General features: G+C 43.3%; 4 protein-coding genes across 6 annotated transcripts; all 4 read right to left on the minus strand.

The window, feature by feature from the left end:
- Positions 1-10,210: 10,210 nt before the first annotated feature.
- Positions 10,211-61,530, minus strand: LOC120021381 (latent-transforming growth factor beta-binding protein 3-like). The gene is made up of 29 exons (XM_038965128.1): positions 60,981-61,530; positions 31,132-31,413; positions 29,184-29,347; positions 28,965-29,070; positions 27,187-27,276; positions 26,836-26,952; positions 25,230-25,391; positions 24,989-25,105; positions 24,707-24,720; positions 24,241-24,301; positions 23,998-24,084; positions 23,728-23,856; positions 23,411-23,542; positions 23,175-23,303; positions 22,615-22,734; positions 19,400-19,522; positions 19,097-19,219; positions 18,817-18,936; positions 17,024-17,152; positions 16,740-16,910; positions 16,294-16,377; positions 16,029-16,157; positions 15,500-15,637; positions 15,231-15,371; positions 13,893-14,021; positions 12,267-12,428; positions 12,008-12,097; positions 11,616-11,747; positions 10,211-11,343 (listed from the first exon to the last, which is right to left on the minus strand). The coding sequence occupies exons 1-29, from the start codon at positions 61,219-61,221 to the stop codon at positions 11,168-11,170; spliced, it is 3,798 nt and encodes a 1,265-aa protein (XP_038821056.1). The 5' UTR covers positions 61,222-61,530; the 3' UTR covers positions 10,211-11,167.
- A 6,935-nt stretch (positions 61,531-68,465) lies between these two features.
- Positions 68,466-72,832, minus strand: si:ch1073-224n8.1 (zinc finger protein 697). The gene is made up of 2 exons (XM_038965571.1): positions 71,685-72,832; positions 68,466-70,383 (listed from the first exon to the last, which is right to left on the minus strand). The coding sequence occupies exons 1-2, from the start codon at positions 72,397-72,399 to the stop codon at positions 69,410-69,412; spliced, it is 1,689 nt and encodes a 562-aa protein (XP_038821499.1). The 5' UTR covers positions 72,400-72,832; the 3' UTR covers positions 68,466-69,409.
- Positions 72,833-87,072: 14,240 nt separating this feature from the next.
- LOC120021481 (zinc finger protein 62-like) lies at positions 87,073-98,399 on the minus strand. 3 transcript variants are annotated; one of them, XM_038965257.1, is made up of 3 exons: positions 98,254-98,399; positions 91,997-92,086; positions 87,073-89,548 (listed from the first exon to the last, which is right to left on the minus strand). In XM_038965257.1, exons 2-3 carry the CDS (start codon positions 92,034-92,036, stop codon positions 87,252-87,254), a joined length of 2,337 nt encoding a protein of 778 aa, XP_038821185.1. In that variant the 5' UTR covers positions 92,037-92,086; positions 98,254-98,399; the 3' UTR covers positions 87,073-87,251. The 3 variants fall into 3 exon arrangements, with proteins under 3 accessions (XP_038821185.1, XP_038821186.1, XP_038821187.1); XM_038965258.1 differs by lacking the exon at positions 98,254-98,399 and adding an exon at positions 97,318-97,624; XM_038965259.1 differs by lacking the exon at positions 91,997-92,086.
- Positions 98,400-102,843: 4,444 nt separating this feature from the next.
- Positions 102,844-104,831, minus strand: LOC120021645 (leucine-rich repeat neuronal protein 4-like). Its single transcript, XM_038965455.1, has 2 exons — positions 104,720-104,831; positions 102,844-103,965 (listed from the first exon to the last, which is right to left on the minus strand). Exon 2 carries the CDS (start codon positions 103,958-103,960, stop codon positions 103,217-103,219), a length of 744 nt encoding a protein of 247 aa, XP_038821383.1. The 5' UTR covers positions 103,961-103,965; positions 104,720-104,831; the 3' UTR covers positions 102,844-103,216.
- Between the last annotated feature and the right edge of the window lie 14,542 nt (positions 104,832-119,373).

The following is a 119,373-nucleotide window of genomic DNA, read 5'->3' on the forward strand; positions in this document are numbered from 1 at the left end:
CCCAGCTCCACGTATCGGCCGGGCTAGAGTGGGCATCGAGCCAGGTGCCATGAAGCCGGCTCAACGCAGCTGGTCTCCAGTGCGTCTCCTCGGGCCGGTGTACATGGCACCAGCCTTACGCATGGTGTCCCCAGTTCGCCAGCACAGCCCAGTGCGGGTTATTCCACCTCCCCGCACTGGTCGGGTGACGGGGAGCATTCAACCAGGTAAGGTTGGGCAGGCTCGGTGCTCAAGAGCTCCAGTACGCCTTCACGGTCCGGTATATCCGGTGCCATCTCCTCGCCCCAGCCCAGTACCACCAGTGCCAACACCACGCACCAGGCTTCCTGTGCGTCTTCAGAGCCCTGTTCCTCCTCCACGCACTCGCCCTGTCGTGCGTGTCTCCAGCCCGGTACCACCAGTTCCGGCACCACGCACTAAGCCTCCTGTGCGTCTCCAGAGTCCTGTACGCCCTGTTGCTGCTCCCCACACTAGCCTTGAGGTGCGTGTCCCTAGCCCGGTACCACCAGTTCCGGCACCACGCACCAGGCATACTGTGCGCCTCAGCAGGCCAGAGTCTGCCGTCTGCCCAGCGCCGCCTGCGCTGCCCGTCTGCCCAGCGCCGTCTGAGCTGCCGCCTGCGCTGCCCGTCTGCCCAGCGCCGTCTGAGCTGCCCGTCTGCCCAGCGCCATCTGAGCTGCCCGTCTGTCCTGAGCCTTCAAAGCCGCCCGTCTGTCCTGAGCCTTCAGAGCCGTCCGTCAGTCAGGAGCCGCTAGAGCCGTACGTCAGTCAGGAGCCGCTAGAGCCGTCCGTCAGACAGGAGCCGCCAGAGCCGCCCGCCAGACAGGAGCCGCCAGAGCCGCCCGCCAGACAGGAGCCGCCCGCCAGACAGGAGCCGCCAGAGCCGCCCGCCAGACAGGAGCCGCCAGAGCCGCCCGCCAGCCAGGACCGGCCAGAGTCGTCAGTCAGCCAGGACCGGCCAGAGTCGTAAGTCAGCCAGGACCGGCCAGAGTCGTCAGTCAGCCAGGACCGGCCAGAGTCGTCAGTCAGCCAGGACCGGCCAGAGTCGTCAGTCAGCCAGGACCGGCCAGAGTCGTCAGTCAGCCAGGACCGGCCAGAGTCGTCAGTCAGCCAGGATCGGCCAGAGTCGTCAGTCAGCCATGACCGGCCAGAGCCGTCAGTCAGCCATGACCTGCCAGAGCCGTCAGTCAGCCATGACCTGCCAGAGCCGTCAGTCAGCCATGACCTGCCAGAGCCGTCAGTCAGCCATGACCTGCCAGAGCCGTCAGTCAGCCATGACCTGCCAGAGCCGTCAGTCAGCCATGACCTGCCAGAGCCGTCAGTCAGCCATGACCTGCCAGAGCCGTCAGTCAGTCCGGAGCTGCCCCTCAGTCCGGAGCTGCCCCTCAGTCCGGAGCTGCCCCTCAGTCCGGAGCTGCCCCTCCGTCCAGAGGCGCCCATCAGTTCAGTGGGGTTAATTTGGAGGGTCGCTATTAAGAGGAGACCACGGAAGCGGGAATTAACTATGGTGGGGTGGGGGCCACGTCCAGCGCCAGAGCCGCCACCGTGGACAGATGCCCACCCAGACCCTCCCCTATAGGTTCAGGTTTTGCGGCCGGAGTCCGCACTTTTGGGGGGGGGGGGGTACTGTCACGCCCTGGCCTTAGTTATCTTTGTTCTCTTTATTATTTTGGTTAGGTCAGGGTGTGACGAGGGTGGTTTGTGTGTTTTTGTCTCGTCTAGGGTGTTTGTACTGTCTAGGTTTTTTTTGTAGAGTTATGGGGTTGTGTTCATTATAGGTCTTTATGTAAGTCTATGGTTGTCTAGATTGGTTCTCAATTAGAGGCAGGTGTTTATCGTTCTCTCTGATTGGGAACCATATTTAGGCAGCCATGTTCTTTGGGTATTTTGTGGGTGATTGTTTCCTGTGTCAGTGTTTGTGCCACACGGGACTGTTACGGTTTGTTCACATTTATTGTTTTGTATTGGTGTTCATAGTTCAGTTTTCTATATTAAAACATGGATACCTACCACGCTGCGTATTGGTCCGATCCTTGTTACACCTCTTCAGAGGAAGAAGAGGAAGACAGCCGTGACAGTGTTTGTGTAGGAGTGGTGGGTGTAGCTGAGTACAGACAGTGTGTTTGTCTAGGAGTGGTGGGTGTAGCTGAGTACATTCACTGTGTTTGTGTAGGAGTGGTGGGTGTAGCTGAGTACATTCACTGTGTTTGTGTAGGAGTGGTGGGTGTAGCTGAGTACAAGCAGTGTGTTTGTGTAGGAGTGGTGGGTGTAGCTGAGTATTAGTGTACTGTAAGTGTGACCCCGTGTAAAGAGTGTATAATAGTGTGACAATAGTACCGCCCCACATATTTAACGCCCCCTTCCCTCCCTCCCTCCCTCCCTGGGCCCTGCGGACTGGGATCTGCTACCTCCTCCTCATTAGCAAACCTCACTAATTATACCCTAACGAGGTGCCGTGCCTGTGGGGCCTTGATCACTTCAATATTTAAAGAAAGTAGTCTCCGTGGCTTCTTTCTAGGGCCGTATTCCCCTGCTCAGACGTTGCATGCATCAACCAATGGTTGCGTGCCACGTCATCGATTGTGTCATCAACTGACAGATTGCTATAACATATGATGTGGTTACTTGATACGTAAAATACCTATCCAGGCGTTGTAAGATATGGTAGACGTCAGCCACGCCTGGGCAGAGGAACGCACCATTTATTTGGTCCGTGAGATGGTGGGATGGAAGACAGGAAGGTGGGATGGAAGACAAGAAGTGAGACAGTATGGAGGCAAACCCACCACCTCTGGCCTGGTCTCCATACTGTTAGGAACAGTCTTTCTCACTCCCCACTGGGCACAGACGTCCATTCCACGTTGGTTCAACTTATTTTTATTGAAATGATGTGGAAACAACGTTGATTCAACCAGTGTGTGCCCAGGTTGTCATTACCGTCCAACATTACTTTCATCCCTGCAGTTTGACTGAGAACCAGTCAAACATGGATCCTGTTGCTATGCAACTCCAGTATCATTCTCATTTTTACCAGTGTGCCAGTAGAACATGGAGCTCATAACAGATCATATGAGAAAGCAAATCGATACATCATTTATCAATTTGATTTGATTTGATTTGCTGCTCGTCGGTTTGAGTGGCACACAGAAAAAGGTTACGCTTTTGAGTATCCAATTACTACCACAATATTATTGTAAGTATTTAGTTAGTAAATAGTGATCAGGACGACGGACTCTAAACCTGATCCTCCTAGAATAGTCTTGCCGTTCATTGACTCCGCCCAGCCAAGCACTGACCTATGACTCCCTCCATCCTCACCCTCTCCACCGTCACCTAAACCGGAGTGATCCAGAATGTTCTATCACAGGAGGCCACTGAAATAACTGCTTCACACTTCCACCTCATCTGACCTCCAGCCGATAATCTCAGGTTCCCAGACCTTTAGACTGAGCTGGAGGGAGATCTGACAGTGGCTAGGCAATCCTTGAAGACTGTGTTTGTTTTCTGTGATTGTGTTTTGCTTTTCATGTATTGATGTGTATAATGAATACTGATGTGTATAGTGTATATTGATGTGTTTGATATGTAATGATGTGTGTAAAAGAGACCTTGGTCTCAGCATGACTCCCTGTCAAAATAAAGGTTCAATAATAAATACAATAAAAACCAAGTGCTGATCCATCTGTGGCTGTGTGAGGATAACAGAGTTATTTTAACTTGTCTAATTCTATGTGTAATCCTGATACACCTCACCCCAACACACCTCAACACCACCACCCCCCCAACACACCTCAACACCACCACTCCACCCCAACACACCTCAACACCACCACTCCACCCCAACACACCTCAACACCACCACTCCACCCCAACACACCTCAACACCACCACCCCCCCAACACACCTCAACACCACCACTCCACCCTGACACACCTCACCACCACCATCCCCCCGACACACCTCAACACCACCACTCCACCCTGACACACCTCACCACCACCATCCCCCCGACACACCTCAACACCACCACTCCACCCTGACACACCTCAACACCACCACCCCCCCAACACACCTCAACACCACCACTCCACCCTGACACACCTCAACACCACCATCCCCCCGACACACCTCAACACCACCACTCCACCCTGACACACCACCATCCCCCCAACACACCTCACCTCTCACCACCCCACCCGGACACACCTCACAGCCACCCCACCCTGACACACCTCAACACCACCACCCCACCCTGACACACCTCACCACCCCAACCCTGACACACCTCACCACCACCACCCCACCCCTGACACACCTCACCACCACCACCCCACCCCTGACACACCTCACATCTCACCACCCCACCCCTGACACACCTCACCACCACCACTCCACCCTGACACACCTCACCACCACCACCCCACCCCTGACACACCTCACCTCTCACCACCCCGACACACCTCACCACCACCACCCGACCCCGACACACCTCACCTCACCTCTCACCACCCCACCCTGACACACCTCACCACCACCACCCCTGACACACCTCACCACCACCACCCCACCCTGACACACCTCACCTCTCACCAACCCACCCCGACACACCTCACCACCCCGACACACCGTACCTCTCACCACCCCACCCCGACACACCTCACCTCTCACCACCCCACCCCGACACACCTCACCACCACCACCTTCACTTTTCTCACAAAAACATATTGAAATAGTAGATAGTTCTTCATGTTACAGTCACTAACAGAATGCCATATCTATAACTAACATATCTCACTTAATTATAAATGTACAGATCAAAATAAATGTACAGATCACAGGAGGCTGCTGAGGAGAGGACGACTCATAATAATGTCTGGAATTGAGTAAATGGAATTGTATCAACCACATAGAAACCACATGTTAGATGTGTTTAATATCATTCCCTTTATTCCGTTCAAGCCCATCCTCCCCAATGAAGGTACCACCAGCCGCCTGTGTTACAGACATATTCCCTGAAGCTCTTGGCATTTTCAAGCAAGGGTTCCACCTAGTGGATGGACAATCAATAAAACATCTACAACTGCAGCAGTCTCATAATTGAATGAGCTTCTTTTGAGACGTGCAGTCTAATTTGCACAGTGTATAAAGATGAGGAATAAGGATGTCTTAGTTGTACTTTGCATAGTTAATCATTAATCACTGTGCTTGACATCTTGTGTTTGGCATTTTCACTACTAAGATGGGAATTGTTCAAACCATGTTGTTCTTTCTGGTTTGGCCAAAGTAACAATCAGATGCTGCTGAAAGTATTAACATAATCCTACATTTTGGCATGTGAGAATGTTGTCCAGCATTTGATCTCAGATCTGGGTATGCTTATGAAAGCTTTTAGGCCATGGATCCCAAGGCAGGTTGGTTCACAAGTAACCTGCTGCAATTTGCCTGTGCAGTGCATTCGGAAAGTATTCAGGCCCTTGACTTTTTCCACATTTTATTACGTTACAGCCTTATTCTAAAATGTATTAAATAAAACATTTTCCTCATCAATCTACACACAATACCCCATAATGACAAAGTGAAAACTGTTTTTTAGAAATGTTTGCAAATGTATAAAAAATTAAAAACAGAAATACCTTATTTACATAAGTACTAAGACCTTTTGAAATTAAACTCAAAATTGAGCTCAGGTGCATCCTGTTTCCATTGATCATCCTTAATTGGAGTCCACCTGTGTTAAATTCAAATGATTGGACATTATTTGGAAAGGCACACACTTGCCTGTATAAGGCCCCACAGTTGACAGTGCATGTCAGACCAAAATCCAAGCCATGAAGTCGAAGTAATTGTCCGTAGAGCTCCGAGACAGGATTGTGTCAAGGCACAGATCTGGGGAAGGGTACCAAAACATTTCTGCAGCATTGAAGGTCCACAAGAACACAATAGCCTCCATCATTCTTAAATGGAAGACGTTTGGAACCACCAAGACTTTTCCTAGAGCTCGCCACCCGGCCAAACTGAGCAATTGGGGGAGAAGGGCCTTGGTCAGGGAGGTGACCAAGAACCCAATGTTCACTCTAACAGAGCTCAAGATTTCCTCTGTGGAGATGGGAGAACCTTCCAGAAGGACAACCATCTCTGCAGCACTCCACCAATCAGGCCTTTATGGTAGAGCGGCCAGACGGAAGCCACTCCTCAGTAAAAGGCCCATGACAGCCTGCTTGAAGTTTGCCAAAAGGCACCTGAAAGACTCTCAGACCATGAGAAACAAGATTGAACTCTTTGGCCTGAATGCCAAGCGTCACGTCTGGAGGAAACCTGGCACCATCCCTACGGTGAAGCATGGTGGTAGCAGCATCATGCTGTGGGGATGTTTTTCAGTGGCAGGGACTGGGAGACTAGTCAGGATCGAGGACAAGATGAACGGAGCAAAGTACAGAGAGATCCTTGATGAAAAAAAAACCTGCTCCAGATCGCTCAGGGCCTCAGACTGGGGGCGAAGGTTCACCTTCCAACAGGACAATGCCCCTAAGCACACAGCAAAGACAACGCAGGAGTAGCTTTGGAACTACATGTAGTCTCTGAATGTCCTTGAGTGGCCCAGCCAGAGTTCAAACCTGATCAAACATCTCTGGAGACCTAGAATAATAGAATAATAGTGAAGACATCAAAACAATGAAATAACACATATAGATGTAGAAACCAAAAAAGTGTTAAACAACTCAAAATATATTTGAGATTCTTCAAAGTAACCACCCTTTGCCTTGATGACAGCTTTGCACACTCTTGGCATTCTCTCAACTAGCTTCACCTGGAATACTTTTCCAACTGTCTTGAAGGAGTTCCCACATATGCAGAGAAGTTGTTGGCTGCTTTTCCTTCACTCTGCAATCCAACTCATCCCAAACCATCTCAATTGTGTTGAGGTCATGTGATTGTGGAGGCCAGGTCATCTGATGCAGCACTCCATCACTCTCCTTCTTGGTAAAAATAGCCCTTACACAGCCTGGAGGTGTGTTGGGTCATTGTCCTGTTAAAAAACAAATGATAGACAGACTAAGCGCAAACGAGATGGGATGGCGTATCGCTGCAGAATGCTGTGGTAGCCATGCTAGTTAAGTGTGCCTTGAATTAAAAATAAATCACCAATCACCAGCAGAGCACCCCCACACCATCACACCTCCTCCTCCATGCTTTACGGTGGGAACCACACATGCGGAGATCATCCTTTCACTTACTCTGCATCTCACAAAGACACGGACAGACCAAAGGACAGATTTCCACTGGTCTAATGTCCATTGCTCGTGTTTCTTGGCCCAAGCAAGTCTCTTCTTCTTATTGGTGTCCTTTAGTAGTGGTTTATTTGCATCAATTCGACCATGAAGGCCTGATTTTCCTCTGAACAGTTGATTTTGAGATGTGTCTGTTACTTGAACTCTGTGAAGCATTTATTTGGGCTGCAATCTGAGGTGTAGTTAACTCTAATGAACGTATCCTCTGCAGCAGAGGTAACGCTGGGTATTCCTTTCCTTTGGCGGTCCTCATGAGAGCCAGTTTCTTCATAGCGGTTGATGTTATTTGCAACTGCACTTGAAGAAACTTTTAACGTTCTTGAAATGTTCATGTCTTAAAGTAATGATGTAGTGTCATTTCTCTTTGCTTATTTGAGCTGTTCTTGCCATAATATGGACTTGGTCTTTTACCAAATAGGACTATCATCTGTATACCACCCCTACCTTGTCACAACACAACTGATTGGCTCTAATGCATTAAGAAGGAAAGAAATTCCACAAATTCACTTTTAAAGGCACACCTGTTTATTGAAATGCATTCCAGATGACTACCTCATGAAGCTGGTTGAGAGAATGCCAAGAGTGTGCAAAGCTGTCATCAAGGCAAAGGGTGTCTACTTTGAGGAATCTCAGATATATTTTGATTTGTTTAACACTTTTTTGGTGTCTACATTATTCCATATGTGTTATTTCATAGTTTTGATGTCTTCACTATTATTCTACAATGTAGAACATAGTCAAAATAAAGAAAAATCCTGGAATGAGTAGGTGTGTCCACACTTTTGACTGGCACTGTATGTAAATGTGATATTTCAGTTTTTTGTTTTTAATACATTTGCAAAAATGTCTTAAAACCTGTTTTTGCTTTGTCATTATGAGGTATTGTGTGTAGATTGTTGAGGTGGGGAAAAACGATTTAATCAATTTTAAAATAAGGCTGTAATGTAACAAAATGTGGAATAAGTCAAGGCGTCTGAATACTTTCCGAATGCACTGTACAGATTAAAATAATCCTGAAACTTCAGATGCAACTTCATATGGAACAACTGATATAAACAGACTTGAAACATCATCCACAACCACAGATACAATAAAAAACATCAACCAAATCTGAAAAGTCATCCACCACCACGTTTAGAACATCCCCATCAACCAAACCTGAAACATCATCCAAATATACAAAAATCCCATCAACTGCACTTGAAAAATCGGTGAAAGTCAGTTCTGATTCTTAAACCTTTACAACAGATGGAACCATAGCCACTATTTCATTAGAAAAACTATCAACAGCCTACATTCAAACATCTGAAACTGAGCTACAAGTGACTCTTCAGCTATTGCTGTATCTGCAACACGGTTGATAGTTACATAAGAAATGATAACCTGAAGCATCATCCACAGCCACATACACAACATCCTCATCAACCGAAACAGACACACCATCCACAACTAAAACATTCCCATCAACCAAACTTGAAACATCATCCATAATTACAACTCTAACATCATCCACAACTACAGCATCCCTATCACCTGAAACTGAAACATCAACTACAACTACAACATCCCTCTCAACCGAAACTAAAACATCATCCACAACTACAGATAAAACATCCCAATCAACCAAACCTGAAACATCATCCCACAGCCACTACACAACATTCCCATAAACCGGAGCTGAAACATCATCCACAACTACAACATTCCCATCAACCAAAACTGAAACATCATCCACAACTACAGATACAACATCCCAATCAACCAAACCTGAAACATCATCCCACAGCCACTACACAACATTCCCATAAACCGGAGCTGAAACATCATCCACAACTACAACATTCCCATCAACCAAAACTGAAACATCATCCACAACTACAGATACAACATCCCCATCAACCAAACCTGAAACATCATCCCACAGCCACTACACAACATTCCCATAAACCGGAACTGAAACATCATCCACAACTACAACATTCCCATCAACCAAACATGAAACATCATCCAGAACCACATACACAACATCCCCATCAACCAAACCTGAAACATCATCCACAATTACAACTGAAACATCCACGACTACAACATCCCTATCAACCCAAATTGAAAAATCATCCACAAGAAGGAGGAGCGGCGACGTATAAATCATTTCAAATTCCTTATATTAAGCAAACCAGACGGCACCTATTTTTATATTTAAATGTTGTTGTTTTTTACGGATAGCCAACACTCAGACATAATTTACAAATGAAGCATGTGTATTTAGTGAGTCTGCCAGATCAGAGGCAGTGGGGGTCATCCTGAGATGTTCTCTTGATAAGTGAGTGAATTGGACCATTTTCCTGTTCTGCTAAGCATTCAAAAATGTAACTAGTACTTTTGGGTCTCAGGGAAAGTGTATGGAGTAAAAAGTCCATTATATTCTTTAGGAATGTAGTGAAGTAAAAGTTGTGAAAAATGTAAATAGTAAAGTACAGATACCCCCAAAAAACTACTTAAGTAGTACTTTAAAGTATTTTTGCCTAAGTATTTTACACCATTGCTTTCTTCACTTGTTGAATACATCTCTGTCAGATATTCCCTGTTTGATGGTATACTCTGTATCAGAGTTTCACAGCCAGAGGTATTAATAGAGGGAGAATTTCACACCAATCAATGACAATGAATATTTAAAACTGATTATATTTATATTTTGATTATAGTTTCTTTGCTTGCCAGAAGCTCTTATCTTAATCGTCTCACTAAGTGTACATTTAATATGTTATTAATTTATGAAGCAACCTGCTCTATATTGTGTTAGTCTCTGTTGATTTTCTTCTCATGGACAGAACACGATATGGATGGGAAAGACCTCTAATCCCAAAGAAAGAACAAACCTGCTTTATAAAAAATACACTCACAAACACATATTTGGGTGGTTGACTTCTGCCGTTAATTTATTTTTCCGCTCAAAAGCCTCGTTCGTTCCTTACAATGCATAGACAAACAAACGGACATTTTGTTAAGAGAAGTCACTAAACATGCCATTCCATTTACTTTGGGGTCGATTTACCACCGTACTCCTGAGGATTCCCTCTGAATCCATGAGTTAGGTCTGAATACGACCTCTTACCCCTTTACCTTTAGTCAGCTTCAATTGTATTCAAAGTGCACATGTCAAAAATCTAAAAGGTGTTTAATGGCTTTACAATGAAGTATAATCTCTTTCCAAAACATCCCACAAAACAGATGATTACAGGAGCATGATAGGCACTGAGCTAACAGTCAACAAAGTAATCTCAACTTTACATACTGTACAAAACTGGACAATGGAGGAGGACAGCGACAGAGGACGATAAAAAAATGTAGGATAATGGTCTGCTACTCATACAGGCATTCAGACATACAGGAAGGGAGTGGGAGGAAGGGAGAAACCTCCTCGTCAAACTGCAGGAGAGCTTAAGATTCATGGATGTATAAAATCAATGCAACAAGGACAAAACTCAACAACTAAACAAAACACACATTTAACAGTCAATGGACACAAACATAAAAATTAAAAAATTAAATACAAAAATACATAAAAAATTAACGAATATGTGACCTTCGTCTGTATTTTCCCCCCAAATCATTAACTGAACTAGGGATGAGGGAAAAATTGTTGTTCAGAGCCAAACTGGAAGCCTATGGTGCATCTCATTTCAGTGAAGGAGGAGCCGACAACAACAGCAAAAACACATTTTGTCCATTTCAAACATTTCAAATGAGCCCATTGAAGACACCACAATGTTTTCGAGGGACACTTCAAGGAGAGACAGGCACATACTGAATACTGAACTTATAAGACAGAGGGGTTACATGTGCTTATTTGTGTGTGTTTGACAGAGATAAAGCTGTTATAGAGCCCTGGAACGGATATGTTGGGCCTTGGTGCCTGGTACACATATGTTGGGCCTTCGTGCAGGGACAAAGCCATTTTTGCAGTAGCATTTGAACGAACCAATGCTGTTGACGCACCGGGCATTCTTGCATGGATTAACTCGAACCCCTGGTTCAGCACACTCATCAATATCTGAAAAGAGAGAGAGAGAGAGAGGGAGGGAGAGAAAGAGGGAGAAGGTTTGAAACAAAACAGAGAGTTCGCCATCTCTGCCTGCACATCTATTTACATATGAAATCAACAACCAGATGTTCCTTTAAATTCTAAATTAGATTTCAGGCATTGTCGGTCAAAACACTTGAACAAAGGACAACAGCTACAAATTATACAGAGACACTTCTGTTCACAGAATTCATAAGCATCCAATTGACAAGACAGGCAGAATATGTGGGTTGTTAACATACCTGTGCAGCGGGTGCGGGAGTGGTCCAGTCTAAAGCCTGTGTTACAATCACACATAGTGCTCAAGTAGGAACGCACACAGCGGCCATTGGCACAACTACACTCATCTGAGTCCTCTTCTGAACTATCGCCTTCTGAGCCAAAACAGAAAAAGAGAGCGCGCGAGAGAGAAAGAAAGATAGAGAAAGAGAGACAGAGAAAGAGAGCGAAAGATAGAGAGAGAGAAAGATAGAGAGAGAGAGAGAGAGAGAGAGAGAGAGAAAGAGAGAGAGAGAAGGAGAGATACAGGAGAGAGGGAGAGAAAATATTATTCAAGTGGTAGAGTTTGTGCTCTGAGGTGATTTTATAACCAAATTCAGAGAATAATAAAATATATTACAGGCATTACCAGTACCTGGGTTGTAGTTGGCGAAAGCTGCCAGGAAATCTCCCTCACCATCAGACTCTGTCTCCAAGTGCATGTCACACAGCCGGTTAAAGATCACTGAACGAGAGGAAGAATTAAGATGAACTTAATTAAGTTATTAGTATTAGACTACTAATATTAGAGTATTAGAGTATTAGACTACTATGCCGATACAGGCTAAAACTGTAATGACCAGCAGACTAGACACTAAAAACCAGTCAAATAATGACTGAGTACTGGTGCCCACCTGAGTTTCTTTGGGGGCAGGTCCTACACTCAGGGCCCCAGCCACGGCCATAGTGACAGCAGCACTCAGAGTAGGTGAACACCAGGCCGTTTCTGGGGTGGCTGCAGATCAGATCCTCATCCACCTGCAGGAAACACACGTCCTTATGGGCCGCAGTGCGGTCTAAGGTAGAGAGGGGGAAAGGGAGAGAAAGAGACAGATAGAGAGCGAGCGAGAGAGAGAGAGAGAGAAAGAGACAGAGACAGATAGAGAGAGAAAGAGCAAGAGAGAGAGAGAGAGCAAGAGGGAGAGAGAGAGAGAGAGCAAGAGAGCAAGAGCGAGAGAGACAGAGAGAGAGAGACAGAGACAGAGAGAGAGCAAGAGAGAGAGAGAGAGCAAGAGAGAGAGCAAGAGGGAGAGAGAGAGAGAGAGAGAGAGAGAGAGAGAGCAAGAGAGAGGGAGAGAGAGAGAGAGAGAGAGAGAGAGAGAGAGAGAGAGAGAGAGAGAGCAAGAGGGAGAGAGAGAGAGAGAGAGAGAGAGAGAGAGAGAGAGAGAGAGAGAGAGAGCAAGAGAGAGGGAGAGAGAGAGAGAGAGAGAGAGAGAGAGAGAGAGGAATATTAAGGATTATTCCATCAAATCAACAAGCCAATCTTTGCTTCTACATTATAGAGCAGGCCAGATCCTGCCACTTATAATGACCTCTATGATTAACCAAGTCATTACTCAGCATGTTAATAGGCGGCAGGTAGATATGAATAAGTGATGAGGCTTAGCTTGAGGTGGTAGGGCTCAGTGCTATACCAGACCCCTCCTCTGCACATTCATTTACAGTCACACATCACACACAAGGATGGCCCCATAAAAACCACACAGACACAATAAAGTAAAAGCTAGATTGTCAATACAAACTTGTGAGACTTTACAACAAGAATATGCAAAGAAAGTAACACAATCGGAAGAGTAATGTCACAACATCGTATCCAAGTGTTACAGCATCACATGTATCGCAACAGTCAACAGTTTGGTTAAAAGGAGAAACAATGCTTTGGAGAAAGGTGCAGAAAATGCCACAAGCAATATCACTTTTACTTATACTCTCCCATTTTACTTATACTCTCCCATTTTACTTATACTCTCCCATTTTACTTATACTCTCCCATTTTACTTATACTCTCCCATTTTACTTATACTCTCCCATTTTACTTATACTCTCCCATTTTACTTACACTCTCCCATTTTACTTATACTCTCTCACTGCGTCTCAGACGCACAAGCACATGCACACAATGAAGGATGAAGTAATGAAGTGTTTTCCTGTGACTATGCAAGCTTAGTGGGGCAACCACATAAACGGAAACTGAGAAATGTGCAACAGGATCACACTGGACCTATAGAACTGAGATCACATTGACCATCTCAAGTCTCATGATCTCCCTGACTAAACTGAGAGTGTGTTTCTATAGAAACAAGCAAGAGGGGGAGTGCTGAGCCTGTGCATGGAGTCAGTATTGGGGAACGGGGGCTCAAAGGGGGAGTAGTTAAAAAGAGTAGCAGGAGTGGCAGGTGTACAGGTAAGCCAAAACTCAGGTGAGCTGAGCACTGATTGGTTAGGCTCAGGTGAGTTGAGTGCCGATTGGTTATACCCACCGTCATAGACGCACTGTTTGAGCGCTGCGCTGAAGGTGAGGGGCTGGGTACATATACAGTGAAAGGAGCCGGGTGTGTTCACACACCTCCCATTCTTACAGTACGAGGGGTCCTGGCACTCATTGATATCTGCAAGGGGCACCACAGACACCACAGACATGGGTTACACAACCTACGGACGGAGGGACAGACACCAGCCTGGGGCCAGCTCTTAATGTGATGTAACGTTGAACAGGCCTACTGGCAGATCACTATGTTACACTGCTTCCTGAGAGCATGCACCAGAGTGTTTGGGTGTTTATTGATGGGTTGAGGATCTTCACAATTAACATGGCCCAGTAGTGGCTATAGTATAGGACCAGGGTTGTGTTTGAATTCATCTCTATCTATCTACAGTATGTCAGGAGTTGACAAACGTTTTGGATCCAGGGACCCATTTTGTGATAGCAAATTCATCAGGGACCCCCCACAAAAGCAGAACACAACTCGGACTTTGGAGTGCGATAAAAATAGCATACAAGGATACAATAGCATACTGTGACAGCTGCAGTGCATGGCCAGACTAACCAAGTCTCAGGCCCTGGGAAATAACATTTTAAAGGCCCCACTCTTTGCATTGGAGATAACATTTTAAAGCTAATTTTCTGCAACTTTACACATTTTGCCATAGGCAGAGAGAAAATGTTGCAGTTTAAAACCTAATTTCCTGCAACTCCTCACATTTCCACATGGGGCAGACAGACAATTTTGCAGTTTTAAAGCTTAAATGACAGTGCATTTATGTTCAAAACAACATTTTTAGGGAATACAAGAAGTATTTAAAAACTGGATTTAAAAAACTGGATCATTGATGGAGTACTGTGGATCCCTGTGAGCCTCCCAGGCCCTGTTGTGCATCCAAGGGTATATTATAGATACAAAATATTAGTTTGCATTGCACTTTCTACACTTCTTCCACATACCCCTTGGACAAATCAGTTACATTTTTAATATTTATACAAAAAAAATCTGTCCGTGGTCGCCCTGCAGTACCTCCGCGAACCCCAGGTGTCCAGTTGGTGAACCACTTATCTATGTGACAGATATGAGGTTATGTGAATGTAAGAGCGTTTGAGGTTGGAGGGGCAGGCCTGGCTGATTAGTAGTTTTAGACTGGAACTAACATTATAAAACATTCTCTCATTCATCCTCCCTCGCCCATACACAGAGATTCACCACTGAGAACCAACCCACTGTGAACTACACTACCCAGCCATCTCACACCACCACCTCCAAATCATCCATCCTGAGATTCCTGAGCCCACCTCCTCCCCTCTTAGTCTCCTCTCCTCCACTTACCAGCCTGCTCCTCTAAGGTCACACAGCTGTTGCGGTCAGTGGCCAGGATCCAGGGGGGAGAGCAGATGCAGTAGTAGGACCCAGGGGTGTCCACACAGTGGCCACTCTTACAGTTCAATTGATCCTGGCACTCATCCACACCTGCAGCAACAAAAAAACACTGCTGACTTAACACACGTCCTCCTCTCTGGCCTGGCCTGGCCTGGCCTGTACCGCCCTGTGTGTGTGGATACAGCATGTACAGTAGAGGGCCTCTAGCCAGACCTCACCTGCCACAGTGGGAATGACACACTTCTTATTGGAAGCATCTGGGGTCCAGGGAGAGTTACAGGTGCAGTAGAAGGAGCCTCTGATGTTCTTACACTGACCGTTGGTACACAGAGACTCATCGTGGCACTCATTCACATCTGAGGAGACATTAACATACAGGATCTGTGACTAAATGGGATCATCTGATATGTATTAATTAAGCAATAAGGTCCGAGGGGGTGTGGTATACGGTGAATATACCGCAGCTAAGGCACAACGCAATGCGGCGTGCCTGGATACAGCTCTTAGCCGTGGTATATTGGCTATATAACACAAACCCCTGAAGTCCCTTATTGCTATTATAAACTGGTAACCAATGTAATTAGAGCAGTAAAAATAAATGTTTTGTCATACACGTGGTATACGGTTTCATATACCACGGCTGTCAGCCAATCAGCATTCAAGGCTCGAACCACCCAGTTTATAATGTGTAATAATACATCGGTGTGTTTTGGTGTAGGCCTGAGTGAGGTGGGGCTCAGTGGTTACCAATGCACTCCAGTAGGTTGCTGTCGTAGTAGAAGCCCTGTTGGCAGTAACATTCATAGCCAGGCTGTGTGTTCATACAGCGGCCCTCCTTACAGATCTCATTGGAGAAGAGCACACACTCATCGATATCTGTACACAGAGAGACAGGAGCAACAATCTCAACACAAACAAACTCCTGAAAACAAATCCTGCCATGTAAATGAATGCTGTAAATCTGACAACAGCAAACCCACCGTGGTCGGGCTGAGGTTGTGTAGCTACTCACCAATATGGACAGACAGGCCGTACTCAGTTACTCCCTCCTCCTGGTAGAAACCTCGGCCCACTGGACACAAGGAATGGAACTCAGCTGGTTGGAGGAAAAACAACCAGCTTACTTTAGTACTTTAGAGTGACATTGAACAGTGCAATTAACTGAACAGATACCCAGCCCACTTGATGGCTCAGAGGCTTGGTAAACTATTGTGTGTATGTATATATTTATTTATATTCATGCATTTATATATTCTTTATTTATATATTCTTAATTCCATTCCTTTACTTTAGATTTGTGTGTATTGTTGTGAAATTGTTAGATATTACTTGTTAGATATTACTGCACTCTTGGAGCTAGAAACACAAGTATTTCGCTACACCGGCAATAACATCTGCTAAACATGTGTATGTGATCAATACAATTTGATTTGATGTTGTTGGGCCTGAGGTACGTACATGAGTGGTAGACGGGGCAGGGGTAGATCTCACAGTGGTCCCCCCAGCCCACGCCGATGGAGCAGCAGCACTCCTGCTTGGTGACGTTGGTGGCCAGGACACTGTCACAGAACACTGTGTCATCCAGGTTCAGGTAACACTCCTTCTTATCCTCCATGTCCACCTCAATCTCTGGATGGAGAGGGAAGACAGGACATAGATTGGTGTGTGTGTGTGTGTTTGTGTGTGTGCATGCAGAATACAGCTATATAGAGAGAGGGCTGAGAGGATATCAGTAATCTTACCCTCACAGCTGTGCTTGTCCTCAGACAGAATGAAGCCGTCTTTGCACACACACACATAGGAGCCCTGTCTGTTCTCACACACACCATGAGGCTGGCACAGACCCCTGTCTGTCGCACACTCATCTATGTCTGAGTGGGTGGGTGGAAGGGAGAGAGAGAGAGAGAGAGAGAGAGAGAGAGAGAGAGAGAGAGAGAGAGAGAGAGCGAGAGAGAGGGAAGGAGAATGTGTTACTATCATCATGACTTCCATTAAAGGCCCAGTGGAGTCAAAAACATAATTTTTCTGTGTTTTATATATATTTTCACAATAGGAGGTTCGAATAATACTGTGAAATTGTGAAAATTATGATAATGCCCTTTTAGTGTAAGAGCTGTTTGAAAAGACTGCATGAAATATCAGTCTGTTTTGGGGGGAGGGACTTTTGGCCTTCCATGGTGACATCACCATGCAGTAAATTAGTTAATAGACCAATAAGAAAGTGATGTCCAAAACCTTTCTGCTAATAACAGCTAAATGCCAGTTTCCCCCTCCCCAACCTCTTAGCGCTAGGGGTAAAAAAAAGTTCCCAATGTAAACGGACATTTTCTCTGGCCCAGATCGTAGAATATGCATATAATTTACAGATTGGGATAGAAAACACTCCAAAGTTTCCAAAACTGTCAAAATATTGTCTGTGAGTATAACAAAACGTATTCTGCAGATGAAAACCTGAGAAAATATAACCCGGAAGTGATATAAAAATAAAAATAAACTGTGTTTCTGGGACCGTCTTTCTTCCATTTAAAGGGGTATCAACCAGATTCCTTTTCCAATGGCTTCCTCAGGCTGTGACCAGGCTTTAGACATAGTTTCAGGCTTTTATTTTGAAAAATGAACGAGATTTTTCAAAACTAGTCCAGTGTCCTCCGAATAGTTCCTGCACTCGCGAGAGGAGCTCTCCATTTTCCGTTTGTCTCTTAAAGAATAGGTTATGGTCCGGTTGAAATATTATCGATTATGTTTGTTAAAAACAACCTGAGGATTGAGTATAAAAAACATTTGACATGTTTTTACGACCATTACGGATACTTTTTTGGAATTTGACGAACGGAACACGGCTTTGGTTTTCTCAAGATAATGCGCAACCCAAATAGCGTTTTTTTGTGATAAAAGTAATATTTATCGAACAAAAATAACATTTGTTGTGTAACTGGGAGTCTCGTGAGTGGAAACATCCGAAGATTATCAAAGGTAAGCGATTAATTTGATTGCTTTTCTGACTTTCGTGACCATGCTAATTTGGGGCTAGCTGTTGTAGCATTGAAAGCTACACTCACAAAAGCTTGGATTTCTTTAGCTGTAAAATATATTTTCAAAATCTGACACGATAGGTGGATTAACAACAAGCTAAACTGTGTTTTGGTATATTTCACTTGTGATTGCATGATTATAAATATTTTTAGTAATATTTTTGCATTTGGCGCCCTGCAATTCTAGCGGTTGTTTAGGAAAGTGATCCCGTAAAAGGGATCCGAAGCACAGAGAAGTTAAACCACTCTCAAAATTATTGCTTGAGAAATTGCTCTCAAGAAGCTAATTTGGTTTATTTTTTAACATTTTAATTTAAAACAATCACAGTAAGGTACTTAATTGTTACCCAGAAATGATTTGATATTGAAATAAAAATGACTGCATTGGACCTTTAAGCTTGACTTATGATAATTTCAAATAATTACAGAGCTCCACTGCCAAGTTGGTTGACAGTATATATTTTATTTCCCTGAACTCATAGAGAGGGTGGAGACTGACTGACCTTGGCACCGCCTCCCTCCGACAAGCATGTAGCCCTTCTGACATTCACAGCGGTAGGAGCCCATGCTGTTGATACAGCGCCCCCTCTGGCAGTTAGAGGGACGCTCACATTCATTTATATCTGAGGGAGGAAAAGACCACAATCAAACGGCAACTGTGTGTTTGATCACCAGCTCTATACAGTGGACATGTTACTCATACTTCACTAGTAGTGTAAAAACATTGTTAACATGTCCATGAATAGTGATATAGTGATGTGATTAATAGGAAGTAGTTCCTGCCTTCACAATGGCTGCCCTCCTGAGTGCGCTGGTATCCTGGGTAGCACTGGCACTGGAAGGAGCCTTCTGTGTTGACACAGCGCCCGTTGGCACACAGTCTTTCATCCTCACACTCGTCAATGTCTGGAGGGGAGAGAAGGAGACATGCAGTCTGTCAATAAAACCTGTACACCCATTGGTGTTCTTTGTTCAATATTATGAAGAAATACTGGTAAACACTATACCACTGCAAGTCTGCAAGCATATAATGGTGTGTGTGTAGAACTAATAGATATTCTATTCAATGTTAATGAGTACACTGACCTCTGCAGCCTTTGCTGTCTGCAGCTGGGAGGAAGCCTTCATTACAGAGGCAGCGGTAGGTTCCTGGCAGGTTCTCACAGCGCCCGTTGGGACACACCCCACGCTTCTGGCACTCATTGACATCTAGTGGAAAGAGAGGGATTGCAGGCAGTGATTTACACTGAGTATACAACACATCCCTCACTGATGTGACTCATTAAATCCACTTAAATCAATATAGCTGAAGGGGAGGAGACAGATAAAAAATGTATTTTTAAAACCTTGAGACAATTGAGACATGGATTGTGTATGTGTGCCATTCAGAGGGTGAATGGGCAAGACAAAAGATTTAAGTGCTTTTGAACATGGTATGGTAGTAGGTGCCAGACGCACCGGTTTGTTTCAAGAACTGCAACGCTGTTGGGTTTTTCACGCTCAACAGTTTCCTGTGTGTATCAAGAAAGGTCCACCACCAAAAGGACATCAGACAACTTGACACAACTGTGAGAATCCTTGGAGTCAACATGGGCCAGCATCCCCTGTGAAATGCTTTTGACACCTTGTTGAGTCCATGAACTGACGAATTGAGGCTGTTCTGAGTGCAAAAAAAAGGGGGGGGGGGGTGGAACTCAATATTAGGAAGATGTTTCTAATGTTTGGTATACTTATGGTATATAAACCCTAGATTATTGATGCTATGTATTGATCATTGAGAGACTTTGAAGCCATCGGTCATCCATATTGGCACTCCCCAGTAGGAGCAGTCCTCCACAGGAATTCATGGAATTCTACAGTATTTCAATTGAATGTTTCAAGGACAAAATTACATGTATTTAAGTATTTTGGTTGTTGTAGTGGGGACAGTAACATTAGTAATCTAAAACAGATATGAAAATGTAGGAAATGCTTTATTAATTTTTTTCATTTTGTATTTTTATGTTTAGCTCACATAATATAATTTAAACGTATGCATTAAGGTGTCTGTAATATAATAAATGTGACAAAAAAACGAATGTAGACATTAATGCATGCATTTATATAGCTTCCAAAATATTTTTTACAACGGTGGGGGTATCAAGATGGGGGCACGGTGGCTTCAGCACAGCGATCCCTATCAGTCATCTAGTGTTTATACACTGCTCAAAAAAATAAAGGGAACACTTAAACAACACAATGTAACTCCAAGTCAATCATACTTCTGCGAAATCAAACTGTCCACTTAGGAAGCAACACTGATTGACAATAAATTTCACATGCTGTTGTGCAAATGGAATAGACAAAAGGTGGAAATTATAGGCAATTAGCAAGACACCCCCAATAAAGGAGTGGTTCTGCAGGTGGTGACCACAGACCACTTCTCAGTTCCTATGCTTCCTGGCTGATGTCTTGGTCACTTTTGAATGCTGGCGGTGCTTTCACTCTAGTGGTAGCATGAGACGGAGTCTACAACCCACACAAGTGGCTCAGGTAGTGCAGCTCATCCAGGATGGCACATCAATGCGACCTGTGGCAAGAAGGTTTGCTGTGTCTGTCAGCGTAGTGTCCAGAGCATGGAGGCGCTACCAGGAGACAGGCCAGTACATCAGGAGACGTGGAGGAGGCCGTAGGAGGGCAACAACCCAGCAGCAGGACCGCTACCTCCGCCTTTGTGCAAAGAGGAGCACTGCCAGAGCCCTGCAAAATGACCTCCAGCAGGCCACAAATGTGCATGTGTCTGCTCAAACGGTCAGAAACAGACTCCATGAGGGTGGTATGAGGGCCTGACGTCCACAGGTGGGGGTTGTGCTTACAGCCCAACACCGTGCAGGACGTTTGGCATTTGCCAGAGAACACCAAGATCGGCAAATTCGCCACTGGCGCCCTGTGCTCTTCACAGATGAAAGCAGGTTCACACTGAGCACATGTGACAGACGTGACAGAGTCTGGAGACACCGTGGAGAACGTTCTGCTGCCTGCAACATCCTCCAGCATGACCGGTTTGGCGGTGGGTCAGTCATGGTGTGGGGTGGCATTTCTTTGGGGGGCCGCACAGCCCTCCATGTGCTCGCCAGAGGTAGCCTGACTGCCATTAGGTACCGAGATGAGATCCTCAGACCCCTTGTGAGACCATATGCTGGTGTGGTTGGCCCTGGGTTCCTCCTAATGCAAGACAATGCTAGACCTCATGTGGCTGGAGTGTGTCAGCAGTTCCTGCAAGAGGAAGGCATTGATGCTATGGACTGGCCCGCCCGTTCCCCAGACCTGAATCCAATTGAGCACATCTGGGACATCATGTCTCGCTCCATCCACCAACGCCACGTTGCACCACAGACTGTCCAGGAGTTGGCGGATGCTTTAGTCCAGGTCTGGGAGGAGATCCCTCAGGAGACCATCCGCCACCTCATCAGGAGCATGCCCAGGCGTTGTAGGGAGGTCATACAGGCACGTGGAGGCCACACACTACTGAGCCTCATTTTGACTTGTTTTAAGGACATTACATCAAAGTTGGATCAGCCTGTAGTGTGGTTTTCCACTTTAATTTTGAGTGTGACTCCAAATCCAGACCTCCATGGGTTGATAAATTTGATTTCCATTGATAATTTTTGTTTGATTTTGTTGTCAGCACAGTCAACTATGTAAAGAAAAAAGTATTTAATAAGAATATTTCATTCATTCAGATCTAGGATGTGTTATTTTAGTGTTCCCTTTATTTTTTTGAGCAGTGTATAAACAATTGGTTGCAGGTTGCAGGGGTGGAGTATGGGGGGATAGAAACACATTCAGTAATACAGAGGAATACCAGCTCTACACAGCCCTGACTGACTGGATTCGCTTCGTGCCCGTTGGAATCCTGCCTGCTGCTGTGTGTCTGGGTCTCCCTCTGGCTGATTTACTGACTATGACTGATCAAGTCCATTCTCTCCATCACACAGCTCTGAATAGTGAATACCTTCCATGTCATGGTTCAGACAAAACACACTGGGGAAGATCAACATATTAAATGTTCAGAATCAATATTCTACTTTCTTATTTGACTGGCCTTCATAGTTTTTCCATAAGACTATCCTATTCACCATTCAGTAACGCCGACTACGGTGACATGGCCACTAGGTGGCAATACATCACCAAACGTAATGTTAGTTAGAAACCTTAGAACAACAGCGAGATAGACAGTTAAAGGTAACGAAGGGAGTTGATTTGTGTGTGTGTTCTCTTTAGTATGTGTTTATCCATGTGTATGAAGACGTAGGTCTCACCGTAGCAGACCCCACCCTGGGCCTGGTGACCAGAGAAGCAGGGAACACACTCATAGGAGCCTGGAGTGTTCTCACACTGCTCATTGGGACAGCTGCTGGGGTCCAGACACTCATTTATATCTGAGACAAGAGAATACACCAGACAAACACAGCCATTCATACACACAAGAGCATTATTAAACCAATGCAGACACACATACAAATACATTGAGTGTAGAAAACATTAGGAACCCCCCCGCCTTTATGGCCACAGAACAGCCTCAATTTGTCGGGGCATGAACTACAAGGTGTAAAAAGCGTTCCACAGGGACGCTGACCCAAGGCTTAAAAATCCTTATTTTACCTGTCTCCTCCCCTTCATCTACACTGATTGAAGTGGATTTAACAACTTATATCAACAAGGGATCATAGCTTTCACCTGGATTCACCTGGTCAGTCTATGTCATGGAATGAGCATTTTAATGTTTTATGCACTCAGTGTACTTACACATAGAACACACACAAATGTAGACAAACATGCACCCTACGAATAGAGAAACGAGGACAGCAGCAGTGCATACCTTCACAGGCTGGCTGGCGTTGGGACTTGCTCCTGAAGCCTTTGTGACAATCACACTTATAAGACCCTGGCAGGTTAACACACTGACCCCCCTGCCCACAGATGTCCGGCTTGGAGCACTCATTCACATCTAAAGATAAGTCCAAAACACACTAATGAGAAATCACAAGTGACAACGTAAAGACAAAACAGCGAGAAACAGAAAAAAGAAAACATATAAACCCACACACCACCCACCTACACATCTGAGTTTCCCATGATACACCAAGAGCTTGTAGCCATGGAGACAACGGCAGCGGTAGGAGCCTTCTGTGTTGATGCAGATGCCTCTTCCATGGTCACATGGCTCAGCATCACACTCATCATCATCTGGTAGAGAGGGGTAACTTGGAGGTTTAGGGAATTGGGAGGTTACAACTCCTTTTGAGAATTGACACGCAAGTTCAATGAAACTATTCTGAAATATGGTTCGTTATATGGCTCTGGTCAAAGTACTTTGCCCAGTAAATACCTCCCATTCTTTTGGACATGTCTCTGTCAGTCCCTTGACTTACCCACACAGGCGTTCCTCTGAGGGTGGAGCCGGTAGCCAGCGTAGCACTCACACTTGTAGCCAGTGTGCAAATTGACACACTCCCCATGGCCACAGAGGTTCCTGTTCAGCCTGCACTCGTCTGTCTCTGCTGTGGGGAGGGGGGCACACAGCAATCTACATAAGACGGTTGATCTCTGGACTGTACATCCCATCATGGAGGCGACAACGTTGCAGCTCTTAATGTGAACATGAGATGGTCGTTTTGATTGGACTGTGTAGTGGAACTCACGTGAGACCTGCGTCTGTGCCACCTCCAGGGGGTCACTGTCTGGGTTCAACCTGATGATGGGTGGAGGGGTGGGCTTGGTGATGATCTCTGTAGGATCAACCAGAGAAACACACAGACCCACTCAATGCCCCATGTCTCCCTGAATATCATCAGGCTTTCCTAGTAAAAGGTCTCTCTTGACCTCAACAGGACTTTCTGGATGAATTCAAGTGAAATAAAGAATAAAGGAATGAGAGGGCGTACCAGGGCCGCGGGGGGCGTGGGTGGAGAGCTGCATGGGTGTGGTCGTCTCTGGAGGCTCCTCCTACAGGACAGGACATAGAGACACAGGCCAGTATGAAAATGCAGGGGCACAACTTTCACTGGGGACATTCTGAACTTGCATTTTTGTTCCCTCCAGTTTTATCACTGGAATGTGATACAAAACGAGGCAACGGTGTGCTTTAGGACCATGCGGAAGCCTCAGAGCGGTCGGGTAGGCTGTTTGGAGTGTTTATCCAACTGGATAAAAAGAAAATAGGCCCCTCCACTTCTAAAACCAAAGTTGCACCCCTGGCGAAAATGTATGCACTCACTACTTACTGTAAGTGCTCTGGACAAGAACGTCTGCCAAACGACAAAAAATGTCAAAAATGTAAAATGTAAGAGGAGCTGCACACACACAGTCTCTCACACAATGACTGTTGTCTAAAAGAAAATAGATTCTTACCGGGGGCTTGACTTCTGAAAAGAGAAACCACAGAGAAAAACAGGTAAAAATGCAGAATAATTACGTATTGTAATTCACAGATTCTGAATTTTAGGAACTATTAAATAACAATAATATGAAGGCATCCCAATAACCTGACAGAATGCTCTCACAAGCTTAGCAATATCATCTTTCTAAGTGACTAAGAGACTCCAGAATGTAGGACATCTGTTGGCAGGCAGACAAAGGTAATCATGCCAAGCCTTCATCTACGTCTTGGGAAAGCCACGGTGACGTACTCACCCTCCTGCTTGTGCTCCTGCTCCAGGCTGGTGTGGATCTGAGGAGGGAACGCCACCGTCTCCCGGACACTATGGAGGAAGTAGCCCTTCCCTGCTGGACAGATCTTGCTGAAGGAGGCTGGGGGACCAGGGAGAGAGGACAGAGAAGGAAAAACAGGGGATCAGATGAGCACTAATCATACAGCATATCACCTGTCAAATATTGGAAAATGTACCCCGCTCTCCTCTTGCATTCTACTGACCTGTGCCGTCTTGGGGACACCTCTCACAGCTGGAGCCCCATGCCTTGCCCACGGTGCAGCAGCACATCTCCTGGGACAGGCGCGTGGGTAGGGCGTGCTCACAGCGACCCGCATCCGTTGCCATGAGGAAACACTGAGCCTGCTCCACCGGAGACGGAGACTCTGACAGCCAGGACCAATCAGAACAGAGCAAAACCCAACAGAGGTCTGAGCTAAGACTTTAGGCTGACAAAAGAGGTAAATCGGCGTAGTGCTATTTATTGAGAGGAAAATCATATGAAATTTCTATAATTTCAGATGAGTGGCATTTTAAATCATGGAAATAATGGATGATGCTGTAAAGACAGCACGAAAAATATTGGGACATCAAAGCTCAGCTGTCTGCTTTGGTGACAGCTTTGTGGATGTGAAACACATTTCAGCCTCTCGATTGCCAACAAATAAAAAAAACAATTTAACACTTCACAGTCTCTAAACCAGCCCCAGATGGGAGGAGAGGAGACAGGAGAATCAAGTGAATAGTGCTGCTGCTACTGAAAACGATATGTCTGTGCTGAGTGAATGCAGAGTCTGTGTAGAGCAGGGCACAGATTCACAAAACCTTAAGAAATTTTTTTTTCCTTAACTATAGATTTATGAGGAAAGTTAAGCAAATTTGCTGTTCCTCTTAAAGGTTCTTGGAAATGTTCTTGCATTATTTCTTATGTTTCTCCTTACGCAAAAAGTTTAAAAGTTAGATTCTTGAAAATAAAGTTATTGAATTTGTTCTTGAAAAAGTTATTAATTCCAAGATAAGTAAACCATTGTCTTAAACTCAGGGCAGTGAGAGAATATGCTAATGAAGGCAACCAAACATGTTTATTTAACTTGATCTGAACATTTTAAACCCAAGAACATGTTTTAGAACAATAATCTCGGTACGAAATATGCTAACGTGATTGCCATTGCTAGCTATATAGCTAGCTGTCACACCCTGATCTGTTTCGCTAGCTGTCACACCCTGATCTGTTTCGCTAGCTGTCACACCCTGATCTGTTTCACCTGTCCTTGTGATTGTCTCCACCCCCCTCCAGGTGTCGCCCATCTTCCCCATTATCCCCTGTGTATTTATACCTGTGTTCTTTGTTTGTCCGTTGCCAGTTCGTCTTTTTTGTCAAGTCAACATGTGGTTTTCTCAGCTCCTGCTTTGTCCCAGTCTCTCTTTTCTCGCCACCCCGGTTTTGACCCTTACCTCTCCTATCTCTGAGCCCCCTGCCCGACTACTCTGCCTGTCCTGACCCTGAGCCCGCCTGCCGTCCTGTACCTTTGCCCCTATACTCTGGATTATCGTCCCCTGCCTGCCTTGACCTGTCGTTGCCTGCCCCTGTTGATATAATAAACATTGTTACTTCGACAGTCTGCATCTGGGTCTTACCTTGATTCCTGATACAAGCTAAAGCAGATATTTGAAAAGTTCATCAGAAAATCATGAATTATTAAGAAATGTTGGAGGAATTGCACTTATGAACTTTTGATTTTTTTTCTTAAGAAGCTTCTTAAGGTTTTGCGAAAGAAGTGTTTTGTGAATCTGGGCACAGGTCTGTCTGGAAAAGGTTCAGAGTCTCACCCACACATCTGGTCCTGTCCAGGGTGAAGCCAGGCTTACAGGCACACAGGAAACTACCCTGGGTGTTCAGGCAGTCCCCGTTCTGACACACCCCCTGCATGGTGCACTCGTTGATGTCTTACAGGTGAGTGGCAAAGAAAAAGAGAGTGGGGGGAGAGAGAGAGTGGGGGGAGAGAGAGTGTGGGGGGAGAGAGAGTGCGGGCGGAGAGAGAGAGTGGGGGACAAAGTGAGGGAAGAGAGAGTGAAAGAGAAAGTGAGGATTGGCTTGTCAGAGAAGCAGTAGCTGTAGGACATGGGCAAAGATTTACACTCATACCAAATGTGTACCAAACAAAACTTGGTTCATGTTACCTTGACAGTGGGTGCTGTTGAGTCTCTTGTAGCCCAGAGGGCAGGTGGAACCATAGTCCTCTATGATGGTCTGCAGCTTCACTCCAGCATCTGAGGGGGAAAGCAGGGAATGAGGGGTGAAAAAAGGGGGGACAAAATGTAGGAATGCGAGGGGAAGGGGACACACTACACACAGCTCATCAACAAAAATAAATACTATTCATCAAACACTGGGTAGAACATTCTAGAAATGTTTGCGAATCTGAGAACAAAGACTAATCCAGTAATGGCATCATCCTACGTCAGAACTCTCCTACTCTGTTTCTAATAGGAGTAGGGTCTGAGATAATTTTTTCCAGTTAGTCATACACTAAGCAGCTAGCTCATTCAGCTGTTCCTTGTTTTGTCTGGACACACTGTCAACATAGTAAGTGTGTGTAATATCATGGGACAAATGATTGATCAGAGCCTAGGTTTGAGAGATTACGGCAGAGGAGGCTGGTGGGAGGAGCTATAGGAGGACAGGCTCATTGTAATGGCTGGAATGGAATAAATGTGGTTTCCATATGTTTGATGTGTTTGCTCTCGTTCCATTTATTCAATTCAAGCAAATACAATGAGCCCGTCCTCCTATAGCTCCTCCCACCAGCCTCCTCTGGATTCTGGGAATCCCAAGTCTGAGCAAGAGAACCAAGGAGTACTACGAGGAGGAAAACAAAAGAGGGGTAAAACAACCACACCAAACTCCACCTCATCTGGGAAATAGAGATTAAACAGAAATGAATCAAATGAAGATAGAAAAATATAGAAAACAGTGATCGATGAGTGCATTGATGACTACCAGGCAGAAATATGTCAAGAAAACTGTGGGAACATTTCCCCCAGAATACCTTTCAAAAATAGATTGAAAGAAAAGTACAACTTTAAAAAGTTCAATGCTTCCCAAGAAAGGCCCAGAATCATATTTTCCGCTTCTCCCTTTTGTCTGTTCATTCACAGAAGCCTTTTCATACAAACAATACAACGTTCCTACAACGTTACTAGAAAATAGACGAGAAGCATGCCAGACAGGGATCCCGCTGTCCCAAATTTAAAGAATAACCAGAACTATCCTTTTCTTACAAAGGTTTCTTTGTCTGACTCACAACTGAGGAATGGAGTAATAGAAAAATGAAGTGGACAAGATTTTCGTGGGGCGCAGCTTGAAATTCAATCTTCGGAAATTTGATGACAGTATTCCACTGGCCTGGCACATGGGAAGACACGTAACTTCAGGGTACTTCTCTCTCTCTCTCCCTCTCTTTCTCTCTCTCTCTCTCCCTCTCTCTCTCACTTGAGCTCATACACACAAATACACACACACACACACGCACACGCTTATAAAACACAGACATACACATACATTTATTGTGTTGAATGAATGATTTGTGGGGACGCTTGATGTTTTTTGCTCCGTGAACAAATGACTTAATGCCTATAACAGCAGAGAGATCCAGATCTGCCAAGGAGTCAGATTATAAACAATGGAAAGTCAGTTATCACACATTGACAGATAATAATCAAGATACATGACAGATATACAGTTAGAGATGGAGGACAGAAGATCGCAAATGAAAGAATGGCAGATCACCAGTATTTCAGAAAGGACGCACACACACACACACACACACACACACACACACACACACACACACACACACACACACACACACACACACACACACACACACACACACACACACACACACACACACACACACACACACACACACACACACACTGAGGCAATTGGTACTCACATGGTAGCTTGGGACATTTATAACATTTGTTTTGTCCCCAGGAGTTCCCCACACTTCCACAGCAGTCCTCCTGATTGGTCAGTACAGGGAGAGGGGTACTGCTACACTGAAGCACATGGTGTGAAAGAGGGAAATGCACAAAATAGCATTTGAAAAAAACACAATACATTTATTGAATGTAAAGTGTTAATCACTGTGTTGATGGGCGGTGTAACTCACAGCTTGTTTGGGTGTGGTCTCCTGGAAGCACCGCCCCCTGGGTTTGTGCGTCTGAGGGGTCAAGCGTGTCACAGTTTTATGAGGGGGTTTGGAATTAGATTGGTCGAGAGGACGGATGACAACGGATGTGTCGTGTGTATGGTGGACACGCACATTAAACTGCACTGAAAAGAGAGAGCGATAGTGAAGGGGGGGGGGGGGGGGGGGGGAGAAACACATGGGAGATAACATGAATATGACTACAGTTCTGTATAATGTCAGCCAAAATAAACTTCTACAGTGGCAAGAAAAAGTATGTGAACCCTTTGGAATTATCTGGACTTCTTCATAAATCGATCATAAAATGTTATCTGATCTTCATCTAAGTCACAACAACAGACAAGCACAGTCTGCTTAAACTTATAACACACAAGTTCTTGTATTCTTCTTGTCTATATTGAATACATAATTTCAACATTCACAGTGTACATTGGAAAAAGTATGTGAATACCTAGGCTAATGACTTCTCCAAAAGTCATTGCAGTCAGGAGTCAGCTTACCTGGAGTACAATCATTGAGATGAGGTTGGAGATGTTGGTTAGAGCTGCCCTGCCCTATAAAAAACACTCACAAAATTTGAGTTTGCTTTTCACAAGAAGCATTGCCTGATGTCTCGAACAAAATAGATCTCAGAAGACCCAAGATGAAGAACTGATGACTTGCATAAAGCTGGAAAGGGTTCAAAAAGTATCTAAGGGAGAGGTGTACTGCTAAACTGAAGCACATGGTGTCCACGGTAAGACACATTGTCTATAAATGGAGAAAGTTAAGCACTGTTGCTACTCTCCCTAGGAGTGGCCGTCCTGCAAAGATGACTGCAAGAGCACAGCGCAGAATGCTCAATGAGGTTAAGAAGAATCCTAGAGTGTCAGCTAAAGACTTACAGAAATCTCTGGAACATGCTTACATCTCTGTTGATGAGTGTATGATACGTCAAACACTAAACAAGAATGGTGTTCATGGGAGGACACCACGGAAGAAGCCATTGCTGTCCAAAATAAACATTGCTGCACGTCTGAAGTTCGCAAATGAGCATCTGGATTCGCTGGCAAAATATTCTGTGGACAGATGAAACTACAGCTGAGTTGTTTGGAAAGAACACACAACACTATGTGTGGAGAAAAAAAGGCACAGCACACCAACATCAAAACCTCATCCCAACTGTAAACTATGGTGGCGGGAGCATCATGGTTTGGAGCTGCTTTGCTGCATCAGGGCCTGGACAACTTGCTATCATCGACGGAAAAATGAATTCCCAAGTTTATCAAGGCATTTTGCAGGAGAATGTAAGGCTATCTGTCTGCCAATTGAAGCTCAACAGAAGTTGGGGGATGCAACAGGACAGCGACCCAAAACACAGAAGTAAATAAACAACAGAATGGCTTCAACAGAAGAAAATACGCTTTCTGGAGTGGCCCAGTCAGAGTCCTGACCTCAACCCTATTGAGATGCTGTGGCATGACCTCAAGTTAGCAGTTCACACCAGACATCTCAATAATATTGCTGAACTGAAACAGTTTTGAAAAGAGGAATAGTCCAAAATTCCTCCTGACCGTTGTGCCGTTCTGATCTGCAACTACAGAAAATGTTTGGTTGAGGTTATTTCTGTTATTAAAACCAAGGGTTCACATACTTTTTCCACCCTGCACTGTGAATGTTTACACGGTGTGTTCAAAAAAGACATGAAAACGTATAATTGTTTGTGTGCTATTAGTGTAAGCAGACTGTGCTTGTCTATTGTTGTGACTTAGATGAAGATCAGATCAAATTTTATGACCAATTTATTTGAAGTCCAGGTAATTCCAAAGGGTTCACATTATTTTTCTTGCCACTGTATATGGGCACAGGTATTAAAATATACAGAAATGTGGCTGTGGTTTCAGTGACAACAGCTTGACATGATGGGTACCTTCTGATGAGTGGTGACCTGCCCCTTGTGCCAGGGGCAGGGTGAACACAGAGTGGGTCTGTGTCAGCTGTGGTCGCCCCATGGCCGCCTGCTCTCCCTGGCTCTGGCCGTCTGGCAGCACCGACAGGGTGTATACGGGCTGCTTGTTGCCCCGCGCCGCCTGGGCCTCGGGCATCTGCCGTAGCGGGAACTGGCACAGCCGACCAGTGAAACCTGGCGGGCACAGGCAGTGAGTCCGCGAGCTGCACACCCCTCCATTCATACAGGTCAGTGGACACACAACTAGAAAGACAGGGAGAGAGAAAAAGGTGTTGTTATTGAATACAAACTAAAACACATCACCAAGCCATGAGTAGTATAGGAAAGGAGAAACAGAGCACATGTCAAACATCATCCATCAACATCATGTAATGTCAGCCCTTTTTCATTTAGAGCATTCTTTTAAACAGGGAACAGTTGGGACTTCTACAATAGCAGGGAACAGTTGGGACTTCTACAATAGCAGGAACATAGATCCAAAACAAAACCCTGATGTCCGCAGCTTCCAGTATGAGTCACTTTGGATTTCGGGACTAAATGCCACGGTCAAATCACATCAGTTCCATGTGCAAATAAACTGCCTCAGCCAATCAGCAGCAGGGAGCAGAAGTTGAGAGCTAGATGTTCCGGTTTTCCACTAAGTTCCACTAAGTTCCACTAAGCCGTTAACAAGGCGACAATCCATCTTAACTCCTCCTCCACATTTACTAGATTGGTTGAAAAGTACAGAAGACCACCTCCCCCAACATGTTTTTTTCTTCTCCTCATCAAGCCCAGTATGTAGGGCCTTGAAACTCAACTCTGGACCTCGAAGCCAGTTCCACTGTATTTTTTCATTGTTCCCCTCTAATCAGGGTCTGAATTAGACCTGGAACACCAGGTGTGTGCAATTTATTATCAGGAAGAACAGAAAACCAGCAGTCTCCGGACCTCGTAGGGTAAGAGTTGAATGACCCTGACTTAGGGGATGTAGTTTCAGGCGTATCTTATACGCCTGCTACGCTAGGTTAGGGCAGACCAGAGCAGAGCAGAGACTTGAAACCACAGGAGCTCTGCTATGCCATATATACTGCTCCGTAGGTTTCCCTTTGTGTTTACTTTTCTAGGAGCTGCTTTTCTCCCTAAAGGACAATCAGATGAAACAGTGGGGGCAGAGTACACACCAGACTGAGACCATCAGCAGAAATAATACCCAGGAAGACTGGTGCATTAATAACGCACATATTAGAATAGACATACCACAAATTGCACTAAATAATATAAACAGTAACAAATTGTCACGTTCCTGACCTGTTTTCTGTTATTTTTGTATGTGTTTAGTTGGTCAGGGCGTGAGTTGGGGTGGGCATTCTATGTTTTGTGTTTCTATGTTTAGGTCACTTGTAATTAGCCTTATATGGTTCTCAATCAGGGACAGGTGTTTGACGTTTCCTCTGATTGAGAACCATATAAAGGTTGGCTGTTCACACTGTTTGTTTGTGGGTGATTGTCTTCCGTGTCTGTGTCTGTGCACCACACGGGACTGTTTCGTTTGTTCGTTCGTTTGTGTCGTCTGTACCAGTTCATGCGTTCTTCGTGTATATGTAAGTTCGTTTGTTCGGGTCTGTTTGACTTCGTTTATTATTTTGTAAATTCTCAAGTGTGTTTAGTTTCGTCTTGTTTAATAAATATTCATGTCGTATCACAACGCTGCATTTTGGTCCTCCGATCCTTCTCTCCTCTCCTCGTCCGAGGAGGAGGAAGAACTAGACTGTCGTTACACAAATGGACATTTTTACAATTTATCATTCCCAAAATGTTGTAGTTGTCACGTTCCTGACCTGTTTTCCCTTGTTTTTGTATTTATTTAGTTGGTCAGGGCGTGAGTTGGGTGGGTTGTCGATGTGTGATTTTTATGTTGGGATTTTGTGTGTTCGGCCTGGTATGATTCTCAATCAGAGGCAGCTGTCAATCGTTGTCCCTGATTGAGAATCATACTTAGGCAGCCGGGGTTTCACGTGTGTTTTGTGGGTGTTTGTTTTCCGTGTCAGTGTTTGTACCACACGGGACTGTTTCGTTTGTTTAGTCTGATCCTGTTCGTGCGTTCTTCGTTATATGTAAGTTCACATGTTCAGGTCTGTTGACGTCGTTTGTTGTTTTATATCGTTTTTCAGTGTTCTTCGTTTCGTCTTCTTTAAAAATAAATCAAACATGTATTCTCCACAAGCTGCGTTTTGGTCCGATCCATGCTCCTCCTCAGACAAGGAGGAGAACAATCGTTACAGTAGTCTCTCTATGTCCCATATTGTGTTCATGAAAGAAGTCAGAAGCGGAAGCTCAGTTGTTTGGATGTCTTGCCCTGCAGTCTAACATAACAGAATCACAGGGATGCAGGCAGCGTGAGTCCCTGGGCAGGCAGGCAGAGAGAGAGATACGGCTCATCATGTCTGACGGAGACCCACCCAGTGGTTGAGAGGAGGCCTGTTCGTGTTACCCGCCCGGCAGAGCAAAGCTCCACACACTGGAGCAATTAGCCCTGGACTGCCTCAGAGTCTAGGCTGCTGTGTAATAACGGGACTGGATGCCCTCAAACACAACAGGGAAATTTTTAAACCAATGAAAGTCAAGGAAAATAGCAACTGGAGAAATCCCTCTAATGTTTAAATGTGCAGCGGGGTGGGCTGGGCTGTTCTGACGCAGCCTGCACCATAATTACCCGTGACAGTGGTCTTTAACCCAGAGCAGGCAGCTACATGCAGCAGTAGGTTACTGGGGAGGCTCACAGATAGCAGGGGAAAACATGGAGAGTAATCCAGCTGGAGAAGGACTTCCCTAAAAGGGAGAGTGGAGAGCAGAGCTCTCCAGACATCTATTGTGTGTCTGGCTGACTTTTCGTCTCAGTAGAGAGAGAGAGAGAGAGAGAGAGAGAGAGAGCGAGAGAGAGAGAGAGAGAGAGAGAGAGAGAGAGACTATGGGAGGTGCACAGTACTACATAGAGCCTTGACTACATGGTACTCTATTCCATATCAAGTAACTCATCAAAGCAGTAAAATTAGATTAAAAAAAACAGATAAAAATACACGTTATGGAACAGCGGGACCTGTAAGGCAACACAAACATAGACACATGCATACCAACACACAATAACATACGCACTATACACACATGTACACATGGATTTTGTGTTATAGATATGTGGTAGTAGAATAGAGGCCTGAGGGCACACACTTTATATGTTGTGAAATCTGTTATGAATGTATTGTAATGTTTTTAAAATGTATAACTGCCTTCATTTTGCTGGACCCCAGGAAGAGCTAATGATCCATAATAAATAATAAATACAAATACAAAATACAATTGGGAAGACAGAGAAAGAGAAAGAGAAAGAAAGACAGGAGTGTAACTTCCATCCAAACCCGACTATATAACTAAAACCCACAGAGACTGGAGAGACAACATAGGAAAAGTCTGGTAAGGCTTGGGGACAGGGCCGGTCTCTCAGAGAGAACAGAGTAGACCCTCTGACACACACACACACACACACACACACACACACACACACACACACACACACACACACACACACACACACACACACACACACACACACTCAAGCTATACTTAGGTCCCCTCCATGACAAACAACAGGAAGGGCTCCTTTGAAAAAAATAACACAGCCCTTAGGTAACGGTACTTCAAATTATATTTCTGTCTCCAAGAAAATGTTGTGCACATGCCATGAAGCAGACTGTACTTCACGGTGGTTAAAACAAATCAGGTGAATGAGTCATTCGTTTTGATGTTTAGAAGTAACAGACACTGTAGCACAGGGCTGTCTGCCATTTCAAGCACATCTCTTGATGTGTGCTTGTATTTAGAATGGTATTCCCTTTCCCACAGATTAGCTACAGTAGTTGGATGGAGGACTGTTGACTCACCACATACAGTAACTAATCAGGTAGAGAGGGTGGACCTTCAAGTCCACTAATCAGTCTACACCACACTGACTGGATCAGGAGACCAGGACTCAAACTGGTCCTCTTACAGTGTACAGGAGGGGTTTAAACTAGACTCTCCCCCACATCTGCTTCGTCTATCTAAACCAACCCAGGGCAGTTTGAGAAACATGGGCATAATACACATGGACTAATGCTTTCTGCAGACTGTCTGGGTGAGTGAGACGATGTGGGACTGTTTGTAATGGTCTGAGTGTAGCTGGTGCAGAGGAGTCAGGCGCAGAACAGCAGAGATGACTAACACAAGTAACTTTCCTCAAATATTCCAATAACATGTCGTAATACCGAGCCCACAATAACGGACCGAACATACATAAAACAATCACGCACAAAAACCATGGAGAAAACAGAGCGTTAAATAATGAACATGTAATTGAGGAATTGAAACCAGGTGTGTAAAACAAAGACAAAACAAATGGAAAATGAAAAGTGGATCGGCGATGGTTAGAAGGCCGGTGACGTCGACCGCCGAACGCCGCCCGAACAAGGAGAGGGACCGACTTCGGCGGAAGTCGTGACACTGTTATGATCCAGTCATGATAACATGTGTTCCACTGCATCCCTGAATTATGAAACCCAACTGGGCACAGAATGTCTGCAGAGGTGAAAATGTCCCACTCTGTTTAGTGGGTAGCAGACAGTGTCAGAATGACCTAGCGTAGATCATCTGAAACACTAGAGCCACCCAGCTTTAAGCTCTATTACCATGCCAACAAATGGGCAAAGACTGGTGGAATCAAAGTTGTTTCCACATCATTTTAACACAAAATGTCTATTCGATGACGCTGAATCTCCACGGAAAACTGATTGTACTTGCAAAAAGTCGTCAACGTAAGGGAATAAAAATAAAAAAACGAACATAAATCCAATGACATGGTGACATTTGTTGTTGATTTCACATTGAATTCACGTTAGTTTACAACTCAACCAAATGTAATACAAAACTATATGTTGAACTCACGTCTGTGCCCAGTGGGTGGTGCTATCTAGGCTATATTATACAGCACTATATATTATAAAGCACTTCTATGAAACCCATGATCCCAATATGGATATCAATTCTCGGCCCCCACCATTAATAACGAGGCCCAAATCCTCAGGGGATGTGTTTTAAATTATCCTCACATGTCACTTTCACATTATACAATTTTAATGCCATGTCTTTGGAAATAGATTTCATACTCAAAATTGGCTCACAGGTATGTTCCAAACCGCATATAAAGGGAAAATCTTTTTCCTATCCAGCATGTGCTGGAAGCGAAAGAGAGAAAAGACGGGGGAGAGGAGGAAGGAGAACTGACTTTTTTTTGTGTTTCAAAGCTCTTCTCAACATAGTGTTTTATGTGACAGAGGAGTGAGAGCTCCTTTCTCATAATGCCATGATTTAGACTGAGACAGACAGTGTGTAGGGGAGGAACTGCAGGAAACTGCAGGAAATAGAGGGAGAGAAAGAAAGAGGGATAGGAAGAGAAAGAGAGAGAGAGAGAGAGAGCGAGAGAGAGAGAGAGAAACTATGGGAGGCGCACAGTACTGTGGAGAGAGGGGAAGAAGGGGGGAGAGTGTGTGAGAAAGAGAGAAAAAAGAGAGAAAAAGAGAAAGAAAGAGAAGTAAAATAGAAAAAGTGCAATGAAAGAACCATCAGAGGGATCCAAATTAATCTGCTGTTATCGCTTCTCCAGATGCAGAGAGACTTTTTCATAAATACATACCTGTCATTCTTAAACTGTAGTGTGAGCAAGCTGAGACAACGATACACACATAGATACGAATGTACACACACACACACACACACACACACACACACACACACACACACACACACACACACACACACACACACACACACACACACACACACACACACACACACACACATACACAAAGTGTGTCCACTGATGCATTACCACAGATTTGGCACACTAACCAGCCTGGTTTCATATACTAGACGTAACATGGTAAACGTAAATCCGGGACACTCAAATTAGTATGATATGTTACGTTTGGTATGGTTACATAAGACAGAAGGTTACTTAAGGCAAAAACTAAAGTACAGTGGTTGGTCGGAGTGGATGGGTGGGAAATAAAACGAAACGTCTAGCAATCCAAAGGTTGGTGTTTGAATGTCATCACGGATAACCTTATTATTTTAGCAACTTTGCAACTATACTGAACAAAAATATAAATGCAACATGTCAAGTCTTGGTCCCATGTTTCATGAGCTGAAATAAAAGATCCCAAAAATTTTCCACAACCACAGACCATGTGTAACCATGCCAGCCCAGGACCTCCACATCCGGCTTCTTTACCTGCAGGATGGTCTGAGACGAGCCACCCAGACAGCTGATATAACTGTGGGTTTACACAACCGAAACATTTCTGCACAAACTGTCAGAAAGCTTCTCAGGGAAGCTCATCTCCGTGCTTATCATCCTCACCAGGGTCTTGACCTGACTGCAGTTTGGCGTCATAACCGACTTCAGTGGCCAAATGCTCACCTTGGATGGCCACTGGCACGCTGGAGAAATGTGCTTTTCACGGATGAATCCCAGTTTCAACTGTACCGGGCAGATGACAGAGAGCTTGTATGGCGTCGTGTGGGCGAGTGGTTTGCTGATGCCAACGTTGTGAACAGAGTGCCTCATGGTGGCGGTGGGGTTATGGTATGGGCAGGCATAAGCTACGGACAACGAACACAATTGCATTTTATCGATAGCAATTTGAATGCACAGAGATAACGTGATGAGATCCTGAGGCCCATTGTCGTGCCATTCATATGCCGCCATCACCGTTTCAGCATGATGATGCACGGCCCCATGTCACAAGGATCTGTACACAGTTCCTGTAAACTGAAAATGTTCCAGTTCTTCCATGGCCTGCATACATCGGACATGTCACCCACTGAGCTTTCTGGGATGCTCTGGATCGACGTGTACGGCAGCGTGTTCCAGTTCCCGCCAATATCCAGCAACTTCGCACAGCCATTGAAGAAGAGTGGGACAACATTCCACAGGCCACAATCAACAGCCTGATCAACAATATGCGAAGGAGATGTGTCGCGCTGCATGGGGCAAATTGTGGTCACACCACATACTGACTGGCTTTCTGATCCACGCCCCTACCTTTTTTTAGGGTATCTGTGACCAAAATATGTATTTCTGTTTTCCCAGATGTGAAATCCATAGATTAGGGCCAATTTATTGATATCTCCCAAATTTCGTGATATCCAATTGCGATCCAATTACGATCTTGTCTCATCGCTGCAACTCCCCAACGGGCTCGGGAGAGGCGAAGGTCGAGTCACCTGTCCTCCAAAAATTACCCACCTAACCGCACTTCTTAACACATGCTCGCTTAACCCAGATTCACCAATGTGCCGGAGGAAACACCGTTAAACTGACAACCGAAGTCAGCCTGCAGGCGCTTGGCCTGCCACAAGGAGTTGCTAGAGAGTGATGAGCCAAGTAAAGCCATCCCCGGCCAAACACTCCCCTAACCCGGATGAAGCTGGGCCAATTGTGCGCCGCCATATGGGACTCCTGGTCACAGCCAGTTGTGACACAGCCTGGGATCGAACATGGGTCTGTAGTGACACCTCAAGCACTGCGATGCAGTGCCTTAGACTGCTGTGCCACTTGGGAGGCTGATTTACTTCTTTGAACTGTAACTTAGTAAAATCTTTTAAATTGTTGCAAGTGCGTTTATATTTTTGTTCAGTGTACTTACTAGCTACTTTGCAACTACTTAGCATGCTAGCTAACCCTTCTCCTAACCTTAACCCTTTATCCTAACTCTTAACGTTAAACCTAACCTTAACCCTTTATCCTAACTCTTAACGTTAAACCTAACCTTAAATCTTATCCTTAACCCGCCACCTAGTCACCTAGTGATAAGGGGATATGTTTTAATTATGTTTTAATAAATTATTAGAATATTACACTCTGAAACCATAACTCTGAAACAATATGATTGTATGAAATTGATTAGAATCATTAGATTATTTTAATGCATGTATGAAAGTGAATAGAATCATTAGATTATTTTATTGCTGTGTGTGGTTTTAGTCAGTAGAATAATAATATATCCTGGAGTGTAGTTCTTAGTCAGAATTAACGTTTTGGTGACAATATGTCTAGTATCTTGATAACAGACTGTCTGAGCCAGATTCGATGCCGACCTTGGCTGGGGCACTGAGAACTTCCCAGGTCTCTCCCTATCTTGGGGGAGGGCAGGAAGAAGCTATTCTCACGGACTCCCCTAATCTCTGTCGGCTGGGTAGATACCTAATGTTTTGTGTGGAAGTATGTGTGTCGCTATAAAATGAAGATCTTCGTACTGTGCACGCCAGAACGTTCCGTGAATAAACATTTGACTATTGTAGACTGGGCCTCTGTCTGTTTTCATTTCTATCAGTATCCTACAAATCCTGATATAGCAGACTGAGTAATTTAATTGAATTGGTTAACGAACATGAGAACATAACTCTCCTAACAATTGGTCTTTCGAGCCGGATCTCAATACCTGCCTCTGTCGTCCCAAGGAACTGCGGAAAACCATGCACGGGCGGATCCAGGATCCGTAAGACAAAGACCTGACCTCTGAATTGAGGGTTTATTTCAGGCCAGTGGTGAACTGGTACACGACAGAGGTGGTGACGAGATCCAACCTACATTGCTTTTCCCAGTCTACGAGAAGGTCAGTAAATCTTTATTCACGAATTTGGGGAATTGACGCTTGGGCTACATTCAGAAATTTATTTTATTGTTTTTGTGTAGTTTAGGTGTTGATTTTAAATTCCCATAGGGCATTCTTACCTGGTGACCTATCTTTAGAATTTTGTGCAGAGAAAAGTTTTAAAGGCAACAAAGTATTCTATGCAAATGGAAGATAGGAATTTGGTGTAGAGCCACCTAGGCCGCGGTAGAAGCGGGTCCGTGATGACACCGGGTATCTGCAATACCAAACTAAACTAAAGAATATCTTGATCAAGAATATAGTAGAGGGTTCGTAAATGACGCGAGGTATCAGTGGCTACCACCAAGACTATCAGTGGCCACTACCTATATAAACTAAAGAAGGAAGAAGGGAAACCTAATATAGCGGAGTGAGATACGAGATATTAACGTCAAAAGAACAAGCAACAACAGAAAAATAGGCTGCTGACTAGGGATTTACGACCCCTGGAAAATAGATTATAGTTGTATACGGGTGAGACCTAGTGTCCGATCGAAAGACACCTCTATAGATAAAGTTTCAAGAAAGGAAAAACACATAGGTTAAGAGATAGCAAAATAAGCATAATAACTGTGAGCCTACACATAGGAGTAATTTAATCAGAATTAGAAATACATACACATAGATTTTCCGGAATGGCACGAAGGTATCTGCATGCACTACCAATGGAAACTATCTAACAGTAAGACCTAAAAGTAAAACTGGTTGAAGTAATTGATCTAAAGTATATTAGTAGGAAGGGAGGCAAGAACTACCGGAGGCGCGCAAAATAGGTTTGACCATTCTACGAAAAGAGACACATACATAGATTGTGCAGGATAACAGCTATAGTAATTGGACTAATGAAAAAGCACATAGATAGACCATAGAAATAGATACACCTAGAGTGAGTTTGAGAATAAGTATAGAAACCACAAGGTTTTACTAAACATGAGTAGTAAATCCTCAATGGAGGTTCCGGAATTAACCGGAGATGAGCGGGATATGCAGTTAAAAGATAAAATAAATGTCTATTTCTGTGTAAAGTGGAGGAAGAAGTATGAATTTGATGGAAGTCTGGACGTGGAAAAGTTGGAACTAATGATACGACGAATACGTAAGGCATGTGGAGACAAGGCAGATAAACAGCAGGCAGAGGGGCTAGACACAGCGAGGGTATGGTTAGCCGAGGCGAGGAAGAGAGCAGAGGGAGAAAAGAAAAAGGAAGTAAAAAAGAAGGAAGATGAGAGTAGCCAGCAACTAGGAACAATAACTCCCACGGCTCCTCTGGAGGTCTCTCATAAGCCTGAATTGTACCCAACCCTGATAGATCAGGCGTGGAGAGAGAATCCCGATGATGAAACGGTGGTGGTGAGACGATGGCAGCCAGGGCTTCCCATCACACCCCCACCACCCCCATATGGGGAACCTCCGGAAGCCGAGGGAGGGGTAGAGCAGGAGGAGGAAAGGAGAGGGCTAGCTGCCCTAGGGAAAGTCAGGAAAGATTTAACCGAACTAGGACAGGATTTAGCAAACTTATTGAGAAAGTGGATAGAGGTAGAGAAAGGGAGAAATTCAAGAAAAGTGGATAGAGACAGTCAGAAGAAAGGGGGAGATAGATGCTTTAACTGTCACAAACCGGGTCATTTTGCTAGAGATTGTGAGGCACCCGTGTAAACACTGCACTAAAGTAGGCCATAACCACCGAGACTGTAAAAAGAGCAAACAGGTGGAGTCGAAACATCTGACAGTAACTATCGGGGTAATTGTAAACAAACACAAAGGAGGCCTTAAGGGGAAGGGACCTAAGAGAGAAGGGGAAAAAATGGACAGGATCAGACGATAGAAAATGTTTCAATTGCAATGAGACAGGACATTTCGCAGGGAGTGTAATGCTCAACTCAGGGGAAGGTCAGGCGCGACAATCGGGAGAGAAAGAGAGAGGCAGGGACAACGAGAGCGAGATTAATGAGAATCCTCGCTGGGGGAACGCTTGGACCTGTAGATTAGGGCTATTTTCTGGGAATTGTCTCGGTGCCAGAGTTTACGACTACAGACAATTATATTAATAGGGTCATTCGCGTCTCATCTTTTCAATAGTGCTGGTGGTCCTGAGGTAAAACTCCTGCCTACAACGCGGGAGACTCGGGTTTGTATCTCAGCCTGAGCACCACTAGATTAAAATTCATTATGATTGTAATTAAAATATTGATAGGTTTTGCCTGGAAAGATACGGTTGTTAGTGTTTGTTAAGGATATAAACTGAACGTTTTAATAGCTTGTTTAGGTTAAATTGAAAGACTAATTCATTTTAAACAATAGCGAGTCGATTTCGATGGAATACGTTGTCTTGCCTAAATGGTCCGCTGGAATAACGTATTAAGAATGGAGTCGTATTTAAAATGCTGAATCATAGAAGAGACAGTTACCTAAATCTAATGAATTCTAAATAATAACGGAGAGATACGATAAAGTTGTGCCCATCGGAATGTTTTTATTCTTATGGATTGACTGACATACGTTATAAATATAGCGAAGTACGTGGTACTTTTACATTTTGGAGTAGAGAAAGTTGGAAAGTTTGGTTTTACTCTTACGATAGAATTAAAGCAGATCTCAGTTTGAGTAGGGGGTATATTTTTGCCTGGAGGCAGGAATAGGAGAGTTGGTTGCAGTGTTGCCAACTAATTTTCAGGGTAAGTTGCTGGAGCCAGGTTGATTTGTTGCTAAATGACATTGTGATATCATTGCGTGATAACTTAAAACTGCGTCATTACGTAGGATATACAATAACGTTACTCAAAATGATTTGACAGTTGTTCGGGTACAGACTCCCACTCTTTTCTGTACTTCTGGCAGTACAATTTTGATTGAGAGATGTTGATTGATGTTGTAAGTTCTGTTCAAGATCAAACATTCGTGACCAACTATATTCATCGGGTTTGCCTTGTCGAACCCGTACTACTGCTGCTGCAGTCAGCCAACAATGATTTGCAATTCGCTGAAATTGCTGCTGCCTGGGCACGGACTGAGCGCCTGCTGCTGACGTCTCTCACAATGCACTTTTGCAGCCAGGCAATGATGTTGTGACTGAGGGTGGGACAGAGAAAATTGTTTGTGTAATTTAGAGGGAAAATGCGTGCATTATAGCTTTGAGTCACTTTTCAAAAGTTGCTAAAAGTTCCAAATACATTTTTTTAAAGTAGCTAAATTTGTCAGGGTAGTCTGAAAAGATGCTAAATCTAGCAACAAAATTGCTAGGTGGGCATCACTGGTTGGTTGTGGCTCACTGGGCTATATTTGGCTGTAAGCGATTCAGGTCTGAATAGTTGAATCGTAAAAGTTTTTTGATAGTTTCTGGTTATTGATTTTTGGTTTGATTGTTTGTTTAGGTAACACCAGGGAATTGGAACAGAAAGTTCTGGTGTTCTAACATTATAATCTGTTTCCATTACGTGGAACCATGTTAGGTCGGTAAAGGGGATTGCAGTTTGGGTTAATTTTATTTTGCAAAGCAAGCTTGGAGCGCACGTTCAATTAAGTATAATGAACCATTGAGGAAATTTAAAACTAATGATTGGAGGGTGTACAATGGAATTATCATTATTATTAGGTTTTTTGGAGTCAACGTTTGGGTTCCTGAATCGGGGTAGTCTGACAACGTGTTTTTTTCTGGGAAAAGGAATGCTTCATTGTCTTTCTTTGGAAATGTTTTCTGGAGCTGTTATCTTGAAGGGAGCGAGTGAGATAGAGGCATGTTTCTAACAAAATTGAAAGGCCTGGATATGTTTTGTTTGTTTCTAGCCTTTGGGTTTGAGGAGACTTCCATATTCCTAGACACACGATATCTTAAAGGGGTACACATATGTGGAATATTAGAAGTTTTATTTTCTGAGTTTTAATTAAACACGTGAATTCTTTTGATAAGGGAATGTTCTGGGAATCTGGGATACAACATGTAGAAAATGTTTGAGGGGTTTTCTTAAATTTGTATAATATAAATTGAGTAACACGACTGTAAAAGGGTGGTATGACTCTTGACCTCTATCATGGCTTTTTCCTTTGTGGTCTGATCAGCCTCATGGAAGGGCCATTTGGATAATGAATTTAAGGTAATTTGTGATACTGATTTTAAGGTAAATTGAGTAATTGATAATTATGCACGAGTTTATAGTTCTTTGACATAGTCGTAATTTGAACCAATGAGAAGAAAGAAATGGCATAGCCTTGGATTAATGGTAGATTTATGTTAAGTATTTAGAACCTAATCCAGGCCAACAGGACAGGGATATATGACATCTGTGGTGATTCAGAATTATTGAGAACATCGAGATAACCTTAATCAACCTATGTAATTACTTTAGAGATGGCCACCATAGACAGGTAATTTTTCTAAAATCTATGAGTTCAGACAGTGAGACATTTAGTAAATACTTGGAAACATCCCATATTTGATACTGACTGTTATGAGAGAGAGCGACAGACAGATAGGAGGAAGGGCAGACGGAGAAGCTCTCCTCGCACTGCTGAGACCTTGATGGTTTGGGAGCAGAGAGGAGAAAGGGGGGGGGGGGGGGGGGGGGGGGCTGTTACTGAGTGGAGACAATTCGGCACAACAGGCCGAAATAGTAGCATCGACTAGTGCCTGTGAAAGCAGCACAGATGTCAGACATAAGGATAATTTACTAATCTTACCTAAGTCATTGTTTAGATATGCGGCAATATTGATACATGGGAGGAGCCATGTATCAAAGGGGGGATAGGATAGGACACTTTGTGGCCTATTGGATAATACATTTATTTTTATTTTTATAGCGTTCCCAACTTACTTGGCCGACACGATTATAGTAACTGAAATATTAGGTCAAGATATTATCCCTAGAGTTGGTTTACTAGGACCAGAACAAGTAGACATAGAAGTTGAAGATATACTAGCAGAACATATGAGAAGACTGTTTGTTAACCAAACCCGTATGTCAAAGGTTTTATGCTCTACAGGAGAACTGCAAAAGGAGATTACCCACAAGATTGGGCCAGGGGACTGGGTCTGGGTCCAATCACTAAAGAAAAAGGACTGGAAGCAGCCACGGTGGGAGGGATCATACCAAGTACTCCTGGTGACAGTCTTCACGGTGATAATAGCTGAAAGAGCAACCTGGGTTCATATCACACATTGTAAGAGGGTAAGACACACTGACACTGTCGAACAATCACAGAGTTAGGACCTCTCTAACGAAGATTCCCTGACCCCGCCCTGTCCTCTCTGTGTGCGTTCATAGAAGTGGAAGTATGGTCTGGCCTCTAGCTGCTGATATGTTCTCCGGGAAAGGGTGGGGCTTTACAGGAGTGCTGATTGGTCTGAGCTGTCTTATCGTGGGAGCCATATTCCTAATACACCATGACCCATCCGAGAATGCAGAAGGTGGTAACTTGACCCATAGTTTAGACGATGAGGATTTTGTATTAACCAAGCATAAGAGATCACTTGATCTGGATAAACAGGAAGTTAGAGTGTAGATTGGGAAGGATGTCTCAATGGAGTTTTATGTAGACCAAATGGGGTCTCTGACTCCTTGGCAGTCTAGGACTATGAGCCATTATGGAATATATCTGTGCAGGTCCCCGTGTAGTTCATGGACACAGGTCATAGCTCACACAGAGAGAGAGGGCTATATGAATCCACATACCCAGTATGGAAGGAGGTGGAGTATAGTGAAGGTGAGGGTTTTGACTGCAATCCGGAGCGAGAGAAGTATTGCATAAAGGTATGTATTACCATTAAAAATGTAATGAAAGAGGATCTAGGGTTATGGTATGTTGGATTTGACCAGGTTTCGGTTGATACCCTAGTACTGTTCCGGGTAGAGGAGGTTAGGGCAGGTGATAGCTCTATCATCAGCCAGAATACAAGCAGAGCCCCTGACAAAACAGATACTGACAGCAGAGTAGTCCAGAGCCAAGGGCCGGTGCGGATAGTGCATACGAAAGATCTGAAGGAAGTGATTGAGGTGGAAACTGGTTATGGGGATTCTAACCTATGGTTAGAATGGATTCAGTATACAGCCAGATCAGTAGCGAAAGAAGAATGTTATCCCTGCGCCACAGCAAAACCTCAGCTGACCACCATTCCCTTTCCATTTGATGGAATTGATACACCCAGGAGAATGGCCTGTATGGTAAAGCTGTTCATGAAGGCAGGGAAGCCAGACAATGACAGTTGCATTGATCTGCATTATCTGTATCCCCATGTGCCCATTACATCCAGACTTCCCCCTTTCACAGTTACAGGAGGACAGTATTATTGTATGGCTCGATACATCACACACGGATGGGATGGGACGTAGGGGAAGTAAGAACATGCAATAGGACAGAGAATGTTACAGCTGACAAGACAATGAGGGACCTGACTGGGTGGTTGAGTTCCGAGGACTTTAGTAAGATAAAAAGGCCCAGAGCAGATGTCTGGTGGTTGTGTGGAGGGATGAAGCTGTGGCCTAACCTGCAAACAAATTGTACCGGTATTTGTACACTGGTGCAGTTAGGCATGCCCTTCACCCTTATTCGACACAAAGACCTAGTGCCAGGTAGAAGAGTAAGAAGGAGTGCTCCGTCAGGATTTTTTGACAATAGAGTTTACATTGATAGCATTGGAGTTCCAAGGGGGGTGCCTGATGAGTTCAAAGCTAGGAATCAGATATGGACTGGCTTGGAATCAAGTATCTTCTGGTGGTCAACACTCAATAAAAATGTAGATTGGATTAATTATATCTACTATAACCAACAGCGTTTCATCAACTATACTAGAGACGCGATAAAAGGTTTAGCAGAACAAACCGTGGCTACGAGTTTAATGGTGTGGCAGAATAGGTTTGCATTGGATATGTTACTGGCTGAAAAGGGTGGGGTGTGCGTCATATTCGGAGCAGAATGCTGTACTTACATCCCCGAGAACACAGCTCCAGACGGATCAGTGACCAAGGCCCTGGCTGGTTTAACCACATTAGCTCACGAATTGGCAGAGAACTCTGGGGTAGATAATGCTCTAACAAATTGGTTTGATAGTATGTTTGCAAAATGGAAAAATGTCATAATCACTGTATTGTGGGCAACCTCCACCTGTATGAGTGTTTTGGTTCTGTTTGGATGTTGTTTGGTCCCCTGTGTGAAAGTTTTGCTTATCAGGACTCTGGAGAGGTCAATGACGCAACAGATAGTGAGGTACGGACCGATTTCGAGCTCTTGCCTGTGTGATGACGAATACAGGCCTCCAGGCCTAGGAGATGGCTCCGTTTCTTTTAACTACGAGGAGCCCATGTTGGATGAAACTGTTTTTGAGGGTTAAGACTGTATTTTTATGAAGATTGTAATAAAAATCCAAACAGGAAGCGTTACAATTGGATATAGGCATATAACAGTCATTGATGAATATCGAATGTACATACATGTATCGTTTTGGATTAATCTTGGATACTATTTATGTTTCCATATAGTATATTAGGTATCAGTGTGTATTATTTAGTCATTAAGGGTGGATTGATAAGGGGATATGTTTTAATTATGTTTTAATAAATGATTAGAATATTACACTCTGAAACCATAAATCTGAAATCATATGATTGTATGAAATTGATTATAATCATTAGATTATTTTAATGCATGTATGAAAGTGATTAGAATCATTTGATTATTTTAATGCTGTGTGTGGTTTTAGTCAGTAGAATAATAATATATCCTGGAGTGTAGTTCTTAGTCAGAATTAACGTTTTGGTGACAATATGTCTAGTATCTTGATAACAGACTGTCTGAGCCAGATTCGGTACCGACCTTGGCTGGGGCACTGAGAACTTCCCAGGTCTCTCCCTATCTTGGGGGAGGGCGGGAAGGAGCTATTCTCACGGACTTCCCTAATTTCTGTCGGCCTTGTAGATACCTAATATTTTGTGTGGAAGTATGTGTCACGTTCCTGACCTGTTTTCTTTTGTCTTGTATTTATTTAGTTGGTCAGGGCGTGAGTTGGGTGGGTTTGTCTATGTGTGATTTTCTATGTTGGGATTTTGTGTTCGGCCTGGTATGATTCTCAATCAGAGGCAGCTGTCAATCGTTGTCCCTGATTGAGAATCATACTAAGGCAGCCGGGTGTCACGTGTGTTTTGTGGGTGTTTGTTTCCGTGTTTGTATTCGTGCCACACGGGACTGTTGTCGGTTGTACTCATTTTTGTTATTTTGTTTCGTGTTAGTGTTCAGTTTCGTTTTAATAAATGATCATGAGCACTACCCACTCTGCGTGTTGGTCCGATCCATGCTCCTCCTCGTCTGAGGAGGAGAACGACTATGACGACCGTTACAGTATGTGTGTCCCTATAAAATGAAGGTCTTCGTACTGTGCACTATTGTAGACTGGGCCTCTGTCTGTTTTCATTTCTATCCTACAAATCCTGATATAGCAGACTGAGTAATTGAATTGAATTGGTTAACGAACATGAGAACATAATTCTTCTAACACCTAGCTAACGTTAGCCACAACAAATTGGAATTCGTAACATATAGTATGAATTGCAATTCGTAACATATCATACAAATTGTAATTCATAACATTTCATACGAAATGGATGATGGTCATCCACAAATTAATACTGTCACGCCCTGACCTCAGAGAGCCTTTTTATTTCTCTATTTGGTTAGGTCAGGGTGTGATTTGGGTGGGCAATCTAGTTTTCCTATTTCTTTGTTTGGCCTGGTATGGTTCCCAATCAGAGGCAGCTGTCTATCGTTGTCTCTGATTGGGGATCATACTTAGGCAGCCTTTTTTCCCACCTTAGTTTGTGGGGTCTTGATTTTGTTAGTTGTTGTATAGCCTGCAGAACTTTACGTTTGTTTTGTATTTTGGTGGTTTTTGGTGTTCATTGAAAAAATTAAGTAAGATGTTCGCCTACCACGCTGCACCTTGGTCTCATTCCAACAACGAGCGTAACAAATACATACCATACGAAATGTAACATATACCAATTGGAGTGTCCTGGATTTACATTTACACATGTTACGTCTACCCCTGAGTCCAGGTTGCACTAACGTAGACCGATATGTACCATACTGTACATACACAGAAATACTGACACATTTTGGAATGTTTAATTATGTTATTTCAGACCAATTACTGGTTGCTAGGTTTTCATTCCAATCAACAAGGTTTGAGGAAAATAGGGGGGAAGAGTTTTAGCCAAGGAAAATTTTTCAACAATAGGTCTTACTTTACTAACTCAAGACTTGGACGTTTCTACACTCCAGATTGAGCAAGGACCATTCTATTTACTTTTCAGTGAAAATAGCCCCAGGAGCAACAATAGGTTCAACTAAATCCCTATTCAAATGAAACCTAGCTGAAGAGATGAAAGCTCAGAGCTCTCTCACGTCACTGCATCACAGTTCATACAGTGCATGTAAAACCAGAAAAACTCATACTTCCCCCAGACCTCAGCATGAGCTTTAGTAGAGGGGATCTCCTGCCTGTCTGTACTCTGTTTGTGTGTTTGGGGTTTTGCTCGGAGTGTGGCCTCCCACCCACGCACTTCTGTCTGTCTGGAGATGACGCAGCAGCGTGACCGCCTCCCACTTCAGCCTCACATCTAACCACAGCCTCTCTCTCCCAACTCAAATATTCCCTGCTCAAAATGAACAAATTATTGTTTAACGCTCCAGTTCAACAGCTAGTCTACGTACAGTGAGCTGCAAAAGGAATGAATCCCGGTGTACATCTGAATGCTTATGTTTCTTAGAAGACAATCTGAAATATGTCAGTGGGTCAGTAAGGCTGGCCAGCTTCTCATGGCTTAACAAATATTTATCCTCCTTTAAAGCAGGGATGGGCAACTGGCAGCCCCCCTTTTGTAGGCCCGCGGATCAATTTCCAAAAACTAAACTCAGTCGGGGTCTCAACTTAATGTTGAGAGGTAGAATAGTAGAATACACAAGGTTCAATTTCCAAATTTTAATTTTTTCTCGTTACAGTATGTCATTCACTGACAGTCACTTAATTAGCCCATGTCAGCTAACATGTTTAAGTTAGGCAAGTTTGTCTAGCCAGTTATCTAAACTTGTAGTAGTCATGGTTAGTCACTCTCACTCAGATATATTCAAACTGCAAACATCTTGCACCCCATGGCAAAATGAGTAAAATTGCAGGAAATTTCCTGCAAAACTCACATTTTTCTGTCTGTTCCATGAAAACATGAGTAGAATTGCATGAAATTAGTCATACAATTGCAACATATTTTCTCCGCCCCATGGCAAAAAGTGTAGCATTGCAGCAAACTTCATTCCAAACTGCAACATTTTATCTATGCCCCATGGCAAAATGTGTACATTTCAGGAAATTAACTCTAAACATTTTTTTTGTAAATTTTACTTAGGCTAGGGCAGGCTTTGACTGCACGTGTGGGTATGGATGTGGATGTGGGTTAGCAGACCCACGAGCCACTGCTGCCCCTCACGATGAGTTCAATTTTTTTTGTGGCGCCCACCCCCATCAAAGAATCCCTGAGTTAAAGTGATTATGAGAGTATGATTATATGCCTTTAAAAAGTATGGTGTTAAAAGAGGAGAGAGTATTTGCCAAACCATCAGAAAATACTATTATTAAGTGAAACCCTCTATCTGTAACCACAGGAAAGTTCTCATTGTTAGTACAACTCAGCATTACACATATTGTACTAGTGGTAACAGACAAAATACATGATAATAATATAATAATAATATATAATAATATAATAATAAGAGAATGACACATTATGGGTCACTAGCAGTCAATGTATGATTCAATAATGCCAATAAGCTCCACAACCCACGTCAAATCACTCCATTTTAATTTCTTCACACCCCCTGCAGAAATACCATCAAAAGGACAACGACAAAAACAACATTACACCACAATAACGATCTCCACCACTACCACTACTACCACTATTAAAAGGGCATGATGACAATAATGGGAGGCACAAGGTCTTATGACGCTCTTGTCTTTACCGTCAGTAGAATAGCAAGAAACCACATCCCCAAATATGCCTGCTTTAAACTGACACTGTGAGACCACATACCACATACACAGAGTGGACTCTGGACTTCTGTAGCTGTGCCCATAGCCCAGAGTAAATGACATAATCACTGGGTTTTTAAAACACAGGCCTGAGAAAGTCTCCTCCACTTCCTCCTGCCGGCTAGCAGGCTGCCTGGGAGTAAGGGACTCTGTTGACTAACTGGGAACTAGATAGGCCTACCTATACTGCACTCCTGCAGCCTCTCAACCCCGCGCATCTGCCCCACATTGCTTGGCAAGGAAAGCTGCAGCCCTAAGCTTTCCAAACAGTGCCTGCTTCAACGCTAAACACACATACATTGCCTTCAGAAAGTATTGACTTCAAAATGTATTAAATCTTTTTTTCTCTCACCCATCTCCACACAGTAGCCCATAATGACAAAGTGAAAACATGTTTTTAAAAATGTTTGCAAAGCTTTCGCTGCCTCCAGTTCTTCCTTGGGGCGGCGATATTCCCCAGCCTGTGCCCAGGGTTCCTTACCGTCTAGTATCTCCTCCCAAGTCCAGGAGTCCAGAACCCTCTGCTCCTGGTTACCACGCTGCTTGGTACTTTTTAGGTGGGTAGTTCTGTAACGGTACTCGTCCTCGTCTGATGACGAGTATGAAAGATCGGACCAATGTGCAGCGTGGTAAGTGTCCATTTTAATGAAAACCAACTGAACACTGAATGACAAAACAAAAAGAGAATGACCGAGACTGAAACAGTTCTGTATGGACAAACACAAACACAGACACAGAAAACAACTACCCACAACCCATAGTGGGAAAACAGGCTACCTAAGTATGATTCTCAATCAGAGACAACGATCGACAGCTGCCTCTGATTGAGAACCATACCAGGCCAAACACAGAAATACAAACATAGAAAAACAACATAGAATGCCCACCCCAACTCACGCCCTGACCAAACCAAAACAAAGACATAAAAAAGGATCTAAGGTCAGAACGTGACAGTACCAGTCAAAAGTTTGGACACACTTACTCATTCCAGGGTTTTTCTAAAGGAAACCAATAAGAATGAACAGCTGTGCCTTGATATACTGTCGTTTCTCTTATCATTTTTTAGTTGTTCTTGACATAATATGGACTTGGTCTTTTACCAAATAGGGCTATCTTCTGTATACCACCCCTACCTTGTCACAACACAACTGATTGGCTCAAACGCATTAAGAAGGAAAGAAATTCCACAAATTAACTTTTAACAAGGCACACCTGTTAACTGAAATGCATTCCAGGTAACTACCTCATGAAGCTGGTTAAGAGAATGCCAAGAGTGTGCAAAGCTGTCATCAAGGCAAAGGGTAGTTACTTTGAAGAATCTCAAATATAAAATATATTTTGATTTGTTTAACACTTTTTTGGTTACATCATGATTCCATATGTGTTACTTCATAGTTTTGATGTCTCACTATTATTCTACAATGTAGAAAATAGTCAAAAGAAAGACAAATCCTGGAATGGGTAGGTGTGTCCAAACTTTTGACTGGTATTGTATATTCGCAGGACGTAACATATCATACGAAATGGATGACGTGGTACACAATTTGATGACATAGTACACAGAAAACGGGAACCACTTTTGGCTCGTGAGCATCACTTTTAAAACAGCTGGCTGAAATTTTATAAAAGCATGGGAGCTGTAGTGGCTGGGGTGTCTTAGGGCCCTCTCCCCCTGGCCTGGCCTGGCCTGGCCTGGCAGCAGCATTGTTATTCTGTATTTACCCTGGCTAATGGCTGTGCAGCTTTAGAGGTTTGGCGGGGTGCAGTCACACAGTCTCACATTCCACTGGCCAGCGCTAAATAACTGCTCCTTTTCTCCCCCTCACTAAGCAAATGGGAGGAAAGCGGGTTAAAGATGGGGATGTTGTTTTGAGCTAGCTCCTATATTTCCCTCAAATGCGAGATAGCCTCCTCCATGACACACACACTGTGTTCCCTCATCACTTAAAACAATTACCTCTAATTAGTGTTTTGTTTTTGGAGCTTCAGCTGCCAAAAACAATTTGCCTCTTTTTTCTCAACCTGCGCCAAAGTGTTGACTTGAATAGAGCCAGTGACAGGACAGGAATAGCCCTGAGAGGAGGAATCTAATTCCATGAGAAATCCCTGTTAAGATCACCAAATAACCATGTGACCTGAAGGGTTACCCTGGCGCAGTAAAGGCTGAACAGATATCAACAAACACTGGGACTGGACTGTAGATCGCCATCGCTCCTGACCTCAAATAACCTGAGATATTTTCCCTCCATATGAGAGTAGCCTAAATTAGAGAGAGAGACAGCCCATAAACATTAAAACACAACCTTGAGGGAAGGCTGTGACATGGCACCAAAAACACACACACAAACACACACACACATACACACACACACCCTTAATGTAAAGTTCACAGAGGGGTGAGGCTCATGAGGAGCAATGATTCAGATGACAGGCAGTCCTCACGCAGTCATCGGGCAGTCATCAGGCAGTCATCACACACACAGTTCTAAAATGGCTGAATGAATCCCCCTCTCTATGCCCCAGGGAGAGACTGACAGAGTGTGTGAGTGAAGCCATGCTTAGCCTCATCTCAGTGCACAGCCAGGCCTGTGGCACACTGTGGTGTGGTGCAGGTTTCTGGGTTTCCCATGTTTACCACAGCACCCATAACTTGGCATCAGAGGAGGAAGTGAGTGAGTGTGGGGAAGAGTAGAGGGCTCTCAGAGGGAAAATAAAGTGTGTCTCTAAACACGGACAGCTAGCCTTGGGCTGGTCCAATTCTGCTTGTTCTGCTGATTTCTCTTTGACCTTTCGTTCTCCCATGGACCTCTGACCTTTACCTCTGACCCATACCCAGGGAAAACCTAAATAAATCACTGCAATAACATGTGGGACAGAAGCTGAGCCTTCAGAATTAAATGCATGATTGGTATTGAATGACCCATTAAAGTCATATTTTGTGCATGACCACATTGGCCATTTCACATCCTCACATGACCTCCGTCCTATGTCACGGATGGAGAGAGATGAACCATTAGGCACGCAATACAGGGGGAGTGATATAGGACATTCTATAGAGACAGAGGTCAGCTCAGCCTTAATAGTAAGGACGTGAATATTGTTTTGGTCTAGCACTACCTAGCATATCAAAGTTCTGGAGGAAACCTGCGTTTACGAAATGGATAGATCTACAAAGAAACAGAGCCAGAGTGAGGGTGCTGCTGAGGGGAGGACGGCTCATAATAACGGCCGGAACAGCGTAAATGGAATGGCATCAAAGACATGGAAATCATTCCATCTATTCCGCTCCAGCCATTACCACCAGTCCTTCCTCCTCCATTAAGGTGCCACCAACCTCCTGTGGACTGGGCTAAATGAAGCAGGAAGTCTGGTTTAGGATACAGATGGTTACAGAGTGACTGGGCTGAGCACAGCAGGTCTGGTTAAGGATAATGAGGGAGAGTGACTGGGCTGAGCACAGCAGGTCTGGTTAAGGATACAGAGGGAGGGTGACTGGGCTGAGCTGGGCAGGTCTAGTTAAGGATACAGAGGGAGAGTGACTGGGCTGAGCTGGGCAGGTCTGGTTAAGGATACAGAGGGAGAGTGACTGGGTGGGGAGAGCAGAAACAGGTCTAGTTGAGATGGGGAGCAACAGCTACCTGGCAACTGAGATTGATGGATGGAATGCCTGTGTGGTAGCAACCTTTGAGGAGAAGAAAGGCAGCGTCCCTCGCCCAAACAGAGCTGTGAGCAGGAAAACTCAGATTCAGAGCTACTGTAGGTAAATACTGCAGGGAGGGTGGGAGGGGGCAGTGGGAGGAGTGTCTATCAGTAACCTCACTGGATTCCCATTCTCAGCCTCTTTGGTCATACAGTGCTGCTTCACTCTGACCTGCACAACCCAGCTCAACCTCTATGACTGTGTGGAGGAGACATAACACAGAACAATACGAGCCTGATTCAAAGATCAACCGCCGACTGACTCTTTTAATCTATAGAACCTGCTGGAAATGAAACGTGTAAAAGTATGTCAACATACACAGCACATGCCATATCTGATATTATTATGGGATTAATCTCTGATATGTTATCTGAGTATGATAAGAGAAAATGCAGAAAAATGTAACTATGTTTATTGTTTATTTAGCTACTTCATTACCTATTCTCTGGCAATACTGCCATTCTGAGTTTGTGAAACCCTGTTCTGGACTACAGAGTTCCTGCTTTCTGCTTTGAAGCAGTGCAGTTTCATGCTCTCTCTCTCCTTTGTAAAATGCTTTTTGATTGCACAATAATTCAAAATGTAATTGCGGTAAAACACTGTATTGAAAGCAACCAGTGTTGTTACTGTTGAAGATAAATGGGTCCCAGTTTTCTGATCTGAATTGTGTTTATTAATGAACAAAGGACACTCACATAGACCATTCAAGGTGGGTGCATAGGCCTATACGTTAAATGTACTGTTAGATATCAACTATCAGTAATATTAGGCTATACTTAAGAGTTAGCGATCTAGTTAACCACTTACTCAGGTGGTGAATTAGCCCCAAATGAATTATGTGATATGTGATATTAGCGCCAAAAAAGATGTAGACAAATGCATCTCTATTGAACAAAAAAATCTGAAAATTCTGGAACCCTATTTTTATATTAAAATAATAACAACAATTGCATAGTTGTCGAACTTCAAATTCATGACAATGACTGGTTTAGGTTGCAAGTTAAAGTAATCCAAAAGTAATCAGATTACATTATTAATTTTGAGTAAGCAGTAACTAATCCTTCTCTGACCCTGCTGGATTCCCCACACCACTGGAATTCCTTAACATGATATATTAGGAGACCTGTGCCATACACTTCTGACAGTAGCATAAGATAAATATGAAGAGAATGAGCACAGAATGAGAATGGAAAAGGGTCACTTATATAATTTCACTGTTGGAGTTGAGGTTGAATGATTTGTGTCAATTGTCATTTACCAGTTTCTTTTGCATTAACCATGTCAGAATCTATTACAAATCTTTAAAGTAACTATACAGTGTTTCCATATTTCTATGAAATGTTACCTATAATTCATTACAATATAAATTAAATAGTTTTCCTTCCATCTTTTTTTATTAAAGCCCCCATGCCGTCTTTTTAATTGTCTTTTTAAATCATCACTCTATGTCTAATAAATCACTGTGTGTGTTTATTTCATGAAAATTATTTCAAATATATATTTTAGCATTTATTTCCCGAGCCTCCTTTTGCCATTGAAATGCTCAGTCTGATCAAGTGGGCGTGTAAATAAAAACTTGTATATATTTACATACACAGCCCTGATTGGCGGATAGAATCATCTAGACTCGAGTCTAGAGCCTACCCCGCTTACCCCTTCAAAGTAGATCAGATTGTTATTATCTGGGCCAAAAACTCCATCCCACTTAAACAGGCTGAAATGCCAGGAATTCTTTTCAAACACTTCTCACCCAAAAAGGGCATTATCATCATTTTCACAATTTCAGAGTATTATTTCATCCTCATAGTGTCGAAATATAACAAAAACAGGAAAATCACGTTTTTGACTGCAATGTCCATTTTAGTATGTTAAAAAGCAGCTTTTCTGTGTTGGAATGGTGTGGGCGTACCCCAACAACAGAATGGTTTGGGCGTATACCAGTCATTGAAAATATTCAAGCAAGTAGACCACTGATTGGCCAGTTCAGCCATGATTTAAGAGGAAATAGCAAGCATTTTTTAAACGGATGGTTGGAGATGCAAGTTTGAGGTGGGATTTTTTACGTGTTTTTTTCCCTCCAATTTATGCTTTGGACACAAATGTGAGTATAGGACAAGTCAACAACATTATTTGGGTATGGGTAAGTTAACAGAATATGAACTTTTAAAAGTGAGATTTTCACTGGACATTTACTTTAAATGAACTCTCAGAACCTAGGATGGGAATGTAATTACTGTCAAATATAGTAATAGCTACACAAATCCAGCCTGGTAGACTGAGGCTTAACAGAATTACCTGAAACTCACAAAGCCTTATTTATCCTTTTTTTCATAATGTTCTACAACAGCTTTAACAACATTGTTCTTTTAAGAAAGGCAATCTTGAATCATTAGGCAGAAAATGACTGCATTTGGAAGCAAACTGCACCACGGCAAGGTTCTGGCAGGTTTGCTCAGTCTAGGCCTCAGTTTCGCTGTGGTGCTGAATGTCACAGCCACTCAGATATGGAAAAGCGTTGTTGTTGTCATTGACCAGCGGCCATTGAAACATGCTAAAGAGAAAATTCTGCATGTCCATTGAGTGAACAGTCCACACACACCTTTGGTCTGCCAAAAGTTACGCTGCCTTAGGTTGCACTCTGTAGCCCCAGCCAGACAAACTCACACAACTGGACAAAAGCCTGGGTAAATGCAGCTTACAGTACCCGTACAATACAGACACAGGGCCGATTGTACACTAGTTTGATTCTCTAGACCAAATATTCAGATTACACAAAATGAATAATCCCATATTGTACTGTAATTACAACTGGAGAATAAATGCAGGGACATTCTGATGTTGTTTTTTTACAAAGTGTGAACAATTAATTTACATTGCAGAAAAATATAGTTCATTATGACAAAACCCCTTTTTGTAATTTACAAATATGCTGTAGTTCTGTAATGAAGGGCTGGTGGAAGAAAAAGCTTAGCAACTTCATATTTCACTACAATATTTTCCAAAACAAAATCTCTTCGAAAACACCATGACAGGGTCAACTGAAATTACAGTCATTAGTTGTATTTTTAAAAATAAAAACATGGGAAAGATTTGTGTAAATGTATAGGAAATGTTTGGGCCTAAGTGAATGTGAATATTGCTCTAACCCTCTTGACCACGATGCCCCACAGCCAACACTTCAAGGACGACCTCCGCTGTATTTGCATAAATGTAGCTTTCACAGTGACTGAATCAGTGTTCTCGTTTATTTTTACCACTGCAGTTTATTTTTGGGTCCTGTTCGCATTCTAAAACAAATCGTAGTCTGCCTTAATTGTGGGGTTGGGGGGTAAGTCAACCTAAAATAACCTTGGGCCCCACACGGATCAACACAGAAAGGGATACCCCCTAATCACAGAAAGGGATACCCCCTAATCACGACTAATGAAAAGCTGAGCAAATAATAACAGTGCCCTCTCAAACCAACAGGTAAGATAGTTAGAAGTGCCACTCCAAGGCCATAAAGTTCATAGACTGATGATCTGTCATACTGTGAACTGTGAATCAATCTGAATGATCATATACACTGAGTATACAAAACATAATGCTCTTTCCATGACATAGACTGACCAGGTGAATCCAGGTAAAAGCTATGGTCCCTTATTGATGTCACTTGTTAAATCAACTTCAAACAGCGTTGATAAAGGGCAGGAATCAGGTTAAAGAAGAATTGTTAAGCCTTGAGACAATTGAGACATTAATTGTGTATGTGTACCATTCAGAGGGTGAATGGACAAGACAAAAATTGTAAGTGCCTTTGAACAGGGTATGGTAGTAGGTGCCAGGCGAACAAGTTTGTGTCAAGAACTGCAACGTTGCTGGGTTTCACACAGTCAACAGTTTCCCGTGTGTATCAAGAATGGTCCACCACCCAAAGGACGCTAGTTAGAAACTTCCTTCAAACTGCCATTTAAAATGAGGAAGGGCGATTTAAAAAAAAAATGAGCATGGCCTTATTTCTATTAAAGCATATTGGATGATTGTCATTCATATTCCATTCACCCAGCTCAATGTAACATCATTAGGTTTAGGCTACTACATGATACTCAAATTTTCCCTATACCCATCATGTGGTTGCTACAACCTAGCCTATGAATGAAAGCTTACAACGTAGGTGCACAGAGCGAGAGAAAAATAAGCGTAAACACAGTGACAGAAAGTGACACATTCAATACCGCCTTGCACACTCTTGCCTGCATCTAGCTGATCTAGGGTGCAATCATTAGTCCACTCCAAACAGTTGCGAAGGAGAGTTTCTATTGGACAAATTCAGGTATGTTTACTCCTGTTTCGTTTGCATTCATTTAAGAAATGTTTTTCAACAGAATCGGCGTCATGAATAGTCCCCCTGATCGCCTGGCCGCAAACACAGTTAAATTTCATAGCAGCCACATACGAACAGCATGATCACCTTGCTCATTGTATAATTCCTTCTCACATTTACGCGCTCTCCTCCTCTCACCTTTTCCCTTCGCTTGTGAACTTCATTGCACAACACAACAGCTGTCTGAGACCAGGCGAAAAAAACATTCCAAGTCAAACCTTCATACCATAATCGCTAACTGCTACACACAGCCTACATTGTTGTGTCACCATATTAGCTAATTTCATAGTCAACATAGCTACTAGAACTAATACATTAGTAAACCCGCTAAAATCATGCAGTGCAGAGTACAGGAAGTACTTCAGCAGTTACAACGGTGGGCCCGGTAGCAATAAATTAATAAAACCCAAAGCTTACCTTGACTTGGAAGAGGTCCAGTGTTGGATAGCCATAGCCAGCTAGCAAACATAGCATCCCTCTCTGTTTGAGCCGTGTGTTTGAGTAGGCTAAACTAGCTAGCTGCATTTGCTAGCTAAGTATGTGAAAGTGAAAAAAATACAATGAAATATAGCTGGCTCACTCTTTCTTGCTTTTCCTTTATTTTTCAAGAAATTAATTTGTTCAAAACTGTTCCACTATTGAAAACCATGAGCCTCCTAGGTTTTGTATTGAAGGACAGAAACTAGCTGTCTTATGGCTAAATCATGTTGCTACCCCAGAGAGTGCTGTTGAGACCTTCGTTGTAAAACAGTGTGTTTTAATAAATTATTTGGTGACATGTGAATATATTTAGTATAGTTTTATCTAAAAAGGATTTAAAAAATTTATGTTTCACTATTTACATTTTTTATGAAATTCACTGAGGCAGATGGTCCTCCACTTCCTCCCCTGATGAGCCTCCACTGGCACACAGAGACAAAAAAATGGTATCCACGAGTTCATCTGACTCTGGGGAAGTAGATAAATGGCCTCATTGCCAAAATCCCAATGTATCCCTTTAACTTTATGCAGGAGAGCAGCAACCATGATATTTAATTTTTGATAATTGAGTGGAGATATTGATTCATTTCAGTTTGACATTTCATGTGTACCTTTTAAAAAATTAGAACAGTCAACTGTGTATGTTGCTGGTTATTATTACAGTTTAATAACTGTATTATGCATTTAAAATATTATGTTAAGTTTCAAACCATACAGTATGTAGAGCAGCAGTAGTAACAACCTGACATACTAGGAAAATCATACATTAGCAGAAAAAGAGTACACAATGTTTGTTTAATTGAATATGTCCCCATTAACAGTCACACTGGTATTCAGCGCAGTATGAATGGCCATGGCCCCAAGACTAATTGGGCTGTACCAGTGTAAGTGCCCCTATGCAAGGTCCCTCTTAGACTTGTAAATGTGCCTATTTGTAAGTTAAGATTTGTCTGTATAATCTTCTCAAAAGTCACTATAAATTAGCATTTAAAACCTGTTTTTATTTATTTTTTAAATCAGGGGGCATGCCCCTGGAACCCAGTAGCAAAATGTGTCCCCGCCAATGTCAGAGTAGCTCTTACGCCCCTGATTGTGAGTGTGTTGTGAGTGAATGACCTGTTACTGGCCACCTCCTTTACAGGGCAGTGGGAAAGGAAAGTCAACTCCAGTGTAGGCTCAAGAGTGTAAACTAGTATAAGGCTCCATGCCTTACCACAGTTTATCTGATACTGTGCAGATAGACTCAACACATGCCAGCCAGACAATGTGGAGATGTGGTTAGAGGGGCAAAGCTGAAATATGCCAATGAGCCATGTCTGAGAAATGCAAGGTAATAGTAAAGTTTCCACTGAGATGTAATTGTTTCTTTTGATTTTGATTTTTTAGGCCTAGGGGCCTATGTGCAATTTCCCTAGTAGGACTGATATTGTTCAGAAATATGTCGCCAAAAAGGGCATCAAACCAACCACTCACCCACTCTGAATCCAGGACCTGTGAGAGTATCCGCTGACTGTCCGTTCTCGCCTATCAGTGTGGTATTGTTGCCCTGCTCACAGGTGTCCTGGCACTGGCCTTTCAAACAAATCCTCTTGCAGATGAGAGGGGCGATGACCACTTTGAAGCGCTCCCGGGTGGATGCGCGCTCTGCGCACCAGGCCAGCCTCTGGACACCCAGCCAGATGACGAGCAGATGGGAAATGATCAGAGAAGGCATCCTGGCATCCTTCACTGCCGTGCACGAAGAGATGGGGGCATTCACGGTGGCAAAATGGAATGCTCCTAAAGTCTGTTTAGCACGGACCAAACCACCAATGGAGTCGGTATTCCTTTCAATCGAACCCTGAAAACAGCCGACTAACTTCCGTAGATATTCAAAAATGTTGATTATAAAGGTTCCTCATACAACGACAAAAGTATGGAGAAAACTTCAGTGGTGTACTTCTTCCTTCCTTTCCTTTCAAAACAGCTCATTTCAGTCACCCTGCATATAACAATTATTCATTTAGAACAGTAAAATATATGCTTTTTTTGTTGCTAAAATACAGGACACCGTTAACAACCCAAAAGTTACCGAGATAACTTTCCCCTTTTCCTACCCGCTTTCTCGCTCTCTTTTCTCCCTGATGTTGCTTGGATGGTTGGCGTGTGCGTATCTGGGTTAGGGAAAGAAGGGGAGGAGAGAGGGAGAGGGAGCCAATCCTCTACAGAGAGGGCTGGTAGCAGGCCAGGCATGTTGGTCATTTCTCTAACGCCCCCTATCCTCCCATCCAGCGAAAGATAACCGCACAGCTGTGCGTGTCGCTCTGGAAAACACCTCCTAATCAAATAGTGTGAACTGCCAACAGTGCGTAGCAGCTCCTCATTCAGAAGAATCTAGTTTACAGTTACAGTTACAGTTGTGGGAGGAAAAGACGTGCCTGTTGAGAAAACTGTTTCCCCCAAAAAACATGAATAATTAGCCCTCATAATTTAGGCCTATCTCATATCTGGACAAATGAAAAATTAATGACCAATATTGGTACATACACTACCGTTCAAAAGTTTGGATTCACTTAGAAATGTCCTTGTTTTTGAAAGAAAAGCACATTTTCTGTCCATTAAAATAACATCAAATTGATCAGAAATACAGTGTAGACATTGTTAATGTTGTAAATGACTATTGTAGCTGAAACCCACAAAACACCCGTCTCAACATCAACAGTGAAGAGGCGACTCCGGGATGCTGGCCTTCTAGGCAGAGTTGCAAAGAAAAAGCCATATCTCAGACTGGCCAATAAAAATAAAATATTAAGATGGGCAAAAGAACACAGACACTGGACAGAGGAACTCTGCCTTGAAGGCCAGCATCCCGGAGTCGCCTCTTCACTGTTGACGTTGAGACTGGTGTTTGCGGGTACTATTTAATGAAGCTGCCAGTTGAGGACTTGTGAGGCATCTGTTTCTCAAACTAGACACTCTAATGTACTTGTCCTCTTGCTCAGTTGTGCACTGGGTCCTCCCACTCCTCTTTCTATTCTGGCTAGAGCCAGTTTGCGCTGTTCTGTGAAGGGAGTAGTACACATCGTTGTATGAGATCTTCAGTTTCTTGGCAATTTCTCACATGGAATAGCCTTAATTTCTCAGAACGAAAATATACTGACTAGTTTCATAAGAAAGTTAATTGTTTCTGGCCAGTTTGAGCCTGTAACAGAACCCACAAATGCTGATGCTCCAAATACTCAACGTGTCTAAAGAAGGCCAGTTTTATTGCTTCTTTAATCAGGACAACAGTTTTCAGCTGTGCTAACATAATTGCAAAAGGGTTTTCTAATGATCAATTAGCCTTTTAAAATGATAAACTTGGATTAGCTAACACATCGTGCCATTGGAACACAGGAGTGATGGTTGCTGATAATGGGCTTCTGTACGCCTATGTAGTTAACAATGTCTACACTGTATTTCTGATCAATTTTATGTTATTTTAATGGACAAAAAATGTGCTTTTCTTTCAAAAACAAGGACATTTCTAAGTGACCCCAAACTTTTGAATGGTAGTGTATGAGACAGCACAACGACTGGATGAGACAGTAACAGTGCCAAATCTTGCTATCCGATCAAAGTATACTGGATTTTTATTTAGTAGTGAAATTAAATATAAAGAAAGTATGAAGTAACAACAGAGCATTACCACATACGGAAAGGGGAGTAGGCTGAGACAATTTATGCTTGATCTGAAAATGTGGTCGGAGGCGCTGTATGGATGGTGTGACACAATTGCGGAGACTCCATAGGCATGCAGAGGCCAAATTGAGCTCTGTACCGCATCGCAGCGCGCCTCTCAAATTTTGTAACAATGGAGAGGACTCCGTATAGCTCCACATTGACATGATTGGTTGACGGTAGGTGAGGGCGAGAGGTCCTATATAAACACAAACTCACTTCCTTGACAACTTCCTTCACAACAGCTCTGCACTGCTCGCGAAGCACAAGAAATATGAATGCCCTGACTTCTCAAGAAGCCATGTCATCGTAAATGCTGCACGGCCAATGCAGACCTCGGATTGACCATTAAGTGCCTTTTACAGACCACACACCATGATGATTAGTTGACCTTCACAATCAGTTAATGATGTACAGTTGGGGTCAGGAATATCATCCGGTTGGGTCATGTGATTGGCCAGGAGGAGAAAGTGAGAGTTGGGGAGAGGGGTTGAGTCACTTCCTCCCCGAAAAGTAAGAATGTTTGCTTTCAGTCGCTAAGGAAATGACTGCATGGGCCTGGAGAGAGTTCACAGGCTGCTCTCACATTTCTCTGCCTCCGCTTCTCCCCCTCACAGCGACATGCCTTGCCAAGACACACTTGCACAAAACATTCACATGCAAACTCACAATCGAATAATTTTAAAAACTCACAGGAGCTCACAAAAATAGAACCCAGTGGAGCTGTAACACATACAAACACCTACTCAAGCACCTTCACTCACACCCCAACAAAACAAATAACTGAGTCAAGAGCCCAGTCCAGCTTTTAACATTAGAACGGGATAGAGGTACTCAGACTAAACAGATGAGAAATGGAGAGTTGGAAATATACACTCGGGACACCACCACCTGCACACAGAGCTATCAAAGGTCTGATCACTGACTGCCACTCATACACATGACAGGAATGTCAGGAAGTCACAGCTATAGAAAAGGGGGGGGCTACATCACTGCCTAATTTCTATAGTCGCAGAGGGGACAAAGGGATTCCAGTTACTTCTGTTGCGAAACAGACACGATACACACTGGGGCAATTGTGTGAAATTACCCCCTTTGTAAACTCAATAGTTACTACTTACAAACCAAGTAGTAAAGCTACTGTGACTCATTACAACACATATTCATCTTCCATATCAAGACAATCATCACGTGGGATAACTGTGAAAGCCAGAACACCACCAGACTGGGTCAGTGGTTCCCTTGGACAGACGGTGAGACCACAGGGCCAGGGAAGGGTGGAGGCTGTGGGCCTAGACATCACAGAGATCACCCCTCACATTTCAGTGGGACTGGGCAAACAAGGAGTGACTGCTGTGCGCAAGTTTGACAAGGGATGGAAGTGTTTGGCTGTTTTTGGCAGGGTTGTTCTATTTTTCTAACCTTTGTATGCTACTGGTTTTCCATTAGCCTGATTGTTAAATATGGTGCTTCTCCAGTCATATCCTGTGACTTAGTCTACTAGCATGTCATCAACATTTATGACGAGGGCCCTGTGGAAAGAATTGGGAATGAGTGTCTGTTTTTCTGTTCACATTTACACAAGGCTGTCATTTTAATCAATCCAGGGTGGCTGTGTGTCATTGTTTGTGAGTGGTCTTTGGGTGAGGGTGTCCGCAGGGCCATATCCGTCACGGAAGGAAGCAGGGTCACTACTCTGGTTGCATGGCTGGAAAATTAGTGTGAATCAAAAGCACAGGGAGCACCAGTCTGACCACACCAGAGAGACCACAGAGGACACTGTTTTCAACTCTGCCTGAAACAAGAACATCTTACATTTAATATGGCTGCACTCCACTGTTGACTTGAAATTGTACTGCCACTAAGCCTCATAAACCTTGTGAAAAATAGTGCAAGCTCAAGCCCTCATAGCAAGATCAAGAAATATAGCACTATTGCTTACATAAAGTGCAGTTGACAGTGCATGTCAGAGCAAAAACCTAGCCCTGATGTCGAAGGAATTGTCCGTAGAGCTCCGAGACAGGATTGTGTCGAGGCACAGATCTGGGGAAGGGTACCAAAACATTTCTGCAGCATTGAAGGTCCCGAAGAACACAGTGGCCTCCATCATTCTTAAATATAAGTTTGGAACCACCAAGACTCTTTCTAGAGCTGTCTGCCCGGCAAAAGTGAGCAATCAGGGAAGAAGGGCCTCGGCCAGGGAGGTCACCAAAAACCCGATGGTCACGCTGACAGAGCTCCAGAGTTCCTCTGTGGAGAGGAGAGAACCTTCCAGAAGGACAACCATCTCTGCAGCACTCCACCAATCAGGCCTTTACAATAGAGTGGCCAGATGGAAGCTACTCCTCAGTAAAAGGCACATGACAGCCCGCTTGGAGTTTGCCAAAAGGCACCTAAAGGACTCTCAGACCATGAGAAACAAGATTCTCTGGTCTGAGGAAACTAAGATTGCACTCTTTGACCTGAATGCCAAGCATCACGTCTGGAAGAAACATGGCACCCTCACTACGGTGAAGCATGGTGGTGGCAGCATCATGCTGTGGGGATGTTTTTCAGGGGCAGGGAGATTAATCAGGAGAGGGAAAGATGAACGAAGCAAAATACAGAGAGATCCTTGATGAAAACCTGCTCCAGAGCACTCAAGACTTCAGACTGCGGTGAAGGTTCACCTTCCAACAGGACAACATCCCTACACAGCCAAGACAACGCAGGTGCTGCTTTGGGACAAGGCTCTGAATGTCCTTGAGTCTTTCCGATCGAACATCTCTGGAGCGACCTTGAAAATAGCTCATTATGGGGTATTGTGTGTAGATTGATGTGAAAACCCCCCCATTTTAAACCATTTTAGAATAAGGCTGTAACATAACAAAATATGGACGAAGTCAAGGGGACTGAATACACTGTACAATAATAAGCATAACTAAGAGAACACAATATGAACAAAGGCCCTTTAATAAGTATAGTATAACATTAAGACAAAGTAACGATGCATCATGGGTCAAAAATACATTTTAAACACAGGAGGACAGGTCATAGCAAAATCCTGTTCTTTAAAATTTGACATTTCGTTAAAAATGTACGTGCAAAAACAACCACTGAATGCAGTACATGACCCTGTTGCCTTGGGTCCAGAGAACCCACTACATATGATGGATGTAACTCCAGCTGTGCATTTTAAAGTATAGTACCAGTCAAAAGTGTAGACACACCTACTCATTCAAGGGTTTTTCTTTATTTTTACTATTTTCTACATTGTAGAATAATAGTGAAGACATCAAAACTATGAAATAACACATATGGAATCACGAAGTAACCAAAAAAGTGTTATACAAAACAAAATATATTTTATATTCTTCAAAGTAGCCACCCTTTGCCTTGACAGCTTTGCACACTCTTGGCATTCTCTCAACCAGCTTATCCTGGAATGCTTTTCCAACAGTCTTGAAAGAGTTCCCACATACGCTGAGCACTTATTGGCTGCTTTCCTTCACGCTGCGGTCCAACTCATGCCAAATCTCAATTGGGTTGAGGTCGGGTGATTGTGTAGGCCAGGTCATCTGATGCAGCACTCCATCACTCTCCTTCTTGGTCAAATAGCACTTACACAGCCTGGAGGTGTGTTGGATCATTGTCCTGTTGAAAAACAAATGATTATCCCATTTGGTATGCGCTTAGTGGGACTGCTGCAGTATGCTGTGGTAGATATGCTGGTTAAGTGTGCCTTGAATTCTAAATAAATCACAGACAGTGTCACCAGCAAAGCACCCCCACACCTCCTCCATGCTTCACGGTGGGAACCACGCATGCGGAGATCATCCGTTCACCTACTCTGCGTCTCACAAAAGACATGGCGGTTGGAACCAAAAATCTCAAATTTGGACTCAAATGTCCATTGCTTGTGTTTCTTGGCCCAAGCAAGTCTCTTCCTATTATTGGTGTCCTTTAGTAGTGGTTTCTGTGCAGCAACTCAACCATGAATGCCTCCTCTGAACAGTTGATGTTGAGATGTGTCTGTTACTTGAACTCTGAAGCATTTAGGCTGCAATTCCTGAGGCTGGTAACTCTAATGAACTTATCCTCTGCAGCAGAGGTAACTCTGGGTCTTCCTTTCCTGTGGCGGTCCCCATGAGAGCCAGTTTTATTATAGTGCTTGATGGTTTTTGCAACTGCACTTGAAGAAACTTTCAAAGTTCTTGAAATTTTCCAGATTAAGACGAAGGTCAGTCAAAGTAATGATGGACTGTCGTTTCTCTTTGCTTATATGAGCTGTTCTTGCCATAATATGGACTTGGTCTTTTACAAAATAGGGCTATCTTTTGTCAACCACCCATAACTTGTCACAACAAAACTGAGTGGCTCAAATGCATTCAGAAGGATAGAAATTCCACAAATGAACTTTTAACAAGGCACACCTGTTAATTGAAATGCATTCCAGGTCGCTACCTCATGGTTGAGAGAATGCCAAGAGTGTGCAATGCTGTCAAGACAAAGGGTGGCTACTTCAAAAAATCTCAAATAAAATATATTTTGATTTGTTTAACACTTTTTTGGTTACTACATGATTCCATGTGTGTGATTTCATAGTTTTGATGTCTTCACTATTATTCCTCCATGTAGAAAATAGTAAAAATAAAGAAAAACCCTTGAATGCGTAGGTGTGTCCAAACTTTTGACTGCTACTGTATATTCTCAGTATTGTCAACTTATTTAGAGGGGATTTAAATTAGTACTGGAAATGTCCATAATTGCAGATGGACCAGTTTACAAGGATAATACACTGGGACAGAGATTGACAGGTAAAAGGCTGAAACTAAATGTGCTCTGTTCTAATCAGACAAACACTCCTTCAGATAGAGATGGTTTCCATTTTCTCTCTGAATGGGCCGATCAATAACAGGAAGAATTAGAAGAATTGCAAGTGATTACATATTTACATTTCATGGTGGCATTAATCGTTAAAAGTACATTCAGCAATATGACGTGACTATAAATATTGACTTCTGACGAAGAGAGTAGGAAGAAGCTAATCTGGGCAGCATTACCACACAGCTATCACACTGCATGAGACAGTAAGGAACTCCTGGCTGGTACAAATATATGCAGCTGTTTATCAGTATATCTGTGTGGGTGGGTTCTAACAAGCAGTGGTGTAAAGTACTTAGGTAAAAATACTTGAAAGTAAAACTTAAGTAGGTTTTTTTGGTTAGCTGTACTTCACTATTTATATTCTGGACAACTTTTACTTCACTACATTCCTAAAGAAAATAATGTACTTTTTTACTCCATACATTTTCCCTGACACCCAAAAGTACTCGATACGTTTTGAATGCTTAGCAGGACAGGAAAATGGACAGGAAAATGGACCAGGGGCGGACTCACTAAATACACATTATTCATTTGTAAATTATGTCTGAATGTTGGAGTGTGCCTCTGGCAATCCATAAATTAATAGAACATGAAAATGGTGCCACCTGGTTTGCTTAATATAAGGAATTTGACAATTTATACTTTTACAATTGATACTTAAGTATATTTTAGCAATACATTTACTGTTGATACTTAAGTATATTTAAAACTGAATACTTTTAGACTTTTACTCCAGTATTTTACTGGGTGACATTCACTTGAGTCATTGTCTGTTTAGGTATGTTTACTTTTACAATTGGGTACTTTTCCCCCACCACTGCTAACAAGGCCTTGCTGTTCATGGTAACGTCACATCGCTGAGTCTCCATTTAATGTCACCATGGCGGTGGCATTAATAGTAGCAAACTAACTATTGTTACAATTCTATAAAATGGTCTTTGGACATGGTTGCATATAACTCCATTCCATATCAAAATACACATGACGAGCACCTTAAAGGATGAGTATCTCCAGCAGACAATGATGATACACACCAGGTAGGTTGTGGAGTTGTATGGGAGAAGGGGGACATGAGACATGGGTACATTTCATATTCTATCAACTACTTTCACATTTCTAAGATTATAATGCACTAAAGTATATGTCAGGGGGTCAGACAGGCACATGAAGTGTCTCTGAAATGAATAGGCTACCCTGGTCAAGTGACAATACTAAGGATGTAGATAGCCTGTTTCTCAGGGATGGAATTTTAGACTTCCTCACACAGTAGAGTAATGGAATAGGAAGACTCTTTACTGTCATGTTCTTAATGATCTAGGCAGAAGGATGTTGCCATCCTACACACAGTCCACATCATCCCCTTCAGCTCCCCACTCATCAAACCTCATCTGAGGGGAGGGGGCAGCAGGATGGAGGCTGTTGATGTTGTCCAGGGTGTCTGGGTCTGGCTCCTCTCCCAGGCCTGCCTCCATGTTGCCAGACTCCTCACGGTGAGTGCGGACATGCTTGCGCAGCGCCGCAGGCTCCTTGAAGGTGCGGTTACAGAAGGGGCAGATGCAGGGCTTCTCTCCAGTATGGATGCGCTGGTGGTGCTTCAGGTGCTGCAGTCGGCTCAGACGCTTGCCACAGATGGCACACACGTAGGGCTTGTCACCAGTGTGGGTGCGCTGGTGCTTGCGCAGGCCGTCTAAATGGCGGAAGATTTTAGGACATTCAGAGCAGGAGTAGGGCTTCTCGCCTGTGTGAATGCGAAGATGGGTTTTCAGGGCCCCTGACTCACGGAAGCGGCGGCCACAGACCCCACACGGGTAGGGCTTCTCTCCTGTGTGGATGCGGATGTGCTTCTTCAGGCTGGAGATGAGGCGGAAGGTCTTCCCACACTCTAGACAGTGGTGGGGGCGATCTGCATCTGGGTCTCCTGGAGAGGTGGATGGTCCTGCTGTCTCTCCCGCCCTCCCTGGGGATATGCTGTCAATTCCCACTGTTCCAGGAGACCTCAACACTGCTTTCTGTCCTGCCAGTCCACCCTGAGCCGGACCACCAGTGGCAGTACGTGGCCTCATGGGTTTTGGGTGACGAAGAGAGTAGCTGCCGGAGCGCGATGACCCCTCCTGCTCCACCACATGGATATATCCCAGATCACCCACATTCTGGGCCGTCTGCTCACTGCCGCCAGCACCCCCGGTGCTCCTCGGCCCTGGCCCTCTCCTGCAAGCCTGCCCTGGACCTGAACTTGAACCAGGCCCCTGCTCTTCTTTGATCTCAAATCTGGTTCCTCCTGCTCGTGTCCCCTGCTGCTGCCTCCTCTCATCTGTTTAGTACAAAATAACAGAAAGGGCTGTAAGCACACAGATAATCAAATGTTTCAATTCATTCCAAATGAATGGCATTAACTACAACACATACAATACATGACTTAATTCATGTGGACAGCAGCTCGTCAAAAATCCTGTGCATTAATATGGAGTTTGTCCCCCTTTTGCTGCGATAACAGCCTACCCTCCTCTGGGAAGGCTTTCCAATAGATGTTGGAACATTGCTGTGGGGACTTGCTTCCATTCAGCCATAAGAGCACTAGTGAGGTTGGGCACTGATGTTGGACGATTAGGCCTGGCTCGCAGTCAGCGTTGCAATTCCTCCTAAAGGTGTTCGATTGGGTTGAGGTCAGGGCTCTGTGCAGGCCAGTCAAGTTCTTCCACACCGATCGACAAAACATTTCTGTATGGATCTCCCTTTGTGCACGAGGGCATCGTTGTGCTGAAACAGAAAAAGGCCTTCCCAAACTGTTGCCTTAAATTTGGAAGCACGGAATCATCTAGAATGTCATAGGGTTAAGAATTCCCTTCACTGGATCTAAGGGGCCTAGCCCAAACCATTGAAACCAGCCCCAGGCCATTATTCCTCCTCCACCAAACATTACAGTTGGCACTAGGCATTGGGGCAGGTATCATTCTCCTGGCATCCTCCAAACCCAGATTGGTCCGTTGGACTGCCAGAATACGAAGTGTGATTCATCACTCCAGAGAACGCGTTTCCACTGCTCCATCTTAGGCTTGTGTGCAGCTGCTCAGCCATAGAAACCCATTTCATGAAGCTCCAGACGAACAGTTCTTGTGCTGACGTTGCTTCCAGAGGCAGTTTGGAATGCGATAGAGTGTTGCAACCGAGGCCTGATGATTTTTACGAGATATGCGCTTCAGCGGTCCCATTCTGTGAGCTTGTGTGGTCTACCACTTCGCGGTTGAGCCATTGTTGCTCCTAGACGTTTCCACTTCACAATAACAGCACTTACAGTTGACCGGAGCAGCTCTAGCAGGGCAGACATTTGATTAACTGTCTTGATGGAAAGGTGGAATCCTATGACGGTGCCATGTTGCAAGTCACTGAGCTCTTCAGTAAGGTCATTCTACTGCCTGTTTGTCTATGGAGACTGCATCGCTGTGTGCTCGATTTTATACACCTGTCAGCAACGGGTGTGGCTGAAATAGCTTTATAGACTGATTTGAATGGGTGTCCACTTTTTTTGTATATATAGTGTAGGAAGTGATATTCTAAATTGTTATATCTACATATATACATAGGATTTCCTTATAACAAATAGGAATAATTTACCTGGCCGGCTGTGGTCAGAGCAGATGTTAGGTGTGTTGGCAGCATAAGAGTCCATAGAATGGTTGGTCACAGAGCCGTCTGGTTGGATAGAGAGCTGACACATTTTATAGTCATCCCTGGAGTCGTACCCATGCAGAGACTCACTGAGAGAGCCACTCATCTCTAGGTCGACCCCGGAAACACACCGTCCGTCCGCACCATTGACATTACGGTGGCTCTGGCGGTCCCTGTCCATACTTGTGTTCATAGAGCCAATAGATGTGAGAGAGGGGGTGAAAACTGACTGACCCATGGTCTGTGCACCAGGGAAAGGAATTTGCAACTGGTCAATTAACTTTTGGGCGCTGCTAAGGCATTCCTGCAACGTCCTCAATTCCACTTTGAGTCTTTCGTTCTCCTGCTCCTTGTTAACCAGCTCTTGCTGGGTCTCGTTGAGCACAAGTACTACCTCGCCCAAGAGGGTATCCACAGCAGCGGATAACGTGGTTCGAATGGTCGGTGCTAACCGTGTCTTGAGTGAGGATACAGTCATGTTGCCCTGGCATGCTTGGTGCGCATATTCAGCTTTCTCTACTTTACGATCACAACAAGACTCAGTCCCAGCTCGGTTTGGGGCGTTGATTATACTTTGTTTACGATTAGCACCACCGGCTGTGCTATTGCTATTCAACGGAGAATCCATGCCACTGTTACAATTTCCTCGCCTGGAAGCCATAGCTAGCTAACTACAGTAGCTAAAGTTACTGCGCTGGCCAGCTTGCGCCGACTGCGAAGGCCGCCTGAGACTAGTTAATAGTTCAAACGTGAAAAATAACTATTTCGCTGTAAGCAAATCCAACAAGGTACCGTTCACCATGCCAATAAATAATGTAATTTCTTGACAAGTTAGCTAGCTCACTAGCTAAACCCGAAAAAATAAGATAACGTTACTGTTAGCTGCCAAGCAAGCTAACATCAGCTAGCTAGTTGACCAGACACTGACGGTGATGAATGAAATTGGTCTGTCAAAATTCAGCAACAGAAGTTTGTTTTTGCTTTATAATAACAACGTGTCTGGAGTAAACCTGCACTGTATTCTAATTGAGAGCTAAACTAGTCGCAATGCCAACAGCCGTTCGACGTCCATCTTCTACTTCTAGGTAGGGGCGTTTCACCGTCGCACATGAATGACGTATACTCTGGTACATGCAACGGAAGCGTTCCTCTGGTGTTGCTGCAGGATGCCAGATCTTACAACACATGGAAATGCATTTTCAATATCAGCTAACCATATCATATGTTATAGCAATCAATTCAATGCAAGGGGCTTTATTGGCATGGGAAACATATGTTTACGTTCTCCTGCTCCTCCAATAAAAAGTGAACAGAAATTATTACTAACACAAGTTCCAAAAGAATAAAGACATTTCCAATGCCATATTATGTCTATACCGTGTTGTAACGATGTGCAAATAGTTAAAGTAATCCATTTCAATTTAAGGGGCTTTATTGGATGGGAAAGATATGCTTACATTGCCAAAGCAAGTGAAATAGATAATAAACAAAAGTGAATATCTAACTTGATGATACAGTCGATAAGATAGCACGCAAAAATTGCTTGATGCATGCAACATCTGAGCATGGAAACACGATCAATGGTTGGCTACATGTTCTTTTCACAAAGTTTCTAGAAGCCCAACATTGCGAGGCTTCCGGGAACCCTTGCGAAACAGATCAAACAGACCAGGCCTGGGGTTTGAGAAGTCAATGAGAGACGTGAACAATTCTTATTTTGTTGTTCATTTTCTTGAAATCTAAAGGCACAACCTAGATTTGAGCCAATGTCTAAAGTAGTTGAATATGTTATTACTCCAACCTCATGAAAGTGACAAACTGAAACGTTTTCAATTTAGTCAAAAACAACTTTATAACGAAAGCGTGCCTTTGATTTGACGGCCTTCACATGCGCAGTTTGGTGCGAGACGACTGTTAGATTGAGCCTAGCTAGTGTGATCGGGATTTCGATTGGCTAAAGTTGCTTCTCCAATCTTCAGAGTTCGCGGTTGAACACTGTATGCTGGAAACACTCAGTTTGTTATTTTTGACTAAAACATAAGGAATATTCATGAAATATGTATACCGAACTTGTTTTTGCGTGGATTCCATGACGCGGTTAGCTTTTAACAGCCAGGAATGCTATTTTTCGTCCCAGAATCCCGCTTAACAGACAAGTTGAAGCCTGCTTGATAGAGATGCTTAGCTGCTAGCCTTCAAGCTAAAGAAGTTGGTACCAGATGAGTTTTGCAATGGAGCCCTCTTTGTCTGGAGAAATAAATGAACGGTTCCAGCGCTGTAGGAGCTGTATCTACTACACTTTGTTTCGAGACAAACCGGATCAGTCAGAGATCCAATGCTGCAATTGTTTCCTTGCTGAGGATTGAGGTGGCTTCCTTGATCACGCAGGTCGACAGCCTACGTAAGAAACTGTGGAAAACGCAGAGTGGAATGTTTATCTTTTCTACCCAGGTGCCTGGATGGAGTTTGCGCTTGTTGGATGCATCTCTGCCTTGTCGTTTGTTGTTATCCGACTGGCCGGTGTTGCCCGGAGCTTCCCCATCTGATAGCGGAGTTGAAGGAGCACAGCAAGAGGAGCAAGACAATCAATGACGATTGAAGAAGACAGCGGACTCCTGCAAAGCAGTCTACACTCCTAACGAGAGGCCCGGAGCGGATACAAACAACAAACAGTTTTGCCGTCCTGGAGTCTGATCTTCCTGAACCTTCGTTTCTGGAAGTGCCTGTGTCTGCAGCTGCAGTGTCTACTCCTACGATGTCGAAGTCAACGTTGTCAACCTTCCATCCCTGCTCTGGATCGAGCGGGGCTTCTCCATCTGTCAGAGGCCTGCACCAGGCAATGGGAGCAACGGGCTCAAGTTATCCTGCCTCTCGCCCGTCCATAAAGGGTTCTGCGAATCCTGTGAAGCGTGGGAGTTGGCTGATTTCCTCGTCCTCGAAATATGACAGTTCCTGGTGCAAAAACAATGTCCTATCCCGGAGCTTGAGTAAATGACATTACTAAGCTGTTCCCGAATGTACTACGTCAGGACATAGAAATAGATTCTATCGTAGTCCATGTGGGTTTTAATGACATTACGAAGGGCAGCTCTGAACAGTTGAAACTTGATTTTAAAGCGCTGATTGACTCTCTGCAAGACACTAACAAAAGACCCATCATATCTGTCCCTGTGCCCTCTGAATCGTGGCATTGAACGCTTTAGGAGGATTATTTCTCTTCGCAACTGGCTACGTGATTATTGCAGCTCAATGGGTGTAACTTTTGTTGACTATTTCGAGACTTTTGGAAACAAAACACGTTTTATAAGGAGGATGGGATACACCCAAATCATTATACGGCTGCATTGAGACAATGACTTATCACTGACCCAAGCCCAGCTCAGGTAATCCCTACCAAATGTACATTATATCAGGGGCGTTGGTAGACTCAATGTAAGTAACCTAATTTATGTCCCTCTAACTGCCCTGAATGCCTCTGCTGATGCTACGGCTATTGTATGCAGTAATCATGTACCTATGGACCAGATTTATACTGTTAGCACTGAGGCGGTGTGCCCTAGGAGGAAATCCACTGTGTGCAGCTCACCCTGCACTAACATAAATAACATGAGCATATCTACTTCTGCTAAGCTTCCCAGTAAAGCAATGGAAACAAGTAAGAATCCCAGAAGAAAAGTGCTCAAAATAGCCCACGTTAACATATGTCGCTGAAGAAACAAGGTTCATGAAATCAATAATTTGCAAGTAATAGATGACATTCATATTTTGACTATCACTGAAACTCACTTAGATAATACCTTTGATGATACAGTGGTAGGAATACAAGGTTATAACATTTACAGAAAAGACAGAAATGCCAATAGTGGAGGTGTTGCTGTTTATATTCAGAACCACATTCCTGTAAAGTTTAGAGAGTATCTCAGTAATATGGCTACAGGTTTACCTGCCTCACCTAAATCCCATTCTTGTGGGAAGCTTCTATAGACCACCAAGTGCTAACAGTCAGTATCTGGATAACATGTGTTAAATGCTAGATAATGTATGTGATATCAACAGAGAGGTATATTTTCTGGGTGATTTAAATATTGACTGGCTTTCATCAAGCTGCCCACTCAAGAAAAAGTTTCAAACTGTAACCAGTGTCTGCAATCTGGTTTAGGTTATCAGTCAACCTACCAGGGTAGTTACAAACAGCACAGGAATAAAATCAACAACATGTATTGATCACATCTTTACTAAGGCTGCAGAAATTAGCTTAAAAGCAGTATCCAGATCCATCGGATGTAGTGATCACAATATAGTAGCCATATCTAGGAAAACTAAAGTTCCAAAGGCTGGGCCTAAAATAAGTTTTGTAGTGATTTCTATGTTGTTGATGTAAAGAATATGTGTTGGTCCGTGATGTGTAATGAGGAGAAAACAGAGGCTGCACTTGACACATTTATGAAATTGCTTATTCCAGTTAATAATAAGCATGCACCCATTAAGAAAATGACTGTAAAAACGGTTAAATCCCCATGGATTGATGAGGAATTGAACAATTGTATGGTTGAGAGGGATGAGGCAAAAGGAATAGCAAATAAGTCTGGCTGCACAACCAATTGCCAAACGTATTGCAAATTGACAAATAATGTGACTAAACTGAATAAAAAGAAGAAGAAACTACACTATGAAACAAAGATAAATGAGATAAAGAATAATAGTCAAAAGCTTTGGAGCAACATAAATTAAATGTTGGTAATAAAGGAAAACTCAGCTCCATCATTCATTGGATCAGATGGCTCATTCATCACAAAACACACTGATATTGACAACTACTTTATTGGCAAGATTAGCAAATTTAGGCATTAGCAAACGCTGACAATACACATCCAAGTATAGCTGACCAAATTATGAAAGACAAGCATTGTAATTTTGAATTCCGTGAAGTGAGTGGGGAAGGGGTGAAACAATTATTGTTGTCTATCAAAAATGACAAGCCACCAGGATCTGACAACTTGGATGGAGAATTACTGAGGATAATAGCGGACGATATTGCCAGTCCTATTTGCCATATTTTCAATTTAAGCCTACTAGAAAGTGTGTGCCCCCAGGCTCGGAGGGAAGCATAAGTCATTCCACTACCTAAGAATAGTAAAGCCCACTTTACTGGCTCAAATAGCTGACCAATCATCCTGTTACCAACCCATAGTAAACTTTTGGAAAAAATTGTATTTGACCAGATACAATGCTATTTTACAGTAAACAAAATGACAACAGACTTTCAGCACGCTTATAGGGAAGGACATTCAACAAGCACAGCCCTGATGAATGGGTAAGAGAAATTGATGAAAAAAGATTGTGTGGGTTGTTTTGTTAGACTTCAGTGCGGCTTTTGACGTTATCGATCATAGTCTGTTGCTGGAAAAATGTATGTGTTATGGCTTTACACCCCCCTGCTATATTGTGGATAAAGTGTTACCTGTCTAACAGAACAGTCTTCTTTAATGGATGCCTCTCCAACGTAATCCAGGTAGAATCAGGAATTCCCCAGGGCAGCTGTCTAGGCCCCTTACTATTTTCAATCTTTACTAACGACTTGCCACTGGCTTTGAGTAAAGGCAATGTGTCTATGTATGCGGATGATTCAACACTATACATGTCAGCTACTATGGCGACTGCAATGACTGCAACACTTAACAAAGAGCTGCAATTAGTTTCATAGTGGGTGGCAAGGAATCTACTCCTACATTTTTCTAAAACTAAAAGCATTGTATTTAGGACAAATCATTCACTAAACCCTAAATCTCAACTAAATTGAGCAAGTTGGAAATTGAGCAAGTTGAGGTGACTAAACTGCTTGGAGTAACCCTGTAAACTGTCATGGTCAAAACATATTGATACCACAGTAGCTAAGATGGGAAGAAATCTGTCCATAATAAAGCGCTGCTCTACCTTCTTAACAGCACTATCAACAAGGCAGGTCCTACAGGCCCTAGTTTTGTCGCACCTGGACTATTGTTCAGTCATGTGGTCAGGTACCACAAAAAGGGACTTAGGAAAATTGCAATTGGCTCAGAACAGGGAAGCACGGCTGGCCCTTGGATGTACACAGAGAGCTTATATTAATTATATGCATGTCAATCTCTCCGAGCTGTCTGTTTGAACTACTGGCGCACAGCTCGGACACACACCCATGCATACCCCACAAGACATGCCACAAGAGGTCTCTTCACAGTCCCCATGTCCGGAACATACTATGGGAGGCGCACAGTACTACATAGAGCCATGACTACATGGAACTCTATTCCACATGAAGCAACTAATGCAAGCAGTAAAATTAGATTTAAAAAACAGATAAAAATACACCTTATGGAACAGCGGGGACTGTGAAGCAACACAAACACAGACACATGCATACAGACACACGATAACATACACACTATACAAACACGTACACATGGATTTTGTGCAGTAGATATGTGGTATTGGTGGAGTAGGGGCTTGAGGGCACACAGTGTGTTGTGAAATCTGTGAATGTAGTGTAATGTTTTTAAAATTGTATAAACTGCCTTAATTTTGCTGGACAAGAGTAGCTGCTGGGGACCCATGATGAATACAAATACTGTCTTTGTTATGTAGCATTATATTGGATCGCTCCAATATGGTATTCTTCCCCTCGGCAGGATGCATTCCGAGTAAGAATTTTAGATTAATCCTGTGTACTGGGTAGTGCAGCGACTGACCCCCTAAAATAGCCCCCGCCTTACTACTCCCACCTCTCCCTTTTCTTGGCTCATTCACAAGAAGATTCACTTGGTAAGAGCTCTATGTTTGGGTGTATAAGCTCAGAAGTATACCCGCAGCTATTCAATAGCTTGGAGCAGCTAGCCTCTCCATCAGGGTGCTCTGCTGTCCCCCCACTCAGTTTGGCGTGTGCCATCTCGTTTTAATTACTACCATTACGGCGCTGAGGGTTTGTCCTAGTTGTCTGTGTCTTGTCTGTCCACCGGGAAACCCTCCCGGTTAGCCTAACCCCGCAAGATCGGGAGTCTGTGTATGTTTCGCTCCGGCAGGATTGCAGTTCTCCCTGGAGAGTCAGTCACATGTCGCTAGGCGTGCCACGCTGGTATTTCACAGGGCAGTTTACATCTTGTCAAAACTCTTGTTTGTTCCACGGTGAACGAACTATGCAGTAGCTAGCTTAACGAGAGCAGACCACTGCAGGACTAAGCACACACCTTACAACCTGCCAACACCCCCATGTATGGTAGAATAAACTATAACGTGGCGTGAGTTACAGCCGACCCACACGCTAGGATCGAGCTAACATGTGTGAGTTCGTGTGCTCTTCCCCTCCCCCTGGATCAGGCAGTTCACACCCCGTTCACATCTCCTCTCCTTCAGATAGTGTATGGCTCCAGGTCATCTATAAGTCTTTGCTAGGTAAAGCCCCGCCTTATCTCAGGTCACTGTTCACCATAGCAACACCCACCCGTAGCACGCGCTCCAGCAGGTATATTTCACTAGTCATCCCCAAAGCCAACACTTCCTTTGGCCGCCTTTCCTTCCAGTTCTCTGCTGCCAATGACTGGAACGAATTGCAAAAATCACTGAAGCTGGAATCCTATATGTCCCTCTCTAACTTTAAGCATCAGCTGTCAGAGCAGCTTTCCGATCACTGTACCTGTACACAACCAATCTGTAAATAGCACACCCAACTACCTCATCCCCATATTGTTATTTATCCTCTTTCTCTTTTGCACCCCAGTATCTCTACTTGCACATCATCATCTGCACATCTATCACTCCAGTGTTAATGCTAAATTTGTAATTATTTTTCCTATTTATTGCGTAGCCTCCCTATTCTTCTACATTTACACACTGTACATAGATTTTTCTATTGTGTTATTGACTGTACGTTTGTTTATGTGTAACTCTGTGTTGTTGTTTTTGTCGCACTGCTTTACTTTATCTTGGCCAGGTCGCAGTTGTAAATGAGAACTTGTTCTCAACTGGCCTACCTGGTGAAATAAAAAATAAATAAATAAGTATAAGACTAAGGCTGGTACTATAGGTCTGTAGTATTTTCCCTATTCCAGTATTGCACAGTGTATACTATAGACACATAGTAATATCACACTGTTGGCTTCACTTTCACAGAGGAATTACATTTACTTTTTATTGTGAGAGATGCAGGGTACCCCTGCCCACGGGGGATGCACACTCTGCCTGCATGACCTGTCCTGTCCTAGAGGGCACTTCTGTTGCGACAACCAGACTAGGCTGTGGACTCTCCTAAGGAATGCAGAGTCCTTGGGGCTAGACCACTATCCGGTGATTGATGACATGGTGGCTGCCATGATCCTCCTTGACAAGGAGATCATTGGCAAGGTGCCTCACCTCAAACCAGGACCTGAAAGAGTAAGCGACGAATGGATGCAAAGCACTTTCAAGACCCTTACCATCATGGCACACCTCGTAAATGCGGCTACAATGCTGCAATCCTACCATGCCTTGCTGATCCCTCGCCTCCCAGGGGGTGGTGTCGAGCTTCTTAAGGAGGCCACAGAGGTGTCAAGGCTGCTCACTATGCTCCAGATGGACATTACACATGCTAAAGGCAAGGCTTTGGCTTCAGTGGTGACCATGGCTTCAGTGGTGCCATCTTTGGCTGGCAGTCTAAACGTCCACCGCCAGTTCAGCAAATATTCTTGGAGCTCGCCTTCATGCTAGGTTCCACCTTTGGGCCAGGGTTCGACAACATCATACAGCAGACTACAAAACTGAGCAAAGACAGAGACACTGCAGGAGTTTTTGGCAACTGCGCACCCTACCACAAGCTCCAGTTCCAATTCAGGCCGCCGCCCTACAGGGGCATCTGGGTCACCTCGGTGGCAGATGGGGGGAGGAAGGAGACGCTCTGGCTGGATATCCTGAACAAGGATGCAATCAGAAATTTAGAGCCGCTAGAACGGCTAAGTGGGTTCTACTCCACGTATTTCATAGTTTTGGTCGATCCTGGATCTGTGCGGCCTCAACAAATGTTTAAAGGAGCTCAAGTTCAAGATGCTCTTGCCAGCAATGGTTTACCACGCTCGACCTGAAGGATGTGTATATCCACGTTCCAGTTCATCGAGATCACTGGAAGTACCTCCGGTTCGCCTTCGAAGGAGAGGCTTATGAATTCAAAGTCCTCTAGTTCGGCCTCTCACTGGCGCCGCGTACATTCACAAAGTGCATGTCCTAGCGCAGTCCTAGCGCCTCTCATGTCCCAGGGCATTCTAGTGCTGAACTACCTGGATGACTGTCTGGTGTGTGCTCAATCAAGAGAGCAAGCCACAGCAGACACAAGGATAATCTTGAAGCACATTCAAGACCTGGGCCTCACCCTAAACAGGGAGAAGAGCAACCTGACTCCCTCACAGACGGTGGTCCTGGGGATGTTGATCGACTCAACTCTTATGAGAGCACGTCTCCCTTAGGTAAGATTGGGAAAGATACAGGCCTACGTAGATCGTTTTCGGCTTGGACGAACCGTGTCCGTATTACAGTGTCAGAAGTTACTCGGCCTACTCACGTTGGCTTCTCTGTTGATTTGCTGGGCCTTCTTCACCTCAGGCCACTCCAGCGATGGTTCAACTCTCACCATGTGGCACCATAGATGACACAGACATCGTCAGCTATCGGTGACGAATACATGTGTGAGGACTCTGTCAAAATGGCGCTCTCACTCCTTCCTGTTGGACGGAGTGACACTGAACAGAGTCCATCGCAGGGAGCTAGTGTGCACCGATGCCTCGCTAGCGGGTTAGGGGACATTGTTCAGAGGAATGGCAGAGAGCGGACGCTGGAGCCCCGCATGGAGTGGCGAGCACATCAATGTGCTGGAGCTCAGGGCGGTTCACCTGGCACTCCAACAGTTCCTGCCCTACATGGAGGGGAAGTATGTCCTGGTCAGATCAGACAATCAATCACCAGGGGGGACTGAGCTCACGGCACCTCCACAAACTAGCTCGGGAGCTCTTGCTGTGTGCTCAGACCCGCTTAGCGCCACTGCTGGCAGCACACATCCCCGGGGTCCTGAACCGGGCAACGGACATGCTTTAGAGAAATGGCCCGCTGGAAGTGGACTGAAGTCTACACCCCCAGGTGGTGATACAGCTGTGGGAAAGGTTTTGGAGAGTGCAGGTGGATCTGTTTGCATCTCAGGCTCAGCAAGAGAAGATTTTGAAAATGGAAAAGCTTAATGGGAAGAAGATTAAAAGCCATGTCCATGCTGCTTATGAGAGGTTGGGGGGAGTCATCACTGGGGTCCCAATATCTATGTCCACAGATAATATTAAAGAAAATGTGAAGGGAGGCAGAGCAATTGAGGCCAAAAGGTTGTTCAGTAGGAAAGAGTGTCAAAGAAGTGAAAGCTTATTAGTGATGCTGAGAAAAGTACAGATAGGATTCCTTAGTTTTAATGTAAGAGAATGTGTCCCATATGCACTGCAGTGTTTTAAATGCCAAAGAATGGGACATGTAACTGCTCAGTGTAAAGGAAAGATGTGCCAAGTGTGGAGGGGAACATGATTACGGTGCATGTGGAAACAATGTCAAGGTTAACGCCGTAATTGTGGGGGAGAACACAGTGCAGCATTTGGTGGATGCCAGGTACAGAGAGAGGCTAGAGAGGCTCAGAGATATAGGATCAGTCATGATGTATCATATGCAGAGGCTGTAAAACAGATTGGTAGAACTACAGTGCAGACTGATGGAGCTTACATGGATGTACCTGTAGTAAGTGCACCTACTGTCAGGGTTGGTGCTTCTGATGGTCCAGGCATGGTTTCAAGGCCTTTTCAGAAATGTTGTGCTCATGAATGTGCAGTGTCAAATGACACTTTGATAATGAATAAAGTTGACTTCATAGCTTTTATTGATAAGGTTATCAATATGACTCGGGTTGTGGAAAGCAGAAATGCCAGGTTGAAGGTTATTGTGGAGATGGCAAAGTAGATATTAGGGGTGACAGATGTTACTCTTGAAATGGTTGTTGACATGCTGAACAATCCTAAGGGTGGAGTGTTTCAGCATGATATAGATACAGTTGAATGGGGTTGGGGAGGAGTTTTGGGGGAGGGTGTAGTAGAAGTTTAGAATATATTTGGTTTTGAATTTAATTTTTATGGGAGTACAGAATTGGGAAGATCATGATTGATCATACATTCCAGCTCAGTAGGTGTCAGCATGCACTTAAACGATTGTTTGCGGACCACCATGATATCATAGAAGAAGTATAATAAGAAGAAGCAGCAGCCTGAGGGCAGGATCCCAGTGTTGCCAACTTAGTGACTTTGTCACTATATTTAGCGTGTATTCAGACCCCTCTAGTGACACATTTTCAAAAAACGATTAGCTACAAATCTAGCGACTTTTTCTGGTGTTATTGGAGACTTTGACGTGAAAGCACGTATAGTTCTTACTCTTCTCAACGAGCAGCGGGTGCTGCCGTGGGCCCCACCCCAGTCCCAAAGCACGCACAGGCGGCCCAGTCCTCGCGCAGCAGTCCCTCCCAGCTGCAGTCAGAGCAGGATATGTTCTCCCCTCCGAGTCCAGACTGCAAATGAATCGCGCATGCGGGAAGCCGCCACTGGCTGATCCCGCCCTGGCTTACATTCAGGGCGGGATGTAAATGTAAAATATTCTTTGTCTAAAATAAATCACTGCACAAAAATAAATCACTACATTTGACTCACACAGCCTCAGTCACTTACTCACCTTGTCCACTGTGTGTGTGCCTCTCTGTGACATAAGCTAAACATCTAGCTGGCTAGCTCATCATGTCTCAGTCTAAACTGTACACTCAAAAATACAGAAAGGAGTGGGAATCAAACCCTGAATTGAAAAGGCTGGTTGAAGCTGCTTATTGGAGATGATACACAGGCATACTGCCTGTATTGATTGTAAGGCTGATTTCTACACCAAACTTAGTGATGTAAAAAAACACATGACAACTCAAAAACATACTCAAAAGGCAAAGCCTTATAACAGTTCCACCCAAAACAAGCTGCCATTTATGGTTAAAAAAAAATGCCACCATGGCATTAGCTATCACTGAACACTGTTCCATGCTGGCATGTGATCACATTGGAGAAGCATGTAGAGCTGCTTTCTCAGACTACCTACTTCAAAATGCACAGGACAAAGTGCACAGAAATTATTAATGGTGTTCTAGCACGATACTTTCTGAAAAAGTTGGTCGCAGATGTGGGTGACCAGCGTTTCAGCCTCCTCCTCGACGAGTCCACGGATGTTAGTGTTTCTAAGTACCTGGGGGTTGTGATAAGGTACTTTAGTGACACCAAGCAGACAATTGTATCAACATTTCCGGGGCTTCTTGAGTTGGAGGGAGGAGATGCCAAATCTATAACCCGTGCTGTTGTTTGTGGCTTTCCTCGAAGTGTTGTCTTAAAAAAGAGAAACTCCTGGGAATAGGGACTGACAATGGCTCTATTATGACAGGGTTTAACAATGGGGTCCATAAAGCACTGAAGGAGGAGTATGGCCTCAAATATCTGGTTCTTATTCGCTGTGTGTGCCACTCTCTGCAGGTTGCTCATTTGTAGTTCTAAACATATTTAGAACATGTAGTTCTAAACATACTCACTTTTTGTCTCTCCCACAACGTTATTCCTCTTTCCTACAGCGTCCATCACAATTACATGCACATGGCCAATTATGCAAATTAGGCGATGACGTCATTTAGCGACTTCTAGGACAGCCAATAGCTACTTTCCTTACTGAGGAGTTGGCAACACTGTCGACCCCTCCTTAGCTGACGTCACGAAAACGATGCGCACACATCAGTAGGGCAGAAGCCCATGAGTTGTTGTGGTTCTGTATAGCCAGAAACAATGACAAAAACCTTAATGTGTGTGGTATCGTATGTGGCTCATTTCATCTAGTTTAATCGTGTTGTTGATACCATATCTTGTTTTGAGGTGTTTTGACTGATTTCATGTCAATGCTAATATGGCTAAAATTCCCTGGCTAGCTAACCAAGATGCGTTTGAGAGACAAGTGATTATTGTGCAAATGTATTTATGTTTTTGATAAACATTGGAGACTAAATATAGTTTACATGTCACCAATCTAAGCCAACCGTCTGTTTTGCCCCATAGTTGTGCACAAGTTGGTTTTATTGTTTAACAATCAACCCGTCTATAGCCCAGGATAAATTGACTGCATAATATAATGACAAGATGGTCTTGTCTCCAATCCCTGCCCAAACAATGAGAGTCGTTATCCCTAAGGCGGGAAGGCAGGACGTCAGTTTATCGCTGTATTCCTGCGGGGACAGATTTAGACGGTAGTGGACCCTCTTGCTTCGCCTCTGTCTTTCTGATGTTATCTAGAAAATGTCCCCCATTAGATACCATCTTAGTCACTAAAATCGGTTTCCTAGTCTTCAAATGCGCCATTGAGTCTTCACCTATTAATGAATGGTGTGACATCACTGATGGCTTTGTCCATTCATATACAGTCAATCCTGTAGCCCATGGCTTCCAATGAATGGCTCAACGGGTGACGTCTGGTGAGTATGCAGGCCATGGAAGGACTGGGACATTTTCAGCTTCCAGGAATTGTATACAGATCCTTGCGACATGGGGCAGTGCATTATCATGCTGAAACATGAAGTGATGATGGCGGATGAATGGCACGACAATGGGCCTCAGGGTCTCGTCACGGTATCTGTACATTCAAATTTCCATTGATAAAATGTAATTGTGTTCGTTGTCCGTAGCTTATGCCCATACCATAACCCCACCATGGGGCACTCCATTCACAACGTTGACATCAGAAAACCGGTCGCCCGCACCACACCATACTTTTTCACTGTCTGCCATCTGCGCGGTATAGTTGAAACTGGGATTCATCCGTGATGAGCACACTTCTCCAGTGTGCCAGTGGTCATCGAAGGTGAGCATTTGCCCACTGAAGTCGGTAGCACACAGATAAGCTTCCCTGAGACGGTTTCTGACAGTTCGTGCAGAAATTCTTGAGTTGTGCAAACCCAGTTTCATCAGCTGTCCGAGTGGCTGGTCTCAGACGATCCCGTAGGTGAAGAAGCCGGAACATGGAGGTCCTGGGCTGGCGTGGTAACACGTGGTCTGTGGATGCGAGACCGGTTGGACATACTGCCAAATTCTCTAAAACTATGTTGGAGGCGGCTTATGGTAGAAAAATTAACATTACATTCTCTGGCAAAAACTCTGGTGAACATTCCTGCAGTCAACATGCCAATTGTAAGATCCCTCAAAACATCTGTGGCATTGTGTTGTGTGACAATACTGCACATTTTAGAGTGGCCTTTTATTGTCCCCAGCACAAGGGGCACCTGTGTAATGATCATGCTGTTCTAATCAGCTTCTTGATATGCCACACCTGTCAGGTGGATGGATTATCTTGACAGTCACTCAATTAGCCAATGTCAATATTTTTAGATTGGTAAATTAGACTAGCGGCCAGCTATCTAAACTTGGGGGGGGGGGGGTTGTGAGTACATAGACCCACGAGCCACTGCGGCCCCTCATGAGTTACATTTTTTTGTGGCCCCCACCCCCATCAAAGTTGCCCATTACCGACATACAGTATCAGAACTCTGGATCTATGGAGTCTGCTGCCCCTTAGTGGTACATGTGGTGTACCTTCTTCATGGGCATGAGACCTGACCATTCGTCTTTTACTGACAATGGACCTGAAACTTCAGTGGGCCCTAGGTATAGCCTATATGACCCTGATATATTATAGTCCTAGACACCAAAGGTTTTTTCTGTTACTATCACCAAATCAAAACATAAATTACCTACACAATTGTAATTTATCCATGAATGAAATACATTGTGTAATTAGCATCTAATTCATATACTTGATACATGTCTTCAGTGTTTTTGTAAAAACAAATACTGATATATCCGAATCTATGGGGTCTACTGCGCTTCAATTGTGGATCTGATGTGTTGCATTGTGGTAGTCCTCAGCAGTTTGGGCTGCTCAATGATACAATACATCACACTTACATCCTGTGCCACACAGCCCATTCTGTTAACATCCAGCACACAATCAAGTGCTTCAAAAGGATTCACAGGGAAATATTACCCTTACAATACTACGCTTGTTCTGACCCGTTTCCTTTGTATTGCAAAATAACAGTCAAATATTAACACAAATGCACACATACATGTACACATGGGCTGCTGTGAGTGGTAACATATCCTGCTCTCCAGTTCACTGATTTGATCAATGTTGAGGACCCCAGTGTGCTATGACAACAGCTAATAGAAACAAATGAACAAAGACATTGTAAAGTTACAGTTTAATTTGAACAAAACATTTTATTGTGAAGCAGCAATCAACAAAACACTAACTAGGTTGAACTTAAAACTAGGTTTTACTAAGCACAAAGATTGTAAAATATACATTCAAATAAAATATGCTTCATCCTTGGATCATCAGATCATAGCATTTAAAGAGTTCCATTCACCTTCAGTTTTCCACCTGCTTCGATTTCCTCTGACTCCTGGTCTCTCTAGAGGTGGGTGTTTGAGGGGTGGAGTCAGAGAGGGAGTCTGAGTCAGAGAGGGAGTCTGAGGTCTCTTCAGAGTCTGACTGCTCCCTCTTCGATTGGCTTTTCCCTGACTTATTGTGCAGTTTTCCTTTGGTGGTAGAGTGTGTGTTCAGGTGGACAGTGAGGAAGGCATTGAGGCGGAAACGCATGCCACACAGAGGGCATACAAAGGGCTTCTCACCTGTGTGAATAGTCTTGTGCGTATACAGTGCTGAGGGTGACTTGAAGGCAGCCTCGCAGTCTGCACACTGATAGGGTCTATTTCCTGTGTGTATGTTCATGTGAATGCATAGGTGGGCTCTTTGCCTAAAACTCTTGCCACACTCCTGACAGGCATGGTTGGGAGTTTTGTGACAACTGTAAATGTGTGCGTTGCGAAGGCTGAGAGTGCGATAGGTCTTGCCGCACTCCTCACAAGAGAAAGGCCTTTCCTTAGAATGCGTCTTCGTATGAACATCCAAGCTATGTTGTGTTTTAAAACACTTTCCACACTCAGGGCATTTTAAGCCACTAATGTGTTTTTGTCTGTGAAACCCCCATGTTCCTTGGCCTTTATATGTTGCTTTACATACACAACATGTCCAGGGTCTAGTTGTGTCCGTCTGTCCCGGTCCTTTTACAGCCTCTGCTGACAGTTTATGTGAAGCAATGGATTTACCACATAGTTGGCAGGTATTTATCATTTCTTTTGCAATAGTATATGGTTTATATTTGTCGTAGATGTTTGATGTTTGAGGCAGATGTTTTATACCTGTACCTGACATTGGTAATGAGTGGTCTGTCGTATTTGACTGAGAACCCAGGTCTGACTGGGAAGTGTGTGTATGATGAGACTGAGTAGATGTATAAAAGCCTGATGTTCCGTCTTGCTGCTGTGGCTTATGTGATCTCTGGTTTGTATTTGCCTGTGTTGAGTTAGAGGCCAGTGATTTGTCACCAGGCTCGCACTCCAAACTTTGCTTTTTGCTGGGCTGGTGTGAAATGGGCTGAGAACAGCCTTTTGGGTCAGAGGTCATAGTGCGTTCCTGCCCTCCTGTGATTGCAGGCACTGATACGTTGACCATATGGATGGGTTGCATACTCTCAGTCTTCAATGATAGCAATTCCTTGAAGATTGGTGGCTGATGGTTGTCTTCTTTCATTGACGAAAGTAGAGATACTAAATGATCATATTTTGGCTTCAAATCCTTTCTTACTTCATTCAAGTGAAAATTAGCCCATATGGGATCTTCATTTTTGATGTCCACCATTTCCCGTTTCACATAGTAAGTTTCTGTAGAGTTTTTCACACTTTGTTCTTCGGCAGGTTTCACTGCATATAGGCCTCCATTTCCATCTTGATCACATCTGTCAGTCAGAGTCAGCTCAACACCGTTTTCCGGTGAAGATGAACCAAGAGCAAAGCTAAATGGAATCTCAATATCTACAGTTTCTTCTTTCACATGTGCAGCATATGTTTTCCTTTCAACAATAGGCACCCCTTTTTCCTGTTCTGCAAAATAACATGCCCAAATAGGATCCTCAACTTTCATTTCAGAATCAACTTCATCTTTGGTTTTGACAGCCACAGTAGCATTTTCTAAGGACTCTTTTTTAACTGGGATGGCTTTTGTTTTAACTGGAGTCATGCCGGATTCAATCTGATAATATGACCAAATAGGATCCTCAACTTTCATCTCAGGACATTCAGACATAATCTCACTTTTACACTGAGATAAATTCAATTCACTCTTTTTACTAGACTCTGACTGCTGCTTCTCTTTGGATCTAATGTGAAGGGAGGTCAATGCACTGCATTTGGTCTCTGTAGGTACTTTCTTAACATCACATGGCTCACATGTTACTCCTCCATTGGACAGATCCACTAGTGAGGCTAGAGTAAACACAGGAACATCCCCCATCATAGCTGTTGGTGTCTTGTTACTGACTGGTATTGTCTCTGGATCTCCAGCTCCCGCCTTTGAACCTCCAGGGCTACAAACAGGATCCAGTCTCCAATAGTCCAGGATCTCCTCAACATTCCGAGACACACCCAGATGTGCGTCTAGTCTGAAACCGTCTGAATGTCCCAGCGTCTGCGGCACAGGCTCAGCTCTCACTGACGGGCTCGGAAGAAAAAGAGGATGTCCAAAATGGTTCATCTGTAGTTCCTGATGGGAATCACCTCCTCCAGAGATGTTACTCTGGTCCTCAACATTTACAGCAGTGTCCTCACCTGCAAAATGAGATGCAGGGGGTTATTGAGTTAAAATATACACTAGGAACATTCATTATATTAGCCCTATATTTTATTGACTAAAGTTATGGTGGGCATTTTATAATAATGCTGCATATTCAATTGTATGCAAATCTATGGAGAACATAGCCTACATTTCATGTTAACATGAAAAACAACCAGCTTTTCATTCTGAGCAAGAGTGCTGCCTCTTTTTTAATGAAACACATAATAAAAAAATAACCAACAGTAGGCTTCCAGGGTCCTTGCTCCTTTAGAATCCGAGTGTGGAATTTCCTTTCTCACACATCGCTACCAAACAGTCCGTAGTAATAACCTGATTTAGACTTGGCTCTGTGTGTATAGCTATGACGATTTGAATGCTCACCACCTAAGGCACGAGCACAAGACGGAAGTACACTGAACAAAAATATAAAAACGCAACATGCAAAGTGTTGGTTCCATGTTTCATGATCGGAAATAAAAGATCCCAGAAATGTGGCATATGCACAAAAAGATTCTCTAAAATGTTTGTTTTTTGTGCACAAATTTGTTTACAACCCTGTTAGTGAGCATTTCTCCTTTGCCAAGATAATCCATCCACCTGATAGGTGTGGTATATCAAGAAGCCGATTAAACAACATGATCATTACACAGGTGCACCTTGTGCTGGGGATAATAGAAGGCCTCTAATGTTCACCAGAGCTGTTTTCAGATAATTGAATGTTAATTTCTCTACCATAAGCCAACTCCGTCATTTTAGATAATTTGGCAGTATGTCAAACCTGCCTCACAACCGCAGACCATGTGTAACCACGCCAGCCCAGGACCTCCACATCTGGCTTCTTCACCTGCGTAATCGTCTGAGACCAGCCACCTGCACAGCTGATGAAACTGGGTTTGTGCAACCGGAGAATTTCTGCACAAAAACTGTCTGAAACCGTCTCAGGGAAGCTCATCTGCGTGCTTGTCGTCCTCACCAGGGTCTTGACCTGACTGCAGTTTGGCGTTGTAACCGACGTCAGCGGGCAAATGCTCACCTTTGATGGCCGCTGGAGAAGTGTGCTCTTCAAGGATGAATTCCGGTTTAAAATGTACCGGGAAGATGGCAGATAGCGTGTATGGCATCATGTGGGCAATCGGTTTGCTGATGTCAATGTTGTGAACATAGTGGCGGTGGAGTTATGGTATGGGGCAGGCATAAGCTACGGACATCGAACACAATTTCATTTTATCGATGGCAATTTGCATGCAGAGATGCCGTGACGAGATCCTGAGGCCCATTGTCGTGCCATTCATCCGCCGCCATCACCTCATGTTTCAGCATGAAAATTCACTGTCCCATGTGGAAAGGATCTGTACACAATTCTTGGAAGCTGAAAATGCCCCTGTTCATCTATGGCCTGCATACTCAGCAGACATGTTATCCATTGAGCATGTTTGGGATGCTCTTGATTGACGAGTATGACAGCGTGTTCCAGTTCTTGCCAATATCCAGCAACTTCAAACAGCTATTGAAGAGGAGTGGGACAACATTCCACAGGCCACAATCAACAGCCTGATCAACTCTATGCCAAGATGTTTCGCGCTGCATGACGCGAATGGTGGTCACTCCAGATACTGACTGGTTTTCTGATCCACACTCCCATTTTTTTTTTTTTTGTATTCAGACTTTTTACCCAGAAAGTTTATCACAGTGGTACCACCCAAAGAACCCAATTCAGATGTTTTTTTTCTGTTCAAATCAGTCTTACATGTGACCATATCAGATTTGCCCATTCATACTGATGTATGAATGAGGCGGCAGGTAGCCTAGTGGTTAGAGCGTTGGACTTGTAACCGAAAGGTTGCAAGATCGAATCCCCAAGCTGGCAAGGTAAAAATCTGTCATTCTGCCCCTGAACAAGGCAGTTAACCCACTGTTCCTAGGCAGTCATTGAAAATAAGAATTTATTCTTAACTGACTTGCCTAGTTAAATAAAGGAAAAATGAAAATGAAATGTAGCCTCTGAAGTAACACGCAGTGCTCATTTCCTGTCACTGTTCCTTTAAAGTTTTAGGTGGTTGTCATGGCAGGTCATTTAAGAAAAAAAAATGATTTGAGCATCCAAACACATGGAGTGTTGTTGGATTTCTTTATGGATCAAAACATTTAATAACAAAGCATTTTCTAAATTCAAACAAACCCTCTGCAACTAGACATGGATGTTTAGAAGACATTGGTTGTCTTTCAAGTCTGGAATTTGGCAAGTGTCGACAAGTTAAGGTTGGTCAAAATCATAGACGCAAACTTCCTTTAGCGCCTATTGACATAGTATCTTCTGGCAGTTTTTTTAAGAGCCACCAATGCGTGCTCTATACGTTAAAACACATCACTTTTTGTATGGATTTGTAAACATACATCAGCGAGAAATCATTTTCAAAAAACAAAAGGTTAAATTACTACACCTTTTATAGGGTTAGGCTTCCCACATGGCCATCTTTCCATGTTACAGCGTTGACTATCTGTGCTAATGAGCTATCTGCGTCTCCAAACACCTGTGGGTAAACGGAAGATGGACGCCACAAACACGTTGTTACTGAAAAATACTGTAGGGTGCAAGTGTTAATCAGTTAAAACAGTGTCAGTGTACAGAGTAGGAGGTTGGTGGCAACTTAATTGGGGAGGATGTGCTTGTCGTAATGGCTGGAGCAGAATGGTATAAAACACATGGTTTCTGTGTGTTTGCCATTCCATTTGCTCCATTCTAGACATTATTATGAGCTGTCCAGACATAATTATGAGCTGTCCTCAAGTGTATATTTTGCATTTGTGATAGAGGTCGACCGATTATGATTTTTCAACGCCGATACCGATTATTGGAGGACCAAAAAAAGCCAATACCGATCAATCGGACGATTTTTATTTATTTGTAATAATGACAATTACAACAATACTGAATGAACACTTATTTTAACTTAATATAATACACCAATAAAATCAATTTAGCCTCAAATAAATAATGAAACATGTTCAATTTGGTTTAAATAATGCAAATGTTGGAGAAGAAAGTAAAAGTGCAATATGTGCCATGTAAAAAAGCTAACGTTTAAGTTCCTTGCTCAGAACATGAGAACATATGAAAGCTGGTGGTTCCTTTTAACATGAGTCTTCAATATTCCCAGGTAAGAAATTTTAGGTTGTATTTATTATAGGACTATTTTTCTCTATACCATTTGAATTTCATTAACATTTGACTATTGGATGTTCTTATAGGCACTTTAGTATTGCCAGTGTAACAGTATAGCTTCCATCCTTCTCCTCGCTCCTACCTGGGCTCGAACCAGGAACACAACGACAACAGCTACCCTCGAAGCAGCGTTACCCATGCAGAGCAAGGGGAATAACTACTCCAAGTCTCAGAGCGAGTGACGTTTGAAACGCTATTAGCGCGCACCCCGCTAACTAGCTAGCCATTTCACATCGGTTACACCAGCCTAATCTCGGGAGTTGATAGCAAACACACGAAAGTGCTGTTTGAATGAATGCTTACGAGCCTGCTGCTGCCTACCACCGCTCAGTCAGACTGCTCTATCAAATCATAGACTTAGTTATAACATAATAAAACACACAGAAATAGGAGCCTTAGGTCATTAATATGGTCGAATCCGGAAACTATCATCTCGAAAACAAGACGTTTATTCTTTAAGTGAAATACGGAACTGTTCCGTATTTTATCTAACGGGTGGCATCCATAAGTCTAAATATTCCTGTTACATTGCACAACCTTCAATGTTATGTTATAATTCTGGCAAATTAGGCAGCCCAAACTGTTGCATATACCCTGACTCTGCGTGCAATGAACGCAAGAGAAGTGACACAATTTCACCTGTTTAAAATTGCCTGCTAACCTGGATTTATTTTAGCTAAATATGCAGGTTTAAAAATATATACTTCTGTGTATTGATTTTAAGAAAGGCATTGATGTTTATGGTTAGGTACACATTGGAGCAACGATACGCACCGCATCGATTATATGCAACGCAGGACACGCTAGATAAACTAGTAATATCAACCATTCGCTGTAAAGCATATTTTCAAAATCTGACACGATAGGTGGATTAACAACAAGCTAAACTGTGTTTTGGTATATTTCACTTGTGATTTCATGATTATAAATATATATTTTTAATTTGGCGCACTGCAATTCAGCGGTTGTTTCCGAAAATGAGTCCGCTAAAGGGATCCGTGCGTCAAGAAGTTAACGGACTGTAATATAACTGACTTTTCTTTCGTACTTTCCGCTGGACTTGCCCGCGCGTCGTGAGTTTGGAAAGTGTACTGAACGCTAGAACAACAAGGAGGAATTTGGACATAAATGATGGACATTATCAAACAAAACAAAATTTATTGTGGAACTGGGATTCCTGGGAGTGCATTCTGATGAAGATCAAAGGTAAGTGAATGTTTATAATGTTATTTCTGACTTATGTTGACTGCACAATATGGCGGATATATTTGTGTCTTGATTGGGCTCTGAGCGCCTACTCAGATTATTGCATGGTTTGCTTTTTCCGTAAAGCTTTTTTGAAATCTGACACAGCGGTTGCATTAAGGAGAAGTGCATCTAAAATTCCATGCATAACAGTTGTATCTTTTAGCAATGTTTATTATGAGTATTCCTGTAAATTGATGCGGCTCTCTGCAAAATCAAAGGATGTTTTGGAACTTCTGAACATAACGCGCCAATGTAAACTCAGATTTTTGGATATAAATATGAACTTTACCGAACAAAACATACATGTATTGTGTAACATGAAGTCCTATCAGTGTCATCTGATGAAGATCATCAAAGATTAGTGATTAATTTTCTCTCTATTTCTGCTTTTTGTGACTCCTCTTTTTCGCTGGAAAAATGGCTGTGTTATTCTGTGAATAGACACTCACCTAACATAATCGTTTGGTTTGCTTTCGTCGTAAAGCCTTTTTGAAATCGGACACTGTGGCTGGATTTACAAGTGTATCTTTAAAATGGTGTAAAATACATGTATGTTTGAGGAATTTTAAATTATGGGATTTCTGTTGTTTTGAATTTGGCGCCCTGCAGTTTCACTGGCTGTTGAAGAGGTGGGACGCTACCTTCTCACGTACCCTAGAGAGGTTAACTGACTTGCATAGTTAAATAAAGGTGTACATTTTTTAAATAAAAACGGCCAAATCGGTGTCCAAAAACACCGATTTCCGATTGTTATGAAAACTTGAAATCGGCCCTAATTAATCGGTCAACCTCTAATTTGTGAAATTATTTTAATGTGATATGAAAGAACAGGGCTTTATGTTTCTAGAGCCAATTCACCTCTAATCAGAACATGTAAGGTCCTTGGACTATAAGGAGTAACGTTAGGCTCCTTTAGTCCATTATTGGTCTGGAGCATCACATTAGATTAGCCCGTTACAATCTGTTAGCTAGCAAAATATCTGAATGGGCTGCTTGTGTAAACAACCCAGTCTCCCAAAAGCATCTTAAACTGGAAAAATCAACCCAAAACCACTCACTCCTTTAATTTACAGTTGAAGTCAGAAGTTTACATACACCTTAGCCAAATACATTTAAACTCAGGTTTCACAATTCTTGACTTTTAATCCTAGTAAAAAAATCCCTGTCTTAGGTCAGTTAGGATCACCACTTTATTAAGAATGTGAAATGTCAGAATGATTTATTTCAGCTTTTCTCACATTCCCTGTGGGTCAGAAGCTTACATACACTCAATTAGTATTTGGTAGCATTGCCTTTAAATTGTTTAACTTGGGTCAAACGTTTTGGGTAGCCTTCCACAAGCTTCCCACAATAAGTTGGGTGAATTTTGGCCCATTCCTCCTGACAGAGCTGGTGTAACTGAGTCAGGTTTGTAGGTTTCCTTGCTCGCACACACTCTTTCAGTTCTGCCCACACATTTTCTATGGGATTGCAGTCAGGGCTTTGTGATGGCCTCTCCAATACCTTGACTTTGTTTGTCCTTAAGCCATTTTGTCACAACTTTTGAAGTATGCTTGGGGTCACTGTCCATTTGGAAGACCCATTTGCGACCAAGCTTAAAATTCCTGACTGATGTCTTGAGATGTTGCTTCAATATATCCACATAATTTTCCTCCCTCATGATGCCATCTATTTTGTGAAGTGCACCAGTCCTCCTGCAGCAAGGCACTCCCACAACATGATGCTGCCACCCCTGTGCTTCACGGTTGGGATGGTGTTCTTCTGCTTGCAAGCATCTGCTTTTTCCCCCTCTAAACATAACAATGGGCATTATGGCCAAACAGTTATATTTTTGATCTTTGTCCCCATGTCCAGTTGCAAACCGTAGTCTTGCTTTTTTATGGAGGATTTGGAGCAGTAGCTTCTTCCTTGCTGAGCTGCCTTTCAGGTTATGTCAATATAGGACTCGTTTTACTGTGGATATAGATACTTTTGTACCCGTTTCCTCCAGCATTTCACAAGGGCCTTTGCTGTTGTTCTGGGATGGATTGATTTTCACTTTTCGCACCAAAGTACATTCATCTCTAGGAGACAGAACGCGTCTCCTTCCTGAGCGGTATGACGGCTGCGTGGTCCCATGGTGTTTATACTTGTGTACTATTGTTTGTACAGATGAACGTGGTACCTTCAGGCGTTTGGAAATTGCTCCCAAGGATGAACCAGACTTTTAGATGTCTACAATATTTTTTCTGAGGTCTTGGCTGATTTCTTTTGATTTTCCCATGATGTCAAGCAAAGAGGCACTGAGTTTGAAGGTAAGCCTTGAAATACATCCACAGGTACACCTCCAATTGACTCAAATTATGTCAATTAGCCTATCTGAAGCGGACATCATTTTCTGGAATTTTCCAAGCTGTTTAAAGGCACAATCAACTTAGTGTATGTAAACTTCTAACCCACTGGAATTGTGAAACAGTGAATTATAAGTGAAATAACCTATCTGTAAACAATTGTTGGAAAAATGAATTGTGTCATGCACAAAGTAGATGTCCTAAACGACTTGCCAAAACTATAGTTTGTTAACAAGAAATTTGTGGAGTGGTTGGGAAACAAGTTTTAATGACTCCAACCTAAGTGTATTGTAATGAAACAGCAGGGAGCGGGTCTCGAACCCTCGACCTCCTAGCCCGAGGTCCGGCGCGCTATCGACTGTGCCGCAAAAGCATGCTCGTGCGGCAGAGTCGATTTCCGCGCTTATAAACCCAGGGTCGTTACACTACTCCCTCCTTTCAAAGAGCGCGTCCTCGCGCTAGCTTGCGACTTTACGTCTTACAGGAACGCGCTCACCGGCCAAGCACACGCACTGTCGTGGATGCGAGGTCCGATCCCACTTCTGACACCAATGTAATGAAACAGCAGGGAGCGGGTCTCGAACCCTCGACCTCCTAGCCCGAGGTCCGGCGCGCTATCGACTGTGCCGCAAAAGCATGCTCGTGCGGCAGAGTCGATTTCCGCGCTTATAAACCCAGGGTCGTTACAGTATGTAAACTTCCATATTCAACTGTAGTGTTAAATAACTATGTGAGAACAATATTTTTTTTGTAAAAAAAAAAAATTCATTCTGACGTTACAAGGTAAAATGGAAAATATTTTTGGAAATCTGTTGCAGCTCAAGTCGACTACAAAAACCACAATGCAATGCTCTCTGAGCTGGCTAGCTAGTGTAGCTACACGAAATAATTCCGAAGACAATATAAGCATTAACGTAGCTAGTTAGTGCAGTTTGTATAGGCGATTTTACAGCTCTCTCACCATGTTCAACCAGCCGTACAGAGTGGAGTCTAACATTCGCAACGGCAGATATTCTTTTGTTATACATGGGAAACGTTGCCTTTGCTTCGTCTATGGACCGCATGCTGTGCAATTCTGGGACATGGCGCGCTCTCCAAGGAGTGAATGGGAGTTTATTGGGCGCTAGCTAAAAAAACAACACTAGCACGGATTTCGTCAACATTACAATTTTTTCCCGAGATAATTAACTTGCTCTCTGTAGTATCGTATAGCTTTAGAATCGGGCCATTGAGTACTTTCGAGGAAAATAAACTCGTTTCTCGACATATACACAGATTTTGAGACTGGATTATTTTAGCAGCCGCATGACGAAGAATGACAACGTGGACCCGATTGGTCGACATTCTGTGCTTTCTAGAATATCTCTGGGAACTGCACCATGCAATGCATCCTGGACTAGAGGCAGACAAATAGGAACACATCTGATAGACAAATTTCTCGAGGTAGGAATATCGCAAAAATATTATCTTCCCTCCTTAGGGAAGACATCACCACGAGTTATGACACAGGCCAGTATTGAAGTCTGACATGTATGATACACGTTTTCGCGATCTAAATCGTATTCCTATGAACTTCCACTGTAGTGAGAGCGACTTTATCACAGTGCTACGTTATATCGGCCGGATGTTTGCGCGCAAATAACTCAGATAAACGTGAAATGACACAGGGAATGAATGGATGCACAAAAACATTAAAACCTTTCCGTTAAGGCTAATTTCAGTGGTGCTAAAATTAATCTAGCCTTAAACCGACTCCTGATTTTAGGCAACCAGGAGCCATGGGCACGCGCCATATGGAATTAAATGCATGCATCCATACGGGTCATTTCATTTGCCTTGAGGCTCAGAATGCGTACAACAAAAAAATATAGCGACAGGTATGACAAATTCTACTTACGGATCAATTGTTAGCACGCGATTTGCCACTTCTCTTCGATGAAGCATGCACTACAAAACAGCACCTAACATAAAATTCAACATATTGTCTTCAAAGTTTCGATGGAACTGCGCTCCCAATATCCTAGACAACAGCAGCCCCTCGAGACACTCCCATTCTTCTACTTCTATGAGGTTTAACGGCGATTGGCATCCAATTTGTTGCATTACCGCCACCTACTAGACTGGAGTACAACTCCCTTATACTTTGCTTTAAAATAATAATATATATAAAACAATTAAATAAACATGTACTAAATAAATACCCTGCCATCTAACACTACACTCACTAATTTCAAAATGATCTAAAATAAAATGAACACCACCCTACTCCCCTAATTACATGTATTTATTCCTACCTCATGCCATCATCCTGAAAGGATAGGATGGGACAACACCACTTAACACACCCTGTAACTCTTCTGCTGTCAAGTCTCGCACACCCAAATACCTCTCTGAAGCTGCCACCACAACCTCAATTTTCTGAGACTTCTGATCTATCCCTGCAGTACAATAAATAACCATTGCTATAAATGCTAAAAATCCCATTTTACTGAAACTTATATCACTTTTTGGCCTATCCCTCTGTATGGGTATATCTCTCCTACTCTCACCACTCCTCCCCCTTAACCCACCTTCTTCTACATTCTTCACTGCCTCAGCATATGACAACTTCTGCACTACTCTAACCCTGGAAACCTCAACTTGCCTCTCTCGCATTTCTGATCCCCAGCTCCATGGGCACCCCTACAATTAACACATTCCACTACTCTCTCCAATACTACACATTCCTTTGTCTCATGCCCTTCTGCACATTTCTCACACCTTGGACCCTCCCTCCTACACACTGCTGCAACATGCTCATAAGCTTGTCACCTGTAACATCTTAATGTATTCGGCACATACGCTCGTACAGGATAACTTGTATATCCTAACTTCACTTTGTCAGGCAAAGACTCAACTTCAAAACTCAAAAGAACAGACAATGACTCTTCTGTTTCCCCACTCACCACCCTGTCTGTGTCGCATCAAACGACGAGCATCACATACAACGGGAAGCTTTGCCCTCAGCTGGTCAACTTTAAAATCTACTGCTACCCCAGTTATAGAAACTCCCATGTTCTGAGAATCACTTTTCAAAGTGGATAGTTTGACCCCTCCCTCTTCCTCCATTCTTTTTCTTCTTTAAAGCTTTATGTCAGACTACACATATTGGTGTATTGCTGCTACCTACTGTACGGGGTATTGAAACAAAACAAAAATACAAATATATTCCATTATGGGAAGAGGGGGCTAAAGTAAATACACAAATAAATCAAACAACCATCCCACTCCTTCAGTCACATTCAAATCACATCCCTCAGGAGCCTGTGAGGACGGGGCGTTCATTGACATGATTACTTGTTTACCTCCGCAGAAAAAGAGCAGAAAAAGACAAATGAATACCCAAAAACGCTCAGCCGCACTCACAATGATGCCTATTGTCTCAGATTTCCTCTCCGTTTGCGCTGTGCAGTTAATAAACACTACAAAGTAATACACGCTACAAAGTAATAAACACTACAAAGTAATAAACACTACAAAGTAATAAACACTACAAAGTAATAAACGCTACAAAGTAATAAACACTACAAAGTAATAAACGCTACAAAGTAATAAACGCCACAAAGTAAAAAATGCTACAAAGTAATAAACACTACAAAGTCCACCTTCTCAACATGCAACATGTCAGGATCCCTCTGTTAACAAGGAATCTGGTGTCTCTACTCCTACTACTATTACTTCCTCAACTTCACTCCTTTCTTCCACTCTTATCACCACCTCTGGATAGGAGACATTCTGGACAGCCCTTATTCTCACCGCCTCCGGATAGGAGACATGCTGGACAACCCTTATTCTTGCCACCTCCGTCTCAATCACCCTAACAGGACACTTCGTTGGGCGGGGCCACAGTGTCTCCCGACCTCTCCTGTCTCAGCCTCCAGTATTTATGCTGCAGTAGTTTATGTCTCGGGGGGGCTAGGGTCGGTCTGTTATATCTGGAGTATTTCTCCTGTTTTATCCGGTGTCCTGTGTGAATTTAAGTATGCTCTCTCTAATTCTTTCTCGGAGGACCTGAGCCCTAGGACCATGCCTCAGGACTACCTGGCCTGATGACTCCTTGCTGTCCCCAGTCCACCTGGTCGTGTTGCTGCTCCAGTTTCAACTGTTCTGCCTGCGGCTATAGAACCCTGACCTGTTCACCGGACGTGCTACCTGTCCCAGACCTGCTGTTTTCAACTGTCTAGAGACAGCAGGAGGGGTAGAGATACTCTGAATGATCGGCTATGAAAAGCCAACTGACATTTACTCCTGAGGTGCTGACCTGTTGCACCCTCGACAACCACTGTGATTATTATTATTTGACCCTGCTGGTCATCTATGAACATTTGAACATCTTGGCCATGTTCTGTTATAATCTCCACCCGGCACATCCAGAAGAGGACTGGCCACCCCTCATAGCCTGGTTCCTCTCTAGGTTTCTTCCTAGGTTCTGGCCTTTCTAGGCAGTTTTTCCTAGCCACCGTGCTTCTACACCTGCATTGCTTGCTGTTTAGGGTTTTAGGCTGGGTTTCTGTACAGCACTTTGAGATATCAGCTGATGTAAGAAGGGCTTTATAAATACATTTGATTTGATTCAGAAATTCAGGTGCATGTTCACCACCACAATTGCAGCATTTAGGCTCAGCTGGCATATAATACTGCTCTCGTTTACGGACAGATAACCAAATAATTTACATTTATCACACTGCATGGGTTTGTGCACGAAGGCTCTGGCTTCCATTCAATGGAGTGACACTGGCCTTGTTCGAGAGGATCAAAAATATAATGTATCATGGGTAAATTGTAACTGATCTACAAATAATAATGAGTCTAGTTATTTATGATGCAAGGTTCTTTGTAGATCAGTCATTCGGTAGTCGCCTGAATAGTCGACTGCAATTTCGAACAAGCCCTCTGACGCCAAATCAATGGCCACTCGGAGATCAAACGAGCGGGATCAATAAATGCTGGCTACCCATCTGACAATAATGGCTATGGTATGATGACTACAGAGTTGTTAAACCAATAATAGTCAATACTCTTTGGTATGACCAAAAACCCCAGCCTTGTAGACTTTAAATAAACCTAGTAGGCAATAGGCACTTACTAACTGTATTTTCAGTAGGCTGCAAATTACAAAGGAATTAAAGTAGGCCTAATGACCAAACCAACACAAAGAGTGTAGTATTTATATTTATTTCCATAATTGTCATCTTGTATGTTCAGTGCCAACTCTGTTTGTAGGCTATATTTTTGTACCAATATTTGAGGTAGTCTAGGCCTACCAGTATCAGAAATCTGGATCTATGGAGTCTGCTGCCCCTTAGTGGTAGATCTGGTAGACATATTAACCCTCAGCCCTTGGCCCCAAGTCTTTCATGTGCGAAATGACACTGAGTAAAAGGAGTGGAATGTTAGCTAAACAGACTGGTACTCAGGCTAGCCTATATGGCCCTGATATATACTGAGTGTAAAAAAACATTAGGAACACCTTCCTAATATTGAGTTGCACCCCCTTTTGCCCTCAGAACAATTAGTCGGGGCACGTCCTCTACAAGGTGTCGAAAGCAATCCACAGGGATGCTGACCCATGTTGATGCTGGCCTATGTTGACTCCAATGCTTCCCACAGTTGTCAAGTTGTCTGAATATCTTTTGGTGGTGGACCATTCTCGATACACATGGGAAACGGTTGAGAGTGAAAAACCCAGCAGTGTTGCAGTTCTTGACACACTCAAACCGGTGCGCCTTGAACCTACTACCAGGGGATCATAGCTTTCACCTGGTCAGTCAGTCTATGTCATGGAAAAGTGTTCCTCATATTTTGTACACTCAGTGTATATTGTACAGTAGATGCTTAGCGGGAACCTTGGGACATCCCTACCCTAAACCCTAACAATAACCCTTACCCTAACTTTTACATATCGACTTCTTTGGAGTAATGTCAGAGTTGGTCCTCCCAAGGATCCCACTTAAACTTTTCCTATATATTTCCACTTAGACTATTCCTAAAGGAGTATAACATCCTGTGCCACATTCCCCTTAGACTCGGCCGGCCAAATGCATTTCATTATAGCCTGGGGAAGAGGTTACATACCCCTCCCCATTTCCCATCCAGCAAAAGCTTTCACATGAATCTCATCTGTGGGCAAATAGAACATCGGTGCTACTTGTGTTCTGATGCCAATACTACAGGATTGGGCGACCAACATTTTCAGACAGTTAAAGATCCATGAGTCTATGACATTGTCTCACAAACCCATTTAAGAGGGATTTCGTAGACCGCTAGTTAAACAGCTGTTTGTAAATGAAAACTGCTGTATGGTTGCCTTTACAGAACATAAGACGAGAATTCACCTCCTTTTCTGAAACAGTTTAAATTGTTTCTCCTCTCGACTATGTATATTATTTCAATGATGAGCAAGGAAAGACGAACTGTTTTGTTTATATAAGGAATAACAAATGTTAAATCATTGTTTTAATATTTTTATTTATTATTTTATGTTATGTAACCTGCATCTTGTTTAATTTTGAATGTATTTGCTTTAGCATTTTATCTGGACTGTGCATGCAGGTGAAGTCAGCAAAGGGAGATGAGTCATTGTTTGAATTGAGATGTGTATAGAAGACAGGAAGCTGTTTCATATCACCTGACTGACTGAGTGCCTCCTGCCTTTCGGTGAGCACAGGCCTATTCAGCATCCTGTTCAGTACGTGTACACACACACACACACACACAGACAGACAGACAGACTGCGTAATCAGTCTCTTATGGTAAAATATGCCTCAGTTCTGGACAGCCACTCTTGAGTCAGCCTCTTCCATAGCCTTCCCTCAGTCCTTTCAAAGTGTTTCCTCCGTGGCCTGGGTGATCCTGGCATCTGCTTTTCTCCGAGCCCTGCGCCTCCAAAGCAGAACAGCCAGTGAGAGGAGCAGCAGGAGCCCCAGGGCCCCTCCAATCAGCCCAGCTTTGAGGGCCAGACTGCTGTCTCCAGGGGGCTCGTACATCGTACAGGACCGCCTCTGACGCTCGCTGACTCCTGCGTCATTCACCGCCACCACACACACCTCCACCCCCTGCCCCACCCCCTGCACAACACCACTCCTCTGGTCCTCCCCAAACACCAGGGGATCCAGGGTACCCACCACCACCTCATAACGGGTCACAACAGACGATGGTGCACACCACTGAACAACCACCGCTGGCCCTTCCATAGACAGTCTCTTAAGGTCTGGAGGCTCTGGGGCCACGTGGGGCCCACTCACCCCTGGACACAGGCAGCCGCTGGAGGCTGCCAGCTGGGCACAGGGGGTCTGTAGCTCCCGGCAGGGGTTGTAGTCACAGGACTGAGGATTGGTGCCCCGTGAGGGAGTAGGCGGGGGTGGAGTGGTGTCCCAATTCAGGTCGTAGTCATCATTTGAGTAGAGCTCCAACATTTCGTACATGCGTCCGTGTGGCCTTAGATGAAGGGTGGCTGTGTGGTTGGTCCCTGAGACGTCAGAGGGTGCAGCAAAGGAGGAGTAGCCATTGAGAAAGGCCAGTGTGAGGATTATGAGGGGAGGTGGAGGATCCCTGTGGGTGGACATGGCATCTGAAGATGATAGAAAATAGCATTCCATTACAGAGGGTTTGACATGATCTGCTTATGAAACAACCCACCCTAAATGTATTCGTTTGGAGACATACCAAGCACTAAGTCTGTTAGACTTTTACAAAAGATTCCAAATGTGTTGTTATTCTTACATTTGTGAAAAAGGCTTGATTTCACTTTCATGGGATATTGTACAGCTTAATCGTCAAGTTTATTTCATTCAAACCTTTTTAGAAATCACACCAGTGGAAGTGGTTACAGGCACCACCCTCATGTGGGATTTAAAGGAACAACAACATAGTAATCTGAAACCCAAAGACTGTTATTTTATATAATAATCTAACTAGCAGACTTTATTGCACAATAGGTCAGAGCCAGGCTTTACACACAAAGCACCTCCCTGTCAGCTGGTTCAACTTACAGCAGAGCTCCCAGTGCAATCTCCACATGATTCTATACAAAAACAGTATATCTACCTGACAGATACCCTAGATAAACAAGTATGGATGAATAAACATACTAATACTAACAGAACACACTAAAAGAACGGAGGTAAGGTTTAGTAGAACTACACTAACATTGAGAGAGAGAGAGACGACCCGAATCAGCATAACTGTATGCCAGTAGTTAACGAGTTATATGTGTGTCAATAGACTTCAAAAAGTTGTAAACAAATGTTCTCTTTAGTAATTCATATAGAATAAGGAATAGAACATTTTAGATTGATGAAAATGTTTAAAAAATATTTGTTCACCTGATAGTCGATAGTCATTTATCGCTTTTGAAATCTCTTACTTTCTGTTCTTTTACTCTCTCCCCCTCTTTTTATACATGTTTCCTAACTCCCCAACAATCCCCTCCTTCTTTTCTCCCTCCCCCTTACCCCTTCTCTACCCCCCTCACTCTATTGCTATCCCTCTCTTCCTGCTCCACCTCCCTCTCTCTGTTCCATGGTGGTTTGGCAATGTGTGTGTGTGTATGTGCCTCTCGCTTGCTGCCCCTGTATGTGAGGTAACTCCCAGTGCAGTCAGCTGCAAATCACATGAACTCCTATTGCATTCCATTGACGTGTGTTTTTTTCCAGAGAAACCCTGTTCATTAATGAGACTTTCTGCCTGTTAGGGCTGGAGCGCAGTGAATGGATGGGGTTGATTCTGTCTGCTGCCCAGGCTGGTTCACACACATCTGTCACCGTCAGACACACACCAGTACCTCCCAACCCTTCCGCTCAATGGCTCACCTCTCCTTCTCCCCCTTTACTGGCTGTATGACTGTCCCAAACACTGTCTGGTTAAGACTGTTCTACATGGACATACTGTCATCAAACATGGAGGAGGCAAGTTGTCACGCCCTGACCTTAGAGAGCCTTTTTATGTCTCTATTTGGTTTGGTCAGGGTGTGATTTGAGTGGGCATTCTATGTTCTTTATTTCTATGATTTGTGTTTCTATGTTTTGGCTGGGTGTGGTTCTCAATCAGGGACAGCTGTCTATCGTTGTCTCTGATTGGGAATCATACTTAGGCAGCCTGTTTTGCCACCTTAGTTGTGGGATGTTGTTTTGTTAGCTCTGGTGAGCCTTCAAGACGCTATGTGCGTTTGTTGTTTTGTTTGGTGTTCGTTTAAAAAAAATTAAGAAACATGAACACGTACCACGCTGTACCTTGGTCTTCTTCAGACGAGCGTTACACAAGTGTTCAGTGGTTGAATGAAGTCAGAGAAGAATTTGACTGGACTGGACTTGCCCACCTGCTGCTCTGAATCAAAGCTCAACAGAAAATAGTAGTTACTTATTTACACTGAAGAGAGGCTGAGCTTCACAGTCAAGAGAAAGCAACACATTGAAACAGTTGCACAAGCTGGACAAGAGAAGGATAAGATAGAATAGCAAATCAGGTTGAGTGTATTGATTTCTTCTTCACATTTTTGGAATTACTCTATACAAAACAAACAAAAACAAAGAGTGAACTAATGCCCATATAGGGCTGAGATTGCGCAGGCGCTAAAATGTTTTGTAAGAATTAGTCAGGGCAGGTGGGATGTGAAAATATGTAGCTGGTGTAAATGGAATTCTCTTGCTGTGAGACTATGAAGCATTAGGGGCTTTACAATGGTTACATTGATCCCAGTTCTCTGTTGCCCACTTCCTACGTTCTTTGGTGGCTGCAATGTCTGTTGTAGTCAGTAATTGCTTAGCACTGTGCAATAAAATCTGTTAAATTACAGAAATGTGGATTCCAAAAGTCCACCTCAATAAGCCTTATTAGTGTGCCATTACACTCTGAGCTCAACACACCATTATTCTACACGAGTACACTTTCTGCAGGGTTGTGAGGTGGCGCTTTTTGTAGAGACTTACTTTGGCATGTTAGCAGTGATGTCAAGACTGTGCCAGCCCAGCTTCCACCCCCCCCCTGCCTTAGTTTTATAACCCCATGCTCTTTGCCCTGATCCCTTTTCTCTGTCCACTCTCATCCTTCCTTACTCTCTGTCCATCTGCTCCACAACCCCTTCATATCTGCACTCCTTCCTTCCTTTCTCCATCTCTATTGGTCCCTCCCTCTCCTTTCTCCATCAATGCACAAGCTATTCATCCCTCCCTCTTCTTTCTCCACATCTGTTTACAGTTACATGGTGTGGTATTATGGACAGGGACCAGCTGTCGTGAAAACCAGCCCGTATTTCATGTCCTGCATTTCTGAGCGGTTGGTAGGATCATAGCAGTGCACTAACATAGACACTTTCTGTGTCAAAATCCTTGAAATAAATTTGATCACTAGTCTCCGTGTGTGTTCAGCAAGGGTATTTTCTTCAGAAAGAAAGGTTACTAGGTAATACTGAAGATTGATGTGAGTAGCCTGACATCTTGCTGGATGAGGAATTGCTCAATAGGGTGGAATACACAAGCTGTCATAGAAACTTCCTCCTTTCCAAGAACATAGGCCAAACACTGCTTCATCACGTACACAGTATTGCAATACAGTGCATTCGGAAAGTATTCAGACCCCTTGACTTTTTCCAGATGTTGTTACGATACAGCCTTATTCTAAAATTTATTCAATAGTTTTTTTACCTCATCAATCTACACACAATACCCCATAATGACAATACAAAACAGGTTTTTAGAAAAAAAGAAAAAAAATCACAGTTACATAAGTATTCAGACCGTTTACTCAGTACTTTGTTGAAGCACCTTTGGCAGCAATTACAGCTTTGAGTCTTCTTGGGCATGACGCAACAAGCTTGGCACACCTGTATTTGGGGAGTTTCTCCCATTCTTCTCTGCAGATCCTCCCAAGCGCTGTCAGGTTGGATGGGGAGCGTTGCTGCACAGCTCTTTCCAGGTCACTCCAAAGATGTTAAATTGGGGCTCTGACTGGGCCACTCAAGGACATTCAGAGACTTGTCCCGAAGCCACTTCTGTGTTGTCTTGCCTGTGTTCTTAGGGTCGTTGTCTTGTTGGAAGGTGAACCTTCGCCCCAGTCAAAGGTCCTGAGCGTTCTGGAGAAGGTTTTTATCAAGGATTTCTCTGTACTTTGCTCCGTTCATCTTTCCCTCGATCCTGACTAGTCTCCCAGTACCTGCCGCTGAAAAACATCCCCACAGCATGATGCTGCCACCACCATGCTTCACTGTAGGGATGCCAAACTGGCCTTTTGGAAAACTCCAACCCGGCTGTCATGTGCTTTTTACTGAGGAGTGGCTTCCGTCTGGCCACTGTACCATAAAGGCCTGATTGGTGGAGTGCTGCAGAGATGGTTCTTCTGGAAGGTTCTCCCATCTCCACAGCGAAACTCTAGAGCTCTGTCAGAGTGACCATCAGGTTCTTGGTCACCTCCCTGACCAAGTTCCTTCTCCAATGATTGCTCAGTTTGGCCGGGTGGCCAGCTCTAGGAAGAGACTTGGTGGTTCCAAACTTCTTCCATTTAAGAATGATGGAGGCCTTTCCTCAGATCTGTGCCTCAACACAATCCTATCTCAGAGGTCTACGGACAATTCCCTCGACCTCATGGCTTGGTTTTTGCTCTGACATGCTCAGTAAACTGTGGGACCTTATATAGACAGATGTGTGCCTTTCCAAATCATGTCCAATCAATTGAATTTACCACAGGTGGACTCCAAGTTGTATAAACATCTCAAGGATGATCAACGGAAACAGGATGCAACTGAGCTCAATTTTCGAGTCTCATAGCAAAGAGTCTGAATGCTTATGTAAATAAGGTATTTCTGATTAAAACCTGTTTTCACTTTGTCATTATGCGGTATTGTGTGTAGATTGATGATTTTTAAAATTTGATCCATTTAAATATGTCTGTAATGTAACACAATGTGGAAAAAGGGAAGGGGTCTCAATACTTTCCGAATGCACTGTATATAGGGTTTGATTTACTCAGAATGAAAGACTCAATCTAAATGCTAACAGTAAGAAAAGCCAAGACATTATACACTCACAGAAGTGAGTAATATGAAAAGTCAGCATTAGGTCTGAACGATTGCTAGTCAAGGCTTGGATAGAGCTTTGATCAGGTATTTCTCATGAAGCAGTCTGTCAGAGTAATTTGCAGAATGTTTGTGGGTCTAGTCAGTGTTAGTTCACAGTGAGACAGGAGAGATGGACTGTTATTGTAGCTAATGACCATTTTATTGAATGTTGACAGGCTCCGGCCTCCAGTCTCACCTAGTCCAGTCAAGTGGAATCACTCCAGAGCTCGTTCCACGTGTCTGCCTGTGCCGGCCACAAAAACCACAGCTACTATTTGGAATGGATTCACATCAGACTGAGCGATCAGTCACGGAAAGGAAGACGGGGCATTTGGTCGGCCGCTTCTTACTGAGTGTTGATGTGCATGTTTGAGTATCTGCGTTTGTCTCTATGTGTAAGTTCAATGTACCATTCCTTTATGCAGTTCGGTATATGACCTACAGGTGTCTCTTTAGTCACCAGTTAGGGGTGATGAGGAAAGAACCAAAGAAAACCTATGGCTAATTAGATATTAGCTCAACTAATTATGACTACTCCACAAATGCACACATCAAAGCCACACAGAGGGAGCAAAAATAACTTGGGGGAAAAGAGAGCTTTTGAACACCAGGGCTCTGTGATGTATTGTTTTCAGAGGCATTCCATAATGCAAATATCCCACTGGACCAAATGAATCACCTTAACGTTTTTAATAATCACATACATGACGTCACAGCCATGAAGTGAAGGACTTACAGGGTTACATAAAGACCTACAAGGCTTGGTGATATTACCTTCAACTATCACCATGCAACACAATGTCATGACAACTACTGAGAATGCAACAACAACACAATGTCATGACAACTACTGAGAATGTAACAACAAGACAATGTCATGACGACTACTGAGAAGGTAACAACAAGACAATGTCATGACAACTACTGAGAAGGTAACAACAAGACAATGTCATGACAACTACTGAGAATGTAACAACAAGACAATGTCATCACAACTACTGAGAATGTAACAACAAGACAATGTCATCACAACTACTGAGAATGTAGCAACAACACAATGTCATGACAACTACTGAGAATGTAACAACAAGACAATGTCATGACAACTACTGAGAATGTAACAACAACACAATGCCATGACAACTACTGAGAATGTAACAACAAGACAATGTCATCACAACTACTGAGAATGTAACAACAAGACAATGTCATGACAACTACTGAGAATGTAACAACAAGACAATGTCATGACAACTACTGAGAATGTAACAACAAGACAATGTCATCACAACTACTGAGAATGTAGCAACAACACAATGTCATGACAACTACTGAGAATGTAACAACAACACAATGCCATGACAACTACTGAGAATGTAACAACAACACAATGTCATGACAACTACTGAGAATGTAACAACAACACAATGTCATGACAACTACTGAGAATGCAACAACAACACAATGCCATGACAACTACTGAGAATGTAACAACAACACAATGTCATGACAACTACTGAGAATGTAGCAACAACACAATGTCATGACAACTACTGAGAATGCAACAACAACACAATGCCATGACAACTACTGAGAATGTAACAACAACACAATGTCATGACAACTACTGAGAATGTAACAACAAGACAATGTCATGACAACTACTGAGAATGTAACAACAACACAATGTCATGACAACTACTGAGAATGTAACAACAAGACAATGTCATGACAACTACTGAGAATGTAACAACAACACAATGTCATGACAACTACTGAGAATGTAACAACAACACAATGCCATGACAACTACTGAGAATGTAACAACAACACAATGCCATGACAACTACTGAGAATGTAACAACAAGACAATGTCATGACAACTACTGAGAATGTAACAACAACACAATGTCATGACAACTACTGAGAATGTAACAACAACACAATGCCATGACAACTACTGAGAATGTAACAACAACACAATGTCATGACAACTACTGAGAATGTAACAACAAGACAATGTCATGACAACTACTGAGAATGCAACAACAACACAATGCCATGACAACTACTGAGAATGCAACAACAAGACAATGTCATGACAACTACTGAGAATGTAACAACAACACAATGTCATGACAACTACTGAGAATGTAACAACAACACAATGCCATGACAACTACTGAGAATGTAACAACAACACAATGTCATGACAACTACTGAGAATGTAACAACAAGACAATGTCATGACAACTACTGAGAATGCAACAACAACACAATGCCATGACAACTACTGAGAATGTAACAACAACACAATGCCATGACAACTACTGAGAATGTAACAACAACACAATGTCATGACAACTACTGAGAATGTAACAACAACACAATGCCATGACAACTACTGAGAATGTAACAACAACACAATGCCATGACAACTACTGAGAATGTAACAACAAGACAATGTCATGACAACTACTGAGAATGTAACAACAAGACAATGTCATGACAACTACTGAGAATGTAACAACAACACAATGCCATGACAACTACTGAGAATGTAACAACAACACAATGTCATGACAACTACTGAGAATGTAACAACAAGACAATGTCATGAGAACTACTGAGAATGCAACAACAACACAATGCCATGACAACTACTGAGAATGTAACAACAACACAATGTCATGACAACTACTGAGAATGTAGCAACAACACAATGTCATGACAACTACTGAGAATGCAACAACAACACAATGCCATGACAACTACTGAGAATGTAACAACAACACAATGTCATGACAACTACTGAGAATGTAACAACAAGACAATGTCATGACAACTACTGAGAATGTAACAACAACACAATGTCATGACAACTACTGAGAATGTAACAACAAGACAATGTCATGACGACTACTGAGAAGGTAACAACAAGACAATGTCATGACAACTACTGAGAATGTAACAACAAGACAATGTCATCACAACTACTGAGAAGGTAACAACAAGACAATGTCATGACAACTACTGAGAATGTAACAACAAGACAATGTCATGACAACTACTGAGAAGGTAACAACAAGACAATGTCATGACAACTACTGAGAATGTAACAACAAGACAATGTCATGACAACTACTGAGAATGTAACAACAACACAATGTCATGACAACTACTGAGAATGTAACAACAAGACAATGTCATGACAACTACTGAGAATGTAACAACAACACAATGTCATGACAACTACTGAGAATGTAACAACAACACAATGTCATGACAACTACTGAGAATGTAACAACAACACAATGTCATGACAACTACTGAGAATGTAACAACAAGACAATGTCATGACAACTACTGAGAATGTAACAACAAGACAATGTCATGACAACTACTGAGAAGGTAACAACAAGACAAATGAGAAGTCATGGAACATATACAAAGTGTGCTGCAAAATAACTGGAACAGGTCTGATAGAAATAGAGTACATTGGATTAATCATCCCTGGAAAACATCCCGCTCTGCACACGTCAGTGAGGGAGAGTTAGTGTTATATACGATACCTGTTTTTCTATCCACCTGTTCAGCAGAGGCTGTATCCCCTATTTGAAGGTGCTGGCTCCACAGCTTCCTACTCATAGTCACCATGGAAACACCAGCTAGTAGGCTGAGACGGCTGCAGTGCTTTTGGCAGACGTTCAAATCAACTCATCTATGAGCAAATAGGAAACTTCATTGATAATATTATCTTTAACCCTCCCAGAACCCCTGTGCCTGACCCCTGCCATCTGGGTGTGGACAGCCAGCGACCCCTCATATGGTCATATAGTCTTTGGGAGTGCTTCTCAGGGTACTCTAAGCTCACAGTTATGTGGCTATCTGTCCAGCAGAGCAGGTTTAGACTCAGGGGCACACAACTGGCCCTCCCAGAGAGAGACACGTCACTCAGCAGACTGAGGCCCCCCACAGAGGAATCCCTGGGATGGATGGAGGAGGTGTTGTGGAAAACCGATCCTTGGTCATTCTATCCTGCTCTGACTTCCTGTGTGGTTTAGAGCTGTTTGTCTCTTTTGTCTCTGATGTAAACACAAACCACTTCCATAATGCTGGCTCATGGTGAGTAGCCTACACAAATGATCTCATTAATTGCAAGAGGAAACAGTCACATCAACAGCGACATTTGAAATGTTGAAAATAACATTGTCACATTTCCAAATGTCACACTTTATTTGGATAGTCCGGATAGATGTTCTACAGATGGTCATACTATCAACAAACTATCAGTTGATAAGCAACTGCTTGTTAAGGTTACGGTTAAGTTTAGAATAAGGGTTAGGGTAAGACTTAAGGTTAGGATTAGGGCTAGGGTACTAAAAATGAATGAAAAAGTATAATGAACACATTTTTGATAAAGAACATAATATAGACCCAAGGTTCCCAATCATAAAGAGTTTGTATTTTGTTCATACAAATTCATCAGAGATCTATAAATAGTATGTGATCTACTAGTAAATGAAAGATTATAGTTTCCTTTATGAACGCTATTGATTAATTTGGAGGACATGGATATACCAGCGTTCTCATGGAGATTCCCTAAAAACACATCACTTCGATACAGCTACGACCCGGTAGGTACTTTTTCATTGCAAGTTAGGAGAACTTACGCAGCAGGTTAGGAGAATTAACGTAGCAGGTTAGGGGAACTAGGTTAAGGTTAGGAAAAGGTTTAGGATGATCAAAAATGCTCTCCTAACCTGCTACGAAAGGTCACTTCCAGTTATACAGTAGCTGTATCGAACTGGCGTGTTTTTAGGGAGTCCCGTTTTCATGATTACCACTAGATGTCATCATTACAGAGAATAATGCAGAAATTAAGACATTTTCTGCATAAAGAACAGATTTGTACATTCTTGGATTTACATTAATGTCCAGGAGATACATGGTTAAAAAATACAATGTTTGGGGATTCAAAATATAATATTTAGAATAAGCATATGTTGCTCTCTTACTATGTAGATAACTGATTATTACTGATCCATAAAATTATACATTTTTTCTTTTGTGAATTCAAGCCCCTTCCCTTGGCTTGCCTCTGATCTGCTATTTGCTACCCAACAGACTCTCTTCAGCTCCTATTGATTGGTGTGTTTAATAAAAGAGGACTTAAATGGGAGAAAAGCAAACCGAAAAGGCCTAAAATCTTATTTATAATATGAAGAGCGTGGTAACCGTGGCAACTAGCAGCACTGCATGATTATGCAGGAGAGAGCTGAGGAAGCTGATACTGAGTTCAGCCAGGAAGAGAGCAGTTTAAATCACTGTTGCCAACACTGACAGTGTGTCAACCTGTATATTCTCTCTCTCTCTCTTTCTCTTTCTCTTTCTCTCTCACACACACACACACACACACCACACACACACACACACACACACACACACACACACACACACACACACACACACACACACACACACACACACACACACACACACACACACACACACACACTAATAAAATACTAAACCCCTTTCATTATAGTAAATGAGTCTACCAGTTAGATGCCAATATGCCTTTACTTATGGATCCATCACAGGCCTGGGAGCAGGCTGCATGTCAACATAGAGCTACAGTTGATAATGACATTGTCAATAGCAACCTGAACCCCTCTTCTCCATAGAGGAATAACCTAGTCAGCCTCCCCCAGCTGATCAATACGGTGACCTGGAGAGGGGTAAGGGGTGAAATTGGGATGGGGTTGGACTGGATCACAGACCTGGCAGCTTCTTCTGCGTGTTCTGGGCTCCAAAGCCCCTCTGAGCGAAGCCAGGGCTTATGTGATGCCCTCTCAGACATCTGAAGGTTGACTTGGCTGCAGCAGTTAGGTCATTACTCAGACTGACAGGAAGAGAATAGACAACAACAAAGCATTGAGAGAAAATAGCACCCATGCATCCTTTTTCCATATATACATGTAGAGTCATTGGGTGATTCTGAAGCTTCATTACATTCCTGTTCCCTCACCTGCTCTAGCTGATCAATAACAAAGTAAAGTTTTTACTGTAGTCTTTAGTGTAATGTGGATCTGTGGAAGTGCTCGTGGCTTTACCGATTACATAGTTCTTCAACCTCATGCCCCGTTAGCCATTGAATAATGAACCGCCATTTTGTCACGCAAGTAGGGTTGCAGCCAAGAGCCGGGTGGCCCAGAGGAAGGTGTCATGGCAACAGCTCATTCTGAGGAGTGGTGGCGAACTGCACTGCCCCAGATCCACAGCTGAACACAGTGAGACAGGCCCAGAAGGCTGTGCTGCACTGCGCCCAGGTTGCTACAGTTTACTCCTGCCTCTTGTTATTGTCAGAAACGTAACTTCTCAGAAGTCATATGCAGGAGGTATTCTCTGATTGGAACACAATGGAAGGGAGAGGTAGAACTGTGTGACACATTGGTCTTTGAAATATGATGGAATGAGACAAAAGCTGCCTGACTGAACAAAGATGTCAGTTGGAAAGGCAGAAAATCATGACATTGGGAGAAATGTGGGTGTCACTTGTCAGGATGATTAAAAACCATGAGAACCCAATTAGATTTTGTCATAACATTAGTGCGGCAAGGCATAGGGTTCCAATGGTCAATGATGATGTATTGAAAGTCAAGCAGAGTAATCATCCAGAAATCATGGATTGCAAACGGTCCTCCTATGCTTTTTGTTCCAGGTACATTAATGATTAAGCAATACAGACATAGCCGTGAACTGTCGCTTTAACGTTTAACAGACACTCTTATACAGAGCGACTTATCGGAGCAATTAACTTTAAGTGCCTTGCTCAAGGACAGACTTTTCACCTAGTCATCTTGCGGATTCCAACCAGGAACTCTTTCAGTTACTCGCCCAGCGCACTTAACCGCTAGGCTACCTGCTGCCCCTGTGGATCAGAGCATTGGCCAAATGGCCACCACTTCGCATGACTGACTCAGTGTGACATCATTGTTAACAACAGCTTCTGTAAGTATATACAAACTCCTGGATGTTTATCTAGTAATTCAGACACTGTTTTGCAATCGTCAGCTAGCGATCATTGCCACGTTTGCACACACTACTGAAATTATATAGCCACACTGAAAGGATTGTGGAGTGTACAAACGTCCACAGGCAGTGTGTGTGGGGAAAACTTTTCTGTTGTCATTTTATTCCATTTTAAAGTACAGAACTGCAAAAATTGGGTTCACAAAATTGCCATACTAATGAATGTGATTTCAGGTGTGTAGGGAGGAGGTAATAGTTCATTGGGTGGAAGATGAAGGGGAAGGATAGAGGGTGCTATGACAGCAGGGGCTGCAGGGGAAACTCACTGCTCTGGACTGTGCTGACCACTCTGTCTCCCATTCCATGTACCAGAATGCTGCCGTTGGAAAGGACATTCTCACCTTTACTGTTAAGGCGAGGCTGCAAGTTCTACCGACAAAATATAATTTAGCACTCTGGTACCCTGCAAACCATGACCCATTTTGTATTCTACATGAGTAAAATGTAATGGAGTCCATTCCCCATGTTGTGAATCGCTGCTGTTCATACAAGGATTTGTACATTGCTAGACATGATAGCCAGCAAGACCTGATAGCCCTGATAGACCTGATAGCCAGCAAGGTGAGACAAGTATTCTCCCCAACAGTACACATGCATAAACATTTTTGTGTAAGGGGAAGCTGGTTTGATGTTGATGATGATGTGTTTTCCTGTGCGCCAAATACACCAGATATTTTTATTTTATTTATTTTTTATTTAACTTTTTTTTAACAAGGCAAGTCAGTTAGGAACAAATTCTTATTTACAATGATGGCCTACCAAAAGGCAAAAGGCCTCCTGCGGGGAAAGGGGCTGGGATTAAAAATAAAATATAAATAAAATATAAATATAGGACAAAACAACAACATAGCAAGGTAGCGACACATGACAACACAGCATGGTAGCAACACAACATAACAACAACATGATAGCAACACAACATGATAGCAACACAACATAACAACAATATGGTAGCAACACAACATGGTAGCAGCACAAAACATGGTACAAACATTATATTGTTGTTGTGGGGGGAAGCCAGGTGGAGGGGCTCATTTTGGAAGTGGACTGCTCATTGAACGGCTACATGGTGCAGGCCTTTGCAGAGTAGCTGTTTAAATACCAGCCCCTCGTGGCACGCTGGGACAGCCTCGGGTGTAGGTGCAAGCTGGTGGGGCTGATATTTGGTAGTCTTGGCCATGTACACAGGCTTGTAGTGCATGGCCTCCAGATTGCGGGTCTGATAAAAACTAGGGCAAAGTAATTGACTAGGTACTGATCTGTTTCAGCTGTCGTGGGCAGTCTAGTTGTTTGGAGGTGCTTTCCGTACCCTGGACTGCCATGCATACAGGGACCTTTGAAATGTTGGATCCTTTTTTTGTACATTTGATTGATGGATTCAAATAAAGTATTTAATGTGTGTGTGCGTGCGTGTGTGGAGGAGAGGGGGCATTTGGTCTCTGAGCCTTGTGATGTGAGTGCTGGGACTCAGACTACAGACAGTGGTGGGTACAGACTACAGTCAGTGGTGGGTACAGACTACAGTCAGTGGTGGTTACAGACTACAATTAGTGCCGAGAGGGGAGGTAGCGTGAGTGTGTGCGGATGGATGCCGACGCGAGGGTGGGTATAGTACTCTGGGACAGACATGGCACCATATCCCAGGCAGCCCTGTTCCAGACTTAATCACAACTCAACCGCAGTGCTCCCCCTCCCTCCCTGGGATGCTCTGCTCCTATAATCCACTAGAACACAGATAAACCAAACAGATATTAACATTTGACCATACTGGCCTTTTCCCTAACCATGTTTGGGTATCTTAAAGAGATAAGAGAACTTCCCTCACTCAGCAAGTCATTGCAGTTTAATGCTTTATACATGAGGGAACTATATTGTGAAAACAGAATTGAGGCATTGTGTTTTTTCTTTTTTGTTACAATATTAAAAGGGTACAAAAAGGTACAATAATTATGATTTTTTTGGAACAAATTCAAGGTCATTGCATAGACTGCAGGCTTGCAATGAATCAGTGAAAAATAAGAAAAAGTTTAGTTTTGGAATTAATTAACATCAAATAATTACATGAATTAATTTCTTGCCAAGAGCAACATTCCAATAGGATAGCAGCAATGCGGTGCATATTTTGCTTTGAAGTTTCAGTGCAAGTTTAATTTTTATTGATTAAGTATATTATATTGGGAATTAATCAGATATGTTAATCAGGTATTTCCAAGACTTGATAGAATATTGACTTACAGTAGCTGAAATGTCATTTTGTGTGTTTATCTAAGAGCAGTATGTGAAAGCACTCATAGTCCATGACTACTTCTCAAGGTTAAAATCGAATGAGGAAAAGGTCCTGTACTTTGTCTCATGGGCCCAGAATAACATCCAAACTAGCCCACAGAAAAAGGTCTGCAAGTAGAACAGTGTACCCAGATGCTTTCACTTTTACTATTATGTATATTAACAATTGTAGGTGACAACTTCTATGACATGTGAATTGTGTCATTTCAGCTGCCTTGTCCAGCCATTCTCTTTCTCATTAAGACCTTAGTGAAATAGAGCATCCAGCCAAGACTACAGTATAACATTTTTGCCTCAATCCACTTATTTCACCTAAAGGGTACGTGAGATGAATCTGTGAGTCTATATCCTGGTCTCTGGTGTAAAATAAAGCCTTAACAGTATTTAACCTTGAAAAATAATAAGTGTTCACAGAGTTCTCCCATTTGTCCCCTCTGTTGCCCAGGCAGGGTGGCCTTCTCTGCAGACCAGGAGTCAGGAGAAGTTAAATCAATCAGATGCTTCCTTTGCAGTGACAGAGAGGAGTCTCATAGGTTAAAAGAAAAAGAAGCAGACCACTGAGACACACAGAACAGCCCAGTGTGTTTGTCTGTTGGTCTGCTTAGCCAAATGCCACAGGGGTCCGCTCCACTCACAGCAGCATCCCCGTCTGGCCCAGTGTCACGCCATACACCCTCTGGGGGTTCTCTGTTACTTGAGCACGGCGACCTGCGGCCCCACCCACCCCCTGGCCATGGGGGGAAAACAGGAACAAAACCACCCTAATATGAGATATACCAGATATTCAACAGCACAGAGCAGAGTAGCAGGGATTAGAGTGCCGCAGTAGACTTGTACATGGGATAAACCCATTTCAATAATATTTTGGCTAAGACATTTAAATAACAATGTCTCCACATGTATGGAACAGAATGATAAACTGAGGAAAATCATACAAAAATAGACATTTTTTAATAATATAAAACAATTGGAGGATGTGGCAGGAATACAATATCCAATTAGATCTGGTAGGAAACTCATTACTTGTTTTGTGTCTATTCAGTTGAGTTACATTGTAGTCATTTAGAAGACGCTCTTATCCAGAGCAACTAGGGTTCAGTGCCTTGCTCCAGGGCACATTGACATATGTTTCACCTAATTGGCTCAGGCATTCGAACCAGCAACCTTTTGGTTGCCCAACTATCTTAACCGCTAGGCTACCCGCTGCCGCCCATGGTTGGGGTTAATCATTTTGCTGCTGGCATTCCTGTGCACTTTATCACAAATGACAGCTGCGTCAGGCAAAGAGAATGTCCTCCAACAAGAAACAGAATTCAAAGAAATAAGATATTCTTTGTTCAGATGAAAGGAAATTGGTCAGATAATGAAAAATGATCAATAATGGGGTGTGTTCTAAAGCATGTCTGTGTATTAAACGGCCCGTGCGTGTCAGGGAATCTGTGTATAGGTGAATGACCTTACTTTTAATGCCAGAAAAAAAGCCTTCAGCTCAACACTGAAATGGCCTTGGAGTCAATCACCATCCGGAGTGTATTGATGTGTTAGGAG

This window comes from Salvelinus namaycush, chromosome 26, assembly GCF_016432855.1.
Source record: "Salvelinus namaycush isolate Seneca chromosome 26, SaNama_1.0, whole genome shotgun sequence".
In the NCBI taxonomy this organism is placed as follows: domain Eukaryota; kingdom Metazoa; phylum Chordata; class Actinopteri; order Salmoniformes; family Salmonidae; genus Salvelinus; species Salvelinus namaycush.

Excerpts from the sequence above, each read along its gene's own strand:
- LOC120021381 (XM_038965128.1), bottom strand. The coding sequence starts at position 61,221 with ATGCCTTCTCTGATCATTTCCCATCTGCTCGTCATCTGGCTGGGTGTC. Across the intron at positions 25,106-25,229 it reads GTGTCCCCAAGACGGCACAG|CCTCCTTCAGCAAGATCTGT; the intron begins GTCAGTAGAATG and ends CTGGTCCCCCAG. Across the intron at positions 11,344-11,615 it reads CTCCCGCACCCGCTGCACAG|ATATTGATGAGTGTGCTGAA; the intron begins GTATGTTAACAA and ends CTCTCTTTTCAG.
- si:ch1073-224n8.1 (XM_038965571.1), bottom strand. The coding sequence starts at position 72,399 with ATGGCTTCCAGGCGAGGAAATTGTAACAGTGGCATGGATTCTCCGTTG. Across the intron at positions 70,384-71,684 it reads CTCTGACCACAGCCGGCCAG|ATGAGAGGAGGCAGCAGCAG; the intron begins GTAAATTATTCC and ends TGTACTAAACAG.
- LOC120021481 (XM_038965257.1), bottom strand. The coding sequence starts at position 92,036 with ATGGAAAGATGGCCATGTGGGAAGCCTAACCCTATAAAAG. Across the intron at positions 89,549-91,996 it reads GAAGCCTAACCCTATAAAAG|GTGAGGACACTGCTGTAAAT; the intron begins GTGTAGTAATTT and ends CTCATTTTGCAG.
- LOC120021645 (XM_038965455.1), bottom strand. The coding sequence starts at position 103,960 with ATGTCCACCCACAGGGATCCTCCACCTCCCCTCATAATCCTCACACTG.